The sequence below is a fragment of the Microchirus variegatus genome (assembly GCF_963457635.1).
Source record: "Microchirus variegatus genome assembly, chromosome: 23".
NCBI lineage: Eukaryota > Metazoa > Chordata > Actinopteri > Pleuronectiformes > Soleidae > Microchirus > Microchirus variegatus.
In genome coordinates, this window is record NC_139824.1 from 11,776,725 (window position 1) to 11,915,252 (window position 138,528).

The 138,528-nt window shown below is 43.6% G+C and overlaps 1 protein-coding gene across 1 annotated transcript; it reads right to left on the reverse strand.

Moving 5' to 3' along the window:
* Positions 1–29,688: 29,688 nt before the first annotated feature.
* bnc2 (basonuclin zinc finger protein 2) lies at positions 29,689–117,840 on the reverse strand (the record flags this gene model as incomplete). The annotated part of the gene is made up of 5 exons (XM_083909584.1): positions 117,472–117,840; positions 69,967–70,069; positions 67,975–68,210; positions 38,638–41,036; positions 29,689–30,490 (listed from the first exon to the last, which is right to left on the reverse strand). The coding sequence occupies exons 1-5, from the start codon at positions 117,574–117,576 to the stop codon at positions 29,689–29,691; spliced, it is 3,645 nt and encodes a 1,214-aa protein (XP_083765710.1). The 5' UTR covers positions 117,577–117,840.
* Positions 117,841–138,528: the final 20,688 nt, after the last annotated feature.

Consider the following 138,528-nt stretch of genomic DNA (forward strand, 5'->3'; position numbering starts at 1 on the left):
TATATATATATTTTTAGGGAAGTAATTATGCTTTTTATCGCGAGCAATATTTTTTTTTTTCTGTGTTTTTCCCTCGTTCTCTTCTCTCTCTGTCTTTTTCCTCAGTCTCTTTTCCTCCTGCAAACCACTGTGTGTGCTCTCCCACAGGACCTAGGTGAGGAGTTATTTCTGCATCTGGCTTGAGGTTCCACCGAGCTTTTACATAATCAAATCAATATTGCTATGATTCACCCTCTGGCAACGACTGCCTCGTGCAAGTTTCACTGGTGATGTTTGGCAGCTTACGAGATAAAAAAAGACAGAGAGTGAGAGGGAGAGGGAGAGAGAGAGAAAACAAAAAAAAAAAACCTTAGTTAAAAATCTCTGGGCTATTGATTTCTTGCTTTGTTGGTCCTCGCACTACCAGCCGGCTACTCATCGCGTTCTGATTCCTCCCTCTCTCCCTTTGTTGTGTCCTCCCGTTTTTCCAGGTGTAATTTTCTCAGTCAGGTAAATAAAGAAGTGGTCCGACAGTGAGGTGGGGTTTATCGGGGGCCGAGGAGGAAGCCTGAGGTGTGGCGAGGTCTCTGTGTGAGGAATTGTGGCAACCCCACTGTGTGATCCATCTTGACGGACTATAGACAGGAGGTGCACACCAAACGGAATTCTCAATAAAAGCAAATATGACAGCCAAATCGCAAAAAAAGAGAAGGGTGGAGGAAAAAAAAAAATCATAACCGCCGATATCTAAAACTCGGAGACAAAGCCCTTGAAAATACAAGTGTGAACGGCAGATCTCTGCGCCGGTGTTTCACTTGTTGTAGACCTGGGTGGTTGCGGAGAGGTGTAGAGTGTTAGATATCATTATAAAGTGCTGGAATGACATGATGAAAAGGAACATAAACCTGCTGCGCGCCCCCCTCACCCCCCCCCCCCCTAATATCAGCGGCAAAGCATCAGAGACCGACGCATTCAAATCGGCGGTTGAAACAAACGGCTCACAAACAGCATTGTTTCAAACGGCTTATCAAAGGCTTCTGGAGTGAGTGATAAAACACATGCGCTATAAAGCATATTTTGTTTAGAAGAGAGAGTGCGCTGAGCACATCCAGAAACCCTTTAAGACGATATTCATTTTTGAAACCCTCATGCATCTTCATAAATCATGCCCAAATATGACTTATTTAAAGTTTTTTCGTTGAGAGCTTGAAGCTCTTCCAAGCCTTTTCATCTCAATACACTTGCGCTGTCTGGACAAGTTTAGCGTATATATAGTCCTGTTAGTTTGCCGCACCGGAGCATAAATCCTTCCCTCTTTGTCACTTTGATCAGTCTCCCCCCCCCCCTTTGCCTTCCTCAAGTGTCCGTGAGGAATGTGAGAGGGTGGAGGACAGCGGGCGGAGAGGGAATGTGGGGTGAGGTGACAGGATGTGAAAGGAGGAAGAATGAGCGTGTGTCTATCTGTGTGTGTGTGTGTGTGTGTTTGGGTTGGGGGGGTATATAGCACATATCCCATCACATTGATTCGGTCCATTTGGTGGACTGAACATGAACCCAATAATCAGATCTTGCTTAAGCACGCGCTTCCTCAGTAATTGACTCTCGTGTATTGATTAAGATGTTGATGTGTCCCAGTCCTGCTCCTGTGCTAATGCAACTGAGAATGAGACTGACCCCCCCCCCCACTCCACCCCACCACACTGACACTCAAAGACACATGACACACACACACACACACACACATGCACGGACAGTCACAACTACACACAGAGCCAGAACAAGGCTGTCATTGGGCTCGGGCCTAATAGATAAAGCTGTCATGCTGATGCTGCAGCGTCTCACTGGGCCAGCACACACCAAATTAGCCAGTCAATAATTTATGTAGAATAAGCAAAGAGAATGAAATACTGTGTGGAAATGGCAGGCTTGTTTGAAAAGGTTGGTATTTTAACATGTGTAAGGCATGTTTGTTTTGAAGATGCACACACCTACACAAGAGATTTTCACTTGACACTGATTTGTTTACTGTCATGTGCTAATGAGATTTGGTGACCCTCAGAATAAGTGATTTAATTTACATAAAATAGAAAGAAATAGGAAGTAAATTATCACTCCTTTTTTTTTTTTTTACACCCCAAATCAGGATATTGTGATATTTAAAGAAAGTCAATTGATGTGTGCCTATGATGTTTAATATCCTGCGCTGAAGCTATATCTGTATAGTATGTGGTAATGTTACACTCTTGAGTTGAGAAGTATAACAGCGGGGCACATGTCTAACAATATTCCAACTTTTGAACTATTGCCATCCTCACACATTAAAAAAAAAGGTGCCAAAAAACATGACTTCAAATAGCATCCTTGTGTTTTTAACCATCTGATAGTTCCTCAGTCTAATTTCTTTAGACAAAAATGTCTGACATCGTATACAAAAACCTAAAGACCCTGTGTTTTAAAACAGCGTAGCTTCGGTGTAGTTTATTACATCAAGTAAATTGTACTCATATGTCTTTCTTATTTCTATTATGGGGACTTTCCTCAAACGTGTCTTAAAGGACCAGTGTGTATGAATTAGTGACATCTAATGGTGTAGAGGGTAACAAACTGAGGACTTTTGTGCTCACCCTCGCCATTAAAACTATGGTGGCCGTCATATATCAGAAAGGATGGTCATTCTTTTGTTACCTCCACTACAAAATGGGAAATGCTCACTCTGGCTGGTTTTGTCCATTCAAGCTGCTGTACATATCTGGAGGTCCAAGATGGCGGCCTTCATAATTAAAAAACCCTTAAACAGTCTAAAGAGTATATAAAATTATATTTTATTTTAAAACAATTATACAGTTATACAAAAAAAACTCCACAGTTATAACAAACTGGACCTTTAACGTAGGGTTGGAGGAAGTTCCGAAAACCAACTGAACAAACCCGTTTTACATCTGACATGTACAGTTGACACAAATATCCAAATTCTTTGGAAAATACTTTTAATACTTACTTTTCTTTTGGATCAAAAGATTGCTTTTAAACAGATGACAAGATTTGCATTCTTTTTCTTTTTTTTTCTTAACCAATCATGCAAAATGATTTCTGACTGAAATGTAACACTGACATGAAGCAGCTTGACTCTTTGCACATTTTTGTTGCAGTGTTTTGTGCCGATTATACGCATATTTTTAAGTCGATGCTCCTTCGAATCTCCCATATGGCCGTTTTGAAGCTTGAGCTGCTGACAGTAGCTGTGTTTTGTTTATCGTAGATTATTCGAGATTTCCATCACCTTTGAAAGACAGACACACACACACACACACACTGGTAACTTAACTGCTCAACGATGCAGGGTTACAATGGTAAAGCATATGGGCACTCTTGTCTGATATTAACCCTTGTCATGTTGGGACCGCTACTCCCATGACAAGAAAAAAAAAACGTTGCCAAGGATCTGGTGAAAAAGATTGTCTCTTTTGAAAAGCAAAATGCATGTATGTATTTTGTGTATGTGTGTGTGTGTGTGGCCTTCAGGCCTCTCCTAGCCGGCTCCTGCCCCTATGGGAGGGCTGCCTGTAGCGAGGTGAACCATCCCTCTGAACCACCCACCCCCTCCCTCCTCTCTCCCTCGCTCCTCCATGTCTCCCAGGAGTGGACCGACACCTCTCCGCTGGCCAGAGGGAAGACCAGCGCCTCTCCTGGGCCTCCTTCTATGTCTCCAATCAGCCAGCACTGCCATGGCCCTAGGGCTGCTGCGATGTGATAATCTCTGCCTTTTGCGTTATGCATTGCCCCGATGAATTCATCTTGTGACCACCTGGCACTCGCTGTTAGGAATTCAAGTGTTGTTTTTTTGCAGCAGAGGCTGGGGCGAATGCTGTGAGGGACTGTTTTCTGACTGTCAGAGAGACCCTATTCTCCGCCCTCCCCCCCCCCCCCCCCTTCTCTTCATCTCTCCTCCTCCAACATCGGCAGAATGTTTTAACCTCTCAGAAGACCCTGGCGTATCTGCTGTTGTGGTGGCAGGAGTGGGATTCTTCACCTCAGCAGGACCTGTGTGGGAAAAAGCCCTGCTTAGTATTTAAAAACGGAAGGGCTTTTTGCTGTAAGACAAATTGAAACGCAGGAGGCTCGAAAGGAATGTGGCTGTCAGAGTCAACAGCTGCTAGTTTTTCGCTGTGAATAATCACTGAGGTTGACCCATGGAAGCTGAGGATTGTGTAACACACATTTCATAAAATTAAAGGTCAATGCAAACATATGGCGAAGCCTGTGCCCCATAACTTTTGACTTTTTTCAAAGCTACTTTTGTGACCTCAATTAAATTATGGAAATAGAAACTTTAGGCAGACAAAAAATCACTGTTGTGTTTCAGTGGCTGCCTTTATAATCCAGGTTCAATCGAAATAATGAATTAATAGATGCATTTTTCATAAACCTTCAGCAGAAATGTGTGCCCAGATGCTCAAGAGTCCGCATTTGAATACGGTCTGGTCTCACATGAGCACGATGCAGTCGCGCTGCACTTAAAATAGCTTGTGGCTCAAAACATTAGAATTTCATATTTTCTTCTTGGTTGCTTCTGTGTGTGTATGTGAAAGAGATAGACAGAAAGAAAGAAAGAAAGAAAGACAGGAAACGTGTTGTGTGTGTTTTTTTTATTTTATAAGCAATACAGGAATAGAGTGTCCATGTCCTTGGCATTGCACCAGATCTATAATTTACACTTTTACATAATTGGACTTTGCCTTTTGCTGCTTATTGATTGTGCATCCTCGTCTTCTCATTTTCTCCAAGTGACAGAGCAGAATGGGTAAATATTTTAATAAGCTATCTGGAAAAAAAGAAAAAAAAAGAAAAAAGTAGGTACTCCAGAAGGAAGTGTGCCATGTCTCGGAGGAATAAACACGATGAGAGACCGCTAGGTGATGGTATACATGCAGAAACGAGGGAAGCGTCAGCAGTTTGGGTTTTTAAACTCGTTTATTTCTATTTAATTTCAGCCCGGTGAGGACAGTAAACAGACACGCTGTTGTTGTCACTGAGTCCATGAGTAGGACATTTCCAAACCCTCAAATGCATTTTTTTTTTCTTGACAAAATGAAAATAATCAAATGAGGCTTTTGCCTTGTTTATTATGTCTCGTTATGTCGCGCTGTAAGTGGATATGATAAATTGTGCTATATTCCAGACGTGCGTGCCTGGAAAAAAAAAAATGTGATAAGAGAAATATTTACGCCGAGTTCTGCCAGTAAATGACTGCTGATGGATGAGCGAAGTACAGAATTTAACATTAATTTGCAACACGCTGCAATATTTAGCCTTGAATTTACAATAAACATAGCTTCTTTAACTGAATTTTTCAAAATATGTGTTATTTTGCACCTTCACTTTTTTAACGCTGTAGTTCAGTGGTGACATAAAAGTAATATGAAAATGAGCACCACACAAAAGCCTCCTCTTTGTTAGTAAAAAACATTTGACATGCTTGCAAAAAAAAAAAGTTGCACGAGACATAAAAAGGGTTGAAGTTGCTAGTTTTTGTGATCTCAGCACTCAGTCATCTAAGCCTCGGACAAGTACGATGCATCTTAGGGCCAAAGTTCCAGGATGAAATATTAATCAGAGAGATGCATCCTGCCAGGCCCCTGTCACTCTCCTATCATCCACAGGACTTTGGACTTGTTAGTCAGGTAGCTACAGGCGAGGCCCCCATGGCTGAAACTCTACTAGGAAGATGCTGAGTGTGCAGGTGTCTTTGTGTCAAACCTCTCACTTGTTTTCCTGGACTAACTGTTTGTATTGCTCTGCCTCTGATCATGAAGGGTAACCCTTAATCGTGGTGGGTGAAGCCAATCTTTGTGAGCTGTCATTAAAATGGCCCCCACAGGCACGGTGGTGCGGTAGTAATTTTGCACTCAGGGCTATTGAAGTCGCCGTTCTAAAGAATCACTCCTTTCTTTTTTTTTTTACCTCCTTTCAACAAGCGTGGCTCTAAAATCTGTTCCATCTTAATTCTGAGAACAGTGTTCGATTGAACACGACAGCGCTGTAACTAAAATTTGAAAGGGTGCTCGAAACACATGCTGCCGTTTTGGCCGCTTTTTTGTGGAGGTATCATCTCCGGCTACTTTTTATTTTTAGGAACCAAAATGAGCTGAAATCGTCGATACTGAAAATCTGGGTTTGAAGAGGATTTACGGAGCAGCCTGGCACAGTGTTTTGTTCCATTTTTGGTTCCATTGTGAATATGTGGCTAGAAGAATCTCCTGACAAAATAGTGACGAGCTCGAGGCTGTTGTGCTTAATTGAGTCTGATTCGTTTCCTTAAAGCTCGTCTCCTGACTTCCCAATTGAGAGGAAATTGGCTTGAGGTCAGCCTGGAGTGATGTCATTGCTCCTGGCATCAGTGACCTTTCACTGGCTTTCTTCTTAGCCATCCCTAGATTCACTGCGACTACAGACTACCTTTGCAGAGGACATGGTAGACCAAGGAATAGGCACATTGTGTTTAAAGCAATGCAATTTAGGAAAATATATATACAATGCCTAACCCTGGATTTCCACTGGACGCGATCGCCGTTGCAAATAGCTTCCTTTCTAATCAATGAGAGCATTTCCACTGGGCGCACTGCGGAACATCTCAGCAGCGCCGAAGCGCTTTCGATACATAGCAGTTCTATTTTTGCCGTTGCCGCTGCTGAACTGCGTAAATAGACAGGAAGTCTGACACAGACTCAAAGTAAAACACTTCCGCTCCCCTTTCAAAATAAAACACAACCTGCAGGTCATAATATAGCCCATCACAACTTCAACATCAACATTACATCGTGACCGGTGCTACCAGGTCAACAGTCAATTAATCAGAGCGTCTCTCAGAGTCATAACGTACGATGAGAAGCATCAAATATTTTATGACACCAGATCAACAGTTCTTCCACGTCGGAGAATGAAAGAAGCTGTGTTGTTGTTGTTGTTTCCTTTATACATACAGTCGTGAATACCGCTGGCGCCCAAGGCACCGCGGCGCTGCTGTAACGCACCCGGTTGAGATTGCCGCTGGGCAGAGGCCTAGGTAGAACCGCACCGCTGACATGCCGCGGCTGTAACGCGTCCAGAGGAAATCCGGGGTAAGACTCAAATTTACACTTTGATCTGTGATGCAAATGACAAAAACGTGAACATGTTGGAGACTGCGGACGTTAAAGGTGCCATAGGTAAGAATGTGGCCAAAAACGGTTACTACACTCAAATTCAAAAAATACTGAGGTCTTTTAGGTTTCATTTTCGCCGCCATTGTAGCTCAGACATAACTGGCAACCCGTGGTTGCTCCGCAGCCGAGACTCTACTGACTGCAATGATTGGTCGACGGCGGTAGGTGGCACCACATGCCAAAACATGATTTCAAAACATAAACATGATTTGCAGTCTGCAAAATATTTTTTTTACTGCAAATATTTTGTCTGTACTGTTGTTGTTGGTCAGTTCAGTTTGTTATATGAACATTATTCCTGAGTCTCTGTGACATATTAGGAGGATTTTTATGGCCAGTTGCTTTAGATTTATTACATAATGCACCTTTGAATCTTATGAACAACAAACATTTTGAATGAAGTAGTGTACGCGTGTATTAAATCACAGCCTAAAAATCCCAGTGTGCTGCTGACTTTGTAATCACTCACTATATTGTGTGCTCTCATTTAGGGTCTACTACAGACTAATAAGCTTGTCCTGTAATCACGTTAGCTGCCCTGTCGGCCCCAGCCAGGGGACCTAATTGGGACAGAGCCTTGGACAAAGTGAAAATTAATAACTTTTGTCAAGCTCCTGGCGCATTGTCTTATGATGCAGTGCAGGTCAATTAGAAAGCGTGATACGATAAGGTCCAAGCAGCAGAGGAGCGCTGACTCAATTAGGACAGGGACTGGACTGCAGAGTGTGGATTTGGAGATGGAGACAGAGAGCCATATCATCCCTAAACTGCAGGTTAATGTGCTGCAGGAATGGACCGTTAGCGGCATTTAAATGTCTTTTATAAGTTAAGGCGACATGGCACCATCCAGATCCACTGGAGACATTTTACGATCTGGAATTTTTTTTTTCTGTTTCCACACCAAACAAGATATAATGGTTTTAAACAGCCGCCCTTGTCGGTGTTTGAGCGCGCGCGCGTTCGTGCGAGCGCGTTTGTCGAGAGCTTGAGGAGCTGTCACTTAGATGGACCGTTCCCATGTAAGCAATACAAGCCCCCGAAGCACGTATCGGTGATGTGCATCACAGGAATTGCGCGAAAGCCGTTAGAGTTAAAACGAATGGGCAGACGCCAAACCGGAAAACTCTTGATATTCTCTCTTCCCTCTTTTATTCCTCCCTTCTGAAAATGATGTGGACCAAGTCCAGGCAGAATGTCAGTGAAGCAGTGGCCAGGCTCACTACAATCACCACCTTCCCTTTTTTCCCCCCCCTTCCTTTTACACATTAACAGTTTGATAGTCATTAAGCTTTTTCATGTAGCCCACAATAGAAACATGGAAAGCTTCAAACTTGATCTAAGCATGAACGCCGTCTCTCTCTCTCACAACTGCTTCCTTCCTCCCTCCCTCCCCTCCAACATGTGCTAATGATTCAAAGTATCTCTGGATTGCCACAACACATGTAATTTAATTATCAGCTTTACTTTGTGTCAATAGTGTCTGCAAAACACAACCGGCACAGCGGCAGCCAAGAAGTGCAGGGCTGCAGATAGTTTTCTCTGGAGAGGAAGAACTCACTTATCTTTGATTCAACATATTGTCCCCGTCTCTTCCTCTCTTCCCCATTACCTGCCTCCCTTGTTGATTCCCTTGTGCTGATACTGATCTTAGCCTATCCCAATTTTCCTCTGCAAGTGACACAGTCTGCTGTCATGTTGCAGTGTGGGAGTACAGGGAAACCAACGTCCTGCCCTGCTCCAGTAATGTGCTAGAGGAGTAGCCGATCATCTCATCTCCAGGTCATTAAATACTAACATTTTGAGATCAAGGTTGCCAGTTCTTTAGCCTCTTCCCCCAAATGAACCAAGACAGACACACGCACACATGCTTTACACGCAATGGATGACCTGATGCAATCTTAGGGCCAATTCCAATTCCTATCTTAACTCTCAAGCTCAACCCTTAATCTTAACTGGTCCTCAAAACCAAGTGTTGAGGGTTATTTTGTCACTTAGAAATGGGACACCCCTTAAATGCAGATACGTCTTCAGACTGTAGGGGGCAGAATAACGCGAAAGCAGCGTCCAGTCTGTCAACTCCAAAAAAGAAGAAGAAGAAGAACACATTTACGTCACGATTATTTATTACGATCCGTTTGTCAGTCAAGTTATTAGGTTGTCAGTTAGTTATAAGATGATACTTATACAAATACCACAACCATGGACATATTCAGCTGACAGTTACCACACACCACGGCTTATTGAAAGTAAACGATAGCAAACGATCGCTTGTCCGCACCGGCTATTGACAAAAGATAGTAAAATAAAAATAAATGTTACGCAACAATGACGCAAGTAATCCATAATATGGGCCTAAACTAAGATAATACAATGGTTTTCATAATTTTTCTATTAACAAAGAAAATACTTAATTTGTAGCGTACTCGTTTCGCTGATTTCGTCGCCCATCTTTGTTATGTCAAAACTCGCAATGCATTCTGGGTAGCCCTTGCTCCCAAGGGTGGTCTCGGAATTTGAGGGCGATACCTCGGAATCTCAGAAATACGTTATTATTCAACTCTTTCCTTATTGGGTAGTTGTAGTTGTAGGTAGTTTTTTACCAATGCTGAAGTAGTGACCTTTTCACCAAAGGTTCAAGTTCTAACTGCTGGGTAGAGCAGCCAATACAAGAGCCCGCTTTGTGATTGGCTCAGATTTCTCCCATGGAGCTGAGGTATGGTGCAAATCTCTTTTTGTTTCTCAAATCACGTTATTTACGCTATTTGGAAGCTTGTGGTGGAACTGTTGCTCGGTAACACCGTAAATGCCAAGCTTAGTTTGATAGTTCTGACTGAAATGAAGGCGATTTCTTACATAAGTAAAATCTTTAGAGCTAAACAGGTCGACTCCCTTATCTAATAATCTTTCCAACTCGCCTCTGTTGCTCTACGATGTGACTCTGCTGTGCTGCTCTCAATTTATATATAAAAAGTATAAGATCAGACTAAATATTGATGACTTGTTAAGTTTGAATGGGTGTTATCGTGACATCCAATAATTAACCAAATTAAACAGGCTAATTATGCATTTGGTTTGTACCTGAACACGTTATTACCAGCAGTAAAACCTCCTATGTGGCAACCTTTACTGCACCTCCTAATCCACTGCCATGAAACTGATCGAATATCCTGTACACGGTCGCATAATGTGATACTGTACGCATCACGCTGCAACATGAGGCAGATGTCTCAATCTGTACTTTCCAAGTCCATTCCAATTGTTAGCAATTCAATCTCGGGGCTACATATGTGTGTAACCTAGTAAGCAGTCCCCCCTGCCACCACATTACTGTTCTCTCCCATCACTGTTCCACTGAAGTTTCAACTCCCTTTCATACAGGTAATGCAGACAAATGGGGCTTTAATGCTATTCACGGTCCCATCCTACATTCCCCCGCTTTGTCATCAGTTTGCCTTCCTTTTTAAACACATTTCTCCACCCTTAAGCAGCACTTTATTGTGGCGTGTTATTTTGTCCAATTCAATTAAATGGACAGCAACTAGGAATCCATTTGAACCTGATCCTTGCTCGGGCTTCTTCTGCCAACTCCATTAACTGTCATACTTGTCCAGAAGCCCTCCTGTGCAATGGCCAAATGTGTAAGTTGATGCATCATCAATATCCATGCAGAGAGAATTGCATGGTCTTTAAAAAGTAAAACCTTATATTTTACGTCTTTCCACTGAGGCAGCAGATCGAATCAGCAACAGCGCAGGTCCTGCTCTAATATGTTTAAACACTGATGAGACGCAACTCTAGACTCCCCTGAATGGGACTGCGGTGCTCTCACTTCTCAGTGTCTCAGCGTAAAGTGGTCTCATCCATGAAGTTAGGAGCGTAGACACAGACACCAGTGCTAGTTTACCCACATTAGAGACTCCTTATCGGGGCTTTCGAGACCCAGCCCCCTCTTCTCACATCTCCATGATGAAATACTTGTCTGTCTTGTCTCGGAGTGGCCTCTCTCATGGAACGCTGAGAGAGGGGAGAGAGGCACTACATGAACCTGTGAATCCCTGTAGTGAGATGCCGCTCTCTGGGCTCGTTTCATGGATCTCTCCCTGTTGGGACTCTCTTGATGCTTTATAGTAAGAGGACACCAATGCCCAGGGCAGCGTCTTGGATTTATTGAAACTTCATGTCCTGTCCCAGTTGCCCATTTATCAGGAGACCTAATTTACACTGGCCCTTAAGACTAATTGCAAATTTGCGAGAAAATGCTGATGTCGTTGGAACAGAGGAAGGTTTTATCCCCTCCCTCAGTGTCCCTTGCCATGCATTCGCTAATGTGTTTCATCTGTAGAGCATAAAATAGACTGTGTTTCTTTTCCTGTATGTGTGTGTGTGTGTTTGTGCAAGAGAGAGAGAGTGGTTGACTGTGTGTGAGAGAGCAAATGCTCCAAGATAAACCCCTAATGGGACAACTAACAAACAGGAAATCGTGATAAAAACACAAACAGTATTTACTGTTTAATTCAATTCTGGGAGACCAATGCCCTCCCGTCTTCCCTATCAAGTTATCAAGGCCAGAAACAAACCCCAAGACACTGGGCCACATGGCACTGTCTATTCTTGGCAGCCAGCAGACACCACATGATAATTAGCAGTACAATTATCCCAGCCACTGGGAAGCTCTATGTGCAGATGGCAATTGCTCCTAATGAGAGGACTTCTATAAAACAAAAACATGCGCGAGAAAACTAAACTATGGCGGAGACACGGTCGAGCAGCCGTGTCGTTTCTACACATGCTCGCAGCTGCACACGTATAGAAATTACAGCATGATTTTATGAAAACGTCTTCATCACTGAAGGGCAGATTTCTGAGGCTTCTGCAAATATTTCCCATAAATACATAATGTGTCAGACAGTAAAAAAAAAAAAGAAGAAGAAGAAGAAGAAGGAAGGTCTGTTGTTAAAGACAGATCATGGTTTCACTCTGACCATTAAATTGCATTTCATTTATACGCCTTCCAACAATAATGTTTTTATTCTTAAGAGGGTGCGAAGTATTCGGGGCTAAATGGCAGCGCTGTGGTGTACTTTGAATCCGAGTGCTCTGGGCAGATGTGAGTGCGGAGCATATGTTGGTTGATTTGAGGAATAATATGCAACCACATGACTCAATCAGGATATCTCCTCCCTTCATCAAGCCTTTGACACATTCGGCATACTTTGTGGCTGTTTTCACATGCAAGCGTTTAGAAGCTGACAGATTCTTGTCATGGAGAACATGTTGCAGGAAATCTCCTCTGCATGTGTGCACACTTCTGAAAGTGGAGCCTTGTAAAAAAAAATAAAAAATTTCACTGAGGGTTTCCAGTAATTATTTTCTTTTTTTCCTTGTCTCTCATAGATTTACTCCTCACTTCTCTTACATCTTCACAAAGGCCTGGATAATATAATGAAGGACATTTTGCTTAAATACAGCATACTTTTACACACACACACACAGAAAAATAATCAGTTTTGGCACAGCGTTCTCGCAGCAGCCCCGTGAGCACAGACAGAAAGCGCCGTTTCGGCCGGAGTTTGAAGGGTCGAGCAATTATCTGATTATGAAAAACATTATATGTCAAAAAGAACAACAACATGTAATTGGCTCGGTGTGTTAAAGCTGCAGAAGGCCAGATGTAGAATTGTGTGCGTGCTTGTCAGTGTAATGGCTAACAGCTTGACCACATAGTCCATAAGGCCTGTGCACCAGGAGGGCTCAAACGGCAATAAAATCCAATGTTAGCATTTGTTTAGTATGAGACTCTTCAATTTTGATTGGTAAAATTCACACTCTAATGGGCTTATAAAGGATTTCTTGGGCCCTGAACATTGAGCTGCAGGGCTAGAGCAGTGCCAGGTCATGGACACCCAACGATTCACAACACCCCCCCCCCCCCTCCTGGGCATGCTTAGTTTCCTTCATATCCACCAGATACCCTCTGCAGCTCTGTTTAAAAGCCAGTCGGGATGTTCCAAAGGTATTTAATAGCACTATTGGAGAAGAAGGGGGGGGGGGGCTCTGGACCTCCCACATTTAGGTTCAACCACAGAGCCACAGATTTTCTGTGTTTTGCCCCACCTCATTTCTGCCTCTCTCCCCAACCCGATGGGTAAGTGTACTAAAAAAGCTCTTTAACCAGCGGCATCTTTCTTTTGCACCTTGCCCAGTCGCTCCCTTTTCGGTGAAGACAACTCAGAGGGATAGTAAACCCGCACATAGGGAACACATTTACCCAGGCAATGGGCCAGAGCATTTTATTCCCATGGACATGCAAGGGGAAAGAAGTACAGAGCACATTTACACGTAAATATCCAGAATTGGATATGGCACATCCTCTCTTTTTTCTTTGTCCTTTTTTCTCTCTCTCCCCTCTCTGTTTTTCATATCTCATCCCCTTCACTCAAATCAGGCTCCCATGTTTTGACTGATCATGTTGGCCACAGTGAGCCAAGACAGGAGTAAAACAAAAGCAGAGAAGGCCTTTGGATTCATTTGATTTTGATTTGTATTGCATCAGGAATCCAGACTTACATTTTTATGCCTATTGTCCACAAAGGACGGCCAAGTTTACCTCATGGTTTAAATATTTGTGGGTAAGCAGGAGGACAGCATGTTCAACACTCCCCTCTATGAAACCACCATGTGTTCTCTCCGTGTTTGTTTTTGTATATTTGTGCATATGTCAGTGGAACTGTCAGTGCTAACTTTATGCCTAAGGACTTGTTTTATTTTGTGCATGTGTCTTATTTTCCTCTTGAGATTATTGAGAGTATTCATATCTCAATTCCCTCCTTTCAGGATCGCTGAACTTATCTCCAGTTTTATCTTTAACACTTATCTCTAAGACTAATGAGTGCTCAGTTACATTTTTTTTTTCCTCCACATCCACACACACGTTTTCTTTACGCCGTCTCCATAAAACTGTCCATCAACACCTCGCGTTAGTCGCTATCTGTCAGTTGTTTGTTGTGGTTGTCAGTCTTTTGTGCTCGCTGAAACACCGAGTTTGATACTTTCTGCTAAACCGAACGGCCACGCGAACTAATGATGTTTAGACTTGAAAGTCAGTGTTGTATTTGTGTGTCTGTTTCTGTGTTTGTAATAGCAATTTAGTGAAGTGTTTACATGATCTCAATCTCAGTGTGTGTGTTTTCTCTCTCTCCCATTGGTGGGCGATGGTGGCAGTGGTGGGATTATGGAGTGGGTGTTTTGCTCCTTTCAACATGGCCTCCTGCCTCCTTTGTCTTTTTATAGCCTCCTTCTGGGAGACGCTGCACTCTCCCCAAATTCAACACAAGCCAAAACACCTCTCAGTTCCTCTGCCAGAGCCTGTTACCAAGGGAATACTGTTATCCTTCCCCTACTTTTCTACACACACCTTCTCTCAACCCCACCCCAACAGCCACCCCTCTCTCTTCAGCCTGAGCTGGACACAGATTTTAGTTTTTGGAGCGTGCTAGCATGAGAATGATATGTGATGGTGTTGCATTTGAAACTCAAACCTTAGGTTTCTAGATTTAACCTTGTATGTTCCTCGGTTACTCTAGTCGCGTTTCAGTCACACTTCATCGCCCTCATTTTGCCCCTGGAAAGAAGATGGATCATTGCACTATGAGACAATGTTGCAGATTTTTCATGGCCCCCCCCCGTCAAGGAAGGAAATCACATAAGGTTTGATAGCAAGGTCATTTCAAGAGTTCTGGCCATTTATTGAATGCAAAGGAGCATTTAGAATGCCTAAAACTATGTTGACTGTCAAAGGCAAGCCTTATGCAAAACAGCAGCAGCTCTGCAGAGTGGATGGCGCCGTTAAACGATGACCAAAATTAATAAAACGATCTGTTAGAAATCAATAAATATTGATTTCTCTTGATTTAAAGAGAGTTGGAAACATATTGGCTTATGTGAGTGCATGACAGGGCCCACGGTTAGTGTAGTGGTTAGCACGCCTTTGCAGTAAGAAGACCCGGGTTCCTGGGTTCGAGCCCTGTTTGGAACAACTTCGGAACAAGGGCCTTTCTGCAAGGAGTTTGCATGTTCTCCTCGTGTGTGTGTCGGTTTTCTCCAGGGTTATCTGGCTTCCTCCCACAGTCCAAAAACATGCAATACGGGGATTAGGTGAATTGGTCACTCTAAATTGACCGTAGGTGTGAGAGTGTGAGTGAATGGTTGGTTGTCTCTACATATTATGTGGCCCTGCGATGGACTGGCGAACTGTCCACGGTGTATCGCCCAATGTCAGCTGAGATAGGCACAGTGACCCTCTGGTGGAGGATAAAGCGGTAGATAATAACTGGATGGATGGAGTGCATGACTTGAAACCATATTTTTAACAGTAGTCTTGTTGTTTTTTAGGTATTTTAATGTAGAAATGTTACATGTTATGTATATATGCAAATTGTATTCATTGACAAACCAGTGTTCAGATATTTTAAATATTGTGTGATCATCATAAAATCAGGCCTTATACTTGATAAAAATAAAGCAAATTTCCTGCTTTACAAAGCGGTATAACTTGTCTGAGACATTGTGTGGGCTTAGCGTAGTATTCTACCACAAAGCTTTCAAGTGCAACACGTCTAAGTGAGTATGAAAGAAATCCAAAGATGTTTCAAATTTGGGAGCGAGCTCGCGCTCCACGGTGATGATGCACAGAATAAGCAGATATGAAAAAGATGTAGATTTGGCAACAGCGAAATGAATAAAAGCCCACGGTGCCCAGAAAGTACAAAATTAGCATTTCAAAAAAGTGGTCAGCACTTACGGATAAACTGTGGCTATGTTTTTAGTACAAATAACAAGCCAAACCATCTTTATGGCACAAGGTGAGCGGGTCTTTAAGGTGTTTTTCCTTTTCTTTCCACACATACTTTTTTTTTTTGCCACATAAGACATTACTTTAATGTCATATGTTTTGCAGTACTTAAGATAACTTATTGCTCTTACCCCTGTTATGCACACCCCAGCCCATTCCTAGCTGTGGCTCTGGCCTTGTTCCTGCCTCTGTCCCTCACCACACCCTGCACCCTGCACCCCTGTGTGGCATCAGACATACAGGCGTGCCACTGCACTGACACGGTCATTTGTCTTCTGACCGCCGTGGCATATGGAGCGGGGCTGGCACTGCACAGATGTCCACTAAGTGCTGATGAAGGGAGTGAGGAATGGATGGGCTGGGGCTGGAGAGGATCTTTTTGCCGGTGCTGCGAGAGCCTGGTACATACAGCTCTGCTTTTATTCACTGTTCTGAGGAGAGGCAGAATGAGACGATACATAATGTTTACGGATATTTCAGCATGTGTCTGACTTCACTCGCCCCCCTCTGCCCCTGTTTGTCGAGATCGCTCACTGTCTATAATGTGTGTGTGTGTGTGTGCAAGCGGTGCCAGTGGGTGCTGCGCGATCCAGTAGTGGGTGCTGTCCGGGTGCACCGAGGGGAAGGAGGGTGCGGAGTAAAGCTGTAGGTAGAGCCTGAAAAGAATAATTTGCAGCTTAAGGCCAATAGCTTCAAAGTCATGAATCCTCATGGGTGAGGCAGCCGGGCTCTGAACCTGTCAGCGGTAACTTACTTCTCGGATAGCACGCCAAAGACTTCAATAATGACATCACCCAGGCATAGGGGTAGAGGGGGATAGGAGTCGAGGTGGGGTAAGGGAGAGCCGAGAGACGGGGCCAGCTTTCATGGGTGTGAGCGCGGCCCTTCTAGAGCACTTTGAAGTCCCGCTTGACGAGGGCTTTGCAGCTGCCTGATACCAGCCGTGTTGTTCTCCGCACGGATTGGCCAACAGAAGCCACCAGGGTGGCTTATCAGATTTATCGAGGCTTAGCGGGTTGACGTTGAGAGTGTGTGTGTGTGATGAAATGTGTGTGTGGAGGAGGTGGAATTGGGTGAATAGGGAAAGGGTCATCCCTTCAACAATCCACTCGTCCCAGTTAATTTAGACAGCACCCTGGGGTCTGACGGTGAAGAGGCAGGACTTTACACTGGATTCCTCAGGACCTGAACCCAGCAAAGCTCTCGTGTAGTTTCTCACATGAAGTCCACGATTTTTGTCTTCTAATAACGCTGTTGTGGTCATCGTCGTGAGGTGAAATTAAATTCGACAGAGCTGTATTTATCTCCCCATGTCGACCTACTGTGTTTTATACGATGGGCAACGCGATCAAATTGTGTGCTTCCCTAATACCACAGTCTGTCTGCGTTCAGTCGGTGAGTTCACCACAGACTAATAGGATGTGGATACGTTACCTTGAATCGCGGTGTTCTTGGAGAAGAAAGTGCACACCGCAATCTTGTCTCCGTCAGATTTCCCAAGCTAAGGTTTCAGACACACACACTTCAAAGTACGCTCTAATGAGTGGAAAAACATTGCCGGCTCCTGCACGACATTAAAGAGTGCCATTATTTCCCTGTGCTGCGTTATATTTCACAAGCTTTCCCCTTCCAAATGTTAGCAACTCATTTTCACCTCCAGCACAAACAAACAGTGAGGTATCGCCTATTGTAAGCCAGTATCAAAGGCGGCATTTGTTAACAATAAAACGCTGGTTTGAAATGGCTCCAGCGCAGATTTTTGTGCTCAAACGCTGGCCAACATTTTTTTTTTATGCCACAGAAAATCAGAAAGGGGAGAAATCTGAAAGCTGTGAGAAAGAAATATAAATATAAAGTGTGTTCAGGACTTGCCAGACAAATGTAAAATACTTTTTGATCGCACAATTGTAAATTCTTTGTTCCTGCTGTTTTCTTTTTAGTTATTTCCCCCCCCCACCCCATTTTGAGTGTTAGGAGAACTTAGCCACTATTAAAAGCATATCAAATTTGGGACGTGCTTCCCAGCCTCCGTAACAGATACGGAGAATCGATAAGAGCATTACCGAGCTGTGACAGAAGGACCTCCGAACCCCTGCTTCTCTCATGTCTAAAACACAGGATTGTTGTGTGACAACGGCTCCCCCAATCACATTATGTGTCAGATGGCAAAAAAAACGGTCGTTCACTCTTCGGTGACGCTTTGATGACTGTCGAGAATACCTGATTTAAAGCCTTACATAGAACTGGCCAGTGCATTTTAAATAAGTCTGAATACTCTTGGGTGTTTTGTTTCTGCTACAAGTGATTTTGACAGCAAGTTTCAAGCCTCATCAGTATCTGTTTCTCCACAGTCTCGGTCGCCTGAGCCACATTTAGCTCCCTCAGCATCAGCACCAATTCCATTTAGGGGTAAAAATTTGAAATTCTCCCTCAACTCATTCCCAGGTGGTGTGTGTGTGTGTGTGTGTGTGTGTGTGTGTGTGAGAGAGAGAGAGAGAGAGACAGAGAGACACACGGAGACGGAGAGGAATGGTTTTTGAGAGAGTGGATAAAAAATGAGCGGTGGAGTTTGTTCAGGTTCAAGATGCGTTGTGTCTGTTGGCAGCTTGTTGGGCCAACATTGTTTGACGTTCTACCCCTTATGCTTTTTTGTGAGGCTGTGAGGGCTTTATGGCTCGGTGTGACTCTGCTGCCAATAGGTTCCAGATGCCTCCGGTGTGGGAACTGGGGAGCAGAGTGCGAGGGGAGATGAGATGGGGGGGGGGGGAAGAAGCATAACCAGGTGTGACCCATTGCGATCTGGGATGTTCTCCACGGATGTTCACACTGAAACGAGTATGCATGTTGTGTGTGTGTGTGTGTGTGTGTGTGTGACGACGGACGGACAGACAGAGACACAGGTACACACACACAAACAAACACTTAAAGACGTGTACATGCGATCTCCTTTTTCTGCGAACTGTATACTGGATATACCCGAGCGCACACCTTCTGCCAAGGCACGGACTTCATGGTTTGAGTCGCGTTGTTCAGCAGATTTGCTGCTGGCACCAGGAAGGTCCAACATATGGCAACACTCTGAGCTCTCAATCCCATGCAGCATTGGGGCTCCGAACAGAACCTGCCAGCTCCACAGTGGCCCACTGTAAAGGGAAAATTGTCAGCAAGACCATTTAAGGTCCCAAACCACAAGCACTGATAAATGTCTGCATTTCTCTATGCAGAGGCGCAGCTTGTGAACAGGCAAGGCAGGCAACTGCTTGGGGCCCCAAGCGGATAGGGGGCCCCCCGACACTCGGAGCATGAGGGCTTTTGTTTACTGAAATGTGCAGTGACCAGCCGCATCCCAGTCCCCCTTAAAAAACAATGGGCGATTTGCAATGACATCTCAGTAGGAAACCTCCCTAAAGGGGCCCCACCTCACGTTAACCTGTGTGAAGTTATTTACAGTTAATGAAGTTATTTGTGATTATTTACAGTGTAATGCATATCTTTTTTACTCAGTTAATATATGTTTTTTTCAGTTATTTACAGTATTTTATTGTTCTATATATTTATATTGTTTTATAATGTGGGTTCTTTACAGTGTAATGTATTTTTTTTTTTTACTAAGTTTATATAGTTTTTTTAAAAGCTATTTACAGTATTTTATTGTACTTTACATTTATATTTTCACATACTTTTTAATTACAAGGTTTTTCCATGTTATTTCATTCATTTCAAAAAAATATATATTTTGAATTTATAAAGTTTTGGTGTCAGATTATTTATAACATAATGGTGATGAACACTGGTTGGAAGGGGCCCCCTGGGAATTTTGCTTAGGGCCCCTACAGGCTCTAGAATCGCCTCTGTCTTTACGTAATTACCTCCAAGGGTGTCCCTTTGCCAAGGAGAGAAACAACACATCCTACAGCAATAACTAAGCTTAACAGGTAAAAAACAACCAACAATAATAATGTAGTGATAATGTGTAATGTAATTGTGATTCATCACTACTGAATTAAAGTTTCGTGTTTAGATTTAAATGGTTAGGAACTTTAAACGCCATCCTTTTTGTGTGTGTGTGTGTGTGTAGAGCAAAATTCTAAAGCCATGCATTTTAAATGAGAATAACAACCTAATGTCATGATCTCTCAGCCTCATAGATTGAACCGCAGCGTGTTATCCAAAGAAATATACTTCTCGTGTAAGGATTTTCATAGCAAAAAAAAAAAAAAAAATGTACCTGCTACAATTCTCGCAGGGTTGCTCCCAATGTCGATAAACCCTTCCTCTTCAATCCATCATCTGCAAAATAAACACAAGCCACCCCCCCCACCTGTGTCTGAGTTAGAGGGGTGAGGGCCCGTTAACCTGCTCACACAGGTCACAGGCTCGGGGGGGGCTGCCGCTTCCCCGCCTCTTTGTTTAGATTATTTCCACAGAGGCGGGTGACTCTCTTGTGTCACTGATAAGAGCGCAGCAGGGTGGTGGCAAGAGGGTCAAACCACAAGGGGAATAAAAAAATAAAAAAAAACTCAGGAAAATAACAGGAAAAAAAAAATCTTTATCCCCTGAAAAAAAAAAAAAAGTACTCCCCCCCTCCCCCCCCCGAAACTTCCTCACCATGGCACAAGGCTATTACACTGATAGAAATTCCTCTCCCTCCTCGACAGTCTGGCCCTGAGTGCGCAGGGGGGCCAGAGTCTTAGCCACATCTCAAGCTAATTTACAAAGATCCCAAATTATTCTCTTATCTCGGGCTTTAAAGGTTGTAAGGTTGATTAACACGGCCCTGTCCTGTTTATCAGTTTGGGGCTGGGGCGTGGAAAATAGCCTGCGATAAGTGCACAGGCCATTAAACATTCTATTTCCCCTAATATTTGTCGGCAACCATCTGCTTAACTGATCTCCCTTCACTTTAATTAAAAGGGATTCCCGTCTTGTTGGGGTCATTATGTGCTGGCGGACGCCAGGAGAGGAGTTTGTGATGAGTTCAGCGTTCCCTCTGTCCCTGGGTTGCCAGAGGGCTTTTTTTCATCCTCCCTTCCACCCTCTCCTGCGTTAACCCCTTCCCGTCCTGCTGCTCTTCCAATTTGTTATTTGGCCGGTGAGGAGGAACACTAAAGAATTAGTTGGTCCAGCAGTTCTTGAAAAGATCTAGTGTGTAGCGATGAAAACTTTTCTCTTTCTCTCAAGAAGTGTGTAGATATTCACATTATCTCCCTCAACTCTGGGCCATGAGGCTCTGGTTGTAATGGTTTGATTTGCCCAATGCTAGTTGGATCGATGTGGCTGTTTACAGTTTCTCCCTCTCTCATCCCTTTTGTCTTTTTTCTAATTTAGTGTTCCCAAACCATGGACAGTGGTCTGAGTCTGTCTGCTGTGCTTGCATCTTCGCCCTCCTCCCCACTCTCCATCACTGTCCATTGATGTTTTCCCCTCTCTTTCTTTTCTCCTCTTCCTCTCTCCTTCCTTGGTTGGTCTTGGAAAAAGAGCTGCATGCCTCCACACTTCTGCACAAGACTGATGGCTCGTCAATAGCATTAGCCAGCATTGCAGGCCTCACTGGTGTAGAACCAAATCAATAAGGCCCAGTAAAAAGTCTTATACGTGTATGTGGTCCATCCCAGCCAAGGCTCATGTTACCACAGATAAGTTTTTACAAGAATTCAGGAGTCACCGTCTGTTATGTTCTCTGTAATTGCACATTTCCTCTGCTATTCACTAACATTTATAAGTGCTTCTGCTCCCAGTCATCCAGTCTCTTTTGTTATAATTATGTATTCCCCTCCTTTAAGAAGTAGAAAGTAATGTCTTGGATTAAAGTTGTGCAGCTAAAACAGTGACATACAAAATCTCACTAAATTCTTTGTGATTTACCTGATAATTGTACGTTACAATTACAATGAATTAGCCCTCAATGAAAATTGATTTCTGCTTTCAGTGCAGTGAGTGGAAGCGTGTGTGTGTGTGTGTGTGTGTGTGTGTGTGTGTGTGTGTGTGTGTGCACGTGCATGCACGCACATTACAGAATGATCTTTATCTTTATGACCTGCACATTTTTCTACTTCTTGGCTGCAACAGTGTTTGTAAGCTTTCTCCGTGGTCTCTGTTTTGAGCTTCCTGCAGCAACTAATACATTCTGACTCAAAGATTCAAAGATTTTTTTTTGTGTGTGTGTGTGTGTGTGTAATTTCTGATAAAATCAAATAGCTCTCCCCTCATGACACTCTCACAAAGTACACCTTAAAGTGCACTAAAAGCTCACAGACCCTCTTATATTTTCTTTGTCCCTCACTTTTTCTGAAAATCCACATTACACTGTAAGTCACTTGTTACGTAACATGACTCCGAGTGCAATTATGATGTGAATATTTATAATTAGCGAACACGACATCTGTCTAGAACTGTGCTCGGTGAGAGTATGACAACAGTGCTTGTGATTTCCGGTTAAAAGTGATAATAATTTCATGCCGGCGCTCTTTTCTCAGTAACGTACAACACAAACATCTGTTGAATTAGACATAATTGATGATTTGTGTTGACATTTGTGACCAAATTTGCTTCGTTGTGCAGTAGTGTGACTTTGAATAATCTTTTTAGATGCTGCAAACTGAACTTGCCTGTAAGGGCCAATTCCTATCTTAACCCTCAAGCTCAACCCTTAATCTTAACTGGGTTAAGGGTTAAGACTGAGGGTTAAGCAAGGAATTGGAATTCACCCTAAATGTGAATGTGAAAATGAAGAAGAGATTTGTGTTTCTCTCTGTGTTAAGTATAGCACAGGTGTACAATACTTCAATAATCAATCTGATATCTTATTGTAAGTCAACCAAACGGTGACGCTGAGCTGATTTAAAAAGCGCATTCGTTCTGATACATAACGTTCAAAAAATCAATCAGCACGTCATTCACCGACGCAGAATCCTGATTGGACTGACATCAAATTAATGACTAATCCTGGAGATCTCTAAGGTCGGGGGCCGACAGATGGGCTGATGAACATCTTTCCCCTGTCAACTTCTTCAGCCGCTCCAGTTTCTCTCTCTCTTGCTCCTTCTTTCTCTTTGTTTCTCCCTTTGCAAAAAAAAAAACTCTGCCTCTCAAAGGTCAGCACAGGGCCAGAGTGTTTGTCAGGCCAATCGATGGCCTGTCGTCACCGTCAGCATGCTTGGTTATGTAGCAGTGAGGTCAGCCTCGTGGCGGACATCGCCCTCCCTCCTTGGTGGGATCTTGTCACCGAGGATGGGAGTATGTGTGTGTGTGTGTGTGTGTTTAAGATGGGTGGCTCAGGATATCTGTGAGAAGTGGGGGGGAGTATCACTTACTAAGCCCGCATATAATCAATACTATGCAGTGCTATTATTCTGAAGTGTGTGTGTGCGCGCACGCACGTGCGTGTATGTTGTACGGTTATCAATGATGACGGATGGATCAAGGAACCGGTGTGTGACAAAGAGGAATGGTGTCTAATTCAAGGTCAATAAGGCCCGTGTCACTCCTTTACTGTTACAGAGATGGAGGGAGGGAGGGAGGCGGCATTATGTTCCCGTCGGTTACCAGAGCAAACATGACATCGCTGCTGCTGCTGCTGCTGCTGCTGCACGCGAGCTCATAGAATTTTTGTAATTTGAGCCACGGCAAATGATGTCAGCGCGGGTGGCTTTTTGTGCAAAATGACCCGGCATTTGTCTTGTGCTGTCAATATCAGTCTTCAGTGTCACATCCTTTTCCTGCTTTTTTTTTTTTAGTATTTCAAGATGTTAATATTCATAGTTGCCAGAGTGAATAATCGAATTGCTTTTCTGGTTTTCAATATAGTTTGTGCATACATGCATGTACATTTAATCTGACCCTTTAAAAGTACTTGCAACCATTTTGATGGAGCGCACTCTAAGTCACATCTCTACCGTTTGGTGTAGTTATGCAATGCTCATGCTCTTTTCAGTGTTCCAACAGGTCAAAAATTGCATTTGTGCATTTGCTGTGGTACAGGCCACCAAAAATATTTGTGAGTGAGTAATATTGGTCACGAAATTGCAGTTACTATGACTTGTTCTGTATGTTGTACTTTTATTATGAACAGACATCTCAACCGTTTGGTAGAGGACTGTATCTGAAATACTTTAGGGCAGGGTTTCTCAAAGTTTTGATACCTGAGAGCCAATTTAGGAACCCAACATTGGACTGAGGGCCGGCAAAGGGAAAAAACCCCCCCAAAAAACTGAAAGAAATCCCATTTGTAATAATTTTAATGACCAGATTGCAGTTCTACAGTTTAGCGTTAAGTAATATAAGCGTTAATATAAAGTAATTTAAGCGTTAATATAATAACGTTTTACAATTTACTGGGTAATTACCCAGTATTTTGGCCATTGTTCTTACCTTCTAATTACAGGGTAATACCAAGTAACACATTTCTTTTACCATATATTTACTGGGTAAATAGCTAGTAATTGGGGGCTGTAGCTACCTGCTTATTTCCCAATAATACACTAAAATTCACCACATAGAAACCAGGTATATACCCAGTATTTTAGTTTACACTTATTGGTCTGTATCCAGTAATGTCCAATAAACATTTAACAAGCTTAGTAGCTCCTGGATTAAAACTATCAACTGTAATTCATTGCGGGCCGCCAGAAATGTTTCTGTGGGCCACCATTGGCCCGCGGGCCGCACTTTGAGAACCAATGCTTTAGGGTATAATTAAAAAAAAATGATTGTCATTGTTATCATAAGTGAATATGATTGCTTTCTTCTTGATGCTACTACCTTAAAGGGTTAATTTCACTTCATAATCTGACAAATCCCTATATCCTTTCTCTCCCTTCTTCCATCTTACTAATTTACTCAAACCAGCAGCAGCTTCTTCTCATGCTGCCGATACATACTTTTAATAACTCTATTAATCTAATTGTCCACTGATTGGTCAAGATAGCCTTTTCCCCGCTGGATTTTATCATAGGGTAATTAAAGAGCCCAGTAAAACCTGCTGAAATCAGTGTCTTGTAACGCTGGCTTGACTGACACATTGTTTTCCCCCATTATAATAGAATCCAGGCTATTTACGTTTTTTTTTTTTTTTTTTTTTGCAATAACACAATTAATTATTAAGTTACCGTGGAAAAAGATTTGAAGACAAAATGCCAGTGACTGATAAATCTTTAATATAAAAATTGTACAAGAATTCTGATACAAATTACAAGAGGTATTTGGACAAAATATGAATAAAATTCCATTTACATCCCAAAACCCTTATGCATTTTATGCAAAAACCATAGACTGTTATGATACAGAAACAAATACAAGAAAGGCAAAAAAAAAGAAAAGAAAAAAGAAAAGGAAAGAGTCTCTTAAAAAGAGGACATTGTTTTTCCCTCCTGTCTGCAAATGGGGAAACACCTGTTTAGGTAACATACAGTATTCATGAGGCTTCCAAATCACCATTTTGACACCAAAGTGATACGAGCTCCTCTGCTGCGTTTGTTCTTTGCAGTGCGACGACGTAGCCATGCAACATTGTTGAGTCCCAGTACCACAACACAGGCTTTTTAAGACACGGACACGAATGTATTGGATACACAAAAACACACACACACAAAAAAAAAAAAAAAAATCTTAATTCACCAGGTCTTCAAGCTTATCTGTATTTTAAGACTGTAAAAGTATGATTGGCACAATGAATTGACAGTATTTTCTTGTTCAGGATCACTGACATTTCACAGGTTCCAGTTCTAATTAATGAGGGTTGTTTTTTTTTAATGAAACGCATAAGACTGAAGCATCTATACAAAACCCACGCATGAGTCTGATTTTCCTTTTAATCTGCATATTTCCAGCTACACTGACTGGACATGTTGCACGTCGCCTCTCATCCTCACTCACTCAGTGACACGAACTGTGGACAGTGATTAACAGGACCCCCCCCTCCCCCATGTGTGTTGCTGTGTAGAATTACAGAATAATTGATGCCTGACACTCCTGTGATCAAATATTTAAGATTCACTTCAATAGTCTGTTGCCAATGAGGTGCTCTCAGTCATGTGTTCCAGCCCGGTCACTATAGAAGATGTAGGGTCTATGTAGTTGGAGATGTGGTGGAGCTTTTTTTGGGGGGGAATTGGTGATCCTGGCCCTGCTGCTTTCTTTGCTCTATTCTCTCCCTGTGATTCTCTCTTTCTCCTCTGCCTTGTTAAATGACGGCTACGAGGCTCCAGTCAGATCACTTCCTATGCCCGACTACCTTTCTTTTTCCTCACTTGCCGGTCAGTCTCCCTCTCCCTAGCTGTGCTGGACAGTTTGTTTGTGTCTTTTCTCTCAGCTTTTGTTTCCAGCGTCCTGCAGCTCTGGAGCCCTGCTGGCACGTCCAGCAGCCGAGGCAGGGCGCGGACAGAAGGGCAGGAGTTGGGTGTTGTAAAGGAATCTCTTTTTATGATATTTAGATTTCTCTCTGGTACACGTGCTCACAGACAAGGGTTATGCACTGCAGCTGCTGCTCGAGAAGAACACAACATAAGGAATGTGTAAAAAGGAAAAAAAAAGTAGAAGCTTCAGGGTCACACCGCTTTTATATTAAAATAAGTTTAAAAATGTTGGGTAAGTACAGCTCAATTAAATCTAGATGTTTAGTTATAATCTCTCCAATCCAATGATTTTCTCTCCATGACGGAATATAAACTTTGCAGTGGCTAAAAATATAATGTTTTCTGTCACTCGAGGTTAACGTGTCATTTTGTAATCCGTGTGTGTGTGTGTGTGTTTGGTTGGTTGTGTGTGTGTGTGAGAGACAGCTGTCAGCAGGGATCTTGGAGTAGCACTTTTTTTTATTTTTTTTTTTTTATTTCTGCCAGAGCGAAGGCCAGGGGGGAATTGAGTGAGTGAATGAGGCAGCAAGTGCCTCAGTGAAACCCACTCCTGGGAGAAGGCAGGGGTTCCTGTACTCAATTTTCTCTTCACTTGGGATAAACAGGCAATTACCCATCCCTTTTTTTCCTATGCCATGGCCGTCCGGTGAACTTAAGCATACACTATTAGTGCGTGTCCCTGTAGGACCTGCGCCGTGGGGTGTGGAGGTGGTAAGTGAGTGGCGGGTTTAAGGAATGGCTAAGGCATTTTGTCAAACGACTGCGCTCCGACAAGACAAAGAGGAAATCAGAGAGAAAGGAGTTGAAATGGATTACCGATGATTCCGACTATGAATACGTACGTGCACGACAAAGTGGATTGAACCGAATTGAGCGAGTCTAAATGAATTGTTCGCAACATGGCGTTCTTTCCCCCATTTTCCCCCTTCTTTCTGTCATTTTCATTGAGGACCAGTCGGTGTCAGCAATCTCTGTTTCTGGCAGCGTAACGTAAGTGACATGTGAGATATTAAGACAGAAGAAGGCGTAATATCAGCGACGCCTCCAGGTAACTTGAGAGGCAGCACATTTTTTAATGATCATCGCTGTCATCCTTTTCCTCCCAGCTCTTCCACCTCTGGAAACCTTTCCATCAGCCAACAGCGCTTTGACTCGCTCTCTTTATCTCTGCAAGAAGACAGGACTGAAAACAGCATGTGCCATTTGGGTGTCATCTTTAAAAAAAAAAAAAAAAGACATGAAGGTTTTCACATGAAATGGTCATGTCTACATTGCAAAAAAGTATGAAACACACAGGCCTCAACACTGTGATGAATGTAAGGTGTTGTGAATACTGTACAGCACACCACATAACACTGCATATTTATCCCCCTCTGTGTGTAGCACCAGTCAAGTAAGAGAAGGTCTCTTTGTATAGTAACACATGGCGTTGGTAATACATTGGAAAAACAAATCAAACTGAGCAACAATCTCTATTTTTTGTCTTTTTTTTTACAAAAAAATATTTTCATACTGGACAAAAAAAAAAACATTTCCATGAAAGATACATGACCCACCAATAAATACCCCTTCCCTTGGCTACTTTGCCCAGTTACTGGAAATATTTGTACCGTTAAGACAGTCATGGACATGTTAAAAAAAAATGGCTGCATCCGACAGCCTGGAACATGGCGACATTTTTCATATAGTACATTTGTAGCTAACACTCAGCAATGGAAACTGATACCGAAAATAACACAGCAAAAGATTTAAGACTCAAGTGCATCATATTAATCTAACGGGGCATGATTTAAGTACAATGTCACAATGAAACATCTTTACAAAAGCAAACGCTTTTGTTTTTGGTCACAGTTGAAGGACTATTTCATTTTTTTTTTTTTCTTCAAATCTACGGGACAGTCATATTTCATGAAGATGCATTTTGTGGGAACAAACATTAGCTCTTACTTTGCTTTCTTTGACAAATTCAGAACAATGCTTTTTTTTTACACAGATTTACCTCAGTAACCCGCCAATGTGGTTTTATGCGATGTTAATTGGTAAACATATGCAAATTACTCCTTAAACACATAAGTTCTTTTGTGGGTTTTTTTTTTTCCAAACAGCAGTTTATGTTCAGTCACACGTTTGTTGCAAGACACTTTGGAGACGCTATCTGATTTTTAGAGATGGGGGAAGATCTCAGGTTTTCTGTGGGGGGGGGGAGGGGGTCGCTTTTGTGAAACTATGTTTGATCGTGCAAAAACTGAACTGGCACAAGTATTTCGAAGGTACTGTCATGTCCCTTGGCACTCGAGCAATCAATGACCCCCAAATAACACCTAAACTCACCATTGCAAAACTCCTCATTATAATAATAATATTACACATCCCCATGTATAGATGCAAAGTGCAAAAACTGAATTAGTATACTGAAGCTTATAAACATAACAGACATTAAAAAAAAAAAAAAAAAAAAAAAAAAAAATCAATAGAAATACAGAGAATGATATCAGTGTAGGAGCCTAAAAAAGCATGCCGGCAACGTCTGAATATCTAACAAGTAGAAAAAGCAAGTCACATGATATTCTTTTTTTTCCCTAGGACTCAGTTCAAAACATATCTTTGAAGCTAACATAAATGAATCAAGCTAGTACGATGCTACCTCTTTCTTGCCTATAGCTGGAAGTATTGTACTGGATTGTAACATAAAACCATAAGGATTGAGGAAAAAACAAAAAAAGCAAAAAAAACCAACCATCAACACAACTCTTTTACACCAAAAGCCTCTTGGGACATTATTTACAAATGAAGCTGTCATGCTTTTGTTAGGGGGGGGTTCATTTAAAAGCTATCATTACACAAATACAACAAGAAGTTTTTTCTCTTTTTAGTTCTATTATTTCTGCAGGCAAAGTCACAAATAGGAGGTTCAATAGATTCTTTGGAGATGGACATAAAAACATGTTGGGAGGGACAGTTTTGAAAGGAAAGATGCTGGGAGTTATGAAAAAAAAAAAAAAGGGTTTGGAGTCTTGTAATAAACCAAACTCCACACTCAAGAGTGTTATCCTGTTCTTCCAAAGAAGAAAAAAGTCCAAGGTCACAATAATTAACTGTATTTAGAGTCAATGAATTGTATAGAGGGACGTACAAATGTCTTTGCTATGACTTACAGAGGATGGGCAGGAGGCAAACAAGCACTTAGCCTGTACTTGGTGGCCCTGGGCTGGGGTTAAAAAGCTAATTTGAGGAGGGATAAGGATGAAGAATGAAGGGAGGAGTGGGCTGACGGACAGGAGGGTAGAGAGTAGAAAGTCATTATTTAGTCTATTATTGTCGAGAAGGGCATGTTTTTATGGAGGTTGGGGTTCTGAGAATGTCGGTTGCGGCTGCGCACGGAGCTGAACACCATGTTGCAACCGGGGATTTTGCACTTGTGCATCTCCCGCAGGTGCACAGTCTTGTAGTGCACACGCAGAGTCCCTTTGTTGCTGTACATTTTGTGGCAGATGTTGCAGAGAATCCCGCTGCTGCCGCCGTTGCTGCCCCCGTTGGACGACAGGAGGAATGGTGAGGAGGGAGATTCCAACCCCTCACCATGTCCTCTTATCTCTCCAGTGTCATCGTGTTGCCCTCTCTCAGCTCGCTGGGAGCAGTCCTCTCCCTCGCTGTAGCCCTCCTCCTCGTCCTCTTCTCCATCCTCCTCCTCTAAGTCGTCCAGTAGGATGCCCTCGTCGCTGCCCTCGTCCGACTCGCGTGAGGAGTGGACACTGCTGCCGGATTGAACGCTCGAGGTGGTGCTCAGGTCCAGCACCATGTAGTCGTCTGGCTGGCCCTGGGAGAAACCGTTGGTGTGGTGATTTTTAAGTGCGTGGCTGAGAGGGTGGTGGGAATACTGGTTGCTCATGGGGGAACGGACATGGTTCAGGCCGATTGGTCCGAGGCTGGCACCTCCGAAGGCCATCGCAGCCACGGGGTCCAAGCCCGCGTGGTGCCCAGCGTAGATCTTGGCCAGTAACTCGGCCCGCAGGTCCTTGGGCAGTGGCGTGAGTTGGGGGTCCAGGACAATGTCGTCCAGCTCTTTGGTCAGCAGTTTGCGGTGCAGGTTTATGTTGGAGCTGTGCCTAATGTGGGTAAAGAGAAAGTAGTTGACGATCAGAACATAGACGATTATCCACAATGATTCCATCTGTGTACTTAAGGCTTCAGTGAGTAACATCTAGGATGGTTTATGGGCAGAAATGTAACATAATACCAATTAATGTGTGTAATTTCTTTAAATTAGCCTTTTGTATATACTGCAAGGAAGCCGTCATCTTGCGCCACCATGTTCTTAGAGCAGCTTGAACAGACAAACCAGCCAGAGCATGCATTTTGAGTTTTGAAGTGGAAGCTTATTGCACACACACAAAAAAAAACCCGACATCCATTCTGATATGCGAGGAGCCACCGAGAGTCTCGCCATTAGATGTCACTAATGTCACTTTTCTTTTTTCGAAATTGTCACGTTATCTCAATTCTATGGAATGGCACCAGGTTATAGAGATTACACACCAAGGAACCACTGCATATTCTTATTATCAATGTTCACAAAAAAAATCCACAAAATAAAGAGCAGTCTGCCTCGGAGCTCTCTACAGAACAGCACACTAACAAAGCGCAGACAGAGAGAGCACCCTGGTAGTGTTTACTGCTGTCAGCATGTCTGCACAGCACAGTCCTCAAATCCAATAGACTCTGACTCAATTAAATACTCCACCATATTGAATGGGAGTTTATCAATTGATTCGAGCTGTGGTAATGTGATAATCGAGGGGAACTGGATAGCATATTAGCACTAGGCCCTGACAGCATTATCGCATTCGCTCCCTATTGGATGCGGCTTAATCGAGCACCTTAGTGAACATGTCTTTATGTAGCCCTGGATTTAATTAAGATGGGCATTTTTTTTTTTTTTTTCCCTCAAACACAAAGCAAACTGTATCACATAATGTGCTACAGCTGATGATGAAAGTAAGTTAAATATGCCATGCTTAAGCAATTAGTGAGGATGTCAGTAAGCATACAAAAGCCATGCTATGTACAGTGCAAGGTGAAATGAGCTTGAAAAATCTAATTCAGTGCCATTTGGCTCCAATTTCATAGCTGCCAAGTTGAACCAAGAAAAAAAAAAGGGGGGGGGGGACCCACAGCACATAATGTCACAATAACCCTGCATTACACACAGTGGGAATTTAAGCAACTACTGACCGGTGTGAGATCGGACATGTGCTACTCTCAGTTGAGGTCAGCATGTAAATCATATAACAAAATATGCAAACACGCAGTGCCTTTTAATGTGAAGGGTTTCCATGCAGGGAGGGCACACAAATGGATAGTAGAGCTTACCAGCAGTGGCAGGGTTGATGCAGTCAAAAAGGGTCCCTTTTCCTTTAATTATTTACTTCCCTATCCGACATTGTCCTGCAAAAGGTAAAAATACATTCATTTGAGGGACCCTTTTCTGTGAATCAAGCAACCAGGAGCCTTGTCCACTCGAGCATCGTCAGCATTGAGGAGAGGGAGAGAGAGAGGGGGCGGCGAATTGATTGGCTGTTGCTGTCACTGCATGTGTGTGTGTGTGTGTGTGTGTGTGTGTGTGTTTCACACATGCTTGTGTCTGCTTTTGTGTATACGTGTGTGTGTGTGTGTGTGTGTGTGTGTGTTACCTCTTTTGGACCTTTTCTGGCAAACACTGACTTTGTCAGGACCAGAATTCGATACAGTGTCCAAGATGTGTGTGTGTGTGTGTGTGAAAACCTGGAAATATACTGCCTCCATATAGCAGGACTTAGATCAAAAAGACCGTATAAATCCTTTGTTCTTTTTTTTTATTTTTTTATCCTCAGATAGTTCAGTTGCACCCATATGGTGTTAGCTTATGGCTATAGTATGGGAGTCATGATTCAAGGTCCGTGGCAGTGAGCCTGTATCCCTGTCTAGTCAAATACATATGTGGACACTTGGCTGTGAGGAGCCCGAATGTTCCAAGAATGTCTGGAAACGTGCCATCATCACGGATCAATATATAACGCATATATATATATATATATATATAATGGATGCAGTTTCTGCGGTGTTGTCACCACGTGACGGGCCCTGAAGTTCAGGATGCTGTTGATGATGCTCAAGTAGGCAGGTCCTTTTGCAACATGTCTCCATCTCTAAAAAACAACACCTTCACACTGCTAATAAGCTCTAAGTTAACCGTCGCTATCTCAGTTTCAAGCTACTCAAGTCAAACACGTTAAAATGTCATGCGGTAGTTAGTCTGCATCGCTATCTGCTACGGTCACTCACATTGTTAGAATGTTACAACAGTCGCTCAGTGAAGAACTATGCACAGTTAACCACCACGCACGCACACACACACACACAGACGCGCACACACACATATATATGTATAGATACATATATACATCCTCTTTCTGAATATCTGATGATATCTGAAGAGGAGAGATTATTTGCACAAACATTATTTAACTGCTGTGTTGCTTCCATGCCCTAAATAATCAAAATAAGTCATCTACACACAGGGGGTATAATGCACTTATCCCTTCATTTATCAGATTTAGACTTTCTGCCCCATTTCCTACTCCCCTCCATCCTTTCACCTCCATGCCTCCACCTTGGTACATTCTATCTTTCCTTACAGCCCAAGCCCCCCCCCCCCCCCTCCTTCCTTCCTCCTCATCCCCTACCTCCCTGTTGGCCAGTAATGTGGCTGGCAAACCAATTTGACAGTCTCATCTTCGCCCAAAAGATGGGGGAGGCCTCTGGAGAGCCCATTTTTGACTGTGCAGAGGAGGCAGAGCGAGTGCGCGCTTGTCCCAACTGGCGTTAATCATCTGATGGCCCTTGCCCTTGTGTTTGTTTATACGTGTGAAACTGCGCGTGTGTGTGTGTATGTGTGTGTGTGTGTATACGGCGGCTAAATGACTCATAATGTCTAAATGAGATGGAAAGCTGAGTGGTATTAAACTGACACCAGTGGTTCTTTGTCTTTCCTGTCGTTTAGGGTGTGTTATGAGGTTTCGGGTGCACGTGGGTGGACAAGAGTTTGAGTAACATTTATCACTCTCTGTCACCATTAGTTCTCCTTTCGAATTGTTTCAGTGTGTTCAATAGCACGGTAACAAAACAAAAAAATACCCTTGAATAAAAGAGCGGACATACATTAAAGGTGCCATATGTAAGAATGTGGCCAAAAAAACGGTTACTACATTCAAATTCAAAACACCGAGGTCTTTTAGGTTTCGTTTTCTGACTTAACTGGCAACCCGTGGTTGCTCGGCAGCCGAGACTCTACTGACTGCAATGATTGGTAGACGGCGGTAGGTGGCGCCACATGCCAAAACATGATTTCAAAACAAAAACTTGATTTGCAGTCTGCAAAATATTAATTTATAATATTTAAAGGTGCATTATGTAATAAATGTAAAGCAACTGGCCATACAATCCTCCTAATATGTCACAGAGACTCAGGAATAATGTTCATATAACATACTGAACAGTACAGCCAAAATATTTGCATTAAAAAAAACATTTTGCAGACTGCAAATCATGTTTATGTTATGAAATCATGTTTTGGCATGTGGCGCCACCTACCGCCGTCCACCAATCATTGCAGTCAGTAGAGTCTCAGCTGCCGAGCAACCACGGGTTGCCAGTTACGTCAGAAAACGAAACCTAAAAGACCTCGGAATTTTGAATTTGAATGTAGTAGCCGTTTTTGGCCACATTCTTACATATGGCACCTTTAATGCAAATATTTTGGCTGTACGGTTGTTGTTGGTGAGTTCAGTTTGTTATATGAACATTATTCCTGAGTCTCTCCTGAGATTTTATGTCCAGTTGCTTTAGATTTATTACATAATGCACCTTTAAATATGCAATTATATGGAATTCTTTTGATAACAGGGTGCTTGTGTAGGAGTCTGTATGTACTTAAGTTTAGAATGAACTTATTCCCCTTATTCTCCACAAAACACATCACAAGGAAACCGTTAAACTAAAGGAATTTTATATTTTCGTGTTTCTCCGTCTTTTAATCAGCAGATGTTTTTACTGGGCTAAGTGGCTTTTTGCTAACATATTCTCTCTGAGAAGCAGCATGTCCTTTGTTTATAAGAGACAAACAGAGAGCTGATTGTGGAGCAACAGAGCCGGGGCCCACATGCCGTGTAGGGACCAAGGGAGACGGAGAGAGAGAATGGGAGAGGGAAAAGGAAAGAGACTCTCCGACATAATTAACCTTCACTCCCTCCCCCCCCCCCCGTTCGCAGTGGCCCGTGCAGGCACGACGGGGCCGTGCGCTCCTGCGCCGTGGGAATGCGGAAGAAAGAGGACACCTACTCGTTGCAGTGGCACACAGTAGGAGCGGGTCAAAACGGCGGAGCGAAGGTTAAAAACATCAGCGAAGTAGGCCGGTGTAAGTGACGTTAGTAAGGCGAGACTCGTCACCCGCTTAAAAAAATAAAAATATGATTAACGAGGCTAATAATGGCAATGATTACTGGTATGTGCATCTTTCCAGCAGTTAATCATGCACCTTCTTCAACACAATGCTCCCCACACACAAAAAAAAAAAAAAGAAAAAAAAGATGCACTCATTTACCTCCGTGCAGCAGGCAGCCAGGAGGCAGGGAAAAACACCCCACTGTAAAAACCACACACACAGACACACACACAGACACACACACACACACACACTGATGTTGCTCTCTGTTTTTACACTCAAAACACACATTACATGCTTGCTCAAGGGCACAATGAATTACCCTTTCCTGTATGTGTGAGGGTGTACGGATCGCAATTAAACACGTCCGTTTAAGCACGTGTGTGTGTGATCTGCTTGTTCGTTCAACAGTCTAATAAATAGCGCTGGAATACACACAAATTAAACTAAATAAACAGCAGCACATTAACAGTGTCGTACCCGTACAATGTAATCGTTTATTTTTCAAACTCCTCCTTCTCTCTTCCTCACTTTGATACAGGAGGTGTAGATCCTCGTGTCTGATGGTGTGTCAGTGGCTTAATCAGATACATATATGTGGACGTATTCAAGACTTTCCTGCTGCTGGATGTCAACAGTATTGACAGGGAGGGAGGGGGGGGGGGCAGGACTGCATATTATCACTCTGCTCATAGTGTTCAGCTGTAAACACCATAACCACTGCTTTACCATCCTCAGATTAGAATTAAACGTAGGTCCACTAATTCTTTCTTTATTTTATACTTTGTGTCGCGTATTAAGTGGATGCATTTGAGCTGAAACGCTGCCAGGGTTTTGCCTATTAATTGACACAGCAAAACAATCATATTAGGAGCAAGAATGGAGTTTGACTTCGTCTAATTTGCTCGTAATAAACATCTAAACGTTATTCTGTGCAGAGATCTTTGCAGTTTCTTAATCTTATCAGAGCAAATGGTCTTATGAAAACAACCAAATTATTTTTCCTTTTTTTTTTTCTTTTTTATTGCTACCATTATACTCAAACATGCATTATATCATTAGCGGTTTATCCAGGGACAGATGTGATGAGAGCCTGGGCTGTGTATTGACTTGCCTCAAAGCCCCAGGATTCCTTTAGCTGTGCAATGTCCTTTTTTTTTTTTCTTGTGTGTTTGAACCAGCGGCACAGTAATATTTCCCATGTGCTGTCAGGAATTTATTCCCCTACTGAAAAGGTATGGAAGGAGCAGTGTGTTTCTGTCTAGGTGTACAGTGGGGTGGGGGATCGGAGCATGAAAGGACAAATCACTTTATATTTACTTTGTCACTTATATCTGTGGATTAATAGTGGCCTTGTAATTCCTCATTAAATTACCCAGTAAAATGCAAAATTGCAAAAAAAATGACATTTTAGATTAGATGATTATTTGGTAAGATATTTGTTTTTTCCTTTTACCAAACAACTGCATTTACAGCATGACTAAAAGCTAAGGTTTGTGTGGATGCATGTGTTACACAGCATGCTGGTCGTGCCTCAGGCGCTCTCTATTTCTAAAGCCCTGTCAACAGAAGGGAGCTAACAAAATCACTGGTGGCAGCAGCAGAGCACACTGAGGCAGTGGATGCTGAAATAACACGTCCTGTCATCTTGCTGCTGTCGGCACAGCTGCAGCAGGTGAACAGCAGGGTCGCACCTTCGATAACGCTAACTTGTCACCTGCTCTGTTCCCCCCTCCCGTATTCATTCTAATTGAGTCCCAGAATCACCTGCTCTATTTACATGCTGCTAATGAACGAACAATTGCTTTGAACAGATGCCACTGAAACAACAAATGTGATAAAGGCTTGGGGTTGGAAAGGGAGCAGTAAGTCGGTAACAGTGATTGAAGAGGGGGGAGGGGGTGTTTTAATGTTTATTTGGAAACATGCAATAACTTGTATCGTGCCCCTCAGTGAAATTTAAGTCTCACTTGTCATATACGTATATTAAAAGATAAAAAGTAAAAAAAATTCATGCCTAATGCAGCTAAATAACAAATGAACAGAGTATTTTTTTACACTTAACCCTAGAACACCATTGCCCGGTGTAAATAAATGTATGTGATTTTCTTGAAAACCAAGTTTTCATCTTCATTATTTTATTTTTTTTCCAGACATTTTTTGTTCCCAAATTCCTAATTTTCCAGTAATTTTGGAGCATTTTTATATGCATGGTCCCCTCATGATGCTTTTCTTTCATTTTGTTAGACATGACACGGTTTAAAATAAAAGAACGCTACTCAAATTTGTCATGTATTGTCATATTTTGATATATTTTGATGACAAGCACTTTTTATTGGGTGCATTTATTATCTCGGGTAAAAAACACCCGGCGTTAGTGATGTTTTGAATTTGAGCCATAGTGTTCTAGGGTTAAAGTATGGTGTATTTTAGTGGGGTTTAGATTGATTTCACCCAGCCTTTATTATGAGTTCATATTATTTTGATATCCATTAATTTTTTTTGATAAAATTCAAGCTACTTCTAGCCAAATTAACACGTACAAGTCACTCCGGTAAAAGTTGTTCATATGTGCATCGTATGTACCTCCAGCATGTGATATAGCATCAGCCTGCTGCTGGTGAGGCTGTAGCGTATATATATTCTGCCGTGTGAGTGTGTGGGACTGATATGTGCTAACAAGCCCAGGTGAGCACGGCTAGCCTCACCTCCTAATGCGCTAATAGATGCAGCGGTTTGACAAACTGCTGTCTTTGTTAATATATGCGCCTTTACCGCTCCGTGACAAGGTGAGGGAGTGAGGGCAAGTAAACAGCACCCCTGCAGCTGGAGGGCTGATGGGTAAGGCCTAGTGCTTGTGTGTGTGTGTGTGTACTTCTCGTTCTGACACCCTAACTCTTCTGAACTTTGACTGACATGGAGCAGATGTCCCTGAGTCATTTTTTTTGTGTTCCATTAGCAAACATATGCAAGGTGATAGCTTATGCTAATACGTGTCATTCTTTAATTAAATACTGTGGCTTAATCTTGATTTACTTGCATCAAAAGAACTTTCTTCATCAAGTGAACTTTTCACAAAAATGCAGCCTACTACATATTGCACCTGTTATCTAATGGCTTTCCTTAACACAGCTATTCCTTTATAACATTGGTTCTCAAAGTGCGGCCCGGGGGCCAATGGCGGCCCGCAGAAACATTTCTGGCGGCCCGCAATGAATTACAGTTGATAGTTTTAATCCAGGAGCTACACCAATAAGTGTGAACAAAAATTCTGGGTATTTATCTGGTTTCTATATGGTGAATTTTAGTGTATTATTGGGTTATAAGCAGGCAGCTACAGCCCCCAATTACATGCTATTTACCCAGTAAATATATGGTAACAGAAATGTGTTACTTGGTATTAACCTGTAATTAGAAGGTAAGAACAATGGCCAAAATACTGGGTAATAACCCAGTAAATTATAAAGCGTTATTATATTAATGCTTAAAGTACATTATATTAACGCTTATATTACTTACTTAACTGTAGAACTGCAATCTGGTCAAATTATTACAAATGGGATTTCTTTCTGTTTTTTTCCTTTGGCAGCCCTCAGTCCAATGTTGGGTTCCTAAATTGGCCCTCAGGTAACTTTGAGAACCCCTGCTTTATAATATATATATATATATATATATATATATATTTATATTAAACATTTATTATATTTACATTTACATTGAACCTACCTGTGACTTTCACAATTAAAATACATTTAAGCAAAATCTAGCACCAACCTGTCTCGGCTCCGCCGGGAAGGGAAGGCGGCATTGCAGCCAGCCACAGTGCACACATGCATCTCTTTGAGGTGGACGTTCTTGTAGTGCAGTTTCATGCTGTAGGAGCTCTTGAAGCTCTTCTTACACACATAGCAGTTCTTGGGGTCAGGGCTCGAGCATGGATCTCCCTCTGGTGAATGAGAAGATGGGAATTTGGGCGGACTGGCACCATAGCCCATCGAAGAGATAAAGTTCTCGTGCAGTGCAGCCATACTTGCGGCGGCGGCGGCTGCGGCTGCCATGCCTCCGTTATAAATACCATACTGGCCCATGCAGAACATGTCGTAGGTAGGATCATTGAGTTCTTCTTTGATCCTGATTGGGGGCTGATGAGGAGAAGGTGACGAATGGCCCTTGCCCTCCATTTCTTTTCTTAAATGGGCTTCCTCACTACCCTCATCATCGTGTTCCTTGTCTAGACCCCTTCCGCCCCTGCTGTGTTTGTGCTGGTCCTCCACATCCATGAGCTCGTCACGATAGAACATCTTGGACTCCGATGTTTCAGATTCATTCTCAAAGTCTCTTTCGTGGTCCTGATCTTCAGAGGTGAAGCTGTCCATGCAACGTAATTCACCAGAGCTCCGCAGATCCAGTCCACTCCTGCTGTCTCTACCATTCCCTTCTCTGCACTCATCTTCGCTCTGTCGCATCATTCCTCTTAAAGCTAAGCCAGGGCTCATTTCATCCTGAGAAGGGGATTGCTGCCCACTACCACCACTGTGGTTCCCATTACCATTGCCGCTGTTGTTCATGTTACAATTTCCATTCATTTTTATACTGTTGTGAAGAAGCGATGACTGGTGATGGTGATGATTTTGGTTCATGTGATCGTCGTCATCCTCATCTTTGTCGTCATACTCATCAGCCACATCAATAACTTCTTTCTCAATCTTCACTGGCATGCTAGATTTACGAGGCTTCTTTTTTGGTGTGGGGTCACTGTTACCACTGGTGAGGTCCTGATGTGTAGTAGGTGTAGGTAAACGGTGGGACATGGGTCCGGCCTCTGACATGTGTACGTTATTGTGTGAAGCCGCAGCTGCAGCAGCAGCCAGGATCTGCTGTTGCTGGTCCATCAGGCTGGTACTGTTAGTGGTGGTGGGCAGAATGGGGCTGGTAGGCAGTGACACTGGAGGACTGACGAGGTCAGCGGGGGACAGGAGTGTGCGGTAGAACGGCGGCACTGGCTGAACTGGTTGCACTGATTTCAAAGAAGGGAACACCAGTGGGCTTTGTAGGGGTGACTGGAGCATGGGGTCTACTGGTGGAGTAGTGAAACCCAGCGGTGGCCTTCCAGGGCTGGTGAGTGTAAAGCCACTTTTGCTGCTTGAGATGACAGGTGTACCGCTGCTTGAAGTGGCACGGATTAGGTCCTTGTCGCGATTGTTACGCAGCATCGGCATGTGCAGCCTGGGGTTGGGGTTGGCACTGTGACGATTGCGACTGCGTAGTGAGCTGAACACCATATTGCAGCCCTCAATGGTGCAACGGTGTTTAATCTTCAAGTGAACAGCATTAAAATGTATCTTAAGCGTGCCTTTGTCATAAAAGGTTTTGCCACAAGAGGTGCAGCACACGCGACCCTTGCGAGAAGTAGATCCCATGCGGCGCATACGATGCATTTTTGAGGAAAAAGAGCCATGGGTGATGGATTTGGACTGTTCATCTTTTACAAAGTGGTGGTGGACGTGGCTGTCACTCAAGCTGTTGGACTGCTGAGACTGATTTTGGGACTCTCGCTGTCCCTGTTGCTGCTGGAACGGTGTTTGCTGTTGTTGACCTTGCTGGGTGGAAAGGGCCGGGGAGATGGGCGATGCTCTGTTGCTGGGCTCCGTCTTGGGTTCAATGCTGTTGTTCATTGATCCCAGGGTTCCGCGGCTTGGGCTCTGGCCTGTGCGGAAGGGCGACAGGGACACTTCTGACTCGCTGGTCTCCACCTGCTCACCTTGGTTCGGCAGGCTGGGTTCCCGGAGCCGTAGGGTGGACTGTTCGATTGGCAGGCCATTAGGGGGCAAACCAAGCATTGGTGCAGAGACTGGGTTGATGTATTGAAAGGGCAGGAGAAAGGCTAAGCTGTTGGGGATATTCTCGAAATGATGAATACTCGATGGGCTGCTGTTTTCTAGATGCGTCAGGAGCCCTGGGCTGCGGGTCCTGTTGTTGCTTTCAATGAATGTCCTAATACCGGAGTCTGTCTTGGAGGAGGGAACTGTTACTGCCTGACCTTCCTTCTCCTGAATGGCCATCAGCTCCACGATGGATTTTGTCTCACCAAAGCGCAGAAACTGCTGCAGGGTGATGATCTCTTCTTCTCGGGACATGATGGTCCAGCGGTCAAGCACCTTGCCTGCAGTATCCTAGATGGCCCAAAGAGAGAAGACAAATGTACAAACCATTATTGATTGTGCATAATCAATCTGGTCATAGAAAAAGATAGAGCAGTGTTAGTGTGTCTGGGAAAACATTTCTGCTCGCAGAATTTAGAGGCGTCTGCAGTAACATAAAAGAGCTTTGTCAAGAGTCTCGCACATTTGCAAATCAGTCTTACAAATGCAATCATTAATTAAAATCACTGAGATGTGGCTTCAACACTGCAGGGATGTTTAGTTGCGATATTAAATTAGCACGGCACACGATATTAACACCTTTGTAAACACATTGTACCTTTGGAGATAGATAGAGAAACATTGGGTTATAGACAATAAAATAAATAATTTAAGCCTCTAATTGCAATTCGACCATTTGGCTGGTCTTGAGATATGCTGAGAAATAAATGACTGGGTCTGAGAATTGACTCTGGATGAGGTACTGCATTCCAGTCTCTGAACTCTTAACTCAAAAGTATACTTCTACCGTTAGTGCCACAGCTATTGGTATTTGGGATGGCATAAGTGTTTGTATGAACAAGATAGAAATGGATGAAAGAAGAGAAACTTGGTGTAAACACATACAGGTTCCTGGGGGACGAGGCAAAAGTGACATCAAGGGAGTAACGCAAGCAATGACAATTAGTCACAAGGAAATGGTACTATTTCAAATGTGCTCCCAGCCACTGGCATCTATAAAACATAAATGGCAACTCTGGTGAGTAAAAAGCTGCAAAAACCAACATCACAAAGCACAAAGGGCCTGTAAGGAGAAAACAGAGGATAAATGTTTTAAGAGCGACGGTGAAAGAGAGAGGGGAGCAAGGGAGAGACACGGAGGAAGAAGAGCAGAAAAACAGAGAAAATAAGTGTGAGTGGTTTCATATCATGCCCTCAGAAATACTGGAGAAATAGATTCCTCAGAGACGAAACATCAATAGTCACTGGGGTATTTGTTGTTAAATATACATTAAAAAACATTTTATACTTTCATTCTGTGTGTGCGCTGGAGTTTTTGCCTGGAGGTATGACTTTAAATTCTAGTCTGGGCACTGTTATTTCTTACTGCATGGTCATATGGGCATTAGTACTTTTATATGATATAATTGAAACAAAAAAAAATGAAAGCAAATTAGAAAGTGAATCTTTAAAAAGATCCACAACCACATTTCTTAAGAGATTGTAGTTCTAAGACGTGCTGCGGTCTTTTGATAATTTCTTGTGACAAAAAAAGTATTACTTTGTAAATGTTGGTCTAAAATTACAAGACTGATTATGTGTAGGGGAAAAAATCCGCTTAAATTAGTTTTTCTTAGTGTCTTTATAATTAGTAAATAGCAATAGAGATGATGTGCATTTTGGGGATCAATTTAAGTCACTTTAACCCTTTAAGGTACGCACCAAGAAAAAAGCAAAGGAAAAATTATTTCTTTGCACTTTTTATTATTTTATTTTATCTACTTATCTATTCACTTGTCTTTGAATTGATTGTTCTTTTAAAAAAGATCATGGAAGGTCTATTATTAAATGCTAGGATTAGACTAGGATTAGTGTTGATAAGAAAATAATGAGGTAAAACTATTTTTTTTTTCATATCATGCTTATCAAATTTACTGGATGAAGGTTTAGCAGATATGTATTTTATCCTGTAGTCGTAACATTTGTCACTCGTGAAGGCAAAGAAAAGCCAAAACACAATGACACAGTCCAAACTATAGAACATGTCAGCAGTTCTGCACTTTGCACGGTGAAATGGCCAAGTTAACAGGAATTGAGGCTGGGGTTGACGGTAGTACACTGAGTCAACACAGACTCAAAGATGGTGCAACTTCGCTTCGGAAAAGAATGTGCAAGGAAAAAGTGGATTGAAGTCAATATTGGTTTTAAAGCCAAGAAGCTTTTTGATGCATTGTTGTTTAAATGCTTTAACTGTACATAATTGAAACTGTAATATTTTGCAATACATCACTTTATGTTTGATTCCAGACAAACATTTTTTTTTAATGCAGACAACCCCCATAGAAACTGTTAACAGTTAAAGGTGAGAACAAAACGCATGAATTGGAGGAGAGTGAGTTTCTAAAGTGTGTTGACAAAAAACAGCCCCCTATAGTCCTCGCCACAGTAAGTCTCACCAATCCACTCCCCTACATTAGCCTTGTGATGCTGTGAGAGAAACAAATATGCCATTAGAAGCACTTTTACAAGTAGGCACTCATCTTCCAATTAGCTTAATGTGGCCCTCTTTCCCCTGTATTTTCCAGGCGTGCCCCACCTCTTCTTGTACACTCCCTCCAGGAAAATCTCATTAATCCACCCCTCCCCCCCTCTGCACCAATGCTATGACATATTAGTCTGTCATTATGCATCCCAGAGTCCTTTAAACAATACAGCTAAACCTCTGTTTGCCAGGTTAATGACTATTAGCCAGTAATTACAGAAGAGAGACGATAGGGTACCCACTTTATCTGGTGGACAGCCCGCTGCTATTAGTTTATTTTATCTGCCTGCCTCCGTGTCTCTCAGAATTAATCTAGCAACGGCTGTATTTATTCATTTCTCTGCTGCAGTGATGCATTCTTAATTCACGGCTGTCTCTAATACTGTGGTGCTGGGTGTTGTGTAGTGGGTGTGTAGCTGGGTATCCACCTTGCAAATTGCTGACAATGAGAATGAGCAAATGATGGCCTTGTCATGGACCAGGGCAACACTGTCAGTTGAAACAAATCAGGCAATTATGCAATTAGCAGGTTATGTGTCGGGGCTGTATTATAAGGGCCGGGGTGTGCACAGTTGTTAGGTTGCATAGTGTGCATTAGGGATTAAAAGCTTAACGTGTATTTGCTTTTCACTAATCATCACCTATCATACTCAGAGGCTGAGTCTCTTTGGTAAGCATGGAAGAAGAAGTAATGGTAGGCAAGGAATATATTATTTATGAACATGTCATATTGACCCGTGCTTGTATACACAGGCACTCGTTGAACTCATGTGACATCTCTGATAAATACCCTACATGTTCATGTCAAAACATACACTGGAACATAGGTGCAATCATTATGTACAACCTGTGTAGAATGACGGCGGTTCCACATTAATGTTACGACTATTCAGCTGATCATCGGACAGTATCACGTTATTGCTATAAGGAGGATCAGTTCTCACAATGGCAAAGTAAACCATGGGAACCACATTGATTCACCAATCACCTTGCAGTGAATGTGATCTCCACCAAGCCTCTGGGGGAAAACCCCCATTGATCTTCAGTCCTGCTTCAGATCCACTTCTTTTATAAAAAAAAAAAAAAAAAAAAAACTGCTCTATCCCTGTGTTTGCTACTTCAGGGGAGGTTAAGCAGAAGTTCCTTGTGATCTGAGAAGGTCTTGAACCTTGCTGCTTCCTTTTCCATATTCTGTTTCCTCCACCCCATCTTGGGCTGTATGAATAATGCAAAGGTTCTAGTGGCAAAGGGTGCCATGGGGGATGGGTTCACGCAAAGCCCACAGCCTGGAGCCATCACATCAGAGGGCAAGAGCTCCCAAGACACGATCTGCTCCCCCATTGGCTTCCCAGTGGCAGGTTGGAGGTCATGTGTGAACAACCAGATCTTCATCTTCCCCTGTGATGGACTATGGGGAAATCAGAAGCTCTGTCCAGATGTGGGAGGAGGACATTTGTAAGAATCATAGAGGTTGAAATTTACACTCTGTGATCATTGTTAATTCCTCCTCAATGTTCTGCACATCAAAGGAATGCATTGCTTTGGACCTGACCTTGTGTATCTTCCTTGGATATCTGCTGTTTTCTCGCTGGTAAAAGCAGCAACTTGCTGCTGAGATACAAAAGTTACAAAAGACAGACTCAAATCCCCGTGGCACAGTCAATAACATTTTAGTAACTTTATGGTCACTTATTACAGAGCTATCAGTTATTAGAGAGTGTCAAACTGCAAAACACAACAAATTAGCAACCAAATTATATATTTTTATCCCAGAAAGGTTTCCACAGTCATTCTGTGATACTCTTAGTAGTTTTGGTCTTTTGTACATTCACAGACAGCCTGGTTACCTCCTTTTTTAACACTTAGACTTATGTTAATCGTTGACGTCTGTTCATTTTTATTCATTTTGAACAGAGGAAAGTCTTGGGAAAGAAAACTTGTAGCTACATAGACATGAAACATAAATAAAATCTTCTTTTTTCCATACGTCAACCCCTCCAACAGCCGGGCTGACAAACTGCTCATGACTACCAGATAAGACTGCTTGCAGAGCTTCTGGTGTGAGTAAATGTGAAGAGGCCACAGGGCAGATGCGCTGATCAACCAACAGGCAGTGAGATACCCTGCGTTCACCTCTCAACCCGATTTAACTCATGGCTTTGGTTAAAAATTCATGACTGTGTGTTAGCCGTTGCTAAGGGCACACTAATCGACTGCAGTGAGATTTATAGTGCAGTTTCAGACTGCAAGGATGGGGAGGGAGGATCAGGCAGGGCTTATTATCAAGGACTTCAGTGCAGACCGGTGAGTCACAATCTGGCACGTCCCAAGTTCCAGGTGGCCTTTAGTAAACAGGTTCAGAGTCTTTTCCCACTCCGTTGTCTTTTTTCATCGTCGGCTTTTGAAAACAAACCTGTCATTTTTTGAAAGGGTCTTCTGACCTCTGATTCCATCCTCCCTCTCCCTTGACCTCCACCACCATCATCACCAGTTATTTGTTTAAAAGCTGTCCCCCGGCATCTTTAAAAAGCAAAAAAAGGACAGTGCTTTGGCCGTGGCCCAGCAGAGGTGCAGATGGAGCAGCACATGGAAACCATTTCAGGGCCTGGTGCGCTACAAAGCAAAGCCGACTATTCCCTGAATTCAGAACCGCCTCGCAGCACTTGCATGTGAGCAGCGTCTGGGTCTGGACTGATGTATTGATTCCCTGTCTCTTTTCACAAAGCATACACAATAACATTGGCTTGCCTCGCCCAACTGTGCTAAGAAACCGTAGCCGTGGTCAATGTGTAAAACTCAGCGGACCTAGCGCCGAGCTAGAGGGGATCCCTCGGAGAAGAGGGGTGCAGCGATAGAAGCGGCGAAGGGTATGCCTGATGGTTCACATTAATTGAGGATGATTCGTGTGATCTCCTGGGTCTGTATGCAGCAGCCAGGTCTATCATGGGCCTGGGAGACAGATGTGGGGGCTGCTGTGCTCCCTCCAGGGCCAATGGAGAGCAGTGAGGCAGCTGAGAAATGGTCTGTCTGTCCAGTGTGTGTGTGTGTGTTGGTAGGGATGTGGAGGTGAGGGGGGGGCTGACAACCTGCTTTTCTCTCCCTCTTATATCACATCTCCTTTGTCTTGATTACTTTTTTGGCAGGAGGCCGGCGCAGAGAAGGTGCATTAACATATGCTCACAATTTGCTCCTTGGCCATATAATCACATGTTTGTACCGCGGTCATGGTTTATCAGTCATTTTCTTTCTCTCTTTTGTGATAACATATCCCATTATAGGCTGATCATGAATCGCAAACACAGTCTTTGACAAATAACTTACTTTAAAACGCCACACAAAGGCTCCCACTCATAAACCTGCATGTGTTTCACAGTACACTCCATGTCGTGTTTTAAATACTTTCAACAAGTGCAAAACTATCTTGCATTTCCCCTGCATTTCCCTCCCTCCTATACTTTTTGGAATGAAACACTAACGTCCACACAATCAAAATAATACATACACACACACACACATCACTTTGATATGATGTGTGTAGGAGGAAGTAAATGTGAATGGCTGGGAACAGACAGAGGTGTCTGTAAAACACAGACACATTGCATTAGAGGAGCTTTTCAGCTTTCTCTTGTGTTTTTGCTCTGGAGCATGTAGAAGGAAAGAGAATAAGCTAATGGACTCTTTACTTAATGTGATCAGAGCCATTATTGACATGCTGCCAGGAAGATGCAAGACCATTAACTCGAGCCTCTCTCCCTCTCTCTCTCTCTCTTTCTGGTACCTTCCCTCCAACCCATTCCTATCCCCAACAGTATTTCACTGCTGACCTGACTCACATACATAAAGGAGGGCCACTCGGGGGATCTTTGTGCCCCAGAGGAGTCTGTGTCTGTCATGTTAACTAGGAACCTGTGATACAGGCCATTTGGAGGGTTGGCTACAAGATGTTGCACAGGAGGTGGCAATTATAAATAAGTCCTTATAGTGGTGTATAATGTGAGCTTTTGTCCCGAGATATGGGAAATGAGAGAGGAAAACGGGTAAAGGAGAAACTAGGAGTACAGTAGCGTTAAGGATGTTGTTATCAACGTGAAATCTGGTGCTGAGTGGGTAAAAATGGCGCCTCACTGGAATTGTTGCCTGGCATATGTAAGCTGGCTCATTCATCCAATCTTGGAGGTGGAGGATGCCAGTGTGGCTGAAGTGTAATTTACACTACCCCAAACCTATGTGCCAGAATACATCTACCCCTGTGGCCCAGGGGCTCACATCGACATAGTGTACGTGCGCGTCTGTGATCATGTGGGTACAACAGGAAGTGGTGCTCAGGTCTCCTGGGGCATGGTTCCAGGTCCCTGGGCCTGTCTACTGTCATATGTTCCAGAATGGTGATTACTTACTGCGAAAATAAACACCGTTACCATCTGGTGCTGCTTCTTTGTACTGTAACTTATACACCAAGAAAAGCCGTAGACCATCAAAACAGAACGGAGAACAATAACAGCTTCACTGTAAAAATCTTGAGTATTTGATTTTAAATCTATGTACACATATGTATGTGTATTTATGTAAACATATTCTGCATAAAAACTCTCGTTTTTTGGATGCTCAGAATGAAAAATCAAATGGTCACTCAAAAAAAAATCTTTTGATCTTTCAGAGGAGGCAAATCACAAAAGGTTCACTGGGACGCGCAGTGAGAAGACGGGGGTCATTCAGGAACGTTAAAGCCTTGCAGATCCAGCAGATGTTTGATCCATCTACGGCACATCTGGTCCTCAACACACTCAATCCATTTCACTTGACTTCTCCTTTTTAGATTTTCATTGTTCCTCATGGTCCACTAAACTCCACATTCCCCCCTGTGGCCCACAAATACTCATTCAAATCCATTCACACTATAGACAAAATTTCAACATATAGGCTTTTGTTTTTTGTGATTTGAAGGGTGTGCATCTGCTATTGTTTCCATTGTTTTGTTAAATTTAAATATTTGGTGGCGATCAAACATCTGTATTTTATATCACAGACGCAGGGCGGCGCCTTCTAAAATGGGTTATAAACTGTAATACCCAACAATAAGCTCCGAACTCCAGGGGCACTACTCAGGGAAATGAAAGGTGTCATTCTGACTGTAGTGGGGCCTGAGAGGGTCATACAGAGCTTAATAGTTTCATTGTTACTTTTATTGTTGGAAACAGACGGGTGTGCACCGTGCAGGTTTATGAATTCTGGAGTGCGACGTGACCAGAGGACTGTCAACTCCCAGTTACACGGCATGCAACTTCCTTTGATAAATGTCAACTTCATGACCCGGGCCGCTAATCCCTGGCAGGCTGGGTGGCTGTGTCAGTCCACACAATGTCTGGGCTTGGCCCCGGTGACATTGGGGAAGTGAACCAAGCTTCTGCTCTTGTTTTTTCAGAGAAGGGATGCAGGCTCCCCCCTGGAGCTTCAGGCCCCAGACACAAACTTAACCTGTGAGGGCGTGTGCAAAAGGTTTGAGACCAAAGTGTATTTTTGTCCTTGCATCATCTAAAAATGAAACACTTGAAGTGCAAATTGGACGTGTGTTTGCTTTGTTGATAACACTGTTGGGTTTTCCTGATTTCAGCATATGTGTAACATTATCTTCCTGTGTTTGGGTCTGGCCTGGACTGGCAGTGCTGTGCAGTGCAATGCTATTGATCCCTATGGCCTTGTGGTCTGCAGGGTTCCTGTCAGTAAACGCAATGAGCTGGAGCGCATTCCATTCCCCCCCTTTCTGCCCCTTGTAGCACTACAAGCTAAACAGCCATCACAGAAACTCAATACGGGCAGACGGAGCTGTACTCGTCAGCTTGCAGCAGGGCCTTACAATGTCCCGCGAGGCTATGACTAAGTCAATTCGGTGTCAGTGCAGCATCTCGCCTCGCAGACCTGTTGCCAGGCTAATATGTCGTGCTAATACGTCTCTCCATATGAATTACAAGGCAGTGAAAGGCACCCAGATGCAATAAGTATAGATTTGCTAATGTCCATGTTCTTTCTCAGTCTTGTTGGAATGGGGGGGGGGGGGATGGGGGGGATGCAATGATAGTAATAGCCTTTAACAGGGTGTCTGGCTCTGGCTTGGAGGTGATATGGGCGCACAGCAGCACACAGACTTCTGGGATTTCTGAGGGGCTCTGGGAAATAAGCTCTCTTCTCCGCCACAGAGGGAAATTGGAAGGAATGAGAGAGATAACATTGAAATAATTATTAGAAAAAGACAAGAGCGTAATGGGCTGATTATGCTTATTTTTTTCTGACTATTGATCAAACCTGGAGGGCCAAAGGTGTTTGGGTTAGAGGTCTTGAAGCCCTTACCGTGTCTGCTGTTTGTCTGTGTGTGTTAATATGTGGACCTATTGATTTGCATTGCACTTGTATAGTTGCTAGGTGTGGGATGAGAGCGAAGCTTTGGAAGGAGAAGAAAACAAAAAAGGTGGGAGAAGAGGTGAGCGTGTGGTCAAATGGGGGCGTAATTAGGAACCATGTTACCACTAAACTCTATATATTGATCAGAGATAATTCACATGCACCATATCTTTTCCCTCAGCAAATGTGCCTAGGCGCTTTAATAATTCATGCGGCGTATAACTCTGGTTCATTGCTGCCCGATAACCATTTACACATGCCTGTTAGTCTGATTCCAAACCTTTTTTATTTTCTTTTAGAAATCTGTGTGCCTATGTCTGAGTAAACTAAACCCCCGTTAGACTCAAAGTTATAAATGGGAAGAGTTGGAAATGTCGGATTCTATTCATTAGATATTTTTGAGGAAAGTAAATCATCCTACTTATGAAAGGCAGGGAAGTTAGCGAGAGTACACACGCCAACTTTTGACCAGTTTTCCAACAGAATATTATCACATCAGTAGATTTGAAGACTGGTTAAGACGGACATCTTACAAAGAACATGAAGAGCATATGCTTTATTACAGACACACACACACACACACACACACAGGCCATATTTGCCATTGGCAATCCCTGCAGGCAGATCTGGAGTGTGTGCCAGCAAGCCTGCAGAGTGAGTAGGCCAGTGTGTGCCCCCTTTACTCAGCGTTGGGTACTATGCTGAGCTGCTTTGATGTGTGTGTGTGCGAGTGTTTGAGTGTGTAGTTGGAGGTCAGTGAAAAACAGCAGAGGGACTGTGTAATCCTCTGACATGCCTGTGGAAAAATACAAGGATCTCTCTGGCAGTGGCTGAACTTAAAAAAAAAAAAACTTAAGGCTCAGAGGACCAGTCAGTGTGTCCACAGGTTCATGTGTATGCCACAGAGTGCAGGGTGTGTGGCGATACAGTCACACACACACACACACACAGTTACACATAATTGAGATGCATTACAGTGTTCAGAGTCAGTCTCCCTTGTGAGGTTTCTGGCTTGGTGACACCAATTCTTGAAAGGCTATGTCACTGAGTGGTGTTCTTGCCATGTAAGGTGCAGACGGCACGCTGCATTGCTCAGGGCCTACACACATGCACACACACACACACACACACACACACACACACACAGGACCATGTGCTTTAACATAGCTTGATTTTGCCACTGGAATACAGGAAGACATTAAACTTTGCACAATTGTGTCTTACATTTCCTCTCGTCTGAAGAGATGCTGAATCCTAAACCGCGATAGGAACCCGGTCTGTTGATCGTTAGATTTTGGCGGAGTAACCTGCAGCCACATGTGCGAGGGTTAGCAGCAATACAATACAACTAATGTGTATGAAAGTCATGTAAGTGTCCTCATAGGTACGATAGGTGGGGTCTTGAGAAATCGAAGGAGATATTAACGAGCCGCAGGTCTGATGTGATCTCTGCAAAACAATTAAAGGTGCATTATGTAATAAATTTAAAGCTACTGGCCATAAAATCCTCTTAATATGTCACAGACTCAGGAATAATGTTCATATAACAAACTGAACTCACAAAATATTTGCATTAAAAAAAATCTTTTGCAGACTGCAAATCATGTTTATGTTTTGAAATCATGTTTTGGCATGTGGCGCCACCTACCGCCATCTACCAATCATTGCAGTCAGTAGGGTCTCTGCTGCCGAGCAACCACGGGTTGCCAGTTAACCTAAAAGACCTCGGTATTTTGAATTTGAATGTAGTTACCGTTTTTAGCCACATTCTTACATATGGCACCTTTAAGCAACAAAACCATACTTGACGTTTCATATTCTAATTGTCAAATTGCCCATCTGACTGCCTGCGAATTCCCCCCCCCCCCCACGCTTAACCCTTGAGATACTTGCTAATGGCTCTCACAGTGGAATTATTTACTACACGTGGCAGGGGGGCAAAATGGGTCAAATTGTGTGTATGTGTGTGCACATGTGTCCCCTGTAGTCACTATGAATGAAAGGGAATGATGCAGTCGTTGAAGCACACGGTGAGGAGAAGAGGGGGACTGAAGGAGGAGGACTGAGTGGTGCTTGCTAAAGTGAAAAATCATGCCATGGTGCAGAGGGGCCTGGTTTTGTCCTCTGGGAGAAGTGACTACATCTCTGCTGGCACTCAAGTGCTCTTAAATACTCTCCCTTTTCACCCTAACCCATGCCTACTTCTATCTATCTATGCCTCCCCCCTCAACCTCTTCATCCCTCTTTCTCTTGCTTTCCCTTGTTCTCCCTTGGCCCAGTGCAGGGGACAAATATAGGCTATTTGCTGTACAAGTCCCACAACATGTTTGTATCTACTCGTAATAGTCCCTAACAGTGAAAGAACAGAGCGTAGGCCCTTCCTTTATTCGCAAATTGCTCCCCAGATCACAAAAGGGCCCAGCGAATGGAGACGTCAACGACAGAAGATACAACATGTCTGTAAATAGACTTTTACTCACTAAGGACCAGGGACAGTCATTGGGTGAATTCCAATTCCTTGCTTAACCCTCAATCTCAAAAATGCGCGCTCCCGCTAGAGCAAGTGCTGTCCCGATTCTCAGAAAAATTAAGTTGAGGGGCAAGTTTAAGGGCTGTATCGCCCTCAATATTGAGATTTTACCGAGACCACCCTTGGGAGCAAGGGCTACCCAGAATGCATCATAACAAAGATGGCACCGAAAGCAACGAGTACGCTACAAATTCCCAATTTTCTTTGTTAATAGAGATATAAGAATTATGAAAGTATCATCTTATAACTAATAACTTGACTGACAAATGGATCGTAATAAATAATCGTGACGTAAATGTGTTCTTCTTCTTTTTTGAAGTTGACAGACTGGACACAGCTTTTGCGTTATTCTGCCCCCCGCAGTCTGAAGACGTATCTGCATTTAAGGGGTGTCCCATTTCTAAGTGACAAAATAACACTTGGTTTTGAGGGCCAGTTAAGATTAGGAGTTGAGCTTGAGGGTTAAGATAGGAATTGGAATTGGCCCATTGTGTGTCTTTGAATGTGTGCGTGTCCTCCTGATCATCTCACCACATTTAATCCTCTTTTTTTTGTGTGTCACAAATCACAAATTTGAATTTGTTTAATTGTTTGTATGATACTGGGAATGACAAGTAGAAAAGTAAGTAAGTGAGCAATTCACACTCCCGAGATCCTGTTCAACCCTTAAGTGTGTCATGTCGAGACACACAAAAGGCTCACGCCTTGATTTAGCTGCGCTAAAAGTGAGCAACGCGGAGATGAAGGCCTGTCTGTGTAAAAGGAATCAACGGGTGCTGCTAACAGTCACCTGCTGGGGTTAACCAGGCACTTGCCATCACGTTCAGAATGTAGATGAAACACAGCAGCAGATGAAGCCTTTCATTCTCACACCAGTTATAGCAGCCTTTCTGTCAGAAGCACAACACTGAGTCTCTGTGTGTGTGTGTGTGTGTGTGTGTGTGTGTGTTTGTACAGGAGTGCATGCATCATAGACATATCCCTGGCCCCTTCCTCCCCCCCACGCCCCCCTCCAATTAGCACAAGGGAGTCCTGGGGGCAATCAGAAGTGAGGTTAATGAGAGGGGGAGAGAGCGGAATAGGCGAGGTAGGGGGTGCATCACCCTGCACTCATGCTCCAGTATAATAAACCCTTCTTAACACGTTGTCACCCACAAGACCTTTCATCCTCATGACACCCCGCACTGATGTTCGGGGCCAGTGACATTTCACACGTGCGTACGTACATTAACGTGCACGAGAGAGTTTCCGTGTCCCGGTGATCCCCTTCACCCTTTTTGCTTTTGTCTCTTATCATTGTCTCCCTTCACATCTCTTTCTTTCCTCGGAATGTCCCAGATGTGACAGCATGCTTCCCATATCAGAGACGATTTGGCACGCTGGGATAAAGGAAAAAAAAAAAAAAAAAATGGGGTGGGAGCGAGACAGAGCTGCCACAATGGTCTTGGCATCCGTCTGTTCTCGACTGGTGTGCAAGCGATGCTGGGGGGCGAGAAAAGCACACTCTGCCAGATGTCATTGCAGAACATTGCTGGGGCAGTAACGCGCATCACCAGTAGACTTCATCCTCTCAGAAGGATTCACTTTGTTTCGCAGAAAAAAAAAACGAAATAACATTTTCAATTATTAAAACTATCCACTGGGTCGATGTGGCTCATGTTGGCTGACTGCAGTTCACAACACTCCCGGCACACATGCTCTCCACATGGATTGGTAATAACACTGACTAGTAGCATAGTTTGTCTATTTTAGAGGATAACTCAATTTGTGTTCATTTGTAGAGTGATCCAGACTTTTGTTCTGAATAAAATAAACAAGATGTATCAGAAGTAAGTAACTGGAAATCTACTCTACTATGAAATTACTCCAAATATCGGCTATTGCGTCTCTGTTTCAGCATCATATTGCAGTCCGATGGCCTGCACGTGCGCTTGCTCTCTGCGTCTCAGAGGAAACGTATCAGGAACGGTGGCTCATGTGGCCGTCGCAGAGAAAAGAGGGGTCCTGCATTATTTAAGAGAGTGCTGCCATTAGAGACATTTATGCAGTAGAATGATCACATTATGACACAGAGACACACACGCAGGCCTTATAGCTTTGATCCCCCCTTTTTTACAGGAGCAAAATGACAAGGATTATATTGATGCGAGGGCACTCTGGTTTCAAACATCGTCAGTTGACTCTATATTATACTGTCAGAGTTGTATTATAGTTTCCCTTCATTTCACACTCTCTCACCACTGCCAAAACAGGACTCCAGGGTCACCATTCATCCAAGCAAAATACTGAGTTTTTTTTTTCTTCTTCCAGAGATTAAAGATGCTGGCTTCAAGTGAACCTCACATTTTTTGTCTGTCACTTTTTTTTCCCCGCGTCACACGTGGGAATACAACTAATTTTCTCCCACATCTCCGAGCACGGCTACCTCTCTCCCCCCCGTCTTCTGGCTCGCCGCCTCCTGCTCCGTACCTCTCACCCGTTAACAATAACGCTCGGGGGTCGAACACAGATGTAAGAAGTAACGGCTACGCCGGCGCGGAGAAGAAAAGATGAGCGAAAAAAAAAAAAAAAAGAGATAGAAGATGAGAGAAAGGGAAACAGACGGGGTAACGCTGCTCACAAGCATCACTTGTCAATTTACAGCCGTTGCTCCCTGAACCGCACCATATAAATTTCCAGCGTGACATCCGTTTCTACTGCTTCCAAGCCGATTTCGGGGCTTTGTCCCACCAGATCTCCTCCCCAGACACATACTTGGAAACTTTAAGTACAGACATTGTGCCAGATGTAGTCTGCCTTTTACTTTTTATTTATTATTTTTTCAGGGTTTTTGAAATGTTGACTTTTGTCTGTATTGGAACGAGTTTGAGGGAATGAGAATGGATGGGGTAATGTCTCGGAGGGGGCTGCTTTCGGTGTATTTGATGTGGCCGCTGCCGTGCGCGCGTATGTGCACGCGCGTGCAGTGACATGCATACATAATGGTACACACACACACACACATTGGAGTAAATTATGAGTGTGTGTGTGTGTGTCAGTGGGTTGAGGATGAACAGAAGGGCCAAAGAGCACCGGGGGATGTTGAGTATCCAGTGTACGGAGAGACAGAGCAGGAGAGAGAGTAGCTTGGCACTGTTCATCTTTGAGTGATGGCAGTACTTCAGGGTTGAGACATGACCTCCCTTTAATCTCTCTATCCTTAGACATGAAAATGGAAGAGAAAAGTCGAAGAGTAGAGTGACCGTGGGGACCCGAGCAGAACCTTTTCGCTGAGTTCTGCACCAGATCGATTTTATTATTATTATTTCTTTTACAAAAGAAAGACACAAAGACACACCTCATACGCACACGGTGGAGGGCAAAAACAGAAAATGAGCTGTGATTCCCAGTGAATGTGACTTTTTTGTCTTGACTGGGTTCACTGCCTACATGCGTATGAATACTTCATTGCTTTTTTGAAGCATGGACAAGGATTTATAACAAGTATATCTGACCCACAGCAAGTCTGTCTTAAAATTAGATCCGTGTCAAAATAGCTTTTAATGACTTGCTCAAAAATGATTTGAAACAAGGCATCGGCCCTCGCAGCCAAGACGTGAATTTGCAAAGAAAACACGGCCTCTGAAGAGTATAAGCTGTGGCGCTTGCGCTAATACACGATAGCATTATAAGTGCAACACCTGTTTCAACTTAAAAAGTAGAGGCCAGTAGCAAGATTAGTGAAAAACATGCCCATAAAGGGAAAAGGTGACTGGGACTATACGCTCTGATAACAACAGGAAAAAAAAAGAAGCTGCCTCGGTCCTGCATTTATTTTCAAAGAGCTGAAGGAACTGATGTGGTCATAATGCTGAGGAATTCATTCCTCTGCTACACAAAGGCGAACTCCTGTCGCTCAGCCAGTGAAACTCGTCTATTTATAGATTTGCAATCATACCGTGTTGAAAATGGACTGATTTTTTTGGTTGATTATTGATCTGTAATAACTCGTAAAACACGAATGAATGGTGAAGTTGATTTAAAGACGATGTCCGCGACTCAAATACGGGCAGATAATAAGCAGTTTATGAGATTTAATTTCACTTTTTTTTTTATCATTTTCTGCCACGTAATTGTTATAAACCTTACTAAAGATAACACTATGAGACTTTCACAGAGTATTTCAGTGTTCAGACCTGGGAGTTCAGTGGAATCTGAGGAAATTCCTTTCCAGGGGGACATCAGGGTGTGCAGCTCAAAGTACTAAGGAGCCTTGATCCAGGAATAATCCCAAGAAATTTACCGCAGTAATTAGGTCTGTCAGCTTGGCAAAAAAAAGTGGGAAAACGCTTTGTACCGTGTCACCGTCGGCAGGTTTGATTTTTGTCAGGGATCAAGATTTGAGACGGCACACCACGTGCCCGAGTAGGGCCGCACTGCTCGGCGGAGGTGTGATCCCCGCGCTTAATGTGAAACAACGGTGCTGACAAAGCCATTGTTGCATTGTCAGAGCCCTTTTGCACGTTGCCTCGGAGACTTGCTGTGATCATATTGTCAGATACGTTTCCAATGTGCACGCCCCGGGGGGACGGCTGGTGGCAAAGATCTTGACAGGAAGTCAGTGCGAGGGGGTTTAGCACCTCGCGCTGAGGTTGGCAGTCTCCGGCGCTATGCAGCGAGCGGTTAGTGCTGCAACACTGCAGCGAATGGCAGCGACACACACACACACAGAACTCGACTACACAAACACAACTGCACGCTCGTACACACAAGCCACGCGACTGTGGTCTCGCAGTAATAGCTTTGTATCTCTTGGGGCCTTCAGCTGCTCGTTCCTGCTCTTATCTTTGTTTATGTGGAGGGTAGATCATTGTGTACAACTGTGTGTGTGTGTGTGTGTGTGTGTGTGTGTGTGCACAAACTCTTGCAACAAGGTTGTGCACATGTGAGTAAGAATGCAAGTGTGTGCGTGTGTGTGTGTGTGTGTGTCAGAGAGGCGATAAGGCAGTGCCTGGCACCAAAGCACCAGTTGGCATCAAGCCTTTTAGATCTTGAAGATGAGGGAGAGTGATACTTGGCTACGTGTGAATGTAAACACACACACACACACACGCACAAGCCATAGGTTAGGTGGAGACAACACTGAGTGGAGCATGCCACAAGTGCATGTACATGTGCCCACGCCTGTGCAAGTGTGCGCTCGCTCACTGAGGTCAGTCACCTGTAGCGGTCTATTGATCCTCCGTCTTCAGAAAGCCCTGTTGTCTTTGTTGATTACAGCGTTTTCCTTCCAACACACACACACACACACACATTTTCAAGGTAGAGTTGTAGGAGGCTACAAACGTAGGTCTGCATCCTCTGCAAAAAAAAACAAAAAAACGAGATGCCTTTGGAATGCCACTGGCAGGGAGTTCTGGGAACTGATGCATCACCAAGTGCTAAACCATCATTTCTGGTGACCCTATATCATATCCTGTCTGCTCAGCCCACAGAGAGCATGTGTGCCAGTGACAGCACAACTCACTTGGTGGTCCCAGCACTCAGCCACTTACCCATTTAATAAGACAGTATTTAAGAGGTCTGAGCCAAGCACATGCATGGTGCTGCTACAGATTTTTTTTTTTCCCCTTAACTTTTTACAAGAGCCCTTTTTGTAGGAGGCTCAGGGGCTGACATTTACCAAGGCTGTGTGTGTGTGTCTTTTAGGCATCCATTTATTATCCATTTATTACTACTATTAGTCCCCTTTTCTCTCTCTCTCTCTCGCTCTCCTTCACCTCAGTGAAACTCTAATAAACAATGAGGGTAGCACCATGCTGAGATGCCCTGTAATGGGCTCCTAATTAGCCACTCCAAACACAGAGAGCGGCTGCTTCACGCCTCGTTTTCTGCACTCATCTGCGCAAAACTGGATGAATTGACTCCATTTGCTCGCCACTTAATGCACTGATTGTTTATTGGCGTGGCTGGGAATAAAAAACAAACAAACACACAAAAAATGTCTCCAAGTTTGCAATGCGTGCTAATACTAATCACCATTAAAAAAAAACAGCCTGACCTATAATGGAATTCAACTGATTTGGAACTTTCTTGAGTCCTTTTTCAGTCCGAGGCTTCACTCGGCTTCTTCCCTCATTACTGCCTCCTCCTCCTCCATCCACCTCTCCTGTACGAGGTGAAGTGAAGCCGGACCAATTGGTCGAGGAAGTGTCTGTGTCTTTCTTAAGACCGTAAGCAGAGGGTAAGTGAATAGGTGGATGACCCAGGGATAGTCATCACCTCCTCCTATTCACACCTGCATGACAGGTCATCTTGCTTAATAAAAGCACTCATGCACAAACATGTCAGAGAGAAAGGAGATAATGAAAGTGGAGCGAGAAGAGGCCAGAGGGTGAGGCTGAAAAATCAGCCCAAAATTTCAGTTTTTAAAATATAGCTTCACTAAACTGAGAGGTTTCCGTTATGTTTTCATCAGCCGTCCTGCTATATTTCGTATTCTGCAGCGAGTTCCGCAGGTGTGCCGACACCTGGCGCCGGTTCATGATGGGGTCAGTGAACCCTTTTAAAGGGTCACGGCCGTGGCAGGGAGGAAGGTAACAGTGCAGCCTTGTGTCCCCCCCGTGCCAATGACCACCGCAGCAGCGTCGTGTAGAAACACAGGAAGTCAAACACAGCTGGAGGTGAAAAAAAACGAGACTGTGATGGACACGGCGTTACAGCACAGCCACAGCGGTCACCGGTGTGTGTGTGTGTGTGTGTGTGTGTGTGTGTGTGTGTGTGTGTGTGTGTGTGTGTGTGTGTGTGTGTGTGTGTGTGAGGTCCTTCGGTGTGTGTGTCACGCTCCTCTCCCTCCGCCAGTCTGCCGAGCTCATTTCCTCCACAAGCTGCCTCCCTGCTACTTTATGAGTGAGAGAGCTTCTACAGCGCTCACCTCAGGATACACTTCAGTGTCTAAATGTTTCCATTTGCGGGGTAAGTGACACACATTCGCTCACACCGCAGGGCACCTACCCATAACTAAACCCTCTCGCATAGAAGCGGCAGTGAATCATGGCAGCGATTGGTTAAAATCCTCATTCTCGGTATGCGTGCGTTTGTGGGTTTATGGTATTCTGGAAGTCGTGTGAATATGCACATTTTGGGATTCACAGGCAGTATTTAGATTGAATGTATACTTGCAATTGCTTTATTAAGCATCAGTTATAATGTCTGGGACATTTATGTACTGCATCTACAATAACTGCACAAAAAAAAAACGTCTTGGCCGTTGTTTCTGTTCGAAACACTTATTTATTTTTTCTGTCTACAAGTACTGACCGCTGAGAGTGTCTACAGTCCCAAATTACCACTTATAGTGCACTAGTGATTTCCACCTCACTCCAAACAATTCAGTGCGACAATCAATGCAGGACTGGAATCTCTCGTGCAGATCGATGCAGTGGGATCCTGCTAGAAAAACCAGCACGGCACAAGATCAACACCTTCCCTCGACCGTCATTAGTGTCACTGACCTTGAAGTAAAATTCAATTTCCCTCTGCAACAACAAAACCCCCCCCATAGCCTCCTGGAAAAAAAAAAGCCACTTCAGAATTCAGATGCCATTTCCTCTTGCCGGCACAGTCAAGACAGGATATTATAACTTATGAAAAGGGATATATGTGAAGCGAGGGGTTGCCGACAGATAGAGAGGAATTCTGTTTGAGGAGGTAATTATAACATGGCCCTCTTTGAAAAAAGTAAGGAGGCCAGAGAGTCAGGCTCAGGTAAATAAAAGATCCTGTTGAGGGAATTCCCCCAGGATATGGACTATGGGTAAAAGTAGAAAGGCTAATGTGCACTGAGAGAACCAGAGGGGTGAGGGTGTTCATAGGGGACGAGGAGAAAGTGAAACACCCACTTAATACAGGCAGAAAATTGTTATAAATAATTGTTTTTTTTAGTCTTACGGGGGACGAAAAAGCACTGGTGGTCCCTTTTGCTTCACTTAGATTTGGAGACATAATGAAGAGATGGTTTTCTCACGTATAGACTGCAATCGAATTAAAAGAAGTCCCTGCATGTGTGTGTTGAGAGTGCAATGGGGGCCATGGGAAGAGATGGAGCAACTGAATCAAACCAGCATCTGTGGTAAAGCTGCAGGATTGTCTACCAGGCTTTGAAGTCGGGGCCTTATCGTGGGGATTTTAGAGGGAAACGGGTGAGAAGGTGGCGCTCGTTACACCGTGTGTGCCGAGGTTAGCTTGATCAAACCCTTTCTGGGTTCTCTCCCGTGGGAGAGCCTGGACCTGACCATGTATGTTAAACATATAATTTTCACTTCCCGTGTTTGCCTCACACAGCAATGTGACCTCGCCAGTTATATTTTCTTAGAGCATGGCGTTATGGAATTATTCATGGAATATTTATCGTTGACCATATACTAGATTAGGTTAAAGTAACTATTTTGAAATATAGATGTGGCCATCAAGCATGTAATAGATGCATGAAAGAGATTTCCAAATGGGGTGTAATTACTTTCATGTCTCCTTAGAGATATTGTTTTGTTTTACGACATTAATAATTCTAAACCACTGTCATTAGTTCAGGCCCGATCAGCATGGTTTAATATTCATATTTACAGAAAAAAGATCATTCCGTTGTACATGAATTAGTACAAAGCGGGAAAAAAAGGATGGCAGGAAGGACAGAGAGTGTGATTTCTGCAGCCCTACATATTAAACTGTCAATCGAAATCAAGGAAAATACTAAACAACTGTTTTATTTCTTGTTTATCTTTGGGAGCAGTTTTCTTCTAAAACTACACTTGTGCACGTTATGTGTTAAAAGTAACATCAAATCAAACAAACACACACTTGCTTTCATTCCAAAACTCTCAGAAACCTATAAGGCCTCGTTGAATATACGTCAAAATTCAAAACAATCCAAAAGTTCAATATAAGTGGAATTATTTCCCAAATTCCAGCATAGAATGTAACCTCTTCATAACCTTGCTTCTCCAGCTTGAATTCATTTGAGTTTTAGGGTTCAGGGACTCAGAAGCGAAGGACTGAGGATTTGGCATGGGCAGAACTTGTGTAAGGAGCTGGCAGATGAGCTTGTGCAAAGCTGTGAGATATGCGACAGTGAAGGCGCTCACGTAACACAATGCGTTGATCACGACATGCATCGCGCATTCGGGGCTCGATATTTCTTGTTGACGAAGCCGTTTTTTGTCTGATCCAAAAAATATGCAATCAAAAGTTAAGATTTTAACGCTTTGCTGAACCTTTTTCCGACTGATCCTCTAATCTGAAATCACATCCTTTTATCTGCAGCTTACTTAGAAGGGAGCAGCGGAGAATAAGGAGGGAGAAGACACCCTTAAGAGCAACGGGGAGGACAAGTGTGTGTGTGTGTGTGCGGGGGTGGGGGGGGGGAGAATCACCTTGATTCAGTGCACCGGCCCGCTTTGAAGTGTTCGCAGCCCAGCATGGCCAGCGCAGAGCCAACAGTAAGCCTTCCAGCAAAAACCGAGCCTGACCTCCCCACCAAATCATAACCATATGAACGTAAGAATTTCCACCTTAGGAGAATGCTTTCTCCCCCGTCCATCTCCCAGGGTGAGACATTAAGTAGTGATAACAGAAAACAGGTTCTGAGAGAGGGGAGGTGATGGAGGGCGGAGAGGAGGACAGGAGGAAAATAGAGGTTACAAGTGTGCCGTACGGAGGAGATCGGAGCAGGGGGGGGGAATGTGTCCAAAAAAAAAATGGAGTTGCATTGAGCCCCGACTACCTAAAATGGAAGTTTCTCAGGCGAGGATCAAGAGATACGGTGACCTTCGCAGTTGACAGAGTGAGAGAAAGAAAAACGGCGAAAAGGGAGAGCAGCGAGGCAGTCGAAAGGGAGGAAAAAAAGCAGAAATTATGAAATGTGACTCTAACTCAATAAATAGCATTGTAAACCACCACAGGGAAGCCAAGTGGTACCTTCACTAAGGCCTCAGGACCCACCTGCAACTGGAAATGGTTTCCTGTCTTACACAAACACTGTTGCAGCCTAATCCATGTAATTACATCTCATATTCCACATGTGTAAGTACACATGTACAAAATTACAGTCACACTTTTTTTTTTTTTTTTTTTTAAATAAGAGCCCCCCCCCTGGCCTTTGCATGCTCATTAGAGAATATGCAGTATTTACAAAAAAAAAAGAAAACAGCAGACACATCCCCAGAAACATAAGGTAATATTTAACTCAGTTAATAACTTAAAACACCCTGGTGAGGATGCATCAGCCACTGAAACACAGTCCTGTGTTGGAGGGCTGTGTTTGGGGTAGATGGGTTTGATTTCTGTGGCTGTGTATGCGCCTGATAGTTTGAATAAGAATTCCTCAGAGTGTGTGAGCAATTAGGGTTAAGACTGTTTGTGTGTACAGTGTGTGTGTGTACAGTGTGAGTGTGTGTGTGTGTGTGCATGCGTGGCGGTGGTGGGGGTTGTTAGCGGTTCCATCTGGGTCTCCTGGAAGCTGTGTGGAGTCAGGAAAACCACATCTCATAAAAGCGGAGGCAGCCCAATGTTCTACAAGGACAGAACATTACTGAGAATGTCGCTCAGGAAAACCCTGGGCTTTGGCCCATATGTTGGCTGCAAAAGCTGTAGCCTATCTCTCTCTCACTCTCTCTCTTTCCAGCCGTTTTTCCCTTTTGCTATTTATTTTTCACTTGGTAAGGGATAAGAAAGAGGAGCGGCGCAAAGTGTGAGAGAACGGGGGGCAGAGACAAGAGAAGCCAGTACTGATAGCAATTCCATCTGTCTGTATCAAACAGAGGAGTGAGCAGTGACAGGCTGTGGGATGGGGTGGAGTCATGGGGGGCATCTGGTGCACGTTGGCCGCGGTTCTGTCTGGAACCAGCCATGGGAGAGGGAAGAGGAGAGAGATGAGTGGAAGGAGGAAGGGAAGGGAAGAGAAGAGAAAAGGGGATGAAGGGTGGAGAAGGTAAAAGTCCTGCCAAAGTGAAGGGCAAAGAATTCTGGCGCTGAATAAACCTGTCTGTTGTTCACATATTGCCTTGGATTGAAATTGAAGTCGGGGGGAGGATAGGGCTGCAATACAGAGACATAAAGCATCGGATAAGGCAGAACAGTTCACACAGAACCATCAGTCGTGACGATCGGGTGGAAAAACAGCTACCATTGGTTTAATTTAGGTGACTTTTTGTTTTACATGTGTTGCTGTGCAAAACAAATCCCCTGATCTGGACTCTGTGTCTTCAAAAGGGTAATAAAGCATCTTGTTAATGTATTATTTCATTTTTTTTTCTGCAGTGAAATGCAAACTATTATGCATTAATCTAAGAAAAATGCACAAATTTTGCACATATAGCTGCTATAAAGGAATCAAAAAGCAAAAAGTGCAGCAGATCTTAAAACGGTCTCTCCAAAAATAGTCAAAATTGGTCAAAAACGTCATACTGCTGTGTGTGTGTGTGTGTGAGGATAATCATAAATCGCAATAGGTCATTAAATCATTTTTAAACCAAAGCTCATGCACAGGCTGTGGCGCGGAGTCTGTGTTCATGTGATCAGGTGTATTTTTATATGAAGGTGAATATTGTAATAACTGACTGTGTGTGGCTGATGGTGCACACATGTAAATTGATTTTGCACAATAAAAAACAAAACAATAGAATAACTAAGATAAAAAAAAGTCGACACAGTGCAGGATGAGGCAGGACGTCCACTGGACTTAGCTGAAGCCCCCACCTAAATATAAAATGTTCATAATAACTATAAAACCTTATAGTTCGAAAAGGAACCATAATAATACAAGGGTCAAAATTAGGTGTATGTGTGTAAATGCATGTGTGCTACAACAGAATAGTGTCTCATCGTCTTGTATTTTATGATGCAGTGAATAATGGGAAGGAAATTGGAGGGTTAAGTTTGTCTCAGGTGTTCACACACATTTATTGATTTTGAACTTTTGACCTAAAAAAAATCTATAATGGCATCTTAGTGCATCGTGGAGAATATGAATGAATTCTACAGAGATGTCTAACCTCCACTACAGAGGTTACGGTAATACGTATCCTCCGAGTGCATCCGAAGCTGATGTGGTAAAAGTCAGGGTGAACTCAATTCGCTTCAATTCGGTTTTATTCGCTAAATCACATAACGGCGCGAGCGGGGACGGCGACGAGGCAAACGCCGATATGAATGAAGCGTATACGATACGATTGCTCCCGGCTATTCTTATACATCAGTGTAAGTGTACGGTATGTAGGTGTTTTGGCTGACTTTGCGCTGCGCAGGGGCTGAGGAGGAGGAGGAGCAGGTGAGCACAGTGAGCGGTATCTGAAATATCCTCACGGGGAGTGAATCAAAACAGATGGGTCTGGGTGAGGCTCTCACAATCCTGCAGCACAGGTGCAGACGACTCACAATGTGGCACATGGAAGATAAACACACAGCGTCACGGTGACGGAGACCACATCTAAGTTGGTGTGTGGTGTTTTTTTTTTCCCAGGCGCTTGGCCTCTGTGTGTGCGAGTGTGAGCTCTGTGAATGAGATCACAGGAACATAAGTGGGGATAAGACGTCGGCTGGAGAGTGATTAAGGGTGACCACTACTTCAGCTGGACAACAGGCCACTGGGTGCAACACTGACATCACACTCACTCACTCACTCACACTCAGTTTTGCCACATACTGTTCTTTGGCCACCATTAGATTTGTTGTTTTAGCAATGCTATAATGACATAGTTATTTATCTTTATTAGAATACAGCCAGATCAATCAGGGAATAATAATGTAAAAAAATTGCAGCCTTAAAGGTGCAGTATGTAATAAATCTAAAGCAACTGGCCATAAAATCCTCCTAATATGTCACAGAGACTCAGGAATAATGTTCATATAACAAACTGAACTCACCAACAACAGTACAGCCAACATATTTGCATTAAAAAATATATTTTGCAGACTGCAAATCATGTTTATGTTTTTTTGAAATCACTGCAGTCAGTAGAGTCTCAGCTGCCGCGCAACCACGGGTTGCCAGTTACGTCAGAAAAACGAAACCTAAAAGACCTCTGTATTTTAAATTTAAATGTAGTAACCGTTTTTGGCCACATTCTTACATATGGCACCTTTAAACCCTTAAGGTACTATTCAACCATTTGGTCGACCACACTTTAAGTCACTATATCTCATTGAAAAATGCATCAAACTGAACTCACTAACACTAAATTAATGTGACTTGTTCTGAATGTTGTACTTTTATGAAACCATTATGAAAACCAGGTTTTATCATGAACAGACGTCTCAACCGTTTGGTAGAGGCCTGTATCTGAAATATTGTAGGGTCTAATTTAAAAAATAAATAAATACAATAAAATAATACAAAATGCAAAGAAATTATTAGCTTTTCACCTTAAAGGGTTAAAAACAATCTATTGCCTCAGGTTTATTCAAGACATGCTTTCACATTGTATACTCGTGTTATATGACCTTAACTCATTAGATGCTTGCTGATATACAGGAAGTAGAGATGAAAGAATTAGAATTTTTGCATCACTACTAAGACTTTTGCACACCTGTCACATAGAGAAAAATAACTTATTGGTTTAATAAGATAAGAATTTATTTATAAGTGTGTTTTCCTTCCTCCTGCACTGCATACATTGACTGGTCAGGCATCAGAGGAGCTGCAGGTAAAACCCTGTCAGCTCAGCGCCATGAGCTCTCTGACGCACATACACACTGACACCCATCACATACAATGCACCAAACACACACGTGAATTGTCCTCCCAGTCTAAATAATTTCTTGTGAACCATTATACTTTGTGACATATCAGCGGAGGCAAAGTGAGACGAGGAGAAAAACAAAAAAGCCGTACGTCTGTGTACATTGTTTGTGTTTAGTAAAAAAAAATAAAAAAGGCTCTCTTTTAGAACTTCATGCAGAAATTGCTGCTTAATTATGGCAATTATTAACCTATCTCATTAAAAAAAACAGTCTAGCTAAAACATTTTATTTTCCAAACCCTAAATCAATATAAAACACGCTCTCATTAAATCACGTCCCCTGACGTCAGGGTCAAAGAAGAAAACGTAGCATCTATCATTTTGCAACGCTACAATTTTCTCAATATCTCATTTAGGGGCAGCGCGGTGGTGGGGAAGCCTGTAGGCTTCGGAGAAGATGATTGAATTTCATAGTTACTTACAGGCTAATAGGGCTGTACAATGACTACTTATTGTCCTTAAGTGATTGGCTGCTTCTCCGCAGCCGCGGCCCCTTTGAAGCCCCTTCTGAGGAGATTCTGGAGGATTTAGCCAGTAGCGTGACATGAGGCTGAGCGGTTGAGCAACGGTGTTCCCAACAGCTGACTATTAGAACCAGCTGATAAAAACACAAGAGGCCTCAACGCTGGGAAACGGCACTAGTGCTCCAACGTTTACTTAACGGGGGGGCGTTCTCACTTTGGAGTGTTTAATGAAGTTTATGTAGGATTTAGACTCGGATCAAATTGTGAAAATGCTCCTTTAAATCCCGAGACAGTTTGTCATCGACGGAAAACAATAATTTGTAGCAATTGTGATAATTCATAAGCGTCTCGCTTCTTGGATCAAGCAATAAAAGGAATCACAAATCATGTTCTCTGGATTAGCTTCTGAGATGTGAAGATTTGTTGCTTCTCTGTTTCAGATGTTATTTATTCTCATTTTTTTTAAATATATATATATATACGTGTATACATATATATGTATATATTACTATATGATGATTTTGTGAAAAGTATGAAACAGATTAAACAGGAATTCTAAATAGTGTGTTAGTCCTTTTTTCCTCATTTAGTTAAATAAAGAATATGACATTTTAATGTAACAACACTAAAATATGTTATTATAACCAGATAATAAAAAAAAGTCTAAATATATGATATTACAATTGCTTTCATTGCCTGAAATTACTAGTAAAATTATTATTTTACATGTATTTTTTATTCTATGTTTCTTAAAAACATAAAAAAAAATCATAATTCAAACAATATACCTATTGCTTCATATAGTGTGTGTGCGTGCGTGCGTGTGCGCGTGTGTGTGTGTGTGTGTGGGTCTTCACTGGTCTGGGTCTGTGAGCACTTTACTCACAGAAGCTGTTTTCACATACAAACCACTCTCACCATACAGTACACTCTTGGAACACTAAACCATATATGCATACAGATAAGCACATGTTCACACGCACACACACACACACACACACACACACACACAGAGAAAACCACATGCACATGTTAACTCGTGCTTAACTAATTCATTCAGGAACACTTTGGTTTGGGTTTCAACACCAAAAACCTCTGTACCTTTGATTGAGAAATGTGTCTGACTGCAATTATGTGGGAGAGAGGGAGGGATGGATGTAGAGAGAGAGAGAGAGAGAGAGGAAGCACACTACAGTGGTTTTATAGTTTTCTGCCATGACATTTTTTTTACCCTTTCTTTTTTCCTTAATACCTCTTTCCTTTTTCCAGCAGAGGGGTGTAGTGTTGACAGTTCGGGAAAAGAAGGAGGCAGACTGAATTAGAAGTAACAGCAGGGGGAAAAATGTGAGGAAAATGGACGGGCAATGGGACTGAAGTGGCTTAGATTGGAACCATTGTGCTTCTGAACTCTCAAAATAACTGCAGTGCCAAAGATATTTTGTGGATGCAGCTGCTGAGAAAGAAATGGTCTGTGGTCACAGCCACAGTGGACAGTAGCCAGAGTTCAGGTAAAATATGAATTCACATGCGTTTGTCACTCACTGACCTGCAGTATGTAGCCCCTGACGTAGTCTCGCAGGGTCCAGCCCAGGCCGTGCAGGATGTGCAGCACCTCTTCTTGCTTGAGCACGGAGAACAGGCGGTCGAGGAGGATCTTGAGCCTGACGGGCACGGCCTGGGTGCCGTAGAGCATCAGGCTGCTGATGTCGAACACCACGTTGGACTGTACTATCTCCACCTGGGTCGGGTGGTACAGGTGCTGGGTGCTGAGCTTGTCCAGAGCTGTGTAGAACGGAGCGGGGGGGTGACAAAAGAAAAACACACAGAGAAAGAGAGAGAGAGAGAGAGAGAGAGAGAGAGAGAGAGAGAGAGAGAGAGAGAGAGAGAGAGAGAGAGAGAGAGCACGGTTAATGACTATCAAGTTTCTCTCATCTCACATGTTTTCCTCAGGAGGCAGCCGCACAGTCAGCACGAGCTGATAATAACACAGTGTATCTATCAGATAAATGCAATGGCATTAATGTAATTATCTGCCATTCTTTCTATTTAATCTAATCTCTTGCTCTTTCACATTTTATGCTGCTCTTGCACGTCCTTTTTTTTTTTTTATTCCCCTCCTCCGTCTCCTTCTCCACCTGACCTGCGCCCGACCTGCCTCTTAACCCTAACCTTAACAAGTTGTGTTTGTGCTCGGACTGCATTGTTTTACATCTCATTCTTTTATAGTAGGCTTTGCGTCATTTTTTTTTTTTTTTTACCCCAACAGTACAATGTCTAAGTAAATATAAAAAATGTATGTAAAAAATGTGCATCTATCCTTTAGCACGAACACGCTGAGGCTTCTGTCTTATCCTTTATTTATATCCAGTAGTGTGCGTAACTTCAGCTGTAAATAAAACAGGCGCTTTGATTTAACATTTTCTCATCCAAGGAAACATGCAGAGAAGGTGGGAGTAGCTTTCATTTCTGCCTGAGTAATGGCTCCAGGTCTTTCTGTCAGGATCCACAACAAACTCCAGCTATATGATAAAGTAACCTGTGTGTTGCCTGAGGGGTGAATCTCAGGGTAAAAAAAAAAACGCCTCACTGGTTAGGAAGTGTAATCGTGAGCAAAAGGGAACGGGGATTGTTATTTGCCCCTTTCAAATGAAAACTTCAGTCACCTCTTTCCCCTCTCTGGCACCTGTTCGATTCCCTCTTTTTCCCCCCTTTACCTCATACCTCTCTCTACCCCCCCCCCCCCATCTTCACCCTCTCCCCCTGCCTGTCTGGGTGACACCTGGCTGGGTCTCTCTGATGCTGGGATGGCTCTCTTTCCTTTGCCGATGAGGCCTTTGCCTGACAACGCAGCGCAGCCAGACACGAACGTAATAAAAAAGAAAAATGAAGAACTACTTGTCAGAGTCCCGGCCAATGCCGACATGACATGAAAAGTGGGGGAGAGGAGAGATGAGCGCTTGACAGTTCAGAGGGAGAGATTAAAAAAAAATAGTCAATGGGGTCCTGTGCGTTCCTGCTGAAGGCCCCGTGGCCTGCTCTTGTGCAGACTCAGGCCAAACAGGTGTTTTCTTTTATCTTTTTCCCCCCCCGCCCTCTTTTCTCTTTGTACTTTGTTGTCTCCTCTCCATTTTTTTTCTTCCCTCATACCCATGTGAAAAACTCACAAGGTGTGGTCTCTTGCCTTTTCCAAAAGCCTTGATTTTTTTTTATCCGAGGTGCAGATTTTGAAATCAGCAGATGAAATACAGAGGCTAACAAAAATATCAAAAGTTCTTCTGTTTTGAATTTTCGGGTACAATTGCAACCACATACAGAGGAGAATCTGTTCTCTGCAGTTAATAAAAATACTTCTCAACATATTGTAGTTATGAGAGATTGGGATGCCTTCATGCTACTGGCATCTGTTGGTTCTCTATTCGACTATAGGCGAGGTCAGGGCCTCTCCTCTCTCTGCAGCCGTTTTTTCAAGGGTAAATAAAACAAAAAGTACAGTACATATACTATATTTGACTACATCTTAACAGTAGAATCTTCTTACCGTGAGCTACCCAGCCATGTTTGCACTGGTCACATGTCCGTAAGTGGATCTTGCCGGGCTGGAAACACTCACATGTGCAGTTCACCAGCGTGCAGCGAATTGCCTGTAGAAAACACACACGGCAGAGAAAAAAAAAAAAAGAAGGGAAATTCACGTCAGTCAAAGCTCACACGTGAAGAAGAGATATGTACAGAGAAATTGAGAATAGTTATAGGGTTTAGAGGGAATGAATTGAAGACATAGAAAGGGAAGAGATAAGAAGTGGAATCCAGAAGGAGGCAGTAATGCAACATTACAGATGCCAACTGCCATCAAATACCAAAAACCTAATTAAATAGCAAAACACTGTCTTATACAGAATGTCGTGCAACTGCAAGGGCGCTAAAGTCGTAGCTCATCCGCGCTGAACTAACATTGGTATTGTGTTGTAAATGCATCGATAAAAATGTGACAACAATGTAATACAAAACATCCACAGTGCAGCTGCAGCCCGGGTGCCAGAGTGAATAACTCAACCCACAACTACTATTTCATTCCAGCGTGTGAATCTGCACACACTCTCCATACTCTTATTTCCCCCCGGAGTTCATTTGAACCAACAGAGGCTCCACGACACAATGCAAATCCTCAGGTATATACGTCCAGCAGATTATTCAACAACCCAAGTACAGTAGAAAAACATAATTGTACACAGAAACCGGCACCAAGTGAATATTGTTCCATCACATGAGTGAAGCAGCTGTGAGCTGTAAATTTCCCACTGACACGCAGAAACAAGAAGTTGGAGTCGAGGAAAAATAAATGAGAAGCATGAATCTTAATTAGCATGGACATCGTTTTTTTTTTTTTACTACATTATTAAAGGTGCATTATGTAATAAATCCTCCTAATATGTCACAGACTCAGGAATAATGTTCATATAACAAACAGAATTCACCAACAACAACAGTGCAGCCAGAATATTTGCATTAAAAAAAACATTTTGCACACTGCAAATCATGTTTATGTTTTGAAATCATGTTTTGGCATGTGTCGCCACCTACCGCCGTCTACCAATCGTTGCAGTCAGTAGAGTCTCAGCTGCCGAGCAACCACGGGTTGCCAGTTACGTCAGAAAAACGAAACCTAAAAGACATCGGTGTTTTGAATTTGAATGTAGTAACCGTTTTTGGCCACATTCTTACATATGGCACCTTTAAGATGAATCAATGAATAAATATAGTCACACGTTTGCAGGAAATGACAGTAAACCGTGTAATCGAAGCTTGTGGCCTAATAAGCAGTTAGTCGACGAGAATAATGTATTTTACATTTGGCACATGTGGTGTCAAGTCGGGGCTGAATGTCTGAGATTTTTTTTTTTTTTTTTTTTTTTCCATTATGTGTTAATTCTTTGGGCTTCAAAGGGGGGAAAGAAGTGTAATCACTGAAATTACAGAGCGAAACATTTCAGGAATGTGCCAGAGAGGAAATTGGGTGTAGCGTGCACAAGGTGACTGCTGTGAGTAGTTACCGTTTATTTTTGCGATCCCATATTATGCTGAGAAACGCGAGAAGCCTTCATTATCAGCTGTGCAACGACTTTATGCATTTACGACCCTGCGCTTATCTCTTATTGTGTCACTGTTTTTGTTGCGGTGTGACAATAATGTGACGCTCCGTCGACACAAAGGGTCATAGGTCGGAGTCCACGTCTGTGCCAATAACCTATATATTTCACAACGTCAATAAGAGTCGCTCCGCATTTGCTACCGTCAACATTTTTTTGTCACATAGCAGATGTGTACATGTACGACAGACACACACACACACACACACACCGAACCACGAGTGTCCTGACTGCCTGTATGTGGTGTTGAGCAGCAGAAAACAACATTACTTAGACTTGGATGACACCGATATACTGTAATTCCGTACAGAAAAATCAGCTCGCTCATCCAGTAGCCTACTATGGGACCATAAAATCCATGAGACCCCCCACCCCCCCACCCCCCGCTCATCCTAAGGTGTTATAAACCAGATTAGTCACTGGAGAAGTCAAAGTGAACATGGGCTAATCCAAGATTAAACGCAAAATTACACCACTTTATAACCACGTCGCCTCACAGTTTGACACACGAACGAGACAGGAGGCTGAGATTTTTCTTTTTTTTTTCTTTTTTTTGACTTTACACCCGTTTTTTAAGCTCTCCAGGTGCTCAGTGGATTATATACGCCATGTGCCAGGTGGAGGGAGCGCACGTTATGTTCTGACGCTTTGACGCTCTTATCCGCAGAAAATGTGCAATAAGCGAGGTTCAATATTCCCTTCCCTCAAGGACACTTAATGCGGGCAGACATGTCTTCATAAGTGCTCCTAAGCCATGACTGGGGTCAAACCTGTGATCTGTCAAGATTCGGTTTTCCTGAAATAATCTGTGAAACAACATCCCTGTTCATAAAGTTACTTTTATAACAGTGTTCTTTGCTCAATATAGTTGATTTAAAGTATTCATACTTTGGCTGCATAAACTGCTATAATATCTATAATATTCTCCTCCCACTTGTATGTAACTCTAAAAAGACAATGGCACGGACTATTCCCCCCCAAAAAAAGTTGTTCACCAAAACAATTCTAGATACTAATTGTTTAATTGAAGCAAATATGCCACATTTCAAATATGAGAATAAGTCATTCATTGTTGCCCAAATCTCTGCCTACTTCTTTGTTTACTTTTACCGTAAAGTAAAAATCTGTGAGTGAATTATGTCTTTTATCATCAATCTTTTTTTTTTTCTTCTTTTGCCACAGATTATTTTCCTTTTTACGTAACTCCTTTCACATAAAGATTTTTTTGCGAACGCTAATTGAGAGTATCCAGATTTAGCACCATCATGTCACACAACCCCTTTTATAATTACCTCTGTGCGGCGGCGCTAAGAGCAGCAGACGGAAATAAATAAATGGAAATATCAAATGCACCTCTGCTGTTTACGAGCCGGGGCCCTGACAGCTGACAAGATAGTTAAGGGGCGTCTAATACGGCAATTAAAGTGTGCCACTGTCTGCGGGGCTGCCGCTGTGACAAGGCGCCCTCTAATCACTGACTTATTACGCTGGCTAGAAGCACCTCTCATATCTGGCCCATTAAGCAGACAGCAGCATTAAGAAGCATTAAAGCAGCAAGGCCCTTCAACTGAGGAGGTGCTGATGGGAGAAAAGGGAGGGGGGGGGGGGTTTGGGGGGGTGCGGGAATGCGCCTGTTATTTCTTGGGATTAATTTGTGCATTGTTCAACAGTCAGTCAGTCAGGGACATGCAAGGGAAAGGGGAACAGAAGAGATGCTTGAGATATGATGGCATCAAAATGGATCATATGCGAGAAGATGAAAGGACTTCTTTTTTTTTTACAGAAGTTTTAGCAGATGCATGTGTCAAAAGTGGCCAACACAAACACATTCAAGGGTGTGTGTGTCGTGTCAGATGAAACAAGAAAGACACGATTATACAGAATAAGGGTGAATTCCAATTCCTTGCTTAACCCTCAATCTCAAAAATGTGCGCTCCCTCTAGTGCAAGTGCTGTCCCGATTCTCAGAAAAATGAAGTTGAGGGGCAAGTTTAAGGGCTGTATCGCCCTCAATATTGAGATTTTCCGAGACCACCCTTGAGAGCAAGGGCTACCCAGAATGCATTGCGTGTTTTGACATAACAAAGATGGCGCCGAAATCAGCGAAACGAGTACGCTACAAATTAAGTATTTTCTCTTCTTAATAGAGATATAAAAATTATCTTAGTTAAGGCCCATATTATGGATTACTGACGTCATTGTTGCGTTACATTTATTTTTAATTTTACGATCTTTTGTCAAGAGCCAGTGCGGACAAGCGATCGATAGTTTGCTATGGTTTACTTTTCAATAAGCCGTGGTGTGTGGTAACTGTCATTTGTATGAGTATCATCTTATAAATAATCATGACTTAAACCTTCTTCTTCTTTTTTGGAGTTGACAGACTGGACGCAGCTTTCGCGTTATTCTGCCCCCTACGGTCTGAAGACGTATCTGCATTTAAGGGGTGTCCCATTTCTAAGTGACAAAAAAACCCTCAACACTTTGTTTTGAGGGCCAGTTAAGATTAAGGGTTGAGCTTGAGGGTTAAGATTGAGGAATTGGAATTGGCCCTAGCTCTCATGATTCCCATATAAACAAAACTTTTTTTTGCATTTGGCCATGGTTTAACCTGTGACTGGGTCAGGGACAAGCTTGGGCCTGGGTCCTACAACTACAGTTTGAACATATTTGTCACATCGGGGTTGAGGCACTGAGGCTGTGCTGTTATCTGCAGGCCCCGGCCAGATACACAGCATTAGTCACCGTGCTAGTGTCTCGACAGGGTTTCCTCTTTGGCTCTGAACTCAAGATGACAACAGCGAGCAAGAGCACAGAGCGTATGAGTGAGTTACTTTTTTTGCGCTGCGAGTGGTAAACGACTAGAAAAATGGTCAGTGAGAGAGTGAACGCTGTGAGCGAGTGAAGAAAAATCCCACGACTCTGGTTCAATTACAGTCTTTTACAACTGCCGGGCTGCAGCTCTATGGTCAACAACTTAACCTAGCTGTGTCCAGAAAGCATAATTTTCATCCCTTATCTGGCTCAAGTGTGTGTGTGCGTCTCACTGCTGGGTTTTGTTTCGCTCGCGGCTTGATGTTTCATAGATGTTTTGCTTGGCTCGCAGTCCCTGTCCCTGCCCAATTGTATAAACACCGACAGTCGGCAATGGTCAGCATCAGATCGGACTTGGGGGAGGACTCTCAATTAAAAGACTGTTCGCGGGACAGATGGACTGAAGGACGGCTCCAGTTTGGACTCTTGGATTCAGGTTCCAGGAGGATTTCAAACAGGGACAGGGAAAGACGCGATCCTAAACTAATATCCTCTACAACTGTATTACTACAGTTTCATTTTTCGTGGGGGGGGGGGGGTTTACATTGTAACTATATGCCACAGAAAACACCACTAAAACAGCAGTTGCTGCTTGTCCCTCCAGCCTCACCATATCCTCTCCAGACAGCCTACAACACGAAGCCAACCCAGTCAGCTGCTGGATGCAGGGCGGGTATTGTTCCTCCTACTTAAATTGAAACCTTTACCATGTTCAACACACAGCCACAGACCACATTTCTTGTTTGGTAAGTTAAGCAAAGCCGAGTTTTAAATGAAAACCCCGTGTGCATGCGCGCATCTGTGTGCATGTGTGCGCCCTTGTCTTTTTGCAGCAGCGGCAGCAGCAGCAGCTTCAGATTTAAATTTGTCTCTGCTTAGGGTCACTGTAAAACACTGGGAGCATCTTGTCCTCTCTTCCACCCACAAGATATTATCTCATCCATGAGTTAGCTGCTGAAATGCTGTCAATTTCCTGCCAGAAATGTGCAGCCAACGTGTGTAGGAAAAAGAGGCACAGCAGCTTTGCGTGTCATAAAGCAGAGCCTGGCTTTGTCTGATAGATCAGGACTTCACAATGTCCATATTGGAAACAGGTGACAAATAAAACATGCCGAATAAAGAAAGCCTTTGTAGTCGGACACAGCACGCAGCACAAAATACAGGGGAGCAAATACCTCATGCCAAGGCTAATTTTTGCTTGTTTGATTTTATACATTATGCATTTGACTTGAAACAGAGGTTTCTTGCCTCACAAAGTGGTGCAAGATAAACAATGATTAATCACTTGTGTGCTGACTTCAGCTTAAAAACACTGTTACAATCTACAGGGAATCTACAAAACTGCAGTTGACAGAAAAGATGAGTGTCCTCCCTCTGAAATCCCCCCACAGTATGAAGCTCATCCTGTCATGTCAGCTCTGCTTTTAAAGCCTGGCGGGGTTGGCAGTCACAGAGCCACAGAGTCCCCCTGTCCTTTTGTGCAGCTGTGCATCTGGGCTTTGACACGGGGCAGAGCGACCAGAGCTATGCTAATGGGAACCAAATGGGGCGTGAGTCCCTGGTGGATTACAGAAGGAGAAGAGAAGCATGTGTTTTCATGTATTCATGTGGAGACCTGGGACCCTTCTCTTTTCTTCCTTTCCTTTTTTCCTCCTTTCGTTAAGTCAAACAAATGGAAGCGGCCATCTTCCGCTGTTTGCACGCACTTTCTATTAATGCTCTTTACGACTTGACAGGTTTTTAAGAGGTGTTGTCAATCAGTACATCTATACAAATGCCTATTATAGTGTTTAGATTGAGTCCCCTTTAAAGGTCTGTTAGTAACGTTGTGTAAACTACTTAGTTTGGGTTTAAGAAGGGCCAAATTTGACAATGAATGTTCAAAATGAGGCCAGCAAGGTATTTAACAAAGATTAGTGGACACTTATGTCAGCATATTTTTGTCTGTGAAGATGTGCCTCTTGGTTTTGTTCCACCTGTTTGAATGCAGCCGACCTGAAGAGTGTGAGGCTCATAATTTAGAGTCTGATGTCCAAGAGACAGAGTTCCTAGGCCTTCTTGATGCCATCTGTCATGTCAGATGTTTTATATTTAAGTATTTGAGCGTAGAATATTTCAGCAAGAAAGAAAAAAAAAAAAGGGTACAGCTCGGTGATGAACTCAGTCAGAATCCATGAGAATCACATTCTTGAACCTACATCTGAAATTTGAAATTGCGAGTGCTCATATCTGTGATCAATTGTCATTCCAGATGATGTCCAGTTTTAACTTTGACCAGAGGTCCAGTCCTGTCTCTTTGTGTTTGTCAGCTGTCAGACATGAATCGTGACTCACGCTCTGCACTACTTCACACACACACACACGCAACACACACACACGCAACACCCCGGTGATTAGTCTAGAGTCTCGCTGAGTATAAAAAACGAATGCCTTCAACATTCCCGGCTCCCTCTGTGTGGTTCGAACCAGTCTTAGAAAGTAAATCTCCCCATTGTGAGAACCGCCCTAAAAAAAAAAAAAAAATGTTCAAATCAGATCAATGATGAAACTTTTGAGTCTGACTCACTCTGATGATAAATAGCTGTGCGTGTACTTCGGGACAGTCATGCTTGTTTATGAAGTGGTCAGATAAAGGACCCAGCTGGCTTTGATATTGTGAAACAACGGAGAAAGGAAGAGGGAGCAATAATATCACAATACTGGACCAGAAAACAGCCCTGTGATCTCGCTACCATATGCCATGCTTGCAGTCAGTGCAGCCTGTATAGAGGAAGAGTTGTACCACACCGTGAACACTGGACTGCACTGTCAGTTCAAATACCTAAGCATCAAGGGAGCAGCAGTTTCTCCCATCTTTTTTTGTGTAGACAGCAGGTCCAAGGCAGAGGCTCCCGGTCCAGGCCCCTGGCCCCTCTCAGTTCTCCTCAAAGCATTTCCCCAGCCAAAGATCAAACCGTCTGCCCAGTGACAGACCCCTGGGTCCACAGACACAAGGCCAGGTTCAAAGAGGGGTGCTGAGGGAGGCAGGGAGGGAAGGAGGGAGGGAGGGAGAGAGAGAGAGAAAGAATAAAAGTTGCGCGAAAAAGGTAGAGAAGTAGGACGACAAGGGAACAGATTGGGGGGGGGAGTCGGGCAAGCTGGTGCATCAGAAAGGTGGGGAACAGAGGTTGCAGCAAAGTTGGAGGAGGCAGAGAAAAGTTGAAAAGGGGAAGAATAAGGGTTCGAAAAAAAAGACATCAGGCCAAATTTTGTCCTGTGTAATGCAACTTTGGTACAGGTTTACGTATGAATTGCATGTAGTACTCTTCTTAGTACTTCTTCTTAGTGTAGTGCCAGTGTACTGGGTAGTTATATACCACCCCAGAACACTTCAAGCTTGATTTTTTTTTTTAATATAAAGTGTCTTCCTGAGTACAAACTTGTAGTTCTTCAGCGACCATTGTAGTCTTTTGGTATTTTTGCAGGAGATCTGAGAGATATTTGCGTCCTTTTGCGTGCATTTTCGTTCTGTAGTAGATACAAACACACGTTTTTCGATCTCAAACTCCTACAAAAACATCACTTGAGCGTTCCATATTCTGTCAGTCAGGCCAGCAACATCATCAGAAAGCCCTTCTTGCACAATAAACAGAATCAAATCAAAATAAATACCGGCTCCTGCACAGGTTTCCTGGCTTTCTTGTTTTTCACATACACATACTTCCTTATCTCTTGCCATGGCTCTCTGCACAGGAAGGCAAAGAAGTAAAAAGAGGCCATTGTCATCAATATACTGGAGGCGAGATACGCTCCGACCTTCAGCCTATCAAAGGGAGCGACCCACGCCAGATAAGAACAATCCTCTGTCAGATGTGACACCTGCACTAGCTGGCCCACTGATCACGCACCGGGCCAATGCTACTGCTGCTGGCCCCGCACACCGCAACAACGCAGGGAGGAGCGTCTGTCTGGAGACTTAAGGGACTGACATGACTGCACGGTGCAACCAGACGCATGTGGAGGTGACAGAGCAGGAAGGAGAGAGAAACAGGAAAAAAAAGAGACTTTAGGGGAAGAAGAAGAGGAGGTGAAGCAGTAGTTGCGAATAGAGAGTCGGTAGAGAAGATGACCAACATCGTCCGCTCTTTTAATCCCTCCAAAATCTGCACGCTGACACAAACAGAAAATATTAGTCAGAGCCCAAACCGCTCTCACTGAGGGACATCTCCACGGTGATCACCGGCCGGCGTGGGCGACGACACACACACACACACACATATACACACACACTCATACATTGTGCAGGCTTGAAAAGGCTGCTTTGCGATCCAAAAAAGAAAGAAGCACAGGAAGCACAACAGGACAGTGGCAATCCAGTGGCTGTCAGCTGTCGTGGGCCTGTTTTGAGAAGATGTCAGGGGTCTCAGAGTTGTAGAAGCATTGCAGAGATCAGAGGGTGAGTTCTGCCAAACTAGAAGCTGGGACAAACCCATAGCCCGAGGGGTCACAGAATCCGGTACTGTGTGTATGATGGGTGAAGGAGATCTGACAGGTGCTGAGGAGCCAGGACGTTGAGTTATTTGTAGGTAAGGGAGCAGGAATTTGTCTGTGATGCGCGACTCGACCGGGGCGATGTGTGCTGCCAGGGCCTGGAATTGGGTAAGAACTCTGGCATGAACTTTGGAGTTCGTGGATGAGAGAGAGAGATGGAGTATGGAGATGTTTTGATGACAAGAGGACAAAACTGAAGAGCTGAAACTACACCAAATTGACATTTTAGTCATTGCACTCTGCAGGGTGGGACGCCTGAGCTGCACACATACGTTCCCTGTCATGCAAATATGCACTCACACACACACACACACACTCACAAATGAATTCCCCTACTCAGAACTTGCCCCCGCCAGAGAAATCCTGGAAGAGCTCCTTAGATTTAATCTCGCCAATAGCTCTTTATTTGCTTTGACCATTTATTTTTTAATGTAAAAAAAAAAAGCCTGCGCTAATTGTGTGTAAGCAATCTCCAAATTATGCGTATGTTTTTTCAACCAAACTGCACACACTGAAAAGTATAGACGTATTGGCCGGCTTTCAAGACACACGACTGGGCAATAATATTTGTTTCTTTCCTCAGAGTTTTGTTCAAACAGCGTGTCAGCAAGGCGGGTTTACTTGTAAACACCTGGGCCTGCACACCCAACAGCTGTGGAAATAATAATAATAATATAAAAAAAAATAATATTGCACGAGCCATGCTGAAGCAGGAATAACTCCTATTTAAATAATAAGTACCTCCATCCTCTCCTCAGCACTTTGGTTCGTACGCGATGTCACCGAAAAAAACTGCGCCGTTTACAGATTTGTGCCATTGTTTACCTCAGCCAGCATAGTGAGAAGACTGCTCCCGGTTCAGTTTAGATGTAACACTCCAAGAAAAAGCTGTATCTTCCATTAGTGTTTTGCAGTTCCAGTCGGCGAATGACACGGAGGAAGAAGAAGACACAACAGGTCCAGATAGAGAAGGGAGGGAGAGAGAGAGAGACTGGGACAAGCATTTAACCAATGGTTACATCGCTGCATTGACAAGTGTGTCACTCCTAAAGCCACACAGCAAAAGAGGGAATGCCTCTAGTGTGTGTGTGTGTGTGTGTGTGTGTGTCAGTGACTGGAGGCAGAGACGGCAGACCAAAGGAAAGTCCATCTGGCTGTTTTAGTCTTTATCAGTCTTACAAAGTTCACAGATAGAGTGGCTGAAGTGGAGGCGAGACACTCATCCAGAGTCACAAGTTACAAAGAAGCCACTGCTCTCACGCACACAGGTGGGAGGGAGCAAAGAAAGAGTGCGTGTGGAAAAGCAAAGCCTTGGCCTTTTTCGCGAGTGCCATTCTGCGATTGATCTGACCAAATTGCAAATTCCCTCTCAGGACTCGCTCAAGTCCGCTTCATTTGGCTAAAGCTGGAATTTCCTTATTTCTGCAATTATAAAGCTATTGACTGATTCGACATATGTTAGCGTGTCTTCCAGTCCTCGAGTGCTCATGTGCCATCGAGTCATTAACTTTGACAAATTGTGACAGACGTTTTTTTTTTTTTTTTTTTTTTTTTATTGCCACTCGATCAGGTGAAACACGATTGTGGCAGAGGAGTTAATGAGTGGCATGTTTTCTCCTCGTCCTCCTTCCCCACCGCCTCACGCTCTCCACTCCCCACTTCTTCCACTTAGATTCCTGCACCCCTAAATCCTCCCCCTCACCCTCCATATTTATAATTTTACCACATCCTAACAATAACACGGCCGGTACTCAGCACAAAACACGCGGGCCCTGGGCTAATGAATCTCATGCCTTTACCGCGGTAAAATGGCCAGTAAGTATTACCAGCTGCAACACTCTCTCTCTCCTTGGCAGTGGCATTGAGCATGGGAGCGCGGGGGTGAGGGTGTTGGGTGGTGGTGGTGGTGGTGGTGGGGGGGATCAGTCAGACACATCTGAGTGCAGCTGGACCACGGAGAGAGAGGTGGGGGGGGGGGGGGCAGTGAGGTGGGGAGACCGCAAGTCTCCATGTTTCCAGCTGCCTTTCTCAGGGGCTCGGTTTTCTCTCCCTCCTCTCGTTTTTTTTTTTTTTTTTTTTTTTTTTGCAAGGCCCTTCTGGTCCCAGCTTACTTGAAAAATCACAAACACACATCCGCAATAGACACACGTGCACGTGCACGTTCTCGCACACACACACACACACACGCGCACGCCCCGATTCCAACTCCCCTCCATCCCTCACATTCGGGCCATCTTTGTTTGGACAGGGCTCAGGAGTTCCAGAAAAGCTCTCTCAGATGTGCTGAAGTAAGGGAAAAACAAAACAAACTGGTCCTTACACACACACACACACACACACACGTGCACGCACACACACACAATCTAAATTTATGTGAACGCACAGACACGCCGAAAATGTACATGTAGCACTCACTCACACAATCACATACATGAACAACTTCACGTGTGAGAGGGAAAAAAAAAACGCCTCAAACCAGAGAACAACTTTGCAAAGGGATGAAAAAAGTGGGATCCATGAAGGTAGATGGCCTGTCATTAAAGGAGAGCATTCTCCTCCATGTATGTGTGTGTGTGTGTGTGTGTGTGTGTGTGTGTGTGTGTGTGTGTGTGTGTGTGTGTGTGTGTCCCATTCCAGGATCACATCACCAGGGCAGGCCTGAAGCGTATCTCGACATGTGTTACCTCTTTGTAATATTGACTTTGTTATAGCTATACGAGTGGGAGAGTAGAGCCAAGAGCGCGGCCCTTTCAGTAGTGGGGCCCTCGGAGTCAGCTCGAAAACAAATACCTGAACGAGCCGTGAAAATAGAAAACACAGTGTCACAATCGCAATCTATTGAAAACCGAATCAAATAAACTGTTCCCTCACTCCCCCCCCCCCCCCCACCCCCCCTCTCACCTTTACATTCTCGCAGTGAAAATTAAGCCTATTATTTGTCTGATTCCATCGTGTTGCTTACAAATCTGTGGGTTTGGCAGATGAGCAAGTCTTGGCCTGGTTTCCTGTCTGAGCCTTTGCACTTCAAGTAAAAAATAAATGAAAAAAAATCTTTGTCTAAAGCCTTGACTTTGTAATTATAATGAAACACCAAACAGATCACCAACTCATTCAAAATGCTTTTTGTTCGCTGTGCACCAACAATAGTCCTGATATCAACGAACCCAGTCAATATACGGCATCATCTACAAAGGAGAAGCCTTTTAAATTGTCTGGAACGTTCAAATTTCAAATGACAGAAACAATAAGAAATCCAGATAAAGGAAAAGCATGTGGATTGCTTTGCAGAGAAATAAAAGATTGATTATCATTTTTTCTTGTGCCTTGTGTGCGTACGAATCCCGTCTTTTCTCTTTCCCCCCCAGTGATGACTTTGCTTATACATTTGAATAATGAAGGCAGGTCATTTAAATATTCCCTCTGTATTTAAAAAAAAAAAAAAAAAAAAATGTTTTTACACGATGCAGCAATATTAGCCATGTTAATTGGGCTCTTTGGACTTTCCCCAATTGAAAGGCTAAATTAATTACTTGTGTCGACAAAATGTCAGACACGCTGATCTAATAACTACAACTGTTTCCAAACGTGCTGTTTGCAGCGCATACCTTTTATCTGTTTGTGTGTGTGTGTGTGTGTGTGTGTGTGTGTGTGTGAGAGCACTCCCTCAACATCCACTCATTTAAGTTAAATATAATGAACAAGTTGGCAACAGGCTTGATTCATCGGTGAGATTTGAGAGTCTTTTCTCATATTAATCAACGACTATGGCAGTGGCTTCTTGCAGGTTGACTCCTGTTAGTGTGTCTGCGCAAACACAACACACACACACACAAACGCACACACACACACTTCTAATGCTCAGACGTGCCAATTCAAAGTCCACTTTTTTTTAATTAAGCTTGTAAGAAAAATTATTTGCAAGACGTTATGTATTTGAAACGTGTGATGTGTTCATTTACGTGTACCCACCTCCGTAGGGAGCTTTGAAGTTCCTTCTTTTTTTTTTTCCCTTCTTTTTGCTGTTGGCTGTTTTTCAGTCGTGGATAAAAAAACTGCATCAGCGTATTTTACTCAAGTGCGAATAAACATTAGACTGTGGACGAGGGATATTTTAAGGGTATCTGTGATCGGATGATGCGTGTGTTTGTGCACGTGCATGCACGAGGGCGCGCGTGCATTTGCGAGCGAACGCCGTAGCTTAACTGATCGGCCTGCTGCTGATGCTATGTTTCAGACGACCCCTTGAAGTGGAAATGAGCTTCCTTCTGTCTTATAACTAGTCTGTTCTCACAATGTCAGCAAACTCTAGCTGCCCCTCCAAAGAAATGCACACCACCCTCACCCTGGCCCTGTGGTCAGCATGCAGGATGAATCCAACATCAGACCTAAGAAACACACACACAGGTCCTCCTTCTTCTGCTGGGGAGAAAGGTGTGAAAGAAGTGCAGCTTCTTCAGGTGGCACTGGTAACTGAAAGAGCCTATCTAGGTTTACACATAACACATTCTAATGCATTTAATTTTAGTTTCTATTTAGTTGCAATTTTCTCATATAATATTTCCAAATCCTGTGTCGCTTCACGCACATTTTGCACATTTCTTCGTCGTCTTCCATCGCTAGTATTAAGCCGCTGTGTGCACATGCACGCACGCTGCCGTTTGAACCTGTGCGAGCACCTGAGGGTCCATCCCCACGCGTCCACGGAGCGGGGAGCGACAGCTGTACGGTGATGCCGTAGCGATAGGCATCATCGGGCTTGGTAGAGACTAATTGGTCCGCAGCGCTCCTCTGAGTGGCCTCGCTAATTAATTAGAAAGGCAGTGGAGCTGAAATTTTTAATCAGGACACCAGGCTCTCCAGCAAAAAAAAAAAAAAAAAAAAAAAAGACACATCACCCCATCATTCCATGTAATCCACCCGACACTGATCTCCCATGTTGTCATATGAAGTGTGTTGTGTGTTTAGCTATTCATGTGATCTGACCAGGGAATAAGAAATACATTTTATTACAGAGCGTGTTTAATCATTTTAATTCTGAAATTCTCCAGTAATTCACGATGTCCTGATTATTGTTATGCACGACACGTATTAGGCTCGGACCCCCCCCCCCCCCCCTCCCCTGGAGAAAGATGTTAGGGTAGTCTTCTCCTAACCACATGTTTACATCATGAATTTCCACTGTTGTAAAATGTTTTTTTGTTTGTATCAGTGAAAAGATGCAGATTGTGCACAAAAAGTAATATTGAATAAGAATGAATAATGCAGCTTTGGACCAAAAACTGAAAAAAGGGAAAGGGATTTTGTTTGCTCTATTCCATATTTTTATTGAACTAATTAAATCCAGTCGCACAACACCTATGTTGTAAAATAAGCAATTATATATCGTTTAAACAAAAACAAAAAAAAAAGCCGCGCGTAGGAAACTTTGGGGGCTCGTTTTTGTGAAGCAAACCTGACCTCACTGATTCGTGGTAAAGTGCCAGAGTCTGTGAGGAATCAACCAGAGGCGTGCTAAAACATGAGCTACAGCAGCCAGCCACTTCACACGGGAAACATGTGTTTATCACTGCACTACTGGGATGAGCTACTTGCTTTGTGCTGACTGAAATTACAGCGTGTGGACATCAAGCAGGAAATTGTTATCTGTTTAACACGTATAAAACAAGGCTACTGTGGTCGAATAAAATGCGTTTTAATAAACGACGCGGACGGACTTCCTGTGGGGGGCGCAGAGTTCAATAAACGCACCCTCACCTCATGTGGTGACATTAGCCTTCTGAGGTGACCTAATCTCCGCGACCGTCCTGGCTCGGCTCGGCACTAATCAGCCGGCGGTTCTTATCAGGACTGTTTCTTTGGCCAAAATAAACACACACCACCTTTTTATTGCTTTGTTTTCACAGGTCATTAGGGGAAGGAGAGAAGACGCATTGATTAGTTTTCCAGACCGCCGGATTATTGTTGTGTTATGACTATCATCATTAAGTTTCATTAAGGCTGTGGTTGTTCTCGTTTCCAGAAAATGAAAATGCTGTAGGACAGCGTTGTGGTTGGAAAGCAGACGGCAGGCTGCGCTCGTCTAAAAGGTACAGAGCCTCAGACATCACAAAAAAAACCGAATATTAATTTGTGCACAATTTGTTTCAACAGAATGTTATTGATCGCAGAGGTTTGAATCTGTGAATATCTTTCGAACTTTACTTTAGTGTCACAGTTTCAAGGGAGGGTGCGCTCCATTTGCTTACCCGGCTGTCGAAGATATACTTATTTTGTGGGCACGAAGTAGTATTTTGTGGCTACAAAAAAAAGGGAATTCATGCAGACAAATTAAATGTCACGTCTGGGGCTTCGTAAAAAAAAAGGTGAGGCAAGTTTAAAAGCTTTATTTATGTCCGGTGCTTTGTCCAGAGCAGTGATCTGCCTGCCATTAGTTTTTAGATGGATTGATTTTTCTTTTTAAATGAGCGCCTTTTCATGACTGAGTCACTCCTGTACCATCGTTCATATATTTCAGCCTTTCCTTAAAGGTGCCATATGTAAGAATGTGGCCAAAAACGGTTACTACATTCAAATTCAAAACAGAGGTCTTTTAGGTTTCGTTTTCTGACGTAACTGGCAACCCGTGGTTGCTCGGGAGCTGAGACTCTACTGACATAAACATTATTTGCAGTCTGCAAAATATAATTTTTAAAGTCAAATATTTTGTCTGTACTGTTGTTGTTGGTGAGTTCAGTTTGTTATATGAACATTATTCCTGAGTCTCTGTGACATATTAGGAGGATTTTATGGCCAGTTGCTTTAGATTTATTACATAATGCACCTTTAAAGGTGCCATATGTAAGAATGTGGCCAAAAACAGTTACTACATTCAAATTCAAAATAACGAAGTCTTTTAAGGTTCGTTTTCTGACGTAACTGGCAACCCGTGGTTGCTGGGCAGCTGAGACTCTACTGATTGCAATGATTGGTAGACGGTGGTAGGTGACGCCACATGCCAAAACATGATTTCAAAACATAAACATGATTTGGCTGTACTGTTGTTGTTGGTGAGTTCAGTTTGTTATATGTTTTATATATGTATATTATATATAAAGTGCAGTAAAAAAAAATTAATGACGCAGTGCCCGTCCCTGGCCACATCCTCCCAGCATGCTTTGCTCTGTCGCTACAAATAAGCGTCGAGATACTGGCGCTGTCGCCATGCAAATTAGCATATGTTAGCTAGTTAGTGAGCGGGGCGGCCCTCTGTGTGTGTGTGTGTGATGTGTGCCGAAGTGGAGTAAAACACTCAGGCAAGGAGTGTACTAATGGCTCACTTCCTCCCTACGGGGGACCCTGCTTGCTGCTTCGCACGTGCTGGCATTAGTGCAGCCACAGGGCTGCCACAGGGCAGCCACTGAGCCCGGGGGCCAGAGACAGGGACACAAGGAAAAACACTGGCTTGGATGCATCATGTACACGCAGCACTGAGCTCCCCGGGAGGTTTGCGATGAAACGACGGGTGACAGCGACGCTCCTTATCAAGATAACAGATTCATCGGGATATGAAAGGCTTCTGGTGCCGCGGCGTTAACTAGTATTGCCTGAATGCATTATTTACAGTTCCCGAGCCGGAGCATTAGCAAGCTCTTTGGCACTTGGTGAGCAAGATCTAGGCGGCGGGACAACCAGCAGCACAGCAAAGCTTATCTCTTGTCAGTGTGAGTAAACAAACAGAGGGGACATGATGTGACAGAGCAAACGGCGTGCCACCCAGACACAAACACACACATGCAAACTCATCGGGGAGCCGAGCGGGAGCAGGAGGAAAGAGAGGGGAAGGGGGTGGGTGGGTGGCATCCATATTTATGGGGCCTTTCTAACATTTGTCCCCGGGCCAAATGCTGCGACTACACTCGGGCTAATGTCAGAACAGCACTTAACCAGGCATTTCCAGTATGTCACGGGCAGTGGGGAATACATGGGATAGAAGCAAGACTGGGCAAAAGAAGAAAATCGTTTTTCAAATGCTCTTCAATATCACCTTCTAGACGACCACGAGGACATTGTCTTCGGGTTATACACATTATAGAAAATATGTTGGAGTATTTTTGCGTCCCTGTATTTCACCAGCAAGACTGATCAGTTTTTTTTTCCCCCTGCTTGAATTGAAATGAAATGAATGTGCGGGCTCTCTGTTGGTAGGTCTTTACATACTTCAGCCTTTCCTTAAAGGTGCCATATGTAAGAATGTGGCCAAAAACGGTTACTACATTCAAATTCAAAATACCGAGGTCTTTTAGGTTGCGTTTTCTGACGTAACTGGCAACCCGTGGTTGCTCGGCAGCTGAGACTCTACTGACTGCAATGATTGGTAGACGGCGGTAGGTGGCGCCACATGCCAAAACATGATTTTAAAACATAAACATGATTTGCAGTCTGCAAAATATATTTTTTAATGCAAATATTCTGGCTGTACTGTTGTTGTTGGTGAGTTCAGTTTGTTATATGAACATTATTCCTGAGTCTCTGTGACATATTAGGAGGATTTATTACATAATGCACCTTTAAAACAAACATTTATTTAAAGCGCAGCAAAGAAAACTTCTCATTATATAAATTATGTCGGAGTATTTTTGGTTCCCTTGTATTTCACCAGCGAGACTGATACGTTTTTTTTTTTTTTTTACCCTGCTTGAATTGAAATGAAATGACAGTGCGAGCTCTCTGTCTGTTGGCAGGCCGTTACATGCAAACTTGCCTGGAATGTAAAGAATGACCTCCTTCACTTTGGTCACCTGTTCCTAAGTTGATCAGGTGTCAGCTGGGGCATTTGCTTGGCAATGCGCCCTCTGGCTCTCAGTGAGGCCACAGGGGCCCTTACATTCCTCACTGGCATGTCCTTTTTCCACCTCAGAGAGAAACGTTCACGATGCCCCCCAAAGAGGGCTAAGTGGGTGAAGTAGCTCCTTTTAGAACAATCTGTCTTTATCTCAAGTGGCTCGTAATCGTTTTTTTTTTTGTTTTTTTTGCGAGGCGAGGATCCATTATGCATCCACTGAGAGCGAGGGCCTAATTGCGGGGGGCTTACATTTATTCATTTGTTTGCCGCCAGTTGTCCTAATATATTTTTGGGGAGGTGCAATAAATGCCAATGTTTGTGTTTCTGTGCTTTTAAATAGTCGGCGGCACACTCACGGCGATGTGGTAAAAAAAAACACACACAACCACAAGGTTCCTTTTGTGCTCCCAAAGGAAGCTGATAATTGACATGAGGCAAAAGATTAAGTCGTTAACCACTGCCCAAGTCACTTTTAACACTTTATTGACCACACAGGAGAGACACGTCAAGGAGATGCAGAGCACTTTTGAATTAAAAAGTGATTTATAAGGTTTCATGTGTTGCATAATACTCAACCCCCCCCAAAAAACATAGCGTACTTAAAGAAATTGTGTTCTCAGGGTTTTGGGAAGGAAAGATCGACAACACAGAGAGAAAGTTTGTGCAGAGTGTGCATGTGAGTAAAGGTTGTTAATCTCGATCAAAGGCTCTTTTTTTTTCTTTCGGCGAATAAAGATAATACTGGTAAAGCCCTTGGATTTAACACACTTAGATAATGAAAGCAAGTGTAATTAGCAAATTTGACTGAATTAAGCGCAGGCAAAAAGATAAATAAATAATACCAAACAGTATCAAGGCTACTAAAAAAAGTATTCTCGCCAACGGTGTGCTCAGTGTGTTGAAGGATAAACAATGCTGCATGTTTTTTATCCTCAAATGAAACAAACTATATATTTGTCTATACTCACAGCTATTTTTTTTAAATAATGTATTCTACCCTACTTTGAATGTTTTATTCATAAATAACATATAGTGCGACTGCAAACTATTGACACGGCTGTTTATAGACGTAACTGTATTTTCCCAGGCCTATAGCTTCTTTTGAGGTGAGAGAGCCACTTAAACCCCCCTTTGCACAAATATTATTAGCATTACCATATCTGGACCTGGAACTGCAGCTAAGGGAAATAATGTGTGTCAGGAGAGTGTAAAATTAGAACCCAAACTAACCCCTGCTCTTCAAAATCCACTTCCCAAGTTCCCACTTCCTTACTTATGGCCAAGCTTACAATGTCAAACTCTAATAAGCCAGCTAATTCAATTAGGACTGCACTTCTTTCAGAGTGCCAGAAAGAGACTCTGTGAAACGATTCCCCTCTCAACTCTACACAGAACTCTTGATCATGAAAAAAAAGTGGCCCTTTATTCATCGGCTTCAGTTGTACAAGAGAGAGGGAACTTGCTTTCCCTGCTTGTTAGCAAAAGACCCTGATCTGAGGCGAGAGATGTGTGACTAAAGCCGGGGTCTCTTAAGTGTCTGTCACCCTGATCTAACTGGAGGAGAGCTCTTTGTAGGCGGCTGTCTTTTCTCTTGCCTGTTCTGAGCTGTGCCGCGCTGCTCTCTGCTGTGACTGGGGATGAGCCCTGCCGTGTAGCTGCAGGTGACAGGGAGCCCTTTTTGTTGTCAAATCCTGATGGAGCTTCCACATGAAAAACATTTCACTCCGAGCTGCTGCTGCTGCTGCTGCTGCTGCTGCTCTTTCCCTTCCTTCCTCTCTGTAGATCTCAAAGGCTCCGACTGTAGCAGTGTTACTGAGACAGAAGGAGTCAATCTCTTACTCCTTCACCCCCCCCCCCCCCTTTTCACTTTTCCTTTTGTCAGGCTTTATCTTGTACTATTTCCTACCTCCCTCTCCCTCTTCTATCGTCTCCTTTTTCTGAACAGCTATTTCTTTTCTCTGCACTTCTCACCCCCCCCCCCCCCCCACCCCCGCCCCTCTGGCTTATAGATCTGAGTTGAGTCTCAGGAGGAAAATACAAGTCAAGCCATTGTCATTTCAAACAGCGTGATAACCAGACACTAGACTGCTCACTGACAACTCAAGGGAACTGGCCGTGGCTTTGACTTTTCGCCCCCCCCCCCCCCCCACCACCACCACCACCACCACCACCACCACCCACCACCCCCTTTCATTTGCTTCCTGTTACTCTTCCTATGTGTCTCCCGCTCAAGCTTACCTCTTCTCCTTTCTTACCCCCACCACCACCGCCACCACCAACCCCCCCGCAGGAGACTGTTGCGTGTTGTTGTTTGTTGCTGCTATGTCTTGCATCTGCTTCTCTCTTCTCTCTCCTCGCTGTGCCATGGGGGGGCCGCGGGGAATAGTTGTCTTGGTGTGTGTGTGTGTGTGTGTGTGTGTGTGTGTGTGTACCAAGGTCAGTGCTCTCCACATGACAGTTCTCTGCCTCTCGACAAGGCGGGAAATCAATACTTTTGGACTTGTGGCGCTGCCCTCGGTGTAACAACAACACTGTCCGGCGCGGCGCGGCACACTGCTCAGGCACCTGACACATCCCCAGATGCACCTCCCCCCCCTTACAAGGGCCCCCTTCCACTCGCATCCTGACCCCTTCGTATTTCACCGAGTCCTTCTTTTTTCACTTAACTGCACCTTTCCTCGCCATACTCTTCGGGGCCTCTCAACATCGGATATCAGATTCCGTGTTTTCTTATATTATGCAACGCGTGGTCATATCGTTTCTCAAGATAGCTTATGTCTCTTGGATCCGTCGCTCCGTGAGCCCTGGAGAAGGTAGAGTGTGCCTGTGCGGGGAGAAGCGATCTACGCAGACTGTTTTGATCGGAGAAGACCACAGAGGAGTTGCTAAAAGAGAGACATGCTAATTACAGAGCGGCAGAGGATGCACATGCAAGTGGAGCCACGGGCGACATTTTTAATACGACACCAAAGCCCGACGTTGCCTCCTTATACCTTTTTTTTTTCCTCTGCCAGACATTCGCCTAGAGAAAAAGAGAAAGCACTGGCAGTGCGCCCCACACCAATTGTTAAACCTGCCTCTTGGCCTTCCTCTAATAACGAGAGAGAGTGTGTGCGAGGCCAATTACAGCTGCCGTCCTTCAGCAGTCAAACAGAGTAAAACTCCCACTCTCAGCCCCTGTGGAGAGGAGCCACAATCGACCAGAGCCACCCCCGAGTCTCTCCAAGGGACCCATGCAAGCGCACACACTCGGCAACACTTTGTGTGCAACTGCACGTCCATCAGCGGGGGCCATCTCCCCTCATCCCCTGGCTCGCTCCCTCGCTTCGACTGGAGTAAGGAAAATGCATCAAATAAAACAGCCACTTTAATGAATTAGATATTGAGCTGTTCATTAAAAAAAATCAAATTCCCTGAGGTCAGCATGGGGATGCGCAGTAATAGAGTGTAACCTGGGGGATGAACGCGACGTGTTTAGAGGAGACATAAAACAGCAATCTGATGACTTCACTGAATGTCGGCCAGAAATGTCCAATGTTCAAGAATTAAGTAATTTGTTGGGGAGAAAACAATGTTCGATGAGTTCTGTTCTGCGGCGATGACGAGGCTGTGACCTCCCCCGAGCTTGCTTTTGCTCTTGCTGAGTTGAAACGAAATTAAATTTGCTGTGTCAAAAAAATAAAATAATGGAGGAATCTGCGATTGAAATCTTTGCAGATGAAAACAAAAGGATTTGGTGACTTCTCAGATTTACATGAAAAAACCCCTGGCAGGAATAAAATCATACATCTGTGCAGGCAGAGGCCTGTTTTCATTGGCTTGGAGTCCAGGTAGTACTTAAAACCTTTTCGCTGCTGCAGCCTCTCCCAACACTGCTGAGCGGTGGTGTTTCTACAGACACCGCAGTACACTGCTTTCCGATAAAGAATAATACAATTAAATTAAAGCAATATCACGTTTAATTTTTCACCGATGAGTTAAAGAAATGGCACTGATAAAGGCGAGGAATGCAGAAACCAGTGATTCTACCTGTGCTACATCACCATCATTTGATGGAGAGATTCAAGTCGCATCCTCCTTTTCTGCTTCTCCCTGGATGAATGTGATCTTTACGGCCACATCTCCCTGCTGTTTTTTTTTTCCTTCCACAGTGACAGCCTTTCTCATGAATTAAAAGAGGAACCCATTGATTTTCCCATTGCTTAAATTTGCAACTTAATCCCCCCCAGATATGTCTAGAATGTACTGCTCTGTCAATAGACGGCTCTGCCACAAGGAAAACTGGAGAGAAGGGATGACAACACAAAGGACAGGGGCAGAAAGGCTGGCTTAGCGGTGAGCCTGGTGGTTTCTGTCTCTGGGTTCAAATTCTACATTATGCCACCAGATAATGTGTGTTGACTATTAGCACAGACTCAGATGAATTACCGCAAACATAACACATAATCCAACTGAACCGCCAGGAAGAAAAAAAAAAGAAAAAAAGCAAGACGCGTAACCCCCATCACGTTACACGCTACTTTACTCTGCTTTTCCAAAGATGCAAACACACACCACATCCTTATGTTTATAAGGCTAATAAACCAATCACTGTACATCTGTATAGTGTAACCAGCCATTCAGCATGGCCTCCCCAGCTATCGAATATCATTATATAACAAAAAAAAAATAAAAAATAGCCAACACACTGGAAATAACTTGTCTGGGACTGAGATGGAAAAAGCACACTTGTCCCTCTTGAGTGAGGGGTTTGAGGAAGTAACGGGATATCACGACCTCACCCCAGGAGCAAACAAGGCGAAGAGCCCCAGCCCTAATTCACGAGTAAGCACAATAATGTTCTCGTGCGACTTCTAATGTAGCCCATAAATCTCTGACGCTCTGCTCTGCCTCTACATCGGCGCAGTGCTCGTGTATTAATAGCCAGATTTGTACCACGAGTGCTGAGTGGCCTATGGTGCCGAGCGTTGCCTTTTTTTATCGCCACACGCACACAGGATGAAAACAAAGTCATTATTGAGAAACGGGGAGAAACATGACCGTGTCGTGAGTAATGAGTGGACACTTTCACCCCTCGGATTTCACCCTCCTTCACCGCGGCTCTGGTTGTAAACCCTATCCCGTCGGCCTCTGGGGTGGTATGGCTTTGTGCCAGTAGCTGTGCTGTTGTTGGCAGTGGATTTTCTTTGTGGCCTCAGTACTTGTGTAAGGCCATAACATGATACACACAAAGGCAGACAAGCGTACACACTGTCATTCACACACACACACACACACACTTGGAATACGCTGTGCATTGTGCGCGCAACACACATCAACCCACGTTACATCAACCCACGTTATTATGCACAAAAATCACTCTCCTCACTACTCATCCAGAGAAGACCCACAGCCTTGCAGGAAACAAGGAAAGGGGAGGGGGGGGGGGAAAGCACAACATATCCTTGACGGGGTTCATCTGTTTCCAGTTTGGTGCAGATGCTCAGGTTTTATTGCAGCAGTCTTGTATTTCATGGCAGATTTAGCCAGTGGTTTGGTTCTGCACTCACTACAGCGCTCTAATGATGGCACATCTCTTGTAAATTGTGGCACACCAATAACACAGTTTGTTTTCCTCGAGTCCCAACAACTTGTGTCGGGGGGGCAAATGCGCAGTTTATGTTCCTCTCACTGTGGTGTCACAAAAAAATAAATAAATAATAATAATAATATAATGTATGTGCAGTGGAGAACACAGAGTTAATGTACACATTGTGCCGGGACGAGATAATTGAGCTGTTTGTTGTTGAAACGCTGCTGCTGCTGCTGAGGTTGGAACCTGATATAAAAAAGGCCACATTTGCTGTTGTGTTCTTTTAGTGGTGCACTTATAATGTTCCTCAGCCCTGTGCTTCACGTGTCAACACAATGAGGTTAATCAAGATACACAGTTTTCAGGAGAGAGAGAGAGAGAAAAAAAAAACCACATGTGCACAAACCAACAATGTGTTCTTAACTTTAAGGCTTGTTGAGCGTGCATGTTTTTAATCATCCTGTTCAAATTTGCCTAAATGAATACCATTACTTCATTTGTTCATTGTTAAGTTTGGTGACATTTGAAATTGTGGCTTGTGCAGCAAAACAAAGCAAGTAGATAGATTTTTAAATTCAGGAGATCAGGCCTTACATTCAGTCAGTCACATGTGTATCCTGTAGTTAAAGGTGCATTATGTAATAAATCTAAAGCAACTGGTCATAAAATGTCACAGAGACTCAGGAATAATGTTCATATAACAAACTGAACTCACCAACAACAACAGTACAGACAAAATATTTGCATTAAAACAATATTTTGCAGACTGCAAATCATGTTTTGGCATGTGGCGCCACCTACCGCCGTCTACCAATCATTGCAGTCAGTAGAGTCTCAGCTGCCGAGCAACCACGGGTTGCCAGTTACGTCAGAAAACGAAACCTAAAAGACCTCGGGTACTTTGAATTTTAATGTAGTAACCGTTTTCTGGCCACATTCTTACATATGGCACCTTTAATGTACTTCCTACACGCTTTCTACTTCTGTGTAGACACACATTTATTTTACCCGCTCTGTGTGTCAAAGCCAGCAGCAGCGCACGCGGGCGCCGCCGCCGTTGCCGCCGCTCCGTCTCGAGACAGAACTGTAGCGCTGAGTGTCTCTTAACTGGCTCGTTTAGTCCTGATGGCTTAAATGATTTCATCACTATTAATGACAGCGACCGTGGGCTCCCTGCGATGACTTGCCAGATGCTCAGGGACCTCGCTGAAGTTCCCGTTCTCGTCTTCTCACACCCAGCTGCCTCCTCTCATGCCTCCTTCTGTGCAGCCTAATGACTGTCCTCTACATGCCCCCTACCACCCCGATTCTTCCCTTTCCCCCCTCAGCCGCTGTGGCTTCCTATGGATACTCGTCGAGCGTAGGGTCAGTGTGCTGCAAGGCTGCAACGGTGTTAACAAGTCATCCAACCAGCGTGTAATTGTCAAGAACATACTAAGTACTGAGGAGTTCAGTGGAAACACAATTCTGTGTCTCTCTCTCTCTCTCACTCTTTCCCAGTGCTATTGGGCAAACCAACAAATCAGGCTATCAGCTCAGTTCCCAAGCTACTGCGGAGGGCACAGGTCAGATGAAGAAGGTCAGTTGGCGCCGGCCCAGAGTTCCCTCGGAGATCTTTTTTTCGCCCAAATGGCATCAAAAGCCCAACGCGATGGCTGTGAGCGATCCCCGTGCTCCGAGCGCCCCTTCCTTCATTAGCTATCGCGCATAATTGCGGAGTTAATTCTGAAAGGCAGAAGTGTGGCCCCTGTCCTGATGCATTGATGTGATTTTCATTCGTTTCGGATAATGAAAGAATTAAGTGCCGTTTTGTGCTCCTTTTTCTCTCACTGTTCTGTGTTGTCGAGCTCCTCCGTTGCAGCTAAGTAATGACATTTTAATTCCATGTGTGTGTGCATGTGGGCCGCAAAAATACCACTGCTCTTTGGCAAGCCTTTGTCTTGGTATGCCATTGGTGAGGGTTATATACAATTCTAAAAACATCTGCAAATATGAGAATGCATTATCAAGCTTTACTGTTCATGGACTGGTGTGTGTAGCATGGTGAAATATAGAAATCAACATGTGTTTTCACTATGTAAAGCGCAGGTAGAGTATCCCCTTGTACTTTGGATTCCATACAGTGACTGATTGCTGCTTTAAAGAGCTGCCAGATCGTATGCACTGCTTTTTGTTTCACACAAAATGATGCTTGTGAATGAGGTCAAATTTTTTAATTTAATCAGTTCCTTAAAACAGAAGAGAAAAAAAACACAGGCACAACGCAAGCATTTAGAACAATTTCGCCGTAATTGTCACGGGCTACCACTTTATGTGACTCTCTCTTTCTCTGATTGTGTGTGCGTGTGTGTGTGTGTGTGTGTGCTGTTATAATTTCCCAGAGCCTAAACCTTTATTGATTCAGTTGCTCTTGACTTCCCAAGAAACAGATAGAGGATTATGCCTTTAAAACGAGCTTTCTCATTGCAGATATTAGGTCGTTAATTTCACAGTCTTACATATGAAAATATTGACTCTTCCCAGACACCTCACTATATCCTCTGTTCCAGCCTCAGCACTTGCATAAATAAATCTTTTCAAGTATGCAATATTGATACGACATTGATTTATTCGCTTGAGGATTTAATAAATACGCAAATATATCATATGGTTTAATTACTAAGGTTCTTAATTGATGTGTATGGGACATTTGGAGCATTTTATGACCCATGTTGTTAAAAAAAACCGAAAATAAATCCAACTATGAGCTACAAGATCTGATCAAAATAAGAATCTATTTCAGTATTCTAAAACAAGCCTCTGAAAAAAAGAAAAATTGAAGATGATTCCACTTCTCCAGCTTTGATTTTTTTTTTCTAAAATTCCACTGAAATAAGTCTGACTGAACGAATGAGTCATTTTTCAATCTGCGCTGACTTGTAATTCCTGTAAATTGGTCCGCGTGGAGCAAGACCTGTCCATACACACTAAAATGATCCAGGTCACCATTCACTGACACACACACACACATAAAAAAAAAAAAAAAGACTCAAATAGTCTCTGAATAAGACACAGTTATCCAGTGGGAGCGGGTGGGACATGGGTGCAGCTTTGTATCACCGCATAGCGGACGAGGGATGGGCAGGCTTCAGGGAAACAAAAGAGCGGGAGAGAGTGAGTGTGCACAAAAGTTGACAAAGGTTGTCGCGGACTAGTCGCGGCGCAGGAGGAGTGGAAGGGGAGCGGTGGAGGAGGGAGTTTTGGGGAGGGGGGGGGGGTGTGTTATGTATGTTCCAACCTCTCACATCTGTTATTCGTTTGTCCTGAGCTGGGAAGAAAATAGCAGGAAGCGTTCTGGTGGTGGCGGAAGATGAAAAGACAAGAAGATTGAATAAAAAAACATGTGTCACACATGCACTGTGGCTGATTGGATGCGTCCCGTGGATTATTCCCGCGAGGAGGAGCTGCCAGCTTGGAAAACATACAGAAGCCGCGTTTTTTGCACACACACACACATTTAGGAGATTCTGCTGTTTCGTATACCCAGGCCTCTGTCTACACAGCTCACTGTCAGTGTCAGACGTGCACCTATATGACTGGTTTCTAACCAAACCTCCCACTTTTGTTTTGGCCATCTTTACACTCTCTGCAACCTCTCGCGCGGCGTGTGTGTTTGTGCACTAAAATATGTTTTACTGGAAAAAGCGAACGCTTGCATCATTTGTCAGACTAAGTGGCAATCGTTTTTCTCCGCTTTGTTCATTACAGACGCTCCAAGTGGCGAAAAAAACAACAGATGCAGGAACGGAAACAGACGCAACAGTCATCGGAAAACGCGACGTGACGACGCCGAGTGGCGGCCATTAAAAGCTCGTCACTCGCCCTCGCGCGGCGGGACCTCCCGTCGCTAACGATGCTGAAATGTGGCGGGTTAACGCAGACAGGTAGGAGAGTAATGCTTCCACGCAATTATGCAAAAACGTACACACACATGGTTCTCTCCGTGCGTGTGTGTGTGTGTGAGCGGACATGTGTGCACGTGTGCCGTGCCACTTAGGGCCCATCCCACAGCTCATTAACAGTAATAAGTGACTGCCGCCACTTTTTTTTTTTGTCAGTGGGGATGCGAGCCAATCAATAGGGTCATTTCACATCATAAAGGCTTACCAGAGCACATTATGGCACTTGTTCATGGCTGGGAATGGCTGCCATTAGTGGCATAGCCAGATTAGATAAGGGCTGGGTGGGTGAGAGGAGAGGAGGGTGGGGTGGGGTGGGGTGGTGCGGGGGGCAGATGGAGAGAATTAAAGAGGAGGGAAGAGGGAGGTAGATCAATATATGGATAGTTATGGAGATAACATCACAATAGGGTGTCTGGGAAAGAAAGCATATTACAGACTTTTTTTTTTTTTTTCACCCCGTGTGGATGTGAAAGGTGTGTGTGTGTGTGTGTGTGTGTGTGTGTGTGTGTGTGTGTGTGTGTGTGTGTGTGTGTGTGTGTGTGTGAGCGTGAAGAAGGTAAGGTGTGTGTTTTGCTGGAGTCACAGTGTGTACGAGCACTTGTCTATGAATGAGTCTATTGAGTGTGTGTGTGTATGTGTGTGTTATGGGAGAGTATGAATTACAGGGATCTACTCACACATCTGTGCCGTGCGCTGTGTTTGTATGTGTGTGTGTGTGTGTGTGTGTGTTTGAGGTGTGTGCTTTACTTTGGCATGTGCATGTGCAGTCCTGTTTAATTACGGGTCAGGCTTTGAGGCAGGGGCAAACAGTGATATAATTACAGGAAACACCTCCTTTAATATTTTATGGAAATCCAGTGTGTGTGTGTGTGTGTGTTAGCGGCGCGTATTTATTCAGCATGGAAGGAAACAGAAGAAGAAAATCAGGAAGTAGAGATATGCATACATATGGAGCGGCTCTTCTGAAAGGCTGTTTTTTTTTTTTTTTTTTTTGCTTTGTGATTTCACGCTTTCCTTTTCATACCTCCTTTACTCATGACAGTCTCTCGTTTCAGATTTGTGTTTCCAAATGGCTTCGCTAAACGCCCCCTTCCCCCCCCCCCCACTTTTGAACTGCTCGGCCTCTCAAATATTTATGACGGAGAAAGAGGGAAGAGACTTAGATGAATCCATTAAAGATGAGCAACACATCCAGTGCATAAAGACGGATAGTGAACGCACTTGTTCGGTGATGGCGAGGTGTAAGCCGTGGCTTAATGCTTAATGACTTGCCCTGGAGTCGGTTTACTTTTTGATTCACTACAAGGTAGAAGGAAGAAGAAAAACATCACATGGAAGCGGACGAGAGACATCACATGGTAGTGATGGAGCTGCATGAGGGTTACTGCTGTTTACTTCATGCAGATTTTTAAATTTGTTCTGCATCTGTTTCACTGCAAAACCAAACCTTCGCTCGTCTATTATGTTTTCCAGTCACTCCGCGAAATTCATAAATAAAAAAAACGTGCATCAGCAGCAACAGCTGGAAGTATGTAGATAAGAACCACACACACACACACACACACACAAAAAATCACAATGTCATGTCGGTGACTGAATTGTAATTTATTTGTGTTTTATTTATTTTTTTTAGAGGGGGCCAAGCAGAGGCCAAGCTGAACACATGTTCCTTCTTAGCCCGCAGTGACACATTTAATGTGTGCACACACACATTGACACACACTCGTGGCAATATGCTAACACTATAACGCTAAGCCAGTCCCCCTACAGTGCCTGACACACTGGAGGACTGGGCTTTGCTTGTAGCATGCTTTTTTTTTTTACTATTCTTTGATATATGCACCAGCCATTAAAAATAGATGGCGAGCAATCATTACAGGCATCAGAATTAATCTAATTAGCCTAGCACACTAGCCCCCCCCCCCCACCACCATTCTGCAAACAGAGCCACCCAGCCGCTAATACACTGCAAGCACATCGAGGCCTGGGATGCTACAGGGGGGCTGTGGTGGGATAATCTGCCTTGATTTATTAATATGCGCAAACAAGATTTAGCTCCTCAAAGCAAACAAATGAAGCAAGTGCTAAGAGAAATGAGGAGGAGGGTGGGGGGGGGGCAACAGAGAGCGACATGGAAATAGAGTGCAAGATCGAGAGAGAGAGAGCAAAAGGAGATAAATTATTTAAGCCTGTGTGGACTGTATGGAGAGCTGCAGACACCAGTGGTAAAAAAAAAAAATGGCCAATAAATATGTGTTCCTCATTTCGTGGTTGCTAAAATGACTTGTTTTTTTTTTTTTTTTTTAGTGGAGGCAGATTTTAAAGTGATCCTACTGTATTTTACCTCACCGTAAGGGTAATTGTAGACAGACATGAGTTCTTTATTGACTCTAGAGTTGAAGCAGTGCTTGGCCCACAACCCTACTTGACCCCTGTCATTGGTAATGAGTGCTGCAAACGGGGGGTATAGGGTAATATGCATTAAGGAAGGTGGGAAGCAGGCTGTGTTTTTTTATGTACAGGTTAATCTGTGCCAGGATGTGGCTTCTGCTGAGCTGAGGTGGGTCCACGCACGGCCGTGATTGCACAGCTCCTAGGATCTTCTGCGTCGCTGTTAGCTTAAAAAAAAAAATTCTTAGGAGGCATTCAAACCAAAAATAGCACGGCGACGGTGTGGGCGTGTTGCTATGGCTACTGGTGAGAAAAATGAAATACCAGGAAGTCTTGTTTTGACTTTGTCGGCTTATCATGATGCCAAAACGCATTAATTTGGAGCTAATTGATTTATCCGATATTGCAGATAAAACAGTTAACTGTACTGTTTATGTCAGGAAAATAGCTTTCCAGGAAAATACCTTTTATTTTGCAAGATGAAACTGCATTTTTTTAAGCCAATGCTAATTAAAGGTGCCATACGTAAGAATTTGGCCAAAAACGGTTACTGCATTCAAATTCAAAATACCGAGGTCTTTTAGGTTTCGTTTTCTGACGTAACTGGCAACCCGTGGTTGCTCAGCAGCTGAGACTCTACTGACTGCAATGACGGTGGTAGGTGGCAAAACATGATTTGCAGTCTGCAAAATATTTTTTTAATGCAAATATTTTGGCTTTTGGTTGTTGTTGTTGGTGAGTTCAGTTTGTTATATGAACATTATTCCTGAGTGTCTGTGACATATTAGGAGGATTTTTATGGCCAATTGCTTTAGATTTATTACATGATGCACCTTTAAGCAAGCTAATATGAGCCATCAAAGACAAAGGTGGCAGTGGCGGTTATGTGCTCCGGCTCGACACAGTGCCAAACTGCTCTCTCACAGTAGGTTTGCTGGCAATTCTTTCATCGCAGTGTCTCTAATGCCAGCAGACGGTCATTTCCATCTCTTTGATAGTCGGGGTCCCAGCTGTGTTCGAGGGTCTAATACCCCCTCAACCTCTGTCCCAGTCTGCCCCTCCCTGTCTCCCTCCCTCCTTCCCTCCCTCATGCATCCATCTCTCCATCACTCCCTCACACATCCACATCTCAGCACAGTCTAGATGTACATTTGAACAAAACCCAAAGGAGGGAGGTAGAGAGTGAAGAAAAAAAAATAGAGAGAAAAAGAAGGGAGGGAAAGGAGAGGAGAAGAGCTAATAACAAATCTCTGATGACCAAACCAAAGTCTATCAAAAGCAAGCTCAGCAAACACAACTGCCATACTGATGAGCAGGGAGAAACACAGACAGAGAAGGACTGAGGCCGAAATCACTTCAGGGTAACTGTGGTTAAACAGAGCCTCCATCTTTTAAATATCTTTAAAAACACAAATCTCACAGACGACATTATAGGCGGTTGCTGTGTGAAATAAAAAACATTTTTATGGATCTACAGGGTTTTCACCAGAAACACCAACATGAACCAAAGCATTAAGAAATGCATTTGGGGTCCGTCTGTTAATGTTGGAACACATACGTATTTCAGGGTGGCTTGTTTTTTTCAGAATGAAAGCTCTTTTGAGAGAACTGTCGGTGAACCGTAACTGCATGGCACCACGTGAACAGACAAAGACCGAGAGACGAGTTCGCCGGCACCTCGCTCGCACGAAAGGACACAATAGCGCTGAAAGCAAAAAAAACGACTCAATGAAACAGGAAAAGTGTAGTTCTTGGAATCCACTTACGCTCAAATTACAGCGACATTCTTGGCAGAGCTCGCAGCACAGGCGTAACACAATGTACTGTAGCAAGACGAACTTTTTGGGACACTTATCTGGGCTATGACATGAAAGACTGAACTAATACCATGAAAAAAGGAGAGAGGAAAAAAAAAAGACAGGAAGAAATCAAATCAAGCAAAGAAAAAGGAAAAACAAAAAAAAATAGGGGCCTGTTTTCTTGGCAGAATCTGACTCAAACTCATTTATTTTTTTTCTTTCTTGCTCTCCCTCCTACCCGCCGTCACCAGGTTAAGTTACAGACGTGGGGCGAAGGAATGAGGGAGGCAGAGTGGTAACATACGGTACCATGAGGAGTGAGACGCCAGGCCTCCCTGACACGGTGTGTACACTGGACCGAGGAGATAAAAAAAAAAAAAAAAAAAAGTCCCTGGCCCCCACCAGTGAGCCCACTCAAACACACCCACAAACACGGACAGTTTTAGACATGCATACGTACAGCAGCGCAAACTCTATGACGGGTTCCTGCCAAATCCAAGCAGATTAGATTGTGTTCTTCAGAATGCACACACACACACTATATCACACACTTCTTACTTCACCACCCCACCCACCCCCCCCTATGCTTCACTTCCTTCCTCCCTGCTTTCGGCACCTCGCTCTGCATGTGTCCTGTCATATCTCCTTCAGCCCATAATTGTCCCAACTTATGGTGTTTCTTCCTGCAAGCCACAGTTTAGGGGAAGTGAAATCCTTCTAAGTGACTGTCACAATGCATCAGCCTCAGGCAAAGGGACACACGCCTGCTTTCTCCTCCGGCGCCCCCCCACCCCCCCCATCCCCTCTTCCTCCCTCCTTCCTTTTCCCTCCTTCAGTCCCCCCGGCTGCCTCCCTCCATCCCCGCTCACTATCCCTCACTTTAAGTGTTTTTGTTGCTGATATGCTCCACTTGCGCTTGCACTCCATCTCTCTCTGTCACTCTGTCTCTCTTTTTTTTTTCTTTTTTTTTTTAATGCAGTCACCCTCCCAAAGCACACTTTACCTCCTCCCACTCTCACGCTCACTCTCTCTCTCTCTCTCTCTTCTTTAACCTGAAGGTACAGAGCTACAGTCACAACATCACATCACAGCCATTAAGGCCCCAGCCTGTGACCTGCTCTCCGCACAATCCCTGTTCCCCCGGAGTCCACGCATACCCAGGCACATGGCCTCTGCCTCCCGTTTCCTTTTTGAAGGGACAGTCACTTCTTGACACACTTTCAACACACTTGTGTGTGTGTGTGTGTGTGTGTGATCTCTGGACACCCAGCGTGACCTTTGTCGTGACCCTGACATGTCACAACCTAGTGATGCATGTGTCACTTCGTCTGTGCTTCTGACCTTGGCCTGTCACCCGTTTTTTTTTTTTTAATCTTGTTTATTTGTTTAAAGACCACTCTGTTATGAGGACATTTGTTTTTATGGATCATACGTACATCATCATTTATTTCGTCTTGATTGATTGAGTGACCCTTGCGTCCAAAAAAAGTGAGAAAATGTCTGTTTACTAATTCACAAAAGTCAAGTTAAAGGTGCCATATGTAAGAACGTGGCCAAAAACGGTTACTACATTCAAATTCAAAATACCGAGGTCTTTTAGGTTTCGTTTACTGACGTTACTGGCAACCCGCGGTTGCTCGGCAGCTGAGACTCTACTGACTGCAATTATTGGTAGGTGGCGCCACATGCCAAAATATGATTTCAAAACATAAACATGATTTGCAGTCTGCAAAATGTATTTTTTTAATGCAAATATTTTGGCTGTACTGTTGTTGTTGGTGAGTTCAGTTTGTTATATGAACATTATTCCTGAGTCTATGTGACATATTAGGAGGATTTTATGACCAGTTGCTTTAGATTTATTACATAATGCACCTTTAATGTCGTTCAACATTCTGCAAATATTCACCTTTTAAATGCTCTGTTTGAAAATAATAATTTATCGAAGGAGTTGCTAATAGCCAAAAAACAGCCATGTGGGAGAGATGCTTATTTTGGGTGGCGTGAATGTGTGTGCTTTTTCCTCATAGGTGTTATTCTATTAGCCCTGTCGTAACCAGAATGGCTGCTTTATTGACCGTTTTATTGGCGCTGTGGACAGATCAGTCACCCATCAACCTTTCATCAACCAATCATGTGCAGTGATGGGGAGGGACCTGGGAGGTCTGGCAGAGAAGGACCCTTTTTTTTTTTTTTTTGGGGGGGGAGCGGGGTTTGGTCACTCACTCATCGCTTGGATGCAGCATGTGTCGGACAAGAAAAAGGGGTCAGTCGCTGGTCACCAGATGGTAACTGTTTAGGCTGGACCACAGAAAGAGAGGACGGAGCTGCCTCACTCCGTGTCCTCTCTCTCTCTCCCTTACATGCTCACACACCAAACACCATGAGAGTGATGGGTGATAATGGAGCAGACACTAACAAATCTGCACCTCTTGGCTGGGGGCCTTGACTCGGACTCAGAGTGCAGACAGTCTGTCCAACTCATAAGCCCCAGCACAACACACCACTTCATACTCCAGGCAGACAGGAGGGGGGGGGGGGGGACCGGTGACCCTTACTGCACACCACTCACTTTCCAGAGGCACTCATTTGTTGTTAAATGACATTTACACCGGTGGAATTCACTGTGGTTAGACGTTGCCTTGTGCTACAGGAGTTGGGTTAGTTTTAAATACAGCAAGCGTTGCAGGACCTTGTCCCCGTGTGTGGCCTCACGATCCTCAGGCTACCGCTGCTCTGGATATTAACTCTTCTCTTTGTCTGGCTATTAAATACCAATCCCCTAGCCACACACGTACACTTTCTGTCTCATAGTCAGGGACATATAACAGTGTTTTGGCTGCTGAATAGTGCGTGAGCCACAAGAAGGAAAGGAAAACCAACTGTTCTTTTTTAGGTGAGACCTTCCAGCTGGAGACAGAAGAGAGAGGGGGAAAGGGAGGGGAGGGGGAGGGGGAGCAGGCTTTTGCCAGGACAACCAGGGAGAGCACTTGTGACTTAGCAGAAAAAAAAAGTGTGCGAGGCAAAAGAGTGATTAATTGTACAAAGGAAGCATGAGAATTAGAGAACAAGGTATAAAACAGAGAGAGAGAGAGAGAGGGACGGAAATCAAGAGGAGTGGAATAGAACGGGACACGAAAGAAAGAAAGAAAAAAGAAAACAGCAGCTGGACTGTTCCTGCTAATTCAGCACTTTAACAAATCAATGCCACTTGAGGAGTACACGCTGCGCCCTGAGCTCAGCTGGACACATCACTGCAACTGTAGGCGTGTGTTTTTGGATGTGTATATGAATGTGTTAGTGTGTGTGTGTGTGCCTGGAGGGTGGGTGATGTTGGTGTGGGGTCTTCCACAGTAGTCCACATTAAGGTCCAGTAATGTGTTAATTTATAACTCTATCACCCCAGATGCCTGCATTATCCATCTGTGTCATGCACCAGCCCGACTAGATCTATCATCCAGAGGGGAGAATGGCCAGTCCGGGGAGATTAAGCCACCGGTCCCTCTGTTTTTTTCCTTTCATCTTCTTTCTTTTCTCTTTATCTGTCTCATCCCTTCGCACACCTCTCCCTTTGTCCTCAGCTCCCCAGGTCAGGGTAATCAATTTGGGTTTGACAGACTCCTCGGTCCTGGGCTGACCACCGGAGCTCCAGTGGCTCTGCAGACATCACAATCGACCTATAGACGGAGCACTTTTTTGTTGCGGGGGCTTTAACACCTTTCCCCCCCCCCCCTTGGCCCTGGAGGCCTGTATCAGTGGCCGTGTTTGGATATCGGTGATCAGAGGCTGAATTACACTTTGCTGTGACCTTTGTAACTCAAAATGTGTTATCACTCACAGCAAATTGACTTAACAGACTGTAAGGATAAAGAGCATAAATGTGTGCACGTGTGTGGCTGTGTGAGCTCACAAGACGAAAAAAAAAAACGTCTTTTGAAAAGACCCTTGACACATATAAGCCCGCGACACGTAACCCAGTCGGCTGTAACACTACAGGCGCTGTAATTTATAGGTTACTTGCTGTTTCTATAAAATATTATGGAGCAGTTCAATATACTTTTCCCCCCTTGTTGATGCAGTGTAATATTATAAATGTCAAAACATGCACACGGCATGCTGTATTTCTTGCGCGATCATAACAAGTGCTGGTATGTGTATGCACCTGATGTGTTCCTGTTGTCTTTGTCAGTTGCAGCAGGCACTAATAACACACTAGGGGAAATGATCAATACTCACCCTCTTTATTCAATTTCACAACATCACTGCTGTCACCAGGCGTGCACACACACAACACACACCAACTCAATCAGACACAAACATTATATTTAAGTCATTTAGCGAATGTGAATGTAAAACAGGGCCTTTGGCGACTTAAAGCCACATTATACTTCGGATACGGATACGCACTGCAATTTCCCGGCCCGATCAGTAGGGGTCGCTACGCAAGGTTGTTGTGCTTTTGGCTACAGTAAGCAATAGCGTCAACGAGAGAGAAAGACTGTGGAAGCGGAATAACATTGAAAACAGTAGCCAGTTTCTCACTTTTCTGTGTCGACGGAACGCAGTTTTAAGAGAATTTGAGGTGAGAAATTGGCCATTTAGGGTCTAAACGTGTGCTGTGTGTATTAAGATGTGACGTATTTATAGTTTGGCAGCGACGTTGTCGGCGGTGATCAGCTCCGCCTCTGTGGACGCTCGCTGCCCACTGTGAGCCGGCACAGAGCAGAGTTAGCTCGGCCTGTCCTGAGGACCAATCGCAGCCTCTCCGTTGACGGAGTGACGGACACTTAAAAAATATTTCGTGCAGCCGGAGACGACGCACTCCGACAGTATAAATTGGGCTTTAGCTGTGGTGTGAATGCGAGTGAAAATACTCCTCTCTGTCCTGCAGGAGAGGGAGTGAACATGAGATACAGAGGCTAACGGAAGGGAGAGGTGGTGGTGGGGGGAGGTTTGATAGGAAAGTCAAGCTGGCACTTCCACCTTTAAAGAGTGCAACAGTCATCACGAGGGGAGAAAGGGAATCTGCCCATTAAGACTAAGTGGATGTCTATTAGATCATGGAGGTAAGGAGGTGGGCATTTACCATCAGTCCCACTCACAAACAACCTTGCCTGCCCCTGGACCAGACCAACGGCAGTGAGTGTAACACAAAGTCAATGCGTTGAGATCTTTTTCAAGTATAGTGAATAAAGTTTTTTTTTTTTTTTTTTTTTACCCTTAAAATAAATGTCTCTTTAAACTTTTATAACTTTGTATATGAAAGCACTTTTTTCCCCCCTGTCAGGGACATCACCTCTGCAAAAATGAAGGCAATTAAAAGACTATCAAAGTCACTCCCTCGTCCTGTGAGATCCAACAAACCCTCTGCCCTTTTTCTACTTTCTCTCTCTCTGTGTGTGTGTCTGTCTGTCCCCTTCACTCCCCACCCTGCCTTCCCCAGTGTAAAAACCCCCCCATTCTTATCACCGCGGTACAGTTAATCCTCCCTCTCTCCTCCTCCTTCCCTCGCAGCATCCCTCTGGGATGGGGGGGGGGGGACGAGAAAGGCTAAAAGGAGGGAGCACATTTGCCACTTGTCTGCGACATATAATACGGAGCAGGCAATCAACTTTGGCTTGACATGTATTTGCTCATCACTGGGACACACACACACACACACACACCACACCACCACCACCACTGCTGGGAAATTGAGGGGTGAGGGTGTAGGGTTGGAGGGAGGGGCAGCCTAAATTAACACTTGACATTCAATACGGTCAGGTCCTTAATTGGCCGGGGCCTTCCTGAGAAGGCAATTTTCTATTCCCCAAACTGCCCCCGCACTGCGCCATGTGCCCGTGTCATCTCTGTACACCGATATGTGTGTGTGTGTGTGTGTGTGTGTGTGTGTCTTCCGAAGAGAGCATCTGTGTGTAAGTATGTGCCGCAGAAAAACTAAGACAATGTGTGTACGCATATATATCTGTGTGTGTGTGTGTGTGTGTGTGTTCCAGCCTGGGCCCTGTCCTGAGAGAGGCCCTCTGGTCCCTTCCCACTCTCTAATGAGGCTGGATGAATTAGTGCTACGTGACATGATTTGAACAGCGGTGCACCCCCCCCCCCTCCCACTCCTCCTCCTTCCCCTCCCTCCTCCTCTTTGTCCTTCTCCCCTCCTCATCCAATGCTCTTCTACCCCCCCCCCCCCCCCAACTCCCCTTAAAGCAGTGACAGGCATCTGGTGGCCGAAAAAAAAAAAAATGCCAGAAGCAACCCCGCGGCTCTCGCGTTTTATGCATGCTGCTTCTTCTGCGTCTTCCACGCAGACACAAACACACGCACGCCTCGCCCGTTGTGCACACAATGAAATACTTTTGCCCTTTCCGACCATTTCTTTTCTACTCACTGACACACACACACACACACACACACGCACTTCCCCGCAGATCCAGTTACACTTGATGTTATTACAGCTTTCAACCTGAGAGGTATTAGGCTTCCTTTAACCGATCTGACAGCATTTACAACACAGGCAAGTCGACGCCTCTAATCGCCTCTGTGACATCAGCCTATTACCAATTGATCTCAGAGAGAGAGAGAGAGAGAGAGAGCCTCCTCCTCACCTTCTGACTGATGCTCGAGCTGTCGACTCCTTCCACTCTTCTTTGTCATAATGCGCTATCTTTCTTCGCCGCCGACCGTATCCTGCAAACCTGACTGCCCTTTAAGTGCTCTCATTTCACATTTTCTTCCCTGCAATAAATCTCGCAGCCACCATTGCTTATGATATTTTCACTATTAATATTATTGAGTTATATATGGTTACACATTGATTTGGCACAAAGGATCACCTTTGCCCTCCTGAGGCCGCTTTAGACAAACAAGATGCGGAATTTATGAGCTTAACGTTCAACGTGCACAAAAAAAAAAAAAGTAAGCGCTGAATCTGGGTGATAAATCCCGTGTTGCCACCCTTTTACAAATCTAATCTGATCAACAAGCTGCAAAGTAATGGCCTGGATAAAGGAAACACAAGCAGCAGATTTTTTTTTTTTTTTTTTTTTATTTGGAGGAAACATATCAAATGGATTAAATGCCATGAAATATTAAATGCCAGTCGGAGTCGCACACATCAAGCGGCGGACAGCGCTCCAACAAAGCACTTATCGCTGAGTGTGTTTCCCGACAATGGAAGAGGCAGCTCAGGCCATTTACAGAGAAAAACATCAACATAGAGAAAGCAAGTGTGTACGCGTGTGTGCGCGCGGTTGTCAACATCTCCGACACACACGAAATGTACTTTTTCCCTAAACAAGTATCCTCACTTTGTGTCCTGCTGTGTGGTGAATGTCACAAGAGGTGAGCGGCCCACGGTTTCGGGTGTCAGAGGTCGTGCACTTTGTTTGGAACCTCCCGCCGCAGATACGCGGGTCGTGTCTATCGCCGAAAGCCTAATTAGATCATTTGTGACTTTATCGACGTTATAGATCGTTCGAAGTCGAGTGCGTCGCGGCTCGATACGCGTGCAGGACAGGTGGGTTCAGTTCAGCGAAGTGTCGGTGTCTTTACCAGCAATTCCCCCCTCAACACCGCACATGCACACACACAACTCACAAAAACACACAAAAAGAAAGCCACCCAGAGTCTCACTTTGCCAGAAAAAAACGCTGTGAGCTGTGGGATGCCAAGGCAGCTGCGTTTAACAGTGGCCATTAAATGTTATTAATCTAGCAGCGCAAACATCTTTACAAAGTCAGCAGAGAGCACAAACAAATGCTTACACATGTTGCTTCACACTTTGCTCGCAGCGAATGAGTTTGGACTTGCGTTTTTTTTTTTGTTTTTTTTTTGTCAGGGGGGCAAAATAAAGCGATCTTTAGACACAATCTGCACGAAAGAATGAAAGATGAAATAGGAGAGTGTGAGCGCAGGTATCTGTGCATGTCAGCCTGGCTATTGTGTGTGTGTGTGTTGGCTCCAAGCCTACCACAGCCTGTACCACTAACCTCCCTTCTCCAGAACCTCCCTAAAAATCCTCCCTGGGCCTCTAGCAATCAAATCTCCACGGTAAGATGGAGACAGAACAGAACAGAGTGGAGAGATAGATGGAGAGTATAACATGGGAGCGCAAAAAAAAAAAAAAGACTGAGGAAAAAGCAATGAAACAGAAAATAGTTGGGGAACAGGCCTCTCTCCACTCTCCTCCTCCTCCTCCTTCTCCACGGAGGTCAACATATGCATTAAGAGATGCAGGATATTTATTCCTGCCTGTGTGCACACAGGTTCTCCTCACCTCCGCTTGTGAACTGCACACATAAAATGACTGTTACCTGTTTGGAAAAAAAGCATTTTCTCTCCACAACAACCTTGGTAATTTGCCAGCTTCGTCGAAAAAAAAAAAAAAAACGTACAGCGCAAACACTCACAGCAGGGGGGAAGCGAGGGAGTCAACTGCAGACCTCGCAACAAAATTACCATCATTATCCATAACCATAAATAAGCCTGATGATGATGATGATGGTTTTAACAATAATAATAGCAATTCACTCTGAGTGCTTTTTCAAATAACAGTGACAGCATTAGCCACATCGGCCAAGAGAGGAATGAAAAGACTCGGGGTGCCTTTGAGAGCTCGTCTTCGTTTGCCACTGCTGATGGGGCAAATTGGCAGGCAGAGAGCGAGCAGACAGGGGTCCTTAAAGACGGATGTAAAAATAGTCAGCTGTCGTTTTTTTTTTCTTTTGCCCGTTGAGCTGGCGCGGCGCCAACGAAAACAAAATAACAGGAGTTGAGGAATAACAGGAAAAGGGAGAAGCCGCGGTGAAAGTATGCTCTGCTCGGGGGTTCCTGTCACTTAGCGCAGGTCACACCTCGTGTCACCTTCCTTTTGGACGCAGAATGGGAAAGAACAGCTCGACAATGAGTCTGCCATATGCTCTCGGGGTCTTAAATCAGCCGGGCGAAAATCTCCCTTTGCACCTCAGTCAGTTATGTGTGATGATGATGCTCTCTGTTGGTGGCAATCTCTGGATCAGGGAAACACCGACCCCCTTCCCTCATGACCCTTGGTACGGCCACTTCACACATACACACACACACACATTCACACAAGACACATCTATACTTCGTCCCTTTCATAACTGCCCGGGACCTTGGTGACAGCTGCTGCATTCCTGCTGTGTGTGTGTGTGTGTGTGTGTGTGTGTGTGTGTTGCCCTGACTCTGCGTCTATGCCCCCCCCCTCATTAGCCAGTGGCGGGGTGGTGACATCCTGAACGACTGGCCCTTCAAACACACGCTTCCTCTTCACACTGCCGACTTCTCCCCTCTGCAGGAAACAACCCAATGTAGAAAAAAAAAAAAAAAGAAGGAAAGAAAAAGGAAAAACTAACACCCCTCTTTTTGAACGACATGTTTAAAATAAAAGAAGGGGAAAACCAGAATGAGTAGTAGTCGTACTGTGTGTTTGCTTAAAGAGAATGAAAACAGAAGTGTAACAAAAGACTCAAATATAGCCAATAAATCAATAATAAAAAAAAAAAAATGAAATTTATACACACACCACTCAGGCCGTAAATTCCTCTGCCACATGCTATTTTTTTTCAACATCCAAACTACTCATGGATCGACTTAATAACAGTAACACGTCGAGGATTATTCATAGGAATATGCTATTTCTCTCCTTTTGAGCCCACACATGACTAACAGCAGATTTCACCACTCTAACGCGCCGATAAGAGGAGACGCAGATGCATCTGCATTTCTGTCGATCCTCGCACACATAAACATGCACTACATTCTCCTGCCAAACACATGATAACGAAGCCCCCTTTTCTGCGTTTTTCACTTCCATGATAGTCTCTATCCACTCTTCTATGTCTTTCCCCCCCCCCCCCCCTCCTCTATCCCATTATTCAGCCGTTCGCCGTGGCAGTGAGGCAGAAGTCTCCTCAGGACAAACAGCAAACAGCTGACACGGAGGCCCATAGTGATGCTCACATGATGCTTATTGATCGCCGGGTTGCCCCCGCAGGGTGGTGCACACAGAGTTCCAGATCGCTGTTCCTGCAAGGCGTTACTGCGCATGCTACAGAGGTTTACGGTATGACCTAGGCCACATGTGATCACCGCTCATGTGCGGTGTGGATTTTTTTTTTTGCATATACTATAAGGATGGTTCATGGTGGAAATAAAATCTAGATATTAAATTTTATGTGAACACGTTCATAGCATGCAAAACAAAACGGAAGTCGTAAGATAGTGGCACTTTTTAAAAGCAAGTTTAAAGCTGCAGACGTCACATCTCCCAGGTCGGTGCCCGCCTGGGTAAATACAGAGGGGGACCGCAGCATGAATGGGGACCTTGTGCATCCTCCTACTACCCATCAAACTACATGGTGCACATGCACAGTGAATATATACAGTACGTGGAGCTGCAGCCACCTTCCCACTCAGTCTTCTTACACGCTCTCTCTGCAGAAATAACGCTGCCGTCAGGAAACCCCTCACATCATCATCATCATCATCACCGCCACGGCTACATGCACAAAGACTGACGAACATGCCTGCTGGGGGCCTTTTCGCAGTTATGTTATCTGGACCTTCTGACCTGCCATCATTATCATCATCACACTAAATGGCCCCCCAACTTTACTGTAAGAGCCAATCGGTTATCTGGCTATGTCACTGCAGATTTGGTGCGGAATAAGCTGTAAATGTGCATCTGCATTAAATCGTTTTTAGGCCAAATGCTGATATAGAGGCACACTCAGTCTCTAATACCTCTTTCTGGCATTTGTCCTTATTTTAATGAATAATCCCCCCAAAAAAACGCGCTGCATGCCTGCAACAGCCCGAAAATGGTTCTGTGTTACACATAAGCTTCACTCTCAAGAGCCCTTTCAATAAAGACAGTAGCTGCAGAATAAAATGATCTGATTTAGTATCTGGAGGACTGACGGCGGGATAGAGTTTTAGGAAAGATAGTTGAGAAGAGAGAGAGAGAGAGAGAGAGGGATGGAGGGAGGGGGGGGGGGGTTGATGTGTGGAGGAATAAGAGGAGGAAGGGAAAAAGACAGCGAGCGGAGAGAAGCAGTGAGAGACAGAGACGTAGTAGCAGAAGAATAAGAAAAAGGAAAAAGTAGTAATGGGGGAAGTGGTGCGTGTCTTTTCTGCAAATCTCCTCTTTCACCTCTGCTCTCCTCCAGCTCTCGAGCCAAGGCCAGCCAAGAGACACTTCACCTCGCACCCGCACACACATGGAGCCAGAGCAACACACGCACACACACACACGCACACACACACACACACACACACACACTCACTCATGATCTCTCTGTCACGCATGTGCATATACACATACACTTGCACCACTGGCACATGAATATTTAGCCACCCACTCAGACAAAAAAGGGCAAACGCACCGACATGAACGTCTTTAACACACACACACACACACACACACACACACATGCACACATACACACATGTAAACTTTACTGCCAGGACACAAACACACACACACACTTGACACCAGATACATGGATGTATAGGCATCCATATGCTCTGTGTGCAACGACCCATCAAAGACAGACATGGAAATAATAACAGTAGAGTGTAACCACACACACACACACACGCACACACACACACACACACGTTCACTCACTGTGGATAATTCCACACATATGCATCAAATCACTGCCTCCCAGTCCCGCACAACAGTAAGAAGCGAATGCATATGCACCACATATTCAACATGCAGGTCATCTGTACCCTGTGCTCGCTCACACACACACAGACACACACACTCTGCTGTAAGTGTGTGTGTTAATAGGCAGATTAGCACACTGTGTGATCTGCACCGAGGAGGATAATATCAATCCCATTTTCTCCTCGCAGACGAAAATAAAAATTCAATAAATACGTCTGTCACCATGTCCTCCTTCACAGCCAACAGCGTTCACTCTCAGCGCGTTTAACGTAAACAGACAGGACTGGCATGTTTTTCAGTGTCAGGAAATGGGAAATAAACGACTGCAACACTGATGCAGCGGCAAAGTTTAAATGAGAAGACGGGAAAAATGTTCAGGAAAAAATGGAAAAGGAAGGAAATGAAGACTTAAGAAAATGCAGAACACATGTTTAGTGGATTTTTTTTTATATAATAATCCTAAAACAAACAATTAAATGATCGATATCTTTCCAGCACATTTTGTTTATTTAAGGAAGAAATAAATGACATAAACATATCTTAAAAATTGGTTTCATCATATATATATATATATATATATATATTTTTAGTATCTTGAATTTGAAATAGAGGGAAATGAAAATGCTGCAGGCGTGAGGTTTGGAATTCAAATGTTTGATTTTAAAAGTGACCATTTGCCAAAAGCTAAATGCATATGAAAGATTTGAGTCAAATATGTCTGTATTTACTATTAATTTTTAAATTTTTTAAATATCTCCTAATTTCCATTGTATGTAAATAAACCTTATTTTATAACTAAATAAATAATAATAAAAGAAGATGCAGCAGTTGCTACAGAAGCCTCTGAACCTCTTCCAGGTCTCGGCCCAGACTCGACCTGTCACACTTCAAAGGAAACCGCGTTCCTAAACAATTAAATTAAATATATAATAAGATGTAATTACAGATTGAACACATTAACTGTTTATTTATTTATTTATTCAATTTATTTATTTCTATCTATAATTATTCATCAATCTCCTCCTGGGTGTGAAAGCCTGTGTTGCAGCATCACATCCTCAGGTGGAAATGAAGTTTTTTTTTTTTTTTTTAAATAAATACGAGCTCCTCTCTTCCCACATTCCTCCGACTGGAAGCAGATGAGAAAATAAAATGAAATGAAATAAAAATAAAAACGAATAAAAGAGAAATCCCGGCCTGCGGCTCCTGTATTGTGTAGGAATTATTCCTGATGAACCAATTAGGCTCGTGTATCATCACTTAACTCGGGGCTTTTTTAACTTGCAAGGGTCGATATTCATAGCCACGCATGTACAACAACAGCAGCGGGTCAATTAAAGGCTCCACATATTAATGCATGGGAAATAATCCAACTCCTAATTTGTGTCTGATTTGTCTCTGTCTCGTGTGAAAGTTTGTTTAAAAAAAAGAAATAAAAAAAAGTGCATTCGTGATTTTCTGAGGCTGAGAAAACAGGCAGTATTTATCGAATGCACGTCATTGATTTCGTTTTAATCGCATGTTGTTTATGCTGTTTGCTGTTGACACTTGCGTGGATTATGAAGGCTGTGAATCTCCTACTGTGTGCATTAGAGAGAAGGGGAAAAAAAATGTTGTTGTTGGTTTTTTTTTTTCTTCCAAAGATTAAAAGCCTATTAAGGCCTTTTATGAAAGGTGTAAATTATCCACCCACAGCAGAGCCTTAATAATCGCTAATTTCGTTGGAGAAACACACACTAATGAAGAGCGATTGCATGTTATCATAATCCGAAATTAATCCAACCAAAATAATAATAATAATAATCCATCTTTATTTTTTTCTACATTCCTATAGCAGCAATAATCTGTGGCAGGACATTTAGATGACACAATGCCTGCGAAATGTGCACATACAAATAAAGTAAAATAATTTGCAAATAACAATTGGATTATCGGATTAAAATGTGGCAGTCAATAAAACAAATAAATCGATCCGTTTTCAGGAGTGAAACTGATTTTCTTCAGGTAAATGACGCAGGTTCTGTTCATAGTTTGATTGTGGATAAAAGAAAACACACATTTCATATCAAATTTCCCGATGCGTAATTTTACTCTTAAAGTATCGTCTTTTATGGAAAGCCATCGACATGATCAGACACCTGCTGTGAGGAATCACCTCTTGCTGTTCATTTAAAAAATGAAATCACTTCACACTCACTCTGCTCTGTCATCTTGAAAATATTTTCTAAAGCGTTAGGAAATGTTTTTTTTTTGGGGGCTTGATGAAACCCCTGCACCTCCGCACAGCTGCATGTGTGCGCACACGGCGCAGATAGAGCTGCTTTGCGTCTCTATCGATCAGATGGAAATATAATTTGGCCTTAACAAAGCTAAAATACCGCATCCCTCGTGCCACCTTGTTGATCTTTAAGGGAGAGAGGGGCGATTTTGAAACGCAAGCCCATAACCCATTTCTTTTTTTCCCCCTCTCCAACACCCCAGGGTGCGCCATCCTCAGCAAACACAAAGTCATTATCGGTTAGATTCCAATAAGGCGAGTCTGTCAAGGAAACAGGCTTCCTTCGGAGAATTTATGTCATGCCTACTAAACATGGGAAGATGTCTTCTAAGTGGTGCGAGGAAGGATAAATAACAGCGAGTCCCACAGCTGATTATATTGAAACAACGGTGCGCATTTGTAAAAAGGGTTGGGGATGCAAACGTGGGGTCCCAGCAGATGCTTGAGCGCAGGGGCCCAAACATCCACCTGCTTCCTGCACCGGGAGGAGCGCGGAGGAGCGCGCGCTCACCCATCTCCATCTCCTCCAAATCACTTATCAATATAGTTAGAATTTTTTATATATATATAGAGAGAGAGAGAAAGAGAAATAGTAATAATAATAATAATAATAATAAAGTCGTATATGATGAGTGTGTGAACTTTTCATCCAAATGCGCAATTTGGATGAAAATTTAAATTGATGAGAGAATCTCGGTTAAAAGATCAGTTTCACCTTCACGGTTAGACCTCCGGGATTTTAAAAAACAACAACCAAAAAAAAAAAGTGACATAATAAATTGCACCTCACTGACAACACACACACACACACACAGCCTCGACCGAAGCTTTTGCGCAATAAGAGCCGCTGTGCGTAACAGCGTGTGCATGGTACGGAGAGTGTGCAGGTCCCACAATGATTAAGTGCAACCTTAACAACCATCCTCTATCTTTACTGTCTCCCCCTCACACACGTGCACACGAATAGGCGCACGCGCGCGCAAAACCACACACACACACACACCAGGAGTGTCAATCCTCTTCTCTCTTTTTTTCCTTAAAAAGAAAATCTGACATTTAATCCAACCAAACCTGAAATATAAACTCTTCTTCTTCTAACTTTTGGACAACTTGGAAAACAAAAACAAGCAAACAAACAACACAAATGTAAACCTCTTAAGAGTCAGATTCATGTGGAACATCCACGATCACACGCGAGGAAATGGGCACTTTTCTCTCTCTGTCCGTTATCCACCACGACTTCTCCACATTCACTCAGCAGCTCCTCTGCAGCTCTGTAGCCGCGCAAGAGGCTCCCTGCCTCGGCCACATGAAGTCAATTAACCGATCCCAGAGGAAAGTCCCTGCCCGAGTCTTTATCGCCACCGAGGTTATCAAAACACTGCTGTTGCTTTGCTTTTTAACACCGCACCGCACACACACACACACACACTCTCTCTCTCACACACACACACCAATTATTGAGACTTAAGCATGAACGTAACGAATCCAGACAGGCATAATCCATCAAATGGTGGATTTTCAGTTATTTATCTTCTAGTGCATGGGCCATTTTTTTTCCCATTAAAACGTGTTTGTTTTAATATACGAGCATAAGCTTCTATTTATTGTTAAGTGATGTTCAACAAGAGGGGAAAACATGGGACTTGAATTAATGAAATTAAAAAGAAAACACACACACACACACAGAGAAAGGCAATGGATAATTGAAAGCCTCTCAAGCATGGTGTGTGTAATACAACAACACCAAACTAAATTTGCTAAAAAAGAAAAAAAATGACATAAGTAAGAATTCCTCATTTGAAAAAAAACAACAACAACAACCCATAAACAAACACAGCAAGATTACACAGTCACTCACTCACACACACACACACCTACTGATACACAGAGAGCAGGAGATAGTAAACATCACCACAGCAGAGTGTGTGAACATGCACCACGAGAAGAAAAATAAAAGTTTGGTCCTTGAATAGAGACTGAAAATAATAATAAAAAGAGGAGATGGAGAAGTAGAAGAAGGAGAAGAAGAAGGAGGTGAAGTTAGAGGTTGACATACCTGCTGGGACATTCTGTAGAGGAGGTTGCTGTCAGTGCTCTGCTGCTGCCATGTCCCCATGAAGCCCGGCTGCTCAGCACTAGGTGGTCTGGTGCTGAACTGCATGGAGCTCTCGCCTGCTCCCTCAGCACTGCTGCTAACGATGCTAATGCCACCCAGACCTTCTCTTCTACTGCTGCTGCTGCTGGAGACGATGCTCTCGCAGATGCCAGCAGTGCTGCTGCTGCTGCTGCTGTTGTTGGGTCCGTTAGCCTTGGCTGGAGGTGGTGGTGGTGGTGGAGGTGGTGGTGGCCGGGGCAGTTGTGGGTCTGTGCTGGGCTCTGGTGGGACTGTGTCACACTCACTGCCTCTCACATCCAACTCTGCCTCTTTGGACTTAGACAGAGAGAGAGGGAGGGAGGGAGGGAGGGAGAGAGAGGGAGGGGAGGGAGGGAGGGAGGGAGGGAGGGAGGGCAAGAGGGATGTGGGAGTGTGAAGGAGGGGAAAAGAGAAAGAAAAAAGTCAGTGAAGGTGGGTTCTTTTGGGGTCGTGTTGCCTCTTTTTTTTGTTGCCTTTTGCAGGAGCTGCTTCTCGAGGAGGACAGGGAGTGGGAAGATGATAGAGTAGATGATGTGTGTGTAGTGTGAGGGGGAGATGTTTCTTCTGGTGGTGTAGGAGTGTGTGTGTGTGTGTGTGTGGAGATAATTCTCATGAAGAACGAGAGAGAAGAGCTGTGAATTTCCTCCGGGGGCCTCGTCATGGACAGGGCAAGACGAGTGGAGCACTGGAGGTGAGGAGGGATGAGGAGAAGGATGGAGGATGGAGAGGAGGAGGGGGGGGCTTGATGAGGAGAAGGTGAGCCAGAATGGAGTCAAAATATTAAAGGATGGTGGTGGTGGTTTAGGGGGATTGTGTGAATTAGTGGAGAGGAGGGGTGGGGGTGTCTGATGTTTGTGGTCTCAGTTTTTACTTAAATCCATCTGTCAGTCAGCTGGGCACTGGAGGACTGAACACACACACACACACATGGATGCAGACACATGTTCACCTGCATGCACACAAACACTCACACACACACACACACAGTGACGGAGTTGTGCAAGATTTTTGTTTCAAAGCATGAAAAGAAAAAAGTTCAACACAACAGCAGACAACTCATCTGACATCTGTGTAACTTTTCAAAAAAACAAAACATTTAAAATTAAAAAAAAAAAAAAAGCAAACACATACACGTGAAACGCAAATCAACTGTTTTATTTAATAAATGTCAAATAATTGTGTTTTTATTTTTTTCCTGCATATATAAAACAATCACCGTGGAAAAAAAAATAAGCTCCATTAAACGCAAATATTAGACGGAGCGTATAAAACGCATGAATGTGTCTTACCATCAATTCTGTCTGTCCCTCCCAGCAAAGTGAAGATGAGATGTGGGAGTGAGACACCACGATCCAGCTCTCTGCCTCCCGCTCCTCTCTCTCTCTCTCTCTTTCTCTCTGTCTCTGCTTTGCTCTCTCTCTCTCTCTCTGTCTCTCCTCTACTATCGCTCTCTGTGATTGTGTCCCTCTCTCTCTCGATGTCCGCGCCGCCGCCTGTCCTCTCTCTTTTCCTCTCTGCGCGCTCCCTCCTCTCTCTCTCTCTCTCTCTCTCTCTCTCTTAATACTCCGTACTCCACCGCAGCTGTTGAGGAACTGAACTCCGGAGCCTGAGCGTGCGTAAAGTGTGCGCGCGCGGAGTGTGTGTGTCTGTGTGTGTGTGTGTAAGGAGTCAGAGTGTGGCTGAGTGAGTGAGTGAGAGAGAGTGTGTGTGTGTGTGTGTTCGTGAGCGAGTCGGGCCGGTGCGGACTCAAGTGACTCAACTGTGCCGCCGCGCGCGCGCTATACTCTGAGATGCTCAATGACATCGCGCGGCACGCTTTACGCACAGGCGCGCACACGCGTACGCGCACCTTCTCGGGGGGCTGTAAGTTCCAGAGTGGGACCATCCCACCACGCGCAAAAACACACAAGCTCAAACACATTTATATATTTAAAAAAAAAAAAAAATTATATATATATATATTTCTTTATTTAAAAAAATAAATAAGAATGAAGGATTGCAGTCTATAAAGAGGCTTCTTTAACTTCTTCTGCCAGAATACTCTTCTATTTGTGATTTGAAGGGCAATTATAAAGAAAACACACACACAAATAAACAACAAAAGAAAGAAAAAAAACAACAACAAATATCAATAGACTTGTTATATCACACAAAAAAATACCGGGTGCCTTTGTTTGATTTTCAGCCACTCTAATGAAACACTAATGGAACGCAGGCAATCTGCCACCATCAACCATCAAGTATGAACACACACACACACGCGCACATACACACACATGTGACGCCCCCACCCCCCCATGGAGGCTCTCAGATTTTAATTAAGAAAAAAATGAGGAAGAGGTTCCATTTTAGCCAAATTGGTCCCCACAGCAGCAAAGGTAAGAGAATAAAATGAGGGATGGAGGAGAAAAGGGAGGCAGACACTGAGAAAAAGACACACAGGAGGATAGAAGCCCCCCCCCCCCCACACACACACATCCCTAAAAAAAAAGAAAGAAAAGAGAGGAGGGGGATCTGTGCTTCCTCTGACTGAGAATAGGACACATCTCAAACAATGAAGACATCCCCTCCTCCTTTTCTTCCCTCCCTTTAAATCGCCAAATCTGCTCCTCTTCATCCTCCACCCCTGTCTTTTCCACCTCACCATCATTAGAGAAATGACAGACCAGGTGCCTCAGTCTGTGGCAGGAGGGAGATGTCATTGTGATCTTTCCCCACTGCCGTGCAACAAAAGAGGAGACGGGGACAGAGAGGGAGAAACTTCCTCCTCTCTCGGCTCCATTAAATGGCTCGTGATGTATAAAGTCACTCCGGATTTTTGTGGTAAATTGCAGTCGACGGGCGCTCGGTCGTCTGTTAAAAGCCTTTAGTGGCTTGCGCTGGACTAATGGCAGCATACTGCTAACCTTTGCTGAGATTATCACACTGGTCATTACTGTTATATGTACAGGGGGGAGAAAAAAAGTGAGCAATTCCTTTCTTGGACAATTTGAGACTCAGACGCGGTCGTTTTTGTTCTCGGGCTTATTCCACTTTGTCAGAGTTTTTCACTTTTGTCTCTTGTAATATTTTTTTTTGTCTTCACTTGTACATCTCTCTTCCCCCCCCCACCCCCTCCTCTCTTACATCCTCTCCTTTTTCTCTCTCTGTGGCCAGCATCTTGTCAGAAGCCACAAGCAGCCTTTGTCATAAAAGCCCATAATGTGTCACCTCCAGTGCCTGCGCCGCCAGCTCCACTCTTAACAACTTATTGAAAAGGAAATGCACAAGGCTTAGGCTAATTATATTAAGTGACAATTTAGCGGGCCAAGGTTCCTTTTTGCTCTCCAGCTCACAATTTTCTTCCCCTCTCTCTCTCTCACTCTGTCTCTCCTCTTCTCTTCTCGTGCTCCCTCCCTCTTGTCTGTAAATGTGCTTGTCTGTGGGTTTTTTCAAGTGGCACTCAGTGTTTCAAGTCAAGCTGGTGGCTCAGCTTCTGACCTGGCTGGTTAATGGCTGTTATTTGTGGGAGGTAGGAGTGGACGCTGCCAATATTGCTCTCTCTCTCTCTCCACATCTCTTCCAACTCTACCCCCCCCCCCCCCCCCAACTCTCTCTCCGTGTCTTTGCCGCCTTGCCTCTGCTGATGATAATGGCTGTGATGACAGAGGAAACAAGAAAGAGACACAGAAGTAAAATGCGGAGATGGGGGAAGTTTGGAACAGGCAGGAAGAAGGAAATAGACTCTGGAATTAGGAAAGGACAGAGGGGGAGAGAGAAAAAAGTGATGCAGGAGATCCTTTTGGCTCCTTTATTAAAACTATTATTGTGCAGGACTTGAGAATTCCCCCCGGGGCAGGGGGCCATGTCGAAGCCTATATAATTAACTAGAGGCTCAGCTACGGATCAATTACCAGACAAGCAAGTGATAGCCGAATCAATGGAAGATCATCAGGCTCGTTATCAGTGTTGCAACTCATTAGAGGAAAAGTGAGGTATAGAAGGAGAGAGGGAGAAGCCAAAAAAAAAAAAAGGAAGTGGGGGGAGTAGATGGAGGAGCGGAGTGAGGCAGAGGGCAGTGTTGGTGTGTGTGTGTGTGTGTGTGTGTTGTTCCTCCTTAGCTGCTGCTGACTGGTGACAGGAGGAGCTCTGTGTATGACAGAGTGCAGAACTGCTCTGTAGCAACAGTCACTGAGGCTTGTACAGATCAATACAAGTGTGTGCACGAGGTTAAAGCTTCGCCACAGCATCCTTATTCCCCCGGTGACTCACATGTTCAGTCTGGGGTACAATCCTACAATCCAAGCAGTCAGAGAGGGACTGTCAGAGAACAAAGGCTGCATTTCAAGCCTCAAGGCTGCAGGAATATGTTGTGTTTTTTTTATTTTACCCCAACACGCTGACATGAAAATCAGCAGGTGATGTTTCCCCCCCCCCAAAAAAAAAATCTGATATAAAGCATGACACTATAGGGTGACAGTGTTTGTGTTTTTACTTAACATAAGAATCAAATATCCTGGATGCTTCACTGCTATAATAATGAAAACAAATCATTTAAATAATCAATTTCTGCACGAGGCATGGTTTTTTGAGATATTCCTGCAGATTTTTAAAATCTCTGTCATGTTAAAAAGAAAAAGAAAGAAAGAAAAGCAATACACTCTGTTTTAACATCATTACTAATAAGAATGAGACTTAATCTGTGATATCTGGTACATACAATATATCACTTCATGGAGTGTTGTTTATTGATTTCTGTCTTCTGTTTGTATTCGCCTGTACTTTACATACATATTTATAGTGGCATAATAATATAATATATGGCCCCTTTACAAATCATTTTTTTTAGAGTTTCAGTTGACAAAAGGACAATAATTCAATAACAATACCATATATATTGCAATATAATTAAATTCGCACCTTTAATCACGTTGAAAGCTGAAATTAACATACTCTTGACTTCTAATAACACACTTTTGACCATAAGCAAACAAATATGTTCCAAGGGCACCATCCTCCCATAAGTCCACATGATTATACCCAGGAAACCTTTTACCGCCACCTGTTTGTTTCCCAATTATTGACAACTAATGGGTCAAATAAGCCCAGAAATGACTGTCAAGGGGCAAAGTACTTTTTACGTGCAAAGTGAGAAAAACCTGTTGAGGCAAACAGTGAGTCAGATGCAGAGATCATCGAAAAAACAAAAACAAAAAAAACGTCTGCTGTGTTTCATTCTTCTCTTCTTTTCTTTTTCTTTTTTTTGTATTTCAAGGAAAAGGGCAGCTTTTTTTTTTTTTATAATGGAACGGAATCACGGCAGCAGAATTCAACTCAAATTGGCTTTCACACACTAAAAAGGGGACAAATGGACGAACGGAGGCAGCGGGGCAGATAGAGAGGGAAGTACAACAAGATAATTTGTTCAGTGATGGTGATTATGTGCTGCAGAAACAAGTGATAAAGGGCCAGTAGAGGGGGGGAAAAAAGGATTGATGAGTGTCAGTTTGCTGAGGAGGATGCTTTTCCACAGAACACTGGTTCACTTGAGGTTGTCACAGGAAAGAAACTCAGTGTTCATCCTCTCAGATGGTTTGTCCTTTGGACTTTCTACCAGAATAAAGGCTCACTTCAATGTTAATATAGTTTTTTTTTTAATTTATGGAATGAAATAATGGCTGTAGTGCAGGCATAAGCAGCAGGAGAACATGGCTCAGGGCTGGTACTGTTAGTTGAGGAGAATCATGGACATATACTCATACAGGCGCTATGTGTGTGTGTGTGTGTTTCTGTGTGTGTGTGTGCGCGCATGTGACAAGGAATGGCGTGTCGATCAGATGGCAAAAGGGATAGAAGTGTCACTGTTCTGCTACCACTACAGCGCCACAAGACATCATATGACAGCAACAGCTCTCCACTTGTGATCGTGGGAGAGAGAGAAAGAGAGAGACGGTCGAGGGCACCTAAAGGTCTGAGAGAAAAGACAGAGAGAGAGAGAGAGAGAGAGAGAGAGAGGGAGCCACATGATTGTCTGTGTCACTGATCACTGTGCACGTCTGGCCTCCGCTAATAAGTGCACCTTTGTGGGGGAAAAGAGAAAAAAACAACACACCAGTTAAAGCCTCTTCTTTGACTTGTTTATAATTTTTTCAACGTTACGATAACTGCAGGAGAAGAGGCAACGCCAGTCTGCTAACGCATGGTTGGCATAATCATGAACAAATGAAAGATGTCATGTGTTCATTTAGTTTTCTTTTAGTAGAAAGCGTGAGGATCGTTCTGAAGCGAGGATTCGCTGCATCCTAGTGTCAGAATTTCACCTCTACCCTCATCTCCAAATACAGTATTATGCATGTTGCATGTTCCTCAAGCTATAAATAGTGATGATTATTCGAGTGTATATTTTCTTGATTCATTAAAGGTTGCATTGTGTAATAAATCTAAAGCAACTGGCCATAAAATCCTCCTAATATGTTGCAGAGACTCAGGAATAATGTTCATATAACATACTGAACTCACCAACAACAACAGTACAGACAAAATATTTGCATTAAAAAAAATATTTTGCAGACTGCAAATTATGTTTTGGCATGTGGCGCCACCTACCACCGTCTACCAATCGTTGCAGTCACTAGAGTCTCATCTGCAGAGCAACCACGGGTGGCCAGTTACGTCTGAGCTACAATGGCGGAGAAAGCAAAACCTAAAAAACCTCGGTATTTTGAATTTGAGTGCAGTAACCGTTTTTGGCCACATTCTTACATATGGCGCCTTTTATTGGTCTGCAAAATGTGCAGGAAGGATGCAAATTGCCAAAATTGTTGTGATCAAGATTAGCTAAGATTAGCCCTTTATTAGTCCCGCAATGGGGACATTTACAGCAGCAAAGACAGTAAAGATCAATAATAAATGTGCATTTTTCACATTATGTGACTACATATTGGTGGTTCATTGCAAATTGATTAATAATCAATTACTAAATGAATTGCCAACTATTTTCATAATCAATTAATTGATTTGAATAATTACAACGACTTTATTATATTTTCTGTTTTCTTTGCTCCAATAAATCGTTAAAACTGAACAACTTTTTGTTTGTGTACAAACTAAGATATTGGAGAACAACATCATTTTGAAGTTTGGGAACATTTTTCATCATTTTCTGACATTTTAAGGACCAAAGAAACAATCAACAGATGAATTGATTATGAAAATAATCATTAGATGCTGATTATTTGTTAAATCAATTAAAGATTGCACAGGCAAGCGTTCAATTTATTGTCAGCAATCATAAATGTATCATTTTTTGTAGCCCCATAGAAGTCCCCATGCAAAAACCACACCAGCCTTTACCCAAGACAGACTTACTAACTGACTTCCCATCATCACAACTTTGAGAATAGCTCTCCATTATCTATAGGAAAGTGACAGTGACATCCTATTATTATCATTATCACGGCCATTATTTCTAATAGAGGGGACGACTATGGCGCACACACACAATGCTGATCCCCCACAATTCACCCTGATTGAACTTGAAAGTTATGATGTGATATTGTGATCTGACTTGTTGTTTAAGTCAAGCCAGAAAAAACAGGTTGAAAAACCTTCATTGTGATGTTTTTCATCCGGGTCCAAATGAGTGGCTTTGTAAGGTTTTTTTTGTGGAAAAGTGTGTTGCGTCTCAGGGAAAAGTGTGAGCAGAGAGATGGGGATATTGTGTGTGGGAAGACGAAGTCGTAGAAGGATGAGAAGAAAAAGAAACGGAGGGAGATGAGGTTGAGCTCCACCACTCGCCTAATGACTGGGTTGGTTTCAGGGCATTTCTCAGACGTGTTATATCAAGGCACCCCGAGGCCATCCCTCTGCTTTTTCTCCCTCTTCGTTTCTCCACAGTCATCCTCACTCACACTTGGATAATTCTCCTCTAATCATCTCCATCTTTCCTCCTCCTCCTCCTCCTCCTCCTCCACCTCCCCACCGCCCTCATTTACTTCTCTCGTGTCTCCCTCCCTTTCCACTCAGCTTCTTCTCACCTCATCAGACAGGCCTCCACCCCAGTTCTCCGCTGCCTCCACTCCTGTCCTCTCTCACTGACCCGTGGTCCCCCCTAGTCACAGGGTGTTGTGTCTCTACCTGCCAGGCTCCCTGACAGCCCCACGTCCCCCCCTCCTCACCCCCATGAGAGGAGACCGCCTGCCCATCCGGAACGCTGCCGTGGCAACCCTGGCAGCGCCCCCCACCCCCACCCCACCCCAGCCTATATGCCCTCCCTCCACAGAACTCAGCAATGAGAGTTTGACAAAGTCCTTCCCCACAGTGTCTCCCCCCACCTCCCTTTCTTCTTCACTAACGCTCCATCTCTCATTATTCTGTTTTTTACCTTTTCTCTCTCTCTTCTTCCTCCCTGACCTGACTAATATATCTTAACCTCTCTTAGCTTTCTACTCCCTTTGACACAGTAACACGGTTCTCATTTTGCCGAGGCCCAGACAGAAGACAGTGAAAAGTCTGTGGGGTTTTTTCTTCTCCTCTTTTTTTTTTTTTGGTAACTTCTCTAGAAAAAATGTGATTAAAGGTACACCGTGTAGGTTTTAGCAGCATCTAGTGGTGACACTGTGTTGAGCCTGATTATATCTCGCTGAAATTCAAAATGAAATGCAAATGTTATTGTTTGAAAATATATACATTTGTGATTCTGACCATGGGCGGACCTTAGGAAGCTGCCTGCTGATTGGCTACTGAGTTTTGGAGTGACAGATCAATGGACCGGAAGTAGTCAGGCTTCAAATCGCTGTCCAAAATAAATAAAAAATAATGTCCAAAACACAATTCTATCTAACGTTTATAATCTGGCAAATGTTAAAGGTGCATTTTGTAATAAATCTAAAGCAACTGGCCATAAAATCCTCCTAATATGTCACAGAGACTCAGGAATAATGTTCATATAACAAACTGAACTCACCAACAACAACAGCACAGCCTAAATATTTGCATTAAAAATATATTTTGCAGACTGCAAATCATGTTTATGTTTTGAAATCATCTTTTGGCATGTGGCGCCACCTACCGCCGTATACCAATCATTGCAGTCAGTAGAGTCTCAGCTGCCGAGCAACCACGGGTTGCCAGTTACGTCAGAAAACGAAACCTATAAGACCTCTGTATTTTGAATTTAAATGTAGTAACCGTTTTTGGCCACATTCTTACATATGGCACCTTTAAATAATTACAATTATTTTGTCGGATGTTGACAGCGAAAACTTGGTGAACGAGTAGCCAATCAGCAGACAGCTTCCTTAGACCCGCCCACATAGTCAGAATCGCAACCAAAAAACCAGAGTTCAAAGAACAAGTGTATTTTCAAACAATAAAATACAATAATTGTGTCAATATTTTATTTGCTTTTTGATAATATTGACACAAATCTTAGATTTTAATCTATGACTGGATTAAAACTATGACATATTCGAGAAAATCCCAACATAAGAGAGCCTTTTTGCTTTTACGAGTTGTTTGTTGATTGTCGTGAAATTAACGTGGCTGCCGAGTTGTATCGCGTGTGTTTATTGTGAAAACCAGTGAAAACTGGACCGTGTGAAGGTGAAAGTGATTAGAGTGCAGATGTGTGTGTGTGTGTGATTCAGAGTTCTGATATTTAGACCAGCGCAAAATACACATGGACTCAGAAGCTAATAAATCTTTTATTTGACTTTTTTTTTTTTTTTTTAATCTCTGCTCAGTCTTTTTTTATTTTAGCATTATCATTGCTGTTCATTTACATTAAGTCCATGATTAACTTGACAGCACTGAGGTTAAAAAGTTCAACTTGTAAAATCATTTCAGACTCCAAAAAACTCTCCTCTCACTCCATCATCGCAATTTAAGGACTCTTTAAGGTATATTGATAAAAAATGATATAGGTTTTCATAGGCTACACCTATATTACAGTGTGTCAAACACATCATTAATAAGAAGGATACAGAATAAATGTAACTAAATATAACCAAATATAATGTAAAATAAAGCTAACTACTCTGTAACATGTTGCTAAATAACTTTCTGTATTTATTACTTATTCAATTTCACTAGTTGCATGATGCATATAAGATGATACACTGCAATCTAGTGGCGGGATGCAGTCACTTTGCGGGTAACGCTATCCGCCATGCATTGTGGGAAAAGTAGTTCATGGTCAATGCATGCCTTAAAGCAGCATAGATTATTTTAGCACAGATTTTTAAGACCAATTAATAACTGGCGGGCCACATAAAATGACATGGCGGGCCACATCTGGCCCCCGGGCCTTGAGTTTGACACATGTGATCTATGTAGTTTGACTTTGGGGTTGGATTCTTCTCATGTAAAGGACATTGTTGTGTATTCAATAATACAATGATATAGTTTTATGATCAGTCAGTGAATCATATTTTTTTTTACCTGCCTGTGTGTACAAATGTATTTTAAAAGAGGTCATCAGTTACCAGCTGTGCATCTGCTCAGGGGTGAGGTAGTGCACTAATGGGAATCACACATTATACCAGTTAGCCTTTGTGAGTAACAGGGAAGTCCATGACTGCTTTTGATAAACATAAAAAAAAAAAAGGAAATAAAAATTCAATGACCTCACAAAAGCTGAAACGTGGTCCAAAAGAGCTGCGTACCATCTGAATCCTCCCCCGAAAGCTAATAATGAGCGCGGGGAGGGAGGTGGGAACAAAACACATGTGGCTTACATTAGCTAGGGGAGTCTTTATTTATGGCACACACATGACAAGGAACATAACCGCTAACAACACGACAAACACACAAACACTTGTGCCTTTTCCCTGCCAAAGGGAAAAAAGTAAAAAAAAAAAAAAAAAAATATCCCAAATAAATGTCACACAAATCATCCTGTGGTATAAAAACCACTTTACAAATAAGAAACAAAGTTTTGGTCTGAGGCTTCACTTCTGAGGAAAGAGAAGTTCAATGACACAACACAGTTTGGGTTCAATTCCCACTTCCAGCACATCGTATTTTTCTTTTTTTTTACAATGGCGAGTACGAAGAGAAGAAACGCAAGAGGTACACTAATCATTTTGAGTGTTTAACTTCTGCATGTTGTCTGCGCTGAAAATAGAGCACATTAAAAAGGCAATTTTAGCTTCTTTCTGTGTAAACCAATGGAGGGTTGATGCCCATTGCTACCTTTCATATATATATATTTTGTCGCACTGCGCAGGAAAAAAATCAGCTATTTTTATTATTCCACCATCAGGTTTCAGTTAAGTGAACATCAAGTCATATTAAAGTATATAGGAGGCCACTGGCATCGAGAGACTTTGTTGAAAGCTCTCATGTATTAACACACGTTCTTAAATGTGGCCAAGTTACAATGTTTGATTATTACAACTGTGGCCACAGGTTTGGCCGTGCAGCGTGCAGCAGGACTCGGGGTTCCCGCTCTCTCCTCCTTAGAACCACTTCCACGTAAAACAAGAACCCATTAGTCAGTGATGAGAGAGCGAGAGAGAGGAAAAAAAAAAAAAAAAGATCTCCTGTCTACATCTGGCACACACTGAGGCCCAGAAAGCAAGCTGTGTGTGTGTGTGTGCACTGCATGGTTGCATGGCTTTCACATATATAGGACAGATTAAATGACACGAGTGGACATGTAATAAGCCTGCATTGTAGAATTCTGCTTTAAGAAACACGACGGCTGTTGTTCATTACCTTGCAGTCACTCATAAATCATCTCGGGGCTTTAATTCTTGTCTGTTTCTGAGCGTTTTATGCTCACTCACACGTCCACTACAACATATTGTGTCACCTGTCGAGGCTCGTTCTGTCACTCCCGGAGAGAGACAGTGGGACGGCCGCTGTGTGCATTCCCAGAGGCAAGACATAAAGGCCTGTGAATGGATGAATGGATGGATGGATGGATGGATAGATGGATGGCGAAGAGGGGGGGGGACGACACCGACGACTAAATTATTAAGTGACACTTCACTTCGCTTTGAGACACACACATGAGGCGGGCGAAAGGGTGAACGCATTAGAACGGTTAGCCCCCTGAATGCACCCGACAACTCCGCTCCGCGTTAACTCGCATCAAAAATCATCAAAGCAGGCACGGGGCTCTTAAAATTTTTAACGCCCGCTACTTGGAGGGACGTTTGCGGAGCCCGGGGAGGTTTTCTGAGAGTGAGTGACCCTGTCATCGCAGCCATCGCTGCCAATAAATAAGTAAAATACGGGAGTGGAGTGGCGAAGCGGCGTTTGCCACAGAGTTGACAGCACCTATCCACTGTGAGCTGGTGCCTCTGTGTGCACATCAGTAAATAGGTGTCTGCAACTATATATATACAACTATATATATACCCAACCTCTGAGAAGCTCCGGGGGGCTTTAGCTTTGCCACCATCTCCCCAGCTAGAATGTGCCAAAGTGTGGCTTCATTCACTTAAGATCCACCTGTCCTTGATTTCCTGTGGACAAGGCTGGAGCACAGTGGGAAAGCTCTGGTCTAATTCGGTTCATACGGAGACGGGATGATGGGCCATTTGTCCGCCATGCATGGACCCAGGCTCTGACAGGGACAACGCCACTGTGCCGGAAACAGGGGACGCTCATTTCAAGCCCTGTTATCGATACATAAATTCTGCCCCGTCCCCTCCCAAGTTGATAATCAATATTAGCACTTTAACACCAAGCGTATCACAGTTTCTCAAAGCAAAGACGTTGCACGTCAAAGCCAACGTGTGGTTATTACGGTAATTTCAGTGTCTTTGTTGCCATAAAGGGAAAAAGTAGGAAAAATAGCTGTACATACTTTCCATGTGTATGTGCGCAAGTGCACTTTGCATTACCGTAATTACGCTATCTGAAAAATTCCAAGAGTTTCTGAAAGCTAAGACGTTGCACGTCAAAGCCAATGTGTGGTTATTACGGTAATTTCACTAATACTGTAGCTGTACGTACTTTACATTTTTTGGCCCGTTTTTGGACATTGAGGCAAAAACTAAATTTTCTTTATTTAAAATGTGTTTTATGCTTGCACTTTTTCAAATACAACTTTCTGTTTTTCTTCATTTTAAATTGTTAATACACTATTTTAACATGCAGCAAATTGTAAATAACTGCCAAATATTGAAAGCTATTCTGGGAAAAATGGGCAAAAAGCACTTACTCACAGGATATTTTCTGGCTCCAATAAGTTACAATAAGCTTTTGAAGCTTAGGTGTGAAAGGGTTAGGTAGCCATATACACTGGTTTCACCTTATAAAAGTGGTTTAGGACTTAAGTTACACATTAAGAGCAGTAGCAAGGTTTTTTTTAGCTTTGGTAACGCTGCAGATTGCTGTGCTCAACCCTGCTGCTATGGGCTGAGTTAGCGGGTGGGTGGCGGTGGGTAAGTGCAACAGACCAAACACCAAAACCAAAACATAAACAGAGTTCGCTGCCTGCGAAAGGAACATTTAAATTGTGAATAAACTCGCTGCCCCATTGTTATCGGTGAAGCCAGTATTTCAATTGAACATGATGTGTTAATCGCCGATCATATTGTATTCTATTTTCTTCCTCTTAATCAGCGCGTCAAATAAATTAAAAGTTGTTCGCGATGAAGTTCAGAGAAACCAGAGCCAACGTCTTTTATGCATGTTTTTTTTAGTTTTTTTTTTTAAAAAGCCTTATGTTTTGGAGCTTGTAGTCGGGGTGAAGTCAATGAAGCTGAAAATGCTCCTTCGAACTTAAAAGATGCCTCTAATGGAATAAAATGGTTGCACATGTTCTTGTTGGAAATTTCACGAAATTGAGTTTGTTATAGCAACACAACGAGGCAGATATACTGCATTAGTATAAATACAGTCAAACTTTTTTTTTTTTTTTTTTTTATTTGCATTGAAAACTGTTGAAATCATCTTGTCCCACTTTCCCAATTTTGTTTGTTTTACCGAAAATAGGATTTCAGGTCTCGGTTATTTTCCCCCTGGGATTGATTTTCATTGTTTCTATTCATTCTGCAAATCACCACCAAGCATTGCTGCTGTATTTGACTCCACTCTAAGTGATCACTCGCCAACAGTATTGCACGGGTACTTGACCTAACAGCAGCACAGCAGCGTGATACTTAAACAACGATGAGGAGTGTTTGTGAGTCCATGAATGTATGTGTGTATCCATGTGTGTGTGTGTCACTGTACAGCCTGCTAATTGCAGTTGAGAATCCTTTAATTAACAAAACAAAAAAGAGAGGTCTAAAGGCTACATATGGGCACTGTGAGTGTCAGGGCCGTTTCTAGCTGTTTGGGGGCCCTATGCGAGATACTATTTGGGGGCCCCTATTTCTTCAAACTCCAAAGATATTCCTAACTTTTTCTGATTACCCGACAAACACTTACATGCTTTGCAAATATATGCATAATGAATGCATCCAATCCATGCAAATAAAGACAGGTACTTTTAATTCTCAAAAATATAATAAAATACGAGTCTGAACTTGCAGTTTGGGGGGCCCCCTGGTGGCTGTGGGGCCCTATGCAGCTGCATAGTCCGCATATAGCAAGAAACGCCTCTGGTGAGAAGTTTACATCTAGCCCAACCTCTGGGACACGACAGCCTAATCAGACCCTTTTAAGTTCTGCCATGCTTACACTGGAGGATTAAGTGAAGACGCACGCGTTAGTCGTGGAAAATGAGACAAAACATGCAAGAAAAACTCTTTTACAAGCAGGCAATGAGAGGTGCAGCATTATAACCTTGCTCAACTGTAAACAAAATGGTAAAGGGAGCCACAAGAGACGCATCACCGAGTAATCTTTCTCTCTTCCCTTTGTCCACCCACCTCCATCGCCGTGCGCTCGCTCGTTCCTCCTCTCTCTTGAAAAAAAAGAACTTCCTCTCTTTTCATCATTCCTGCCAATTTGGACAGGAGCCCTGGTCAAAGACAGATTACACTAAGTCGCATATCAAAACTAATCAATCTTCAGCCCCTGGAAGGCATCACTCTCCCGATGAATAATTACAGCAATCCAGTTATGAGCAGCCCGTGCCAAAACGTTGCCACCGCCATCTTTTCGGATGCTGGAATCCCCCCCCCCCCACCCGGGTTGATTGACCAGTGAACTTTGAGGAGGAAGTTTGGGAGTGTGGTCCAAGTCAAGAGTCTCTAAGAGGCAAGGTGAGCGTCCACTCTTGACGAGAGTCGCTGTTCTTTGAGAATTTATAAAGTCGTTTGAACTTCATTGAATACGAGCAGCAACCTGGTTGGAGAGCTGTGTGAGGTGGACAAGAATGATCCAGGAATTATTCTGGCAGCTTCCGCCGTAGACTAACTAAGGCCAAACTCATAGTACAAATACACATTAACACACACCTTCAGCAAGATAATGATTAAAAGGGGAAACAACAATTGTGGTTTGAAAAGAGAGAAAGAGATAAAATGAATGAATGAATGGGGAGAAGATGCTCCAGTCACTCAGCTGCTGGTGTGCGATGTATGAACGAGATGAGCTTCTTTCATCAGGACGCACGTCGAGATGAAAACATTGAGAGGACGCTGACAAGAAAGTGGTCCAGCACCACCGTCCGTGAAGTGCATGAGAGGAAGTGGTGGAGACCGGAGGGAGGAGGGGGGGAGAAAGGAGGAGTGGAGTGAGAGCATAACTGCAGCTGCATCGAGCGGAGGAGGGTGTCATTTAGAAAAGTGGCTGGCTCAGCAATGACCATTAGCAGCGCTGTGACACAGCGGACCGTCAAGCAAGACAAGGCGGAAAGAACGAGCCTGGATGTTGGCGGTGTACGTGGTTAATTATTACGCTTATAATCTTTACTAATGAGTGATTTAACGGTTAAAAAAAAAAATGCATATTGTGCCCGCTCCAAACAACAGTTTCAAAGTCAGCTAAGCTAATGCTATTTTAGTTGCAAGAGAATCTGCAAATTGCGATGTTTGAGAAGGTGAACGTGGGAAGTAATGATTTTGTTAAAACCGTATGAGCAAGTGATTGCAAAAACAAAATAATCGAAACAAAACATTTATTACAAAATGAGGGTTTTATTCTGAAAATACCGCTTTTAATGCTGTAATAGTATTTGACTTCCTGTTCTGCTTATCACCCAAATAGAATCCGATGGGTAAAAAGATATATACAATACAATCAATAGTTATTTTAAGGTGAATTCAAAAGGTCATTTGAAAAATAATCATCATTTAAACTTTGACCTAAATAATTGTGATTATTATTTCTTCCATAATGAGCAGCTCCATCTCAACCCATACAGTTTGGTTGGTAGATTCATGTGTGTAAATCAGCTTTAAACTATGCCTCCATCAAAATTAAACCTTGAAAAATAAAATACTGGGAGGACCCTAATATTTATACCATCTTAAGTCATTTAATATGTTGAGCTATGGAAGCTTCTTATAACATTATGGTGAAAGACTAGATACGTAACACTAGAATAATAGAGCTGTGCTGAAAACCACAACCCAGCGCTGCACCGCAGATAACTACGACTTTTAAACACGGAGTAAAAGAAAGAGATTTAAAAAAAATAAAAATACTCAAGACCATAATATTCCTTAGACATCAGAACCAGCAGTGAAGGCTAAACACTGGGTGTTGGCAGACACATAACATTGCTGCAGCATGAAATCTGAGGCTTTGAAAACGGACCTATCACAACATCACAACCGATCACAACGACGTGAAACACCAATCGCCTCCAGTTTTTTTCAGAATCGTGTGATAAGTGCTTGTAATCTGTTAAGATTTAGTTTTTCTTAACTCGTATTTACGTGTATCCAATCAGCGACAGATCGTCAAATACCACTTATTTCTGACTCTTGACCTGGAGGATGTTACGAATACCAGGCAAACTCCATCTCCGTCTTCGTCCAAACAGTCCCATTAAACGACTTCTCGGTCAAACGCCACAATTATGCGTTATTTATTTGCCTGAAAGACAATCTGAGCTCTCGCTTCGCGTTTCCCACTGGCCGGGTCCAGCTGCCGAACTGCCAGAGAACATTTTGCCGGGGACAGTGTGGTCCTATTGGAGGGGGCGGGAATTCACAAACACAGGGGGCAAACCAAGGTTACCGAAACGGAGGGTCCAGGCACGCTCCCAAATGAGGCAGGCGGGCGATGCAGCCAGCACATTCTGGGGTCCTTCTGCTGACTAGCCACGCTAGGACTAATGGGAAGGGAATGTAAGGCCTTGTCACGAGCCAAGTTTGGAGGAGTGTGGAGTGAGAGACAAAGTGTTTGAAGAGAACGGGGGTTAGCGTATGAGAACGCCGCATATATATGTGTGTGTGTGTGTGTGTGTTTGAAAAACTTTGACAAGTAAACTCTGGCTGCCATCACTCGTCACTTCTTTGTGTTGGAAAAGACCGCCTTGCCACACCCAGTGGTATTCCCTCGCAGGCCAAGTCTTCTCCCATTCCAATGAGGAGACATTAAGGGGAGAATAATCACTTTGGACGCGAGCTGCCAATTTAGTCTGAACTTATTTATCTCATTTAGAGTCAGTTTGGAGGGATATACACATGGCAAATACCGACTCCTCAGTTCCCACAGACAGCGAAGGAGAGAGCGCTGGCAGCGCCGACGATATTCCTCCATTGAGCTTTTCCTTATTGTAACGAGAGAGGGGGCGACGACGCTTTGCCAAATCCTGACAACTGCAATCCTGTCACTGCTCGCTGCCAGTTTATCTGTGGTTTTTCTCTTTCTTTCTTTTTTTTCACTGGATGTTTTACCCCCTAATTCAATTTCTTCTGGTGTTTCAGGCATTAAATTCTGAATAAGATTCTCCAGGAAAAAGAAAAAAAAAAAGCCTCACCTCTGCAAAAATAAGTCACATACGCACACACACACACACACACACACACACACTGGTAGATGTGAAGGAAGGATAGCGGCCACCATAGACGCTCGCCTCCACCCAAACCACATGATGCACGGACCCCCCAAAAACTCATATCCTACATGGCTCTACTGCGCATACTAACGAGCCAGCACAGGACCCATAGGGGTACAGTAATGCAACTGGAGATGGCCTCTCTTTTCATGCACACATGTAAGCACAAACACACACACACACACACACACACACACACACACAGAGGCACATTATGTTTAGTCTAATTAGCAGTGGTATTTTCAGGGCTTGTTTGCGCAAATTGGGAATATGTGATGTGAATTAAAATATGGCGGAGGTTTCATTCCTCCCAGTTAAAAAAAAAAAAAAGAGGGGTTTCACCTTGCCCCTTGGTTGAGGCTCATATGAAAGTAATTTAGTCCAGATAGAGAGAGAGAGAGCGAGGTACAGAAAGAGAGGCAGTAAAAAAAAAAAGACAGAGGGAGAAAGAAAGAGACAGAAGGAGAAAGAGAAAGGGGGAGGGAGAAGCATTCCGTTTGGCCCAGAGTGAGAGGCACTGTGGGTGTCTGAGGGCCCTTGCTGCCAGTAATTGCTTCCATATAGGACCCGTCCATGGTCGCACACACACACACGCATGTGCGTGCCCACGCGTGCGCACCCACACACACACACACACACACACACACACACATGCGAACGTAAAATTAGCCATTTATCCATAAAACGCACTGTTCCCCCCAAAAAAAAAAACTAGAAAAACAATAATTTTCGCCCATTTAAGCGCACGCGTAAATGTCCGCACGTATTTAACTACTGAATTTTGTTGCCACGAGGTTCGTCGTAAAACAGACTGTTTGGACGTGCGAGAGAAATCTTGATTTGGAGTGATTTAGTGCACTAACAGCTACAGTAAACTATGCAGAGACTCACACACACACACACACACACACACACACACATCCCCTGAACGAATTGCGTGCACATGTATGTCAAACAAACTAATTGGTTGATCCAGTTTCTGTCAGAGGACGGATTTAAAATAGGAAACGTAGAATGGAAAAATCGTATCGTACATACAAATAAAGCTGAAGCACACCCACATGAACAGCTCTGATGTTGACTCAAGCCTTTAAAAGTGGGATTTTTCTTCAATAAATCTATTAATTCACATGTGTGTACCTATCATAACTTCATCCATATGATATAACAGTTGTGTAGCACCTTTTAAAGTTTCAAATGTGGGAGAAAAAAGAGTAAACACAAAGGTGAAAGCTACAAAAAACCCCACCAAATGTCAATATAAGTCAAATTAAGCTTTACTAGAATGTCATACCTGAGTTACACATCTGTTTTCTTTTTTCCTTGTCCTCTCCAGTGACACTGTATTGTGCACACGCTCGCTCAGCGACACACACACACACACACACACACACACTGTGTGATTAATAACAATGAGCGGAGGACAACGACAGTCATCCTCTGCTTCGCTGCCAAAAGGAAAACACACACAGCCCGATGTGAACGCGACCACAATAAGTAACGGCTACATCACTGTCACGCACGACCTCTCACATCAGCGACAAATGGAAAATTTTTTACTTTTCTCAACGCACGTCGTAAATCAACTTAAATGACTTTGTGCGCGGTACAGCGTGAGGAGGGAAAAAGGCAGGACAGGACGTGAAAAAGAGAGAAATAATCAAAGATATATATATTAAATAAGATAAATATTGAAAATATCATAAAACTAAACCTTGTCAAAAATATTGACATTTATCAAATTTCTAAGAATAAAAAATGATGATTATGATCAAAAATCTGCCCGCTTACACTGTCCGACCTCCAGGGATTAGATTAACGTTAAGGGATGATCGTTTAATAGGATTGTTCGGATTAAAGGAGCAGGCGGAGAGAAGAGAAGAGAGCGAGGGAGTCCAAAGTGAATTATAACGAGAGGAAACCAGTTTTGCCATTTAAACCGGTTTACGGCCACTTTACCAGGTGCAAAGTCTCACGGCCGACCAGACCGCAGCCCTCGAAACGTGGAGAGTAAAACAGCCAGCTGCATAAAAATAAATCTTAACTTTACTGGCTTCTCGTGGAGTTTGAATAGCAGATGGACTGTGTGCGGGACTGTGTGTGTGTGTGTGTTTCAGGTTCAAAGTGCTAATGTGAGTAAGACCGCTTGAGGACATTAGCATCGCACGTCGAAACAGCCACTGAAATGAGTTAAAAAGTCACAGAGGTTACTCAAAGCGCACACTCACCCCCTCACATCCATGGCTCCCACCTGAGCCATCATTTTAAATGACTGTGAGCCCGTGTGACCGAATTGGCTGAGCTCACAAATCAAAGGCACATGGGGTCAGTTCAAGATTTCCAGTGAAGGAGCAGAACGGCGAGTGTGCGCCGTAAGGTGTGTGTGTCGGTGTGTGCGTGTGTGTGTGTGCGCTTGTAAATTACACAACACAACAGACAGACAACACTTGACTGCCCTCTCCTGACTCGATCTGATCCGTGGTGGGGGGGGTGGGGGGAAATCGGGGTGTGACATAATATTTGATTATCTGAGCGTGAGACTTAAACATCTGATATATAAAAAAAAAAAATAACTACCCCCCCACCTATCATCCCTCTGCCACCACAGACAGGCGGCAGACTGCAGCCGTGATGAGTAGGGCACAAAGGGAGAACTGCTGCGATTTGATGAACAGTGTGCGAGTGTGTGTGTGTGTGTGTGTGTGTTCTCTGGAGAAGTGGCTGTCACCGTATCAGTTGCCACAGTAGATAAGGCAGTGTGTACCGCAGTGATGCTGGTAATGATGCTGGGGCCACTGAGACGAAGTGTAGGGGAGGTGTCTCTGCTGCTGCTGCTTCTTTGCTGATCTCATCACATCACACACACTTTTTTTCTTCTTCTTCTTCTTCTTCTTTTTTTTTTTTAAACGCAGCCTTACAAAAACATTCTCACATCCACAGGAAGAAAAACTATTTCATATTTATGAATAATAATAATAATACACTGTGTAGTTAGTATTTTTACGGCCTCTTCATTTTTTCCTCTCGCCTGTCATCAGCTCCTCAACTTCCCCTTTTCACACACATAAAGATCTGACAGTAATATG